The 144,179-nt window shown below is 44.7% G+C and overlaps 2 protein-coding genes across 2 annotated transcripts in view; both read left to right on the top strand.

Annotated features, from left to right (window-relative positions):
* SRP9 (signal recognition particle 9) overlaps window positions 1–10,062 on the top strand; it is a 17,244-nt gene extending 7,182 nt beyond the window's left edge. The window contains exons 2-3 of the mRNA XM_040351375.1: window positions 8,410–8,478; window positions 9,500–10,062. Of these exons, the coding sequence (XP_040207309.1) occupies window positions 8,410–8,478; window positions 9,500–9,619 (189 nt within the window). The 3' untranslated portion in view covers window positions 9,620–10,062. The remainder of the gene's footprint in view (window positions 1–8,409; window positions 8,479–9,499) is intronic.
* A 33,057-nt stretch (window positions 10,063–43,119) lies between these two features.
* EPHX1 (epoxide hydrolase 1) lies at window positions 43,120–132,871 on the top strand. Its single transcript, XM_040351373.1, has 9 exons — window positions 43,120–43,340; window positions 78,786–78,970; window positions 83,114–83,294; window positions 92,668–92,895; window positions 95,249–95,378; window positions 100,585–100,799; window positions 126,454–126,562; window positions 127,469–127,594; window positions 132,380–132,871. The coding sequence occupies exons 2-9, from the start codon at window positions 78,791–78,793 to the stop codon at window positions 132,579–132,581; spliced, it is 1,371 nt and encodes a 456-aa protein (XP_040207307.1). The 5' UTR covers window positions 43,120–43,340; window positions 78,786–78,790; the 3' UTR covers window positions 132,582–132,871.
* Window positions 132,872–144,179: the final 11,308 nt, after the last annotated feature.

Here is a 144,179-nt window from a genome sequence, read left to right as displayed (position 1 = left end):
TTGCAAAACAATGGATAAAAGGAATATTACTGAACGTTTTATCTCATGGTTACTGTAAAATTGTGTGAATGCATCAATGCAGTGCATGTTATTTCGGCTTGGATTCATTGAATAAATAATATTGCATTACAGAATATACAGCCTCATGCTTGATAACTAAGCTCCATTTCATGCTGAATAAACTAAATTATTAATTTGAAAACTATCTTTTTAGATAGATTTGTACTCCAAAAGCATTTTATATAAATAAATTTAGATTTAAATCAAGAAAATCTATACTGGGTTCACACAGTGGGGAACACACAGGAGCAATGGGGAATGGCATGCGATTCGGACAGGAATCGCACCTCCTTCCTCTTCAAATCGCATGAGGTTTGCGCCCATTCATTTTATATGGCTGCAAGATATCAGTTTCAGGTATCGGGGAGCATTTTAAATATCTGTTTGCAAATCCTGAATCGGATGTTAAGTTATTTACACACTATACGAAAATCGAACCATAGTACCCAGCCTTGCCTAAAGAAATGAATCCAGATCTATGATGTCCAGACTGCTGCCCCCGTAGCCTCACCCGCACACTGAGCTTTGTGTCTGGACTTGCTGGTGTCGTCTGATCTGTAATGGGATTGGAAAGGCCACAGCAAAGGAGACAGCAGAACACAAGGCTAATCTTGCTGTACATTATTTTTAGACTGATTAAAATGATCCGGTTGCTATGGAAACCCAAGCATATATGACTATGAACCCTGCAAGGCTTACAGTAAATTCATAGTGCTCAGTAGTCAGAGGGTTTAATGGCTTCTAGGTCCCAACCTTCTGTAACCTTTGCCTCAACCTGGGTAAATATCAAGTTTTTAATGCCTGGGGGGAGAAAAATAAATCGGCATTTCTTTTTCATACATCATGGGACACAGGCTAATATTCATTATTTATTGGGTTATACGCCATCTCTAGGTGAATGGACACTGGTAGACAAAGTCTTAGACAGGAAGTGATCCCATATATAAGACTCCCATACAGGAAGTACATCAGTGTTTTTTATTTTTTTAAACCAGTGTCTGCAAGGTGGATGGCACGTTTGTTTGAGCTCTCTGAGCTCCAGGTCTGTAGTCCCACAAACGGTTCTTAAATGGATCCGATCGGTCAATTCCTTGTTTAATTTGATTCGGACTCAGATTCTCGTAGAATCGCCTATCTTTAGGCGGGCGTAGCACATCTGAGATACACTAAGCCGCCGTAACTTAGAGCGGCATGTCCCGTATTCTCAAAGAACTTGCGCTTTAAGTTACGCCGGCGTAGTGTAACTGGGCCGGCGTAAGCCTACCTAATTCAAATGTGGAAGTGGTGGGCGTGTTTTATGGAAATTAATCGTGACCCCACGTTGACGCTTTTTTCGAACGGCGCACGCGTGCGCATGCTCAGTATCGTGTCGAATTTTCGAATTAAATTGCACCCGCTCAATGCCTAGTCGACGTGAACGTAACTTCGTCCAGCCCCATTCAGGGACGACTTACGCAAACGATGTAAAACGTGAAAAATTCGAGGCTGTTCCGAAGTCCGTTTTGAGAATCGGCGTATCTATTACCATATTCAACGCGGAAAATCGACGGAAGCACCACCTAGCGGCCATCGTAAATATGCAACTTAGGTACGACGGCGTAAGAGACATACGCCGATCGGATCCAAGACAAATCTATGCATAATTGATTCGAAGAATCAGGCGCATAGATACAACGCCTCAAACTCAGAGTTACGGCGGCGTATCTGGAGATACGCCGGCGTAACTCCTACGAGAATCTGGGCCTATATGCTTTGTTAAATGGTACCAGAGCCTTGCAAAGAAGACTCAAGATCCTCCTAGGTTTTTCCTGTAATGTGACCTCTGTAATTCACAGGGTCTAGGATTCCACTTCGCTGGACCTTGCGAAGTGGAATCCTGGACACCACAGCACGAAGGTATTCCTGCAGGGTGCAGTACAGGTCCATGGGAGTGGTCCCTAAACATGAAAAGGGTACCCAGTCCTTGAAGTTCCTCAAGTGACAGGAACCTGCTGTGATGATTGGGCTCTTAGTTTCTAAGCTGCCCTGCGCCTAGACAGGTAAGTGAAACCCCTTTATTGTGGGGTGTCCCAGTGATTGTAACAATTAGGCAAGCTAGCTGGAGGCTGGATACCTGTGTGCAGTGACCATACGGGGGAGTTTTGGGCTAGCTGTGGGTATCTTTTTTTTTTTTTTTTTTTTTTTTTTTTTTTGCTTGTGTATGGCATTTTTTTTTATCTGTATGATGGTGCGCCATTTCACCTTGGTTCGCCATGGCGCACGTGCATTCGCAAGAGTGCTGCTGTGCTCAGCAGTTTGGCGGCCATGGCGCACGCGGCTTCGCCATAGGCATTGTGTGCGATCGGAGCTGCGCATACACCGTAGCCTGATCTGTGCACACGGAGATTCACATCATATACAAATACATCCGCGCCCGGTTGCCGGGACCGTGTGCGCACGATTGCCCAGAATGACCCAGCTTACTTAAGATGTGTATGCCAAGCATGTGGTGCTTCCATAAGGCAGCTTTGGGACACAGAACAGGCTGTGAACCAGGCATTTGCAGCGGTTCATTTCTCCTTACCCGGGTCACGCGGTGTTGCTTGGCAGCTTAAGGTGCTTAGCCGGATTGTTGCATAGGGGCTTGGTGAGCCCTAGTAAAGGGTCTCCCTTCTGAGGTGTGTTAATACTACACCCAGGTACTCCCCCTTTTTTTGTGGTTTGTAAATGTCTTCAAAAAAGTGGAGCAGGACTAACGCTATGGGGAAGGGCACACCTTTGTCGTCGGTAGCTCCTGATGAACCTAGTCATATCCCTAGTGTTGTATCCCCTGAAGGACCAGAGACTTCCGGGCAATCCTGAGTCGCTGCGCCTATCTGGTATGGTTCCTACAGTCAATGCTGCTTCTTCACCCTTTTATCACCAAAGATGAACTGTCCTTGGCCCTAGCCGAAGCGCGACAGCTAGCTAGAAGCGTGACAGATCCCCCCCCTCCCCTGAGCAAGAATGGGTTGAGGATGGGGAAAAGCTAAAAGTTCAGGATTCTGTGGAGGGCCTGACTGATGAGTCTGCTTCTGAGCAATCATGGACAAGAAGATATCCACTTGGTGTCTGCCTCTAAAGCCTCGTACACACGGGCCAGAATCTTGTCGGCGGGGGGGGGGGGGAACGTTTTTCCTGATGAGATTCTTGCCGCCCGAGTGCAAGAACGTGGTGACTTCATCGCATACGATGAGCATGCGCTCGTCACGTTCGATGCCGTCGCCGCCATCTTGCTGCACCCTACCTATGCCTAAGAAGCTACCGCGCACGCGTCAAAGTCATTTCGAGTATACGCGGGTTTCCAGGGCGACAGATAAGTATACACACTCGGGTTTCCCGGCAGTAAAACACTGCCGAGAATCACGACGAGAAAATGGAGAACGTGTTCTCTATTTTTCTCGTCGAGATTTTAGGAAGTTTTCTTGACGAGAAACCTGAAAGCCTTGTACACACGCTTGTTGTTGCACACGCTTGTTGTTGCACACGCTTGTTGTTGCACACGCTTGTTGTTACACACGCTTGTTGTTACACACGCTTGTTGTTACACACGCTTGTTGTTACACACGCTTGTTGTTACACACGCTTGTTGTACTCGGCAAGAAAGCTCTGCCAGCAGTTTTCTTGCTGTTTCTTTCAGAGTAAACTGAGCGTGTGTACGAGGTTTGAGTCTTTTGATCCAGACTCATACCCAGATGGTTCGTTCTGCCTTTAAGTTGCCACTTGCAGAGGTTATTGAACCCCCTCTGGTCCTCTTTGGGGTCCCTGAAGCCTCTTCGGGCCACACAGACTTTTCCCTTACACCCAATGTTGGAACAGGTGGTGTATGCCGATTGGGAACATCCTGACAGGATTTTTATTCCTCCCTAAGAGGTTTTCCCCTTTTTATCCCATGGATGAAAGTTCATTAACAGCTTAAGGACCGAGCCTGTTTTTCAGACTCAGTGTTTACAAGTTTTTGCTAGAAAATTACTTGGAACCCCCAAACATTATAATTTTTTTATTTTTTTTTACAATGTAAAAGATAATGTTACGCTGAGTAAATTGATACCCAACATGACACACTTTTACCCTTAATCTTCATAGGCGACGTTTAAAAAAAAAAAAATTCTACAGGTTGCATGTTTTGAGATACAGAGGAGGTCTAGGGGTAGAATTACTGCTCTCACTCTAACGATCGCGGCGATACCTCACATGTAGTTTGAACACAGTTTTCTTATGCGTTTGCTTCTGCACGCGATTTAAAAACATTTATTTTTTCCTTATTTATTTTATTTTTACAGTTTTTTTTTGGGGGGGGGGGGCGGGTTGAGTCACTTTTATTCCTATTACAAGGAATGTAAACATCCCTTGTAATCAGGGCAGTGGAGTCGGTAGATAAATGTTCCGACTCCGACTCCTCTGTATTAATATGCGAATGTATTTTATACATTCCTTGAGTGAAAGAAACGCAACCTACCACAGGACTACTGGCTGGGAAGCCAACAGTCTACTGTATTGCACAGTTTAAGCAAAAGACAAACACAATGAAAACAATCAAGTGACTGGATAGTAGCAGCAGGCATAAACATCAGGAACAGGATCTTTACCAGTTCAAAAATACAAACCACATTATTTGGTTGTTTTAGAACAAAAACAAAGCTTATCTATAATGAACCAAAAACAAAATCTGCAAAACCTAGAAATGGTTTATATTAATCTTGAAATGTAGTTCTAGGCTTAGCAAATGCAAATCAATTCAATGTAGAGTTCTAAGGAAGAGAATTGCCTCTGCCAGATCCTTTCATAGAGGCTCTTAAGTCAGACTTTATTATTTTTAGGGCTGAAAATAATCTTTCGACACTGACTTGGGTGGGTGGCATTGCAGTAACTATTCTGGCCACATCACTAACGATCTCTGGATAAACAAGGATGGCTTCTTCAACAGTAAGTTTTGATGAGCGATCATACTTTTCAACTTCTTTTAGTGCTTTATAAAACTCCTGTTGGAATTTTTTTATTTGGACACTTACTGGTTCTCTAACATGCGTTCCCTGTAAAAGCAGAACACAACACTATGGAAAGTATAAGTATTGCAGCTCCTAATTGTGCGTTGCGTGCCATATAGTGAAGCACATGAAAAGCATGCTTCTTCACGGTCACTTAACGTGTTCGTTTTGCGGTTACGTGAGGCACTGCATGCATTGGTCTTTATTCTTACAGTAGAGAAGTCATTAATTATAACTTTTTGTGAATTGGGACATTTAAACTTGCTTTTTTTTTTTTTTTTAAATTCCAATCTAAATTTAGTAGGAGTCGGTGCATTGTTTTCCGACTCCGTCTCCAGGTACCCAAAATTTCCCCCGACTCCGACTCCTCGACTCCGACTCCACAGCCCTGCTTGTAATAGAAAAAAGCATGCCAGGTCCTCCTTAAATATGAGATCTGGGGTCAAAAAGATCTCATATTTAGACTAAAATGCCCTGCCATGGTATGGAGATGGGTGGGGGCCATCTTGCCTTTACTCGTATCCATACCCAGCTAGGAAGAAGACCCGATCGCCTCTGCCGCTACTGACGGCTCCGGTAAGTGGCGGGAGGGGGGTCCGCCACTGATAACGATGATCTTGCGGTGAGCCTGCTGCAGAGACCACCATTATCGTAAACCGGACAGCTGCCTGAAGAGGTGGATACCTTGGTTATGGCAGCAGCTGCTGCCATAACCGAGATATCCTCTTCAAAGTGCCGACGTACATAGGCACATCAAGAACAACGGAAAAGTCAGTCCATCTTTTGGTTTGGGGACTTTGTATATCGAATAAAGATGGTCAGCAGGACTGCCAGGCATCTATGCAGCTATGGCCGCTGCCATGTTCCTTTTAAGGCATGGTTTCCTTAAGAACTGTAAATGTGTTCAGTCTCCTCCGATTCGGGGCTGTTCCAGGATTTCCATAATGTCTAAAAATATCTCCTTTCCTAGAGGCATGCTGTGCCCATGTTTGGGAGCAGCATGTCGTGTTAGACGCCTGCTACCTATCCCGAATGATAATTTCTTAGTAAGAGCCAGGTAATAAAATATTAATCGGCGGTCCTGTGTGCGCGGGGGAATATTTTGGCTTTGAGGCGCTCTCCCAGCTCTTCAATGCACTCCCTCCCTCTCATGAATGTTAGAGGTGTTAATGGCTTGTCGTTTCAATCAAGCCGCCTTGTGAAGACCTTCTCATTCTGTTGCCTGATGGGCCCTGGGCTGTTAATTGGATAAAGTGCAAACTCTACAACAAGCGATCTTCAGGAAGACAGGCGATGGTCGGTGCTCTGGGAGTGTTTGGCGCACCAGCTGAGCTCCCTGTGCGAGCAGCCGTGTCTGACCCGAGTCGTTTTATCTTCATGCTCTGCTGATCTGACATTTACACATCCCAAGTGTTGTGCAAGGCTGGTGACCGCAGGCGGATGGTTCACACAAGTGCATAATTTTGTACAGCGCCATGAGCTATGTCTAACAAGGATCTTGACTGATTTGTTTTAGAGGAATGCATGTTTAGTAATTGCAGAGTTTTTTTTTTTAAAGTGGTAGTATCTAGAATCAAGTTTAGAGGTCAAATTGCCTAAAAACCCATAGCCACAGCTCCTCAGGACCGGCGCGGTGTACATAAATCTATTTCTCGGTTTGTTTGGTATCATGGTTCACTGTGTACAGTGAACCAACAGTGCTTGTGCTGTGTAATTTGCCCCCCCCCCCCCCCCGTATCACTTGAAATACCTGGCTGATGCTGTCTGGTTCTGCCCTCCCTTTGTAAACTGGTCCCGGTTTATCATGGCTGCTGAGCCCTGAAACTGTGGTCAGTTTACCCGCCTCTGTCATCCACAGCTCTCCTGTCAGCTCCCCCCTCCCCATATGTCAGCTCCGTCCAGTCCCTAGCTCTCCCCTCCTGCTGCAATCCATAACTATATTATGATCATGCCATCACCTCTGTCATCTGTATGTGTCTTTTGCTGTATAAAAAAAAAGATGCTGACTTTTTGACCTTATATCAGAGCTTCTCCCGGCGCTCAGCCGGCTCTCTCCTCTCTGGCTGATGTCAGTGGGAGTTCTTGTCCCCTCCCGCTATAGCCAGGGAGAAGAGAGAGCCAAGGAGTCACGTGAGCGCTGGGAGATGCTGTGATACAAGGTAAAAGTCAGCATTTTTTTTTGTTCTACAGCAAAGACACTGGCATACATGTTAGCTAACAGAGGGCATTGCATGATCATAATATAGTTGCTTTACAACCACTTTTAAAGCTTATGAGTTTTTGTGATTAGGTGTACATGCACTTTAACCACTTGCTTACTGGGCACATATACTCCCTTCCTGCCCAGGTGAAATTTCAGCACTGTCATGCTTTGAATGACAATTGCGCGGTTGTGCGACGTGGCTCCCAAACAATATTGGCGTCCTTTTTTTTCCCCCCACAAATAGAGCTTTCTTTTGGTGTATTTGATCACCTCTGCGGTTTTTATTTTTTGCGCTATAAACAAAAATAGAGCAACAATTTTGAAAAAAAAACTAATTTTTTTCCTTTTTTGCTATAATAAATATCCAATAAAAAATAAATAAAAAAATTGTTCTCAGTTTAGTCCGATACGTATTCTTCTACATATTTTTGGTAAAAAATAAAAATCGCAATAAGCGTATAGTGATTGGTTTGTGCAAACGTTATAGTGTCTACAAAATAGGGGATAAAATCATGACTTTTTTTTTTTTTTACTATTAATTGCGCGCGATCTTAAATTTTTTGTCAGGACTGCGATATTGCGGTGGACACATCGGACCCTTTTGACATATTTTTGGGACCATTCACATTTATACAGCGAACAATGATATAAATATGCACTGATGAATCGGAGGATTGGGGAACCGGGCGAGATCGGGTGTCAGTGGATGTTCATCTGCTGACATCTGCAATCTCATAGGGACTAATGTATGTTTCTTTTTCATCCGCACACGGATGGATGAAAAAGTGGACATACTGGGTCCGCCCGTGTGAAGAGCCCAAACTGTTCTGGTATGTGTACAGGCTCTTCAAGGTGTGCGTTATTGAATGCCAGGGTCCTTCAGACAAACAAAGCTCAAACTATGGTGTAGTGTTGGAAGTTGCACTAAGCCCTGCCCCCACACATAGCTAATCGCTCTTCATTTTAGCACTTTTGGGAATTGGCAAAACTTTGCATGCAAGAATGGTCTTTGGGAGGATGCTGAAGGTATGGGCAGGAATCTAGAAGGGAGTATGGCTAAAACCGTCGTCCTACAAGAATCTTTGTTTGAACCCTTTATATGGATATGTGGTACATAATATCTGTTGCTGTTATCTGCAGGTTCGTGTGGTGCTGAAGTACAGACATTGCGATGGCAGCTTGCGTATAAAAGTCACAGATGACGTTGTGGTAAGTTGTCTTATGTGTCAGACTGCTGTTCATTATGGCAATTCTATTGCTCTAGAACAGTAGTCTCAAAACTGTGGCCCTTTGCTTGCTTTTTATCCAGCCCTTAAGGCAATATTTCATCTTCTGACACCGGCAATGGGATTTTGCCGACTTGTGTTCTGAGGTGCATTCCATATTCGCATCAACTGCAGGCAGACACCCATTGACACAAGTGCTTACAGAGCCTCAGAAAGCCATACAACCTGACAAGTCGTCTTATCTTTCCACATTCTATCCCAAAACTGGGGGGAGGTATTGGCTAGACATATAGTACAGTAAAAATTTATTTATTTTGCAATAGCCATGTCGACTTGAAGAGAATTTACTCCTATATCATATGCACATCTAAAAATGCTAATATTTAGACAGGCCTGAAGTGGTTGGAAATCGCATTTATTTTAGCCAGGGCCCAACTTGGCTATTTGAAAGCTAGAATATGCCGTATGTTCTCGAGTATAAGCCGAGGCACCTAATTTTACCACAAAAGACTGGGAAAACGTATTGACTTGAGTATAAGCCTAGGGTGTCTATCTGCGTGCCTCACTGTGCCCATGACTAGACTTGCGTTTTAACATGGGAGCACACTTGTGTAGGAGAACTGGGGGTTCCTGCCAAGTTTCGGGTCATTTTATTGCCTGTTGACTGTAAATATATCGGGTCCTGCAGAACTTCTGCTCCAAGACACATGACCAGCAGCCACAACGTGTCTCCCAGCATGCAATGGGCTTACCTTTAGTAGGTAATTTTAGCTCCCCCTGTTGTATTGTGGAAGTGTCCAAGTTAAGTGCTATGTTCTGTGCCCTGTGGTCTTCACAGTGTGGTAGTATCTACCCCCACACACGTCCTACTGCTTGCCATCACCTGGTAACACTAATTTTCACAAGACTTTCCAGTGAGAGGTTCCCTTTAATAAATGAAGTGCCCGCTTTCCTCCTCCTGTATAGATCTGCTGTGACGTGCTGCTTTTCTCTTTCTCTTCCAGTGTTTGCTGTACAGCACAGACCAGGCTCAAGACGTAAAGAGGATTGAGAAATTCCACAGTCAGCTGATGCGGCTCATGGTTGCCAGGGAATCCCGCAGTGCCACCATGGAAACAGACTGAGAGTCTCCAGATAGGACCAACCTGAACGTACAGATTTTTTTTTCCATGTCCATCAAGACACAGAAATGACTTTAATACAAAGAGGTGGATAATCGAAAAAGGAGCCGGCATTTAAGCTGTGCCAAGCTGTGCTCGGCAGTGGGGTTTTTTATCATTATTTTAGTTTTTTTTGGAAGTGCTATGCTTTCATGTGAAAGCTTCTATTTATTAATGAAAATGGAAGAACGTATTTGAATTCCCCTGTGGACATCTCACTCTCCAAAATTAATTAATACTTAGGCAGCATGTAAATATTATAAAGGGTTTTGTTTTTGTTTTTTTCTTCTTCAATTTTTATGGCTATGCAGAAATTATCTATAAGATACATTGAAAGTCATCTGCCTTACAGTGATTCACCTCATTTTATTTGACAAAACTATTAAAGGATATTTAATCTGTTTTGATTTTCTTGTGCCCCTATTTTTTCTTTAGCTTGGTATTGCATCATGTATGCAAGCTTTCATTTAAAGCGGAACTTTACCCATAACATCTTGATAAATATAGTTCTTTAGCAAGGAGCATAAATTGTTAACAATTATGCTACGAAAAGGTGTGTGTGTGTGCTGTAAATTGCTTCCAGCATTGCTCCGGTTTCTTTCTGGAAGCTGCCATTTTGCTGAAGCCCAGAGCTCCTGAACAGTATTAAATGATAAAGCGGAACTAAACCCATCAATTTAACAGATACATTCCCGGAATGCTGGCATTACTAACTGTCACATTTGCTTGTGTCCTCAACTAAACTGTCAAATCATCAAATGGCTGGTGTCATAACTGATCACACGTGTAGCACCATGGCAGTTGAAGATCAAACAGAAGCAGCTTCCTTGGCTGTAAATGATAGGAGGATTTAATTCTACTTTAAAGGGGTTGTAAAGGTAAAAAAATGTGTCCCTTAATAGCTTCCTTTCCCTTAGTGCAGTCCTTCTTCACTTACCTCATCCTTTGATTTTTGCTTTTAAATGTCCTTATTTCTTCTGAGAAATCCTCACTTCCTGTTCTTCTATCTGTAACTCAACACAGTAATGCAAGGCTTTCTCCTTGGTGTGGAGAAAGCCTCCTTGAAGGGGTGAGCAGGAGTGTCAGGACGCCCACTAACACATAGCTCATTTCTCTATCTGCAACGTAGAGAGCGTCCTGACTCTCCGGTAGTCCAAGGGAGGGGGTGAGCACGACACTCCACACCAGGGAGAAAGAATCGCATTACTGTGTGGAGTTACAGACAGAAGAACAGGAAGTGAGGATTTCTCAGAAGAAATAAGGACACTTAAAAGCAAAATTGAAGGATGAGGTAAGTGAAGGAGGACTGCACTAAGGTAAAGGAAGATGTTTAGGGATTTTTTTTTTTTTTTTTTTTTAAATAGGACAACTGATCGTGTGTAGAGCAGGGTGCAACTATATATTACTGGATTTTAAACAGTATAGACACTTATTTTTAATATTTTTAAATTGTATAAAGGGCCAGTCTGAAGCGATCTAGCAGGACTTAATTTTCTGACTAAAGTTCTTCTTTAAGTTATGTTTGTGCACTTTTTTTTTTCCCTGTACTATATAGCCAAACATTTGTGGACACCTGACCATTCTAAAACCATGGGTGTTCATATGCAGTGCCTTCCCCTTCCTTGTGACAATAACGGCCTCCACTCTTTTAGGAAGAATTTCCATAAGATTTTGGAGTGTCTGTGGGAATTTGTGCCCATTCAGCCAAAAGCATTTGTGAGGTCTGGCACTAGATATGGTGAGAACATAAAATTATATAGCAACTGCAATATAGTATACATAAAGTGTGTGTGAGAGAGTAAGCACACATAATATTAAAACATTTGTTAAAACATAATGTCCATGTATGATTGGCACCTGGAGGCAGCTCCTTTTTAGAGGGATGGGCTCTGTGTAGAAATGGGATCAGAGGGGCGCCAGACTGAGTGCAGTATAAATCGTATATTTAATAAAAACAAGTAGTAACTTACAGATAAAATTAGATGAGTTCATTATGTGGTAAAAATCGCCAGACCTGCAGTCTCATAAATGTCCTATTTGGCGTCCTGTTTTCCCCTTGCAGCCTGGGGCACTGGTGTGATCTTGCAGGGGGGACCCATAGAAGGCTGGGAACCAGTAAACAAAAAGAGGCTGGTCGTGATGCAACAGGAAATGTGATTATTCACAGTAGCAAGGAATGGTAATGCATTTCGAAGCTACAGCTTATTCCTCAGATCATGATTGGCTGGCAGTCTTAAAGTGGAGTTCCACCCATAAATATAACATTACATCAGTAGTTTTAAAAAAATGTCATTAGTCCTTTGAAGGCATCTAAAAAACAATTTTTTTTTCCTTAAAGTGTTGTTGCTAGGCAGAATAGTTAATCTTCCCTCTTCCTGCACCTAGGTGCTTAAGCTTCCTAACCTACACCGCACAGACTCCTGGGAATGTAGTGGGTGTAACTTTCCAGGAGTCTGTGCACTCCCCAGTCTCAAAGAATCATGTGACTTGGACAGTACAGGTGCTGAAACCTACTACACTGCTTGTGCAGCACTGAGCATGTGCAAGATCTGCAAGGCTGAAATCCAGGATGTCATACAGTCTGGCTTCATGATGCCCACACTTAAGATGGCCCCAGTCAATTTCTATTTTATAAAGTGTCTAAATGCTGTAACAACCTAACCAAACGGACCTTAGTTTACAGAGTATTACAGGGGTATTTATATTTAAGAAGTGAAATTGTGGCTGGAACTCCGCTTTAAATACAGAGGAATTTAAAACAGAGGGATCTGATGGGCTGGCCAGCCCGTCAATCAAATAGACAAATTTGAAGAGTTAGACAGCCGAAGTGAAGGTAAATATGAGTAAAAAGCTTGCCGATTGATGGTGAATGATTTTATGACATTCATAAAATTATCATCCTCTCATGATCGCGACTGTGGGGTCTTAGTCTGATACCTTACTTCATATTCCCATCGCACACATTCCTGGATATGCTCTTGGGTTTGGGTGCTTGTAGCAACAACCAGCTGGATACTGGTGCACAATCGCAACACAAAGAGAGTGCAATGTTCGGAGCCACGCAGGGCGCCTTCGTCAGGCATGTGATGAATGTGGGGTTACAGTGTGCAAAAATTAGAAAGCCAGAAAAAAAGAAAACCAAGCTCCTCCCACCCCCAGACTGGTATGACACCAGAAAACAGCTATAATCACCTTGATATGTTGTCACAAATAACACAAAATCAAAACAGAGGTTATCTGGAAAGGCTTATTTAAGTATGCCTTTGTTGTACCTGACATGTGACAACAGTCACTAAGGAGACGTTCTGGCTGCCGTGGGAAACCAGAAAGGGAAGAGAAAAATAAATATAAAGGAAAAGAGAAAAATGAAGAAGAGGGAGAGGAACAAAAAACAGGATGGGAAAAAAAGGATGAGTGCATGGAGGAGAAGGGGGGGAAGCGGAAGTGAGAGGCATACAACCTAGATACAAATGACCAATGAGGTATATTGGAAGAGAATTCCAGGTTCAAAAAATTCAGGTCTGATACCACTCACAGCTGATCATCACGTGAACCAGGAGTGACGGTAAACATCACTACTCTGTTCGCCCTGACAGTAAGAGCCGATCTGCACATTGATTATTGGCACAGCCCCATCAGATGTGCCACCACAACTGCCAAAATGATGCCCATCAGCTGCCAGTCAGTGTCCCCATAGGATTGCCAGTCAGTATCACATTGCCAATCAGTGCCCTACAGTAACATCTGTCAGAACCTCATCAGTACTGCCCATCAGTCACCTGTCAGTGCCACCTATCTGTGCCCATCAATTCTACATATCGGTGGCGACTCATCAGTGCCCATCAGTGAAGGACAAAACTATTTTATAACTGAAACAAATATTTTATTTTCCTGTATTTTAGCAAAAAATAAACCCAGTGGTGATCAAACACCACCAAAAAAAGCTCCATTTGTGGGAAGAAAATGATAAAAAATGTAGTTTGGGTACAGTGTTGCATAACCGGACAATTGTCATTCAAAGTGTGACAGCACTGAAAGTTGAACATTGTTCTGGGCAGGGAGGGGTAAAAGCGCCTGGTATTGAAGTGGTTAAACACATTACACATATTTGGGCACATATTTAATCCCTTGACTGCTCTAGACATTAATGCCGCATACACACGATCGGTTCGTCTGATGGACCGTTTTCATCAGACGAACCGATCGTGTGTGGGCCCCATCGTTTTTTTATCCATCGGTGAAAAAACTAGGAACTTGTTTTAAAATTATCTGATGGTTAAAAAACCGATAGAAAAAAAAACTATCGTCTGTGGGCACGTCCATCAGTTAAAAATCCACGCATGCTCAGAATCAAGTCGACACATGCTTGGAAGCATTGAACTTCATTTTTCTCAGCACGTCGCGTTTTACGTCACCGCGTTCTGACACGATCAATTTTTTAACTGGTGGTGTGTAGGCACGACTGATGAAAGTCAGCTTCATCGGATATCTGATGAAAAAATCCATCAGACCGGATGAACCGATCGTGTGTACAGGGCATAACCCTTTCCCAGCCAGTGTCATTAGTACAGTGTCCGTGTATATTTTCAGTACTGATGACTGTATTAATGGCACCGGTGATATCAGTGGCTGTGTGTGTAATAAATAAATATATATATATATGTATGTGTGTTTGTTTGTAGGTGCTATAACTTTCATACAAACCTGTCAATATACACCCATTGTGATTTTATTTAATTTTTTTCTATTTGGATGTCTTATAGCAGAAGGTAAAAAAATTATCTTTTTTATTTATTTATTTTATTTACATCACAAAAAAACCCAGTAGTGATCAAATACCACCAAAAGAAAGCTCTATTTGTGTGAACAAAATTATATCATTTTTGTTTTGGTAGTGTTGCATGACCGCGCAATTACAAGTTGGTGGCGGATCACACAGGGGCAACCCGACTTACAGCGCGACTTAGCAAGGCAACTTCAGCGCGACATGGAGCAACTTACAACGTGACTTAAAGTTGCCTCCAGGACAGGCGACTTTGCCAGTGGCCAATCACAGAATAATCAGCTCTGTGGGAGGGAGGGGTTTGCCTGAGTAAACTATTTTCTCTTCCTGTAAAGTCGATTCAGTTAAGACAGTGACCTGACTTGGAGGCGACTTCTATTGAAACCAATGGGTACAAATTACCTACAAGTCGCCTTGAAGTAGCACAGGAACCTTTTCTGAAGTCTGAGCGACTTTAGTAGTGATGGCTCTCATTCACTTCAATTGAATTTCTCATGTCGCGCAACTTGGGGCGACCCAAGTCGCGGTAGTGTGAATCGGCACTAAAAGCATTGCAGTGCTGAATAGTAATAAATAACCTGTTCATGAAAGGGGTAAAATCTTCCTGCGTCAAGTAGTTATTGGTCCATAGATGGGATGGCTGCATTTGTTTCCTTTTTTTTCGTTTTATTTTCACCTGATAATTCTGAAAATAACACACTTCCTGTCACTTTTTTTTTGTGTCTACACTAATTGTATCTGAGGATAGAGCCAAGGTTGTTACCCAGGCTGGACTTTTTTCATTTCCATTACATACTGAACTGATGGGTTTCTTTGCACAAGGATGTTTGTATTTTCAGTTCAGCTCAATTTTTCAGTTTTTTAATTGTTAAAAAAAGTTTGAAATATCCAATAAATTTCGTTCCACTTCATGATTGTGTCCCACTTGTTGTTGATTCTTCAAAAAAAAATTACAGTTTTATATCTTTATGTTTGAAGCCTGAAATGTGGCAAAAGGTCGCAAAGTTCAAGGGGGCCGAATACTTTCGCAAGGCACCGTAGATGGACATGATTAATACAATTCATAAAAAAAAATAAAAAAAATACATAAATCAAATTTGCAAATCAAAAATACATAACATGATACAAATACAGATGAAGAGTAATATTGATGGGATTCATAAGTAAAACAAGCTTTAGCTAGCCACCCTTAGTTGAACTTCCGACGCGTTTCTTGGCTTCCTGGTTAGGTGGTGTGAACATCTGGGTTGGTCTGTGGCTGTCATTTCACCTGGCCCTTTCTCTGCCTTCTTGGGGGGGGGGGGGGGGATATTACCCTGCCGCAACCCCGGGTGAGACAGTTTGCTAGAGACCACCGTTCAATCCCATTGCTGGAATTAAGCATAACTTGTGGGTTTCATTCTGTAAGTATTTTTTAGTAAGAGGCTGTCTCTGATTTCATCTCATTGGAAGGTTCTATTTATTAATAGTTTTTTGTATTTATGGGCATCTTACCCCCTGATGATTGGCAGGAAGACAAGAAACGTGTCAGGTCTTCAACTAAGGGTGCCTAGATAAAGCTTTGTTATAACCACCTGCCGGCGTCGTTATACTGCGGCAGGTCGGTATGATCCTGCGAACGGTCGTAGCTGTTGGTCAGTTTGTTTAAGCCTGAGGTGCATGCATGTGCCTGCTGTACTGCAGTGTGCTGATGCTCGTGATGACTGCTGTCCACGAGCAATTGCGGGCAAGAGAGGCAGAACAGGGACGTGTGTGCGTGTGAATCCCTGTTCTGAGAAGAGATGCAGAATGTGAGTTCCTATAAGCTGGGAACCATGATCTGTCAACTCCTGTAGTGAGTCCCCTTCCCCTACAGTTAGAACACACAGTCGGGGAACACAACCCCTTGATCGCGCCCTAGTGTTAACCCTTCCCTGTCAGTGACATTTACACAGTAATCGGTGCATTTTTATAGCACTAAGCGCTGTATAAATGCCAATGGTCCCAAAAATGTGTCAAAAGTATCCGATGTGTCCGCCATAATGTCACAGTCCCGATAAAAATTGCAGATCGCCACCATTACTAGTAAATAATTTTATAATAATAAAAATGCCAGAAATCTATCCCCTCTTTTGTAGACGCTATAACTTTTGCGCAAACCAATCGATTATATGCTTATTGCGATTTGTAATACCAAAAATATGTCAAAGAATGCATATCGGCTTAAACTGAGAAAAAAATTGCTTTTTTAAAAAAAGAATTGGGGATATTTATTATAGCAAAACGTACAAAATATATATATATATTTTTTTAAATAGCTGCTCTTCTTTTTTTTTTTGTTTATATATATATATATATATATATATATATATATATATATATATATATATATATAAAAAAAAAACGCAGAGGTGATCAAATACCACCAAAAGAAAGCTCTATTTTTTTGGGAAAAAAAGGACATCCAATTTGTTTGGGTGCAAAAAATGGCCCCCGTCATTAAGCAGCCAAATCTTCCAGGGCTGAAGTGGTTAACTATTATGAATCCCATCAATATTACTCTTTCTTGTCTGTATTTGTATCATGTTATGTTTTTTAGATTTGTAAATATATTGATTTATGTATATTTTTTTGGATGAATTGTATTGATCATGTCCATTGATTTGTGAACAAGAAGCGGATGCGCTAGGAAAATTGAACAATTGAATAAATAAATAAATAAATAACCAATTGGTCTAGATAATAATAATAATGAGAAATAACCAGCAATAATAATAAGTGAAAAATTAAAAGTGAATGGTGGGATAATAAACCATACAATATAACTGTGAAAAATATTAATGTCCAACAAAAGTGCAAGACTCCTAGTAAAGGGAGATCATATACAATAATGTGCAATGAACAGTCCAAACAGCAGTGAAGAAAAATTTGCAAGATGTATCCACTATTCTGTGCAGACTTCCACCTCCACCAGAAGATTGAAAATAATCACCGCAAATAAAAGTGCTCATGGATGGCACCTTACCAGAAGATGTTGACCTCTTTAACTAAAAAGAGGTCAAACTAGGCATGGATAAATCATAACATCTAGGTTCCATAGAAATCGTTGGCGACAGATCCAGCATCATAAAAGCAAACCAAAAAGAGAAATCGCCATAGAGTAATATTGTTTATTTAAAACAGTAAAAGACAGGCAACGCCAAATTGGCCCCTTACTTGAGAAGTGCCTTAACCCGGCACTGAGGCTGGTCTGCGTTGGATGATTTATGTGGAGAGAAGTCCCATGCTACAGGATGACAGCAGCGGCGTGCGTTCCACCTCTCTGCAGGCGAGGACCAGCGTGACCGGAAGTCCGTCGGGATTTGCGTGACCAATGCACCTCGACGTACGTTTCGAGATTGATTCACTAGTCACATATATATTGATGTAATTTAATTTTGGCGCAAAATCTTACCCCCCATGTCCATTGATTTGTTTGCATTAAATTCATTATCATTATTACAAATTGTATAAAAAAAAATTATGATTAAATCTGTATTATATTTTATTTATTTATTATGCTTTAAAAATCATGGACTACCCTTAGGGGTTAATGACATCAAATTAAAATGTACTTGATTCATTGATACACATTATTACTACTTACAATGACATTTCATTTTTCAATTAAAGTCCCATTTCTATTTCCTACTTTTTCCAAATGAATTAGGGATGGAAGCATGCCATTGTTTATCATGGTTGTGATAGGTCACCCTGTCTAAAATGTTCCAGTTACTGTACTTACTGAAAATGTACCTAGCCTGAAAAAAGAAAATTAAGGCAGCCACCACATCTAAGGACTGGTAAGCTGCAATATATTACATTTTTGTTCTTGGGTTTAATTTTATTTTTTTATAACATAAACAGAACCATGATTCGAATTATGCAACAGTCCATATTTTCACTTTTTTAGATTATTAAGACTCGTATAAATTGATATTAATAATGCCTTTACAGGAAGCACCTGAACTCAATCAATCAGAGGGGTGTCCACATACTTTTGGCCATATAGAAGGAAATGTTGCAAAAGTTTACCATTTAGATACTGTAGCTGTACTTGGCTGTGCTTCACGTTTTGGCCTGTGCTGACCTTCCTAACCAACAGAGGGAAAGGCAGGGCCTTCTACAGCTTCAGGAAATCAACCTTTATTTGCATATTTAAAAAAGATGGCTCAAAGGTTTCCTGGCTCTGCCTCACCAGGGCTATTCAGTTTGTTTGAACTTTTCCTGTGTGTGTGTGTATATATATATATATATATATATATATATATATATATATATATATATATATATATATATAGTGCCTTAAAAAAGTATTCACACCCCTTGAAACTTTCCACATTTTGTCATGTTAGAACCAAAATTGTAAATGTATTTTATGTGATAGACCAACATAAAGTGGCATATAATTGTGAAGTGGAAGGAAAAGATAAATGTTTTTAATGGGCTCCGCCCATCCTCTCCTCCAGCACTCATGGGCACAGTCTCCACCCATCCTATCCTCTGGCACTCATGGGCACAGTCTTCGCCCATCCTATTCTCCCGCACTCATGGGCACAGTCTTCGCCCATCCTATCCTCCCGCACTCATGGGCACAGTCTCCGCCCATCCTGTCCTCCCGCACTCATGGGCACAGTCTCCGCCCATCCTCTCTGCTTGCCCAAGAAAGACCTAGCTAGGAGGGGGAACCAAGTGATCTGCAAGTGAGTGGCACCCATCCCTCAATATCAACAATATCACTGATTCCATCCACACTACCGCCACTGATACCCCCCCCCCCCCACACCACCACCACCACCACTACTGCAACTGATATACCCCCCCCCACACCACCACCACCACTACTGCCACTGATATACCCCCCTCACACCACCACCACCACTACTGCCACTGATATACCCCCCACACCACCACCACTACTGCCACTGATATACCCCCCACACCACCACCACTACTGCCACTGATTCCCCCCTCCCCACACCACCACTGATACCCCCGACACCACCATCACTACTGCCGCTGATACCCCCCCCCCCCCCACCCACCACCACTACTGCCACTGATATACCCCCACACACACTACTGCCCTTGATTCCCCCCCTCCCCACACCACCACTGATATCCCCCACACTACTGCCACTATTACCCCCACACCACCACCACTACTGCCACTGATACCCCCCACACCACCACCACTACTGCCACTGATACCCCCACACCACTACTGCTACTGATACCCCCACACCACCACCACTACTGCTACTGATACCCCCACACCACCACCACTACTGCTACTGATACCCCCACACCACCACCACTACTGCTACTGATACCCCCACACCACTACCACTGATACCCCCCACACCACAACCACTACTGCCACTGATACCCCCACACCACCACCACTACTGCCACTGATCCCCCCCTGCCCCACACCACCATCACTGATACCCCTCCACACCACCACCACTACTGCCACTGATACCCCCCCCCACATCACCACCACTACTGCCACTGATACTCCCCAGACTACCACTGCCACTGATTCCCCCTCCCCCACACCACCACCACAACCACTGCTGCCACTGATTCACCCCACCATGATCACTACTGCCACTGATCCCATCCCGCAACCACCATCCTTGCCAATGATACATCCCCCCACCACTCATCCCATTCCACCCCCAACCACCATCCTTGCCATGGATACTATCCTCCCACCACCGCTGCCACTCATTTTATCCAATGCCCCCCACCACCTCTGCCACCCATCTCATTCAATCCCACCCTACCACTAATCCCAACCACCACCCTTGCCACTGATCCCACCACCCTTGCCACTGATCCAACCCCCCCCAACCACCACCCTTGCCATTGATCCCATCCCCATCCAACTGCCACTGATTCCATCCCCACCCAACCACCACTGCTGCCACTGATCCTACCCCCCCCCCCATCCCCACTGCTGCCACTCATCCCATCTCTCCTTCACCGCTGCCACTCATCCCATCCCCCACCACCGATCCTATCCCTCCCCCACCACCACTGCTGCCACTGATACCATCCCCCACCACCACCACTGCCACTCATCCCAGGGACGTAACTACAGGGGTCACAATTGCAATAGCGCATGTGTTGCCCCTAAACACCTGGATGGGGGGCATTTAGAGGAACAAATCTCCTCCATTTTTCTCCTGCAACCACTAAAAGTCTGCTTCTCCTCCTCTTCCCTCCGATAGGCATTCAGTTGCTACAGGATGAAAATGGAGGGGATTTGTTCCCCCTCCTATCCAGGTCCTGCTGCCCCGGGATCAGTGGGAAGGGCCCTGGCCGGAGGTCAGGGGGGGCCTACATGATTTCTTGCACCAGGGCCCTGAATTTTCTAGTTACGCCTATAAGTGGAACCAATTGTCTTCAGAAGTCACCTAATTCGTAAATGGAGTCCACCTGTGTGTTATTTAATCTCAGTATAAATACAACTGTTTTGTGAAGCCCTTGGAGGTTTGTTAGAGAAGGCTCACAGTGTGCAGTGAAATCAGAGTAAAGACTGAAGTTCAGCTTTAAACTTTTCAGCTGTCATGCATTTACAAGAGACTTGCAGAGAGGGCAGAACTGAATGATTACCTCGTCAGTGAGCTGCTCCTCTTTTCACTGTCCCATCACAAGACCTGTATGAAATGAAAACCATGTGCCAGATTCACAGAGGAAATACGCCGGAGTATCTACTGATACTCTGGCGTATTTTCAAATTTTCCGCGTCGTATCTTTATTTGTAATTCACAAAAAAGATACGACGGCTTTTGGCTAAGATCCGACAGGCGTACGGCTTCGTACGCCTTCGGATCCTAGGTGTAATTTTCCGGCGGCCGCTGGGTGGAGTTCGTGTCGTTTTCCAGCGTCGGGTATGCAAATTAGCTGATTACGGCGATCCACGAAGATACGCGCGTTCGTCACAATCTCTTACGTCGTCGCTAGCTGGTTTTTCCCGTCGCAAACTTAGGCCTGCTTTTTCATGGCTTACATTTAGAACAGCCATGTTAAAGTATGGCCGTCGTTCCCGCGTCAAATTAAAATTTTTTTTTTTGCGCAAGACGTCCGGGAATACGAAACGACGTAACGCACGTCGCCGTTTCGCGCAAAGCACGTCGGGAATTTTTCACACGGAGCATGCGCAGAACGTTTAGGGCGGGAACGCGCCTAATTTAACCACTTCCATACAGGGCACTTACGCACCTTCCCGCCCAAGCCAATTTTCAGCTTTCAGCACCATTACTTTGAATGGCAATTGCGCGGTCATGCTATACTGTACCCAAACAAAATTGGCGTCCTTTTTTCCCCACAAATAGAGCTTTCTTTTGGTGGTATTTGATCACCTCTGCGATTTTTTTTTTTTGCGCAACAACTAAAAAAAGACTGAAAATTTTGAAAAAAAAATACGTTTTTATTTTTTTTCTGCTAATTTTTTTGTAAATAAGTAAGTTTTCTCTTTCAATTACGGGCACTGATATGGCGGCACTGATGAGATGGCACTGATGGACATCGATGAGGTAGTACTGACGGGCACAGATAAGGTGGCACTGATTGGCGGCGCTGGTATGCGGCACTGATGGGCACACATAGGCGGCACTGATGGGCACACATAGGCGGCACTGATGGGCACACATAGGTGGCACTGATGGGCACTCATGGGGGGCACTGATGGGCACTCATGGGCGGCACTGATGGGCACTCATAGGCAGCACAGATGGGCACTCATGGGTGGCACTGATGGATACTTATGGGTGGCACAGATGGGCACTCATGGGTGGCACAGATGGATACTTATGGGTGGCACAGATGGGCACTGATAGGTGGGCACTGGGCATGGATGGGCACTGTGGCTGGACACGGCTGATCACGTGGTAAAGAGTCTACGTGAGAGATTTTTTTTATTTCCACAAGAAATCGTGAGAGACTCTTTACCGAGATCGGTGTTGCGGGGTGTCAGACTGACACCCCGCAACAACGATTGCCGCGATGCGCGCCCCCGGGGGCGCGCAGCGGCTCAGAATCCTGAGGACGTCATATGACGTCCGGTCCGGATTCTACAACCACTTTGCTGACGTCAATATGTCATTGGCGGGCGGCAAGTGGTTAAATGGTACACGCCCCATTTGAATTAGGCAGGCTTGCGCCGGACGGCTTTACGTTACACCACCGCAAGTGCTTGGTGAATCAGGCACTTGCGCTGAAAACTTGCGGCGGTGTAACGTAAAGACGATAAGTTACGCCGCCGCAAAGGTATGTGAATCCGGCCCCATGTCTGCAATGTCACTCCTCCTCCACTCAAATTAAAACTGAAAAAAAAAGTGGGATTAGTCTTTAATCTTAGCCTGTTCTCTTTAAACAATTCCTACTGGAACAGGCATCTCTTCCCATAGTAATCAGTGATTGATTTCACTTGCACTTTTCACTGTCTGCCTGGCAATACTCCCCCTACAATCTGCAGGTCTCGGCTTACATTCCGACTCTTCCACAGAACAATAGGGATCCAACAGTGAAAGTGGCTTTGCAGTAAGCGGAGGAGCCGCCACATCCCACGAGACCGGTTTTAGTTTCTGCTGACTGTTCTAATCTGCTCTGGTGTGCACAAAAATCTGGCTGAACAATAATGGCCTTGGCCAGAAAAGCCGGCCCCTCAGCCGGCTCTCAGCACTCCAATAAACAGGTGTAAGCGAATACGGATTGCAGGTTGAGTCTCTGGGCCATCTGCCAGGATGTCATAGGAGGGAATCGGTATCTGCAAAGTCGTTCCCACAGAGCGTCCTCACCCAGGACAAAAGCTGCGAGACTTAGCTGTGCACAGATCCCACAATAATTACCTGCCTGCCATTTATTTTGCAATGCATATGTGCAATTTTAGCTGAGTGTGAGCCATTGCTCTGTTATTGGCCTCTTTCCTATTGTTATACCATATTACTTACGGCTGGGTAAGGATTTCTTTCAACGATCAGGGTGCGTATGCTAATATACAAATTGTTATGCCACCTGATCAGGGCCGTCTTTAATGTTGATTGGACCCTGGGCAAAAAATAATCTTGCTCCATCTGCTCTGAGACATACAATAAATATCAGCTAGACTTAAAGGAACACTAAAGGTTTGTTTTTTTTATTAGATCAATTGATTGCTGTAAGCTAGAGCATTTAAATATCACTTACCTCGTTTTTCCTTTTGACCTCCAAAATACAGTAATCCAGGTTTGAAAATGCCATTTCCTGTCACTCCTCTTCTTGCTTTCCACCAGCATCTGAGCCGTTTTGCATGGTGTAAAGCAGAATGTGCTCACCCCCTCCCTATGACTACAGCCCTGTGTGAAGATGCTCTCTTATCCCTCACAGGCATGGAGGCTAAGCCTAATGGGTACTGTAGTTCCCATTAGGCCGTGATGTAGCAAGAATGAATGCGCACCGCAAACCAGGAAGTCAGTGAGAATAATGATTCAGGAGTGACGGAGGTGAATAAAACGTCTCAATTTCAACAGGTATCAAACTAGTTATAATGCAAAACATTACTTTTTACTTTATCAGCTACTGTCAGACTTTAATTAAGAGGAAAATATTTTTGTCTTTACAACTCCTTTAAAATCAGTTTTACTGTATCAGATCAGGTAGTGATTGCGATTGGTTGCCAGAGGTTACAGCATATCATTACCATTTACTGACTGCATAGGTGTGCGCAGCCTATTGCATTAGGGTGTGCACCCCAAAGATCAAACATATTTTCATGTGTATATACAGTATACTGATGGTGTCAGCAGAGCCGTAGACAGTGTCAGTAGGGCAGTGTCAGTAGTTTTTATTTTAGGAGCCCCATTAGGGAGCTTTGGTTAAATATCAGGGGTCTATTTCTGTGCGTTGCTGCACGTTTAACGCAGTATGTTTCTGTGCATTAGTGCGTGTTAACGCAGTATATTCCAGTGCGTTACTGCACGTTTAATGCAGCATAATTCTGTGCATTAGTGCACGCTTAACGCAGTATATTTCAGTGCATTACTGCATGTTTAACGCAGTATATTTCTGTGTGTTACGTGCCATTTAATGCTGTATTTTTATGTGCATTAGTGCACATTTGACACAGTATAGTTCGGTGCAATCTGCACCACACAGGGTGATTAGGGTGTGCCTAGGCACACCTGGCACACCCTGTGCGCACGCCTATGACTGACTGGTTGCCAGACCCACGCTCACCCACTGGGTCCCTGACTTGACCGCTAAAGCTTTCCCAACTTGTTCACAGTCCCTGGTTAGTAAAAAAAAGCCTGCTCTTGCATACCTCCCAACTTTCTGAGATGGGAATGAGGGACACCTATCAGCAAAAGTATGTAGGTATAGGACACACCCCCTTCTACGCCCCCTTAAAGGAGAATTGTACAAAAAAATAAGATTGGTTACATCCACAAGTGCTTTTTTACCACTACTATTTCTTTATATTGGCTTTTGGAATTTACAAATACAGCAATTTAGAAATCAGATGAAAGGTTTAGCACTGGGAAACACTTTTTGAAAGATAAAAAGTGCATTTTATATACATCTTTATAGATCAGACCAAAATGGAGAGACGAATGAGGAGAATGAGGGACATTGCTCCAAATCAGGGACAGTCCCTCGAAATCAGGGACAGTTGGGAGGTATGGCTCTGGTACTACTTCAAACTTCACGAACCTGGCCTCTGATAACAGGAGTAGTTGTCCTTGCTGGCGACTGTGTCCTTGTTATCTCAGACCTCTGATTCTCACTTGCCTCTGGTAACATGAGTGGTAGGGTGACCACATTTCCAAACTACCATTCAGGGACACCCTCCCTTCCCAAGAATCAGCTTGTGTTGTAATGAATCACAGCACAGTGATTGGACACAAGAGGCGGGATTCATGATTTCTCCTATCACACACAGGGGGTGGGGATTGTGCTCCTCCATGCATTCAAGGCCAGAACAAGTATTGTCAGTGAGTAAAGCAGTGATGTGGCGGCCTTCTTTGGGGGCATCAGATTGGCACAGGGGGTGTCTGTGTAAGTTTCATTCCGGGACACTGTATTGTCCTGGAATGAATGTGCCCGGGACAGACCTGCAAAATGCGGGACTGTCCCGGGCAAACCCAGGACACGTGGTCACCCTAATGAGTGGTTATCCCAGGTGGCAACTGCTTCTCCTTCACCTCTGGCAACACTCGGTTCCCTGTCTGGCTGAACCTCTGCAACGATCAGGCCCCCCTCGGGCTACACGTGGCTAGGCTCCAGGATTGGGACCTAACTTTCAGCTGCTGCTTTACACACAGCCCCCAGGCCTCAGCCTGGGGCTAAAAGAACACTGATCACATGGCTCATTCCCCTTAAATAGACTATCCCAGCATGCCAAGTAGCTACTCTGATTGGCTGAAAAATTATGTCTATCCATAGCCTGAACTCATCGTGGACTTGTTATTCCAATGCCAAAGGCAGCAGTGCCACCTATTGACAGAAGAGAGAAATGCACCAGATTCAGGCTTAGGGCACAAAGTCAGTGGATACAACTACCTATTAGCCAGGCTAGTTACTACCTAGCATAACTAAATTTGTTAGCAACCCTGCCTAATACCAGGGTGCTACATAGCAAGCAGATTTGCTCATTATAGTACATCTACTTGCCCTCTTTCAGTGATGTCAGGTCCAGGCACCAGTTGTGGCCCCATCTGCCATCTTCCAGGTCCAGAAATATTCCTCTTCATCCATTGAACAGCCACTAATGCATGTGCACAGGAGTTACATTGTACCTGGCAACCGGCTCTATTCTTGGCATGCAGTGAATGAAGAGAATCAAAAATCGCTAGGAGCGTGGATAAAAGGTGTTTCAAAAGAGACTTTGCATAGGTTTTCTGCCAAAAAGCTCTAACTCCTGGCAGTTTTTGAGGAACGTCAAGCTTTCAATCAACATTACCTATTTGTAATCCTTATGCTGCTAGCCTTCGTAAATAGTATAACATTTTACACGTTGTTTTTTTTACTTTTCTTCAGCTGCTTCCTGGTTTCCAGGCCTAGGCAAATATGTCATACATCCCAGGAGCCTTCAGGAGGGGAGGAGGGGTTTTCTCAGCCAAGGCCACCCTCCTGCCTGCATGCATGGGCGTCCGCTGAATTTTTTTCAGGGGGGGGGGCGCTTTGGCAGCGGCGATATACAGTCACATTGGTGGGGCGCTTTGGCAGCGGCGATATACAGTCACATTTAACCCTTTCTTCAAACGCTAGCGGGGGTTAACAGAGCCCCGCTAGCAGCCAAATAGCGCACCTAAAACGATGGTAAAGCGCCGATTTTTAGCGGTGCTTTACCGATAACGAGGTCAGCTGGCAGTGTGAAATAGCTCTTGAGATAATTCAGCATCACTCCATGCCCATATAAATATAGCCTAGAGAATGTACAGACCCCCCTTCAGCACATGTGGACCCTCCTTCAGCACAGATGGACCTCCCCATTCTGCACAGACCCCTCCATTCAGCACAGATGGATTCCCCTTCAGCACAGAACCCTCCATTCAGCACAAATGGACCCCCCCTTCAGCACAGACCCTCCCATTCTGCACAGAGCCCTCCATTCAGCACAGACCCCCTTTAAGCACAGACCCCCCTTCAGCACAGGTGGACCCCCATTCAGCACAAACCCACCCTTCAGCACAGACGGACCCCCCTCCCCCATCCCATTCAGTGCCTCAGATCAGCACAGCACAGCAGGCTGCTCTCTGTGCCTGTGTGACATCCGGCCCGGGACTGCTCAGACAGCCCGTGGCCACGAGAGAAGAGGATGGTTGGTCACTCCGCACCAGAACACCCCCCCCCCCTTTGCAACGCCATGGCCAGCAGCTTGCCTCTCTCTCCCTGTTCTAACATGCCTGTCACCGATGCGCTGTCACTGATTCAGTTGCGGAGGGGTGTTTTCACTCAACACCTTCTCGATTCAAGGGGGGGCAATTGCCCCCCCTTGCCCTATGGAGCGGACACCCATGCCTGCATGCCTGAGCTAAGGGCATATCAATTCCAGGAAGTAAATGTTACATGAATCGCCCGTCCTTAATTAATATGGCCGCAACTAGAAATGCTAGTGGGGTGTTTTTCAAAGTAATTTCTCAGCAAAATAAAGCATGAAGATATGAAGAAATGGGTGCGTTTGCTTTCAAAATAAAAAATTAATTAAATTGCAATTTTGGTTTGTGATTCTCAGATGCATTGTAGTTCTACTTTAATTTGCCTCTTATATCTGCTTGGAGATCAGAAAGATGGCTACAGTGCAGGGTTCCTTTGCTGGGAGGGCAAACATAAATGCATAAATTGCAGGCTGCAATCTGTGATCGTCGAGTCCTTCAGACTCAGCCGATCTCAGATTGGAGTAAAGGACCAATCACAGCAGCCCTTTACCACGTGATCAGCTGTCAGCCAATGACAGCTGATCACAGGATGTAAACACAAGCTGGTTATTTGCTTTTCTTTTCTCATGCGAACAGTGTGAGGAGAGAAGAGAGTCGACCGGCTTGTGTCAGGGACATCGACACTAATAATCAGGGCACTGAATATCAGTGCAGTTCCAACAGTGCCCACCAGTACTGCCAATCAGTGCCACCTTTCAGTGCCAATCAGTGTCACTTATCAGTGATGCCTTCCAGTGCCGCCTATCAGAGCCCATCAGCGTCACCTATCAGTGTAGCCTCATCAGTGCCTTCTCATCAATACCCACCAGTGAAGGAGAAAAAACATTTTCTAACAAACTATGAAATTATTTAAAATTTTTTTTCAAAATCTTCAGTCTTTTTTCATTTGTTTAGCAAAAAAATACAAACCCCAGTGGTGATTAAAGCGATTGTATAGTCAGTTTCTTTACTTTTACCTACAGGTAAGCCTTTAATAATGCCGCGTACACACGGTCGTTTTTTGTGATGAAATAAAACAACGTTTTTAAAAACGTCATTTAAAATGATCGTGTGTGGGCTTCACATTGTTTTTTGTCTTCTAAAAAACGACCAAAAAAAATTCGAACATGCTTACATTTTTTATGACGTTTTTCAAAATGTCGTTTTTTGTGTCATAAAAAATGATCGTGTGTGGGCTAAAACAACGTTTTTAAACCCGCGCATGCTCAGAAGCAAGTTATGATGCGAGCTTGAATGTAACAGAGTGCCGTCGTACGTGTTGTACGTAACCGCGCTTTGCAAGAGCATTTTCAGAAAACGATGGTGTGTGGGCAACGTCGTTTTTAAAAATGAAGTTTGAAAAACGTATTTTTTTTTTCATGATAAAAAACAAAGTTTTTTTACAAGACAAAAAACGACCGTGTGTACGCGGCATAAGGCTTACCTGTAGGTAAAAAAAATATCTCCTAACTCCATACGGTTTAGGAGATATTCCCCTTGCAATGAGCCGCTGACTGCAGCGGCGCATGCGCACAGGGGATTCTCGGCTGAAAGCCCGGCAGATGCCGTACCCTGCCGGAAAGAAGTCTCCCGCGCGCATGCGTGGGAGTGACTACATCGCTGCACCAGCCACTCACAGCACTGGAGCCGCGATACCTGGAAGACACGCCAAGGCAACATGTCCTCAGCGTGGACCAGGTTAGTTACTGACACCTCGTTCAAAGGCAAGTATTTCATAATGAACTAGTACGCGGTACATACTAGCTCATTATGCCTTTTGCCTTACAAGGGTAAAAAAAAAAAATTCTGAGGGTATACAACCGCTTTAAATACCACCAAAATAAAGCTCCTATTTATGTAAAAAAAAATTGTCATTGAAAGTGTGACAGCGCTGAAAGCTGAAAATTGACCCGGGCAGGAAGGGGGGCAATGTTTTCGAACAAACATTCAAACGAAATGTCATTTAAAGGAACTAAAACAAGTTTGCTTTTAACATTCAATTTTGGAGTGAATGGACTTTTCTGAAAGAAAACCAAATTAACTGTAAGGCCCCGTACACACGACCGAACATGTCTGCTGAAACTGGTCCGACGGACCAGTTTCAGCAGACATGTTCGGTCGTCTGTACGGCCAACCGGACCGGATTCGCGGCCTAGCGGACAGGTTTCCAGCGGACAAATGTTTCATAGCATGCTATGAAACATGTCCGCTGGAAGCCTGTCCGTCGAACATGTTCGGTCGTCTGTACGACTCACCGGACATGTCCGCTCGGCCGAAAGCCCTCGCATGCGTCAAAGTGATTCGATGCATGCGTGGAAGCATTGACCTTCCAGGGTCACCGCGTCATCGTCGCGGCCACGTCGCGACCACGTCACCGAGTTCGCTGTCCGCAGGGATTTTGGTCTGATGGTGTGTATACACATCAGACCAAAATCCGGCAGCGGACATGTCCGATGAAAACGGTCCGGCGGACCGTTTTAATCGGATTGTCCGTCCGTGTGTACGAGGCCTTAGAAATTTGATTGAGAACATTTTTCCATCCTGCTTCTTTAAAATTTCCCATCACTGCGGTTAAAAATGAACCACTAACTATTAAAATTAATGTTTATAAAATGATTTTTTTTTTCTCACACAATTTTGCTAGTGTATGGCCAGTTTTAAGGTTTCCATGCACTTTAATGCCACGTACACACAACCATTTTTCATGTCATGGAAAAAAAACAAAGTTTTTCTCGACGTGATTCCTCTCAAGCCTGCCTTGCATAAACACGATCGTGATAAAAAAATGCTCGAGCAAAGCGCGGTGACGTACAACAGGTACGACGGCACTATAAAGGGGAAGCTCCATTCGAATGGTGCCACCCTTTGGGCTGATTATGCTAATTTCCCCATCTCATAACTTGCTTCTGAGCATGCCCGTTTTTTCTTGTCGTTAAAGCGTACACAAAAAAAGAAAATAAAGGTCTGGTGTGACCCCGCTAACACCTCCATCCCTATTAGTACACAAAAAGACAAAAGGGGCAGCCCTGGGACTTTGAATGAGGCAGGGGCAGACTGACCATTTGGGCACCCGGGCACTGCCCGAGGGCCCCATGCCACTAGGGGGCCCCCATCAGGGTTGCCAGCCTCACTAAAACCAGGGACAGCATGTAATTTTTTTTTCTACATCTGTCCCTGAAATGTCCCTTACTGACAGATTTTTGGTCTAAAAATCCCAAGATTATAGCTGCCCTGCCTCTCCAGTACCTTTTCAGTGTGCGTATGTGTATTCTGTGTGTGTGTGTGTATACTGTGTGGCCCCATAATCTATTGCCTGGGGGCCCCATAACATCCTATTGCCTGGGGGCCCCATAATCTCCTATTGCCTGGGGGCCCCATAATCTCCTATTGCCCGGGGGCCCCATAATCTCCTATTGCCCGGGGGCCCCATGAGTTGTCAGTCCCCCCCTGGAATGAGGTGAGAGGTTTAGCCAATGTTCACAACGAACAATGAGACAAAATCAATTTATTAATTTCAAAGTGTTATGTAACAAAGCGACAACAACAATGATTGTGAGTTACCCGGCATAATAGCCAATATGTACACAGCACAAATGAAAGTAAATATATAGGCCCAGATTCTCATACATTCGCGCTGCTCCTGGGCAGCGTAATGTATGAGCTCTACGTTTCACCGCCGCAGGTCTACAGGTTTAAATCCTGATTCTCAGAACACTTACCTGTAAACTTGCGGCGGTGTAGCGTTAGATTGCTCGGCGCAAGCCCGCCCAATTCAAATGGGGCGGGCACCATTTAAATTAGGCGCGCTCCCGCGCCGAGCGTACTGCGCATGCTCCGTCGGGTAAATTACCCGACGTGCATTGCGCTAAATGACGTCGCCCCGACGTCATTTGCCTAGATGTATACGTAAATGGCGTCCAGCGGCATTCACGGACGTCTTACGCAAACGACGTAATTTTTATTCAATTCGATGCGGGAACGACGGCCATAGTTAACATTGGTTGCGCCTGCTAATTAGCAGGGGCAACCTTACGCGTCGGGTACGCTACGCAAACGACGTTAATTCGCTGCGTCGACCTCGCGTATGTTTGGGAATCGCCGTACTTACCTCATTTGCATAGACGACGGGGAAAAGCGACGATGCGACACCTAGCGGCGGGAAAAAAAATTACTTTTAAGATCTGACAGCGTAACAGCCTTACGCTTGTCAGATCTAATGGGTACCTATGCGCAACTGATTCTGAGAATCAGTCGCATAGATACCCGGGGCCAGATGAGGTGTTACGACAGGGCTAATGGTGTTGCGCCGTCGTAACGCCTTTGAGAATCTGGCCCATAAAGATTTAAAAAAAAAAAAAATATGTATAAAGATTTATTACAATTGTAATACATCAATGAGCAACACTAAAATTGAAAGTTGCAGGGCCAGTGGATGCACATATACAATAAACAAATAAAATGTACATACATATAAACAGAAATATGTAGACATAATACAGACATTAATAACATCCAGCATGTGCAGGCATAAAACAAGCATCAATAAAGCCCTACTAGTTTCGCGAGACCCTGCTCGCTTCTTCAGGGGCGGATGCATGAATGTTGTATCTGCAATGTAAGTGATAAAATCAATAGATGTATGTTATTAGATGGGGGGCAGGCGGAATGATTGGCAAGAGGGACCTCATGCTTACCAATGGGCTGAAATGAATTGCCAAACGCTGGATATCAGGATGGCCGCCGTGTAGTGCATCCAGCTCGGGAGCTGAGGAGACGGAGCAAACAAAAGCCACAACAGGGGAACATCATTGTTGCTCATTGATGTATAACAATTGTAACTCACAATCATTGTTGTTGCCGCTTCGTTACATAACACTTTGGAATTAATAAATTGATTTTGTCTCATTGTTCGTTGTGAACATTGGCTAAACCACTCACCTCATTCAAAGTCCCAGGGCTGCCTCCTTTTGTCTTTTAAAGCGTACACACAACGAGAGAAATGACGACGTGAAAAACGACGAGAAAAAATAGAGCATGTTCTAAATTTTTAACCACTTCCTGATGGCCGTATGACTTTATACGGCCGCAATGTGGATCTTAATTTCCGGGAGGCCACTGGGGGGGCGCGTGCGTGCCCGCCGCATCACTGAGATGCCGATGCGCGTGCCTGGCGGCCGCGATGCCGGCCAGGCACCCGCGATCGGCGGTTACAGAGACAAGGACGTGGATCTGTGTGTGTAAACACACAGATCCACGTCCTGTCAGGGAGAGAGGAGACCGATCATGTACATAGGGACACAGATCGTTCACCTCCCCCAGTCAGTCCCCTTCCCCCACAGTTAGAAACACTATGCAGGGTACACATTTAACCCCTTCCTCACCCTCTAGTGTTAACCCCTTCAATGCCAGTCACATTTATACAATAATTAGCAGTTATAGCACTAATCGCAGTATAAATGTGAATGGTGCCAAAAATGTGTCAAAAGTGTCCGATGTGTCCGCCATAATGTCGCAGTCTCAATAAAAGTCGCAGATCGCCGCCATTACTAAAAAAAAAAAAAAATCTGTCCCCTATTTTGTAGGCGCTATAACTTATAGCTTATTGCGATTTTTTTTTTTTTTACCAAAAATATGTAGAAGAATATGTATCGGCTTAAACTGAGAACATTTTTTTTTTTTTTTAAATTGGGCTATTTATTATAGCAACAAGTAAAAAATATAGATTTTTTAAAAAAATTGGCGCTCCTTTTTTGTTTACAGCGCAAAAAATAAAAACCACATGATCAAATACCACCAAAAGAAAGCTCTACTTGTGGGGAAAAAAGGATGTCAATTTTGTCTGGGAGCCACGTCGCACGACCGCGCAATTGTCAGTTAAAGCGACGCAGTGCCGGAAGCTAAAATTTCACCTGGGCAGGAGGGGGGTATATGTGCCAAGTAAGCAAGTGGCTAATGGAAATTTTTCTCGTCGCGAAAAAATGCTCTGGAGCCTACACACGACCGTTTTTAACGACCAATTTAAAAAATGGCATTTTTCTCATCATGAAAAACGGTCGTGTGTACGCGGTATAACTGTGAAAAAGTACAATGAATAACATTGGATGCATCAATAAACAAGTAAACAAAAGCAGCCATTACACAAAAACATGGGATTGCGTAGGAATATATTACAAGTGACCTGCAAATGCACTAAATGGAACAATAAAACTTTCCTGAGTTCCCCTGGAGGATGCGGGGGACGCCTAGGCACAAAAAGATCTGGCAAAGGCAACACGATGAAAAGTTTTTATTTCACTGCCAAACAATATGAATACACAGTGCCAGGAAATATCCGTCTGTTTTCTTTCATAGAACAGGAAAGTGTACCAGGCTACGAGCTCTGTGATTTTATCGCAAAAGGGAGACCTAGCATTAAATATTACTACCATTGGTAACCACTGCTAATGACAATACCTGAAAATAATACATCATATCAAATTAAAGTCATACCCAAAACAGTTAAATACAGCATTGAAATATACAATACATAGATGAACGGTTTAACGAACAATGAGGACATGAAACCAGGACTACAGAAAGGTAAAAGAATTTTAGTTGAGTGCAGACCCTGGGGCAGATCCTCAAAGAAATTACGCCGGCGTATCTCTTGATACGCCGCGTAATTTCAAATTTTGCGCGTCATATCTTTGTTTTGTATCCACAAAACAAGATACGACGGTATCTGGGTTAGATCCGACAGGCGTACGCCTTAGTACGCCGTCGGATCTTAGATGCAATTTTTCGCCGGCCGCTAGGTGGCGTTTTCGTCGTATTCCGCGTCAGGTATGCAAATTAGCTATTTCCGATGATCCACGGACATACGAGCGGCCGTCGCATTTTTTTACGTCGTTTACGCTTGGCTTTTTCCGGCGTATAGTTAAAGCTGCTATATGGTGGCGTACTCAATGTTAAGTATGGCCGTCGTTCCCGCGGATAATTTTGAAAATTTTACGTCGTTTGAGTAAGTTGTCCGTGAATGGGGTTGGACGCCATTTACGTTCACATCAAAACCAATGACGTCCTTGCGACGTCATTTAGCGCAATGCACGGCGGGAAATTTTAGGGACGGCGCATGCGCAGTTCGTTCGGGGTGGGGACGTGCTTCAATTAAATGAAACACGCCCCCTACCCGCCGCATTTGAATTCCGCGCCCTTACGCCGCGAGAGATACACTACGCCGCCGTAACTTACGGCGCAAATTCGTTGAGGATTTAAACCAATTCAAAGTAAGTTACAGTGGCGTAGCGTATCTTACATACGCTGCGCCCGGCGCAGATGTATGTGGATCTGCCCCCCTCTATTTGTAGGTCGTGCTCTGACATTTTTTTATTAACTCAATGACAGAGTCACTTTAATATATGTCATTGAAGATCACAGTGAACAGCATCCAGCCCTGTGCAGTTCCCAGCACACCAAGTGAGGGATGAAAATTATGCCTGGGTTTTATCTCTTGGAATGTTAGATAATAGGAAATCAGTACAGAATGTTGCCATCTCTGGCAGATTCTCAGGTATTTTCACATTCTATCTTGTGCCAGAAGTACCAGTTATCCAGGATGTCCGCCCCAGAACACAGCGTTCCAGCAATGCAACATTTTGGGTACAATTAAAGAGATTTTATTTTACCCTTTAAAACAGAGATTTTACACTCTTAACTCCCATTCAATAAAGAGGACCTCATGGCAGGTTCCCTAATGCCTTGTACACACGTTCGGAATTTCCGTCGGGATAAATTCTGACAGATTTTTCGGACGGAATTCTGTTCAAGCTGTCTTGCATACACAATGTCACACCAAATTCCGACCGTCAAGAACGCGGTGACGTACAACACGACGAGCCGAGAAAAATGAAGTTCAATGCTTCCGAGCATGCGTCAACTTGATTCTGAGCATGCACGTTTTTTTTTTCTCCATACAGACGAACGGAATTTCCATCGGAAAAAAAGAGAACATGTTCTCTTTCTAAGTCCGTCGAAATTTCCGAAGGAAAAACTCAGGTGGGGCGCACACACAGTGGGAATATCCGATGAAAAAATTCCATCTGACTTTTTTCATCGGAAATTCCGATCGTGTGTATGCGGCTTTAGGCTTGCTTTAAAAATAAAAGGTTCATGTATTCATTTTTATTGTCCCAGTGTGTTAACAGCCTATTCAAAATCAACGGACTGCCCGTTATGTAGTAACCCACATAACATTACCATGAGTACAGTAATACAAGCAATGCAGTGGACAAATCTGAAGGGTTTCTACAATCCCTAACAATGAACTTCTCTTATTTGCTCAATTTTGATCAAGTAAATATACAATTGAAAGAGTTTTGTTTTATCTGTGCATAAGACAAGGCAGGAGAATACCACTTGATCTTGACAGAAATCCAGCGATGCCCTGTGTCCTATGCCCTGCTATCTCAAGGGCCTGTGGCAGGAAGTCAGGTAAACCTGTGGGTGTTGTCACAGATGGGACATACATTTCTGCCTTGTTTAGACAATACACCAATTGTTATTAGGCGTCGGCTGCAAAAGTAGCCAGAAAAGGTCTAAGGGCGTTGAAAAACTTCAGCTGTTCAGAATGATGCAATTAAGGCCTCTATAAGTAATCCAGAGGATTACCACTGATTTGCTGCATCCTGAGGCTTTGTGAGTAAGGAGAGCAGTAGCTGAAAGTCTTCTGAGGAGGTGAGAAGGTGATTGATTTTTCTGTGTGATAAAAATCAAAAGACTATTGTTTTTCTGCTGCAGAAAAATGACCAGCAGTGTCTGCCCAGCACTATGCTGTGCCAGACTTCATAGATAGGTTCCTGTGTGGTGAATATAGACGCCCCAAGTGGCCAGGGTTTATTTTATGTTTGATTTTGTTTATGCTGTTTGGATGCTTGCACTTGTCTCCAGCAAGATGGAAGAATAAACCAAAATATTTGTTTTCAACCGTCTTCGACTGCCTGTCTGTATAAATTCAGTGTGTAGTGAACCCATCCAGGGGGTCACACACCCCGCTACCTAGCTAACCCCTTACAGGCCCCTTTTACACAGGGCTGTCCGATCAGGTCCGCTGTCAGTTTTTCAGGCAGATTCGATCGGACCCTCCAGTCTCTTCTATGGAGCAGCGGATGTCAGCAGACAAAGGTCCGCTGACACCCGCTGCCATCCGATTTGATCCTGTCTGCCAAAAACAGCCCGTGTGAAAGGGACCAAACAGTTTTAGCAGCTTTGTACAGATCTTGCCTACTTTCTGGGTGGTCCCACACATGCTCAGTAACTTAAATGAGGATGATGTTGTGATCTTGGTACACAGCAACATCAGGATAGAGCACCTATATGTGGGACCATTCCAGATTTGCTGGGAGAGTTGGCTTCTATGGCCCAGATTCTCGTAGACGCGCCTACCCAAAAGCGGGCGTAGCGTATCTCAGATACACTACGCCGCCGTAACTTAGTGAGGCAGGTCCCGTATTCTCAAAGAACTTGCGCCCAAAGTTACGGCGGCGTAGTGTAACTGTGCCGGTGTAAGCCCGCATAATTCAAAGTAGGCTAGTGTGGGTGTGTTTTATGCTAATTATTCGTGACCCGTCGTGATTGACGAACGGCGCATGCGCCGTCCGTGAACGTATCCCAGTGCGCATGCTCAAAATTACGCCGCAAATAGTCAATGCTTTTGACGTGAACGTAACTTACGTCCAGCCCCATTCACGCAAACAACGTAAAATACGACGCTGTTCGTACATTTCCGACGTCCATACCTAACATGACTTACCCCTGCTTTATGAGGGGTAGCTTTACGCCGGCGTATGTCTTACGTAAACGGCGTATCTTGCTACGCCGGGCGCACGTATGTTCGTGAATCGGCGTATCTAGCTAATTTGCATATTCAATGCGGAAATCTACGGAAGCACCACCTAACGGCCAGCGTAAATATGCACCCTAAGATACGACGGCATAGGAGACTTACGCCGCTCGTATCTAGGCAACTGTGAGGCGTATCTGATTCTATGAATCAGGTGCCGAGTTGCGACGGCCTGCACTCAGAATTACGACTGCGTATCTGGAGATACGCCGTCGTAACTCCTACGTGAATCTGGACCAAAGTGTTAATGTCATTTCAAAAGCCACTTTCAATCTTTTTAAATCTGGGGCTTTCATTAACCACTTTAGCTCCGTAAAGTTTTACCAGGCCATTGTTTGCTATTTAGCACTCAACTACTTTAACTGGTAATTGCGCGGTCATGTGACACTCTACCCAAATTAAATTTATATATTTGTTTTCATGCAAATAGAGCTTTCTTTTGCTGGTATTTGATCAACATTGTTTTTTTGTTTTTTTTTTGTTATAAACGAAAAAAGACCGAACATTTGTTATAAAACAGATCCAATAAAAAAAAATTGAATTCCTTAAATTTAGTCTAAAATCTATTCTGCTATGTGTCTTTGGTAAAAAAACAAAAAACACAATAAGTGTATATTAATAGGTTTTTGGTGAATGTTAGTGTTTACAAACAATATACAGTATATACTGGAATTGTTTTTTGTTTATTTTTTCTATACTAGTAATGGCGGCGATCAGTGAATTATAGTGGGACTGCGGCGGGCAATCTTAGGCCCCATACACACGAGAGGATTTATCCGCGAATACGGTCCAGCGGACCGTTTCCGCGGATAAATCCTCTCGAGGATTTGTGCGGATTTCCATGCGATGGAGTGTACTCACCATCGCATTGAAATCCGCGCCGAAATCCTCTGGCGATGACGTGTCGCGCCGTCGCCGCGATTATGACGCGGCGACGTGCGCGACGCTGTCATATAAGGAATTCCACGCATGCGTCGAATCATTACGACGCATGCGGGGGATCCCTTCGGACGGATGGATCCGGTGAGTCTATACAGACCAGCGGATCCATCCGTTGGGATGGATTCCAGCGGATAGATTTGTTTAGCATGTCAGCAAATATTTATCTGCTGGAAACCATCCCAGGGGATAAATATCCGCGGAAACAGATCCGCTGGAGTGTACACACCATAGGATCTATCCGCTGAAACCCATTCGCTGGGATTTTTCTGCGGATGGATTCTATCATGTGTATGGGGCCTAACAGTAACTGACGCTGGGGGTAAACTGGCTAACTGACACTGACCTCACCACTCACCAGTGACACTTATATAGTGTCTATACTAACGACAGTGCCTGGTAAGGGGTTAAAGTGATTGTAGGTTTTATAGAGAAAAAAAAACGAGACTTTACAAACATGTTATACTTACCTTCTATATTGCAGTGGATTTGCACAGAAGAGCCCGGATCCTCCTCTTCTCTGGTCCCTCTTCTGTGCTCCTGGCCCTTCCCTTCTGTTTAGTGCTCCTTGCTATGGGGCACCTGAGCCAACCGGCAGCTCCGTGTGTCCATTCAGACACAAAGCTGCGTTTTGGCCCCACCCTCTCTCTCCCCTGATTGAACGGACTTTGATTGACAGCAGCGGGAGCCAATGGCGCCACTGCTTTGTCTTAGCCAATCAGGAGGAAAGGTCCTGAGACACTCGTGGACATCGGTTGGACAGAGATGGGGCTCAGGTAAGTATTAGGGGGGCTACTGCACACAAAAGGTTTTTTATCTTACTGCATAGTTTACACACACAGATCCACGGTCCTGCTCAGTTACTGGGCAATCGCGGTTGCCTGGCGGCCATCGCGGCTGCCAGGCACGCGCATCGGGTCCCCAGTGACGCGGGGGCGCGTGCGCGCCCCCCTAGTGGCTTAAGAATGCGCAACGTCATATGACGTCCGCCCAGAACAAGAGGGTCTGCCTCCCGCCGTCATTAGACGGCGGGCGGTGGACGAGCAGTTAAACACTACGGCCTACCTGAGTATTGTTACTGACCATGTCCATCCCTTTATAACTACAACGTACCCATCTTCTGGTGGCTCCTTCCAGCAGGATAATGCACCATGTCACAACGATCATCTCACCACTGGTTTCTTGAACATGACAATGAGGTCACTGTACTCCAATGGCCTCCACAGTCACCAGATCTCAATCCAATAGAGCACATTTGGGATGTGGTGGAACGGAAGATCATGGATGTGCAGCCAACAAATCTGCAGCAAATTTGTGATGCTATTAGAGCTGCACAATTAATCGTTAAGAATCTAAATCGCTCTCTGTTAAAAAAAAGAATCTAAATCGCAATCTTTTTCCCTTCCCAATCTTCAAAACAGCATATCACGATCTTTCTAACAAGTGCAGAGAGTTCTCACAGCTGGGGGAAAAAAATCCAGGCAGCTTGCCAAGTTTAATCGCAACAGAATCAGTAGAAACAAAGTATCGTTTTGTTCTTTTATCAAAGGAAAGAACTCTGGCTTGTAAATGAGGCAAGTTTAACCATTTTTTTTTTTGTTTTCTTTCCCTTTTTTTTTTTAAAGTGTATGTTGTGCGTGTACTCGAGAGAGGAGCCGGACTGCAGGAGTGGAGTAGGCAGGCCTCCCCCAGAGGCAATCTGCCACCTTTCTCCATGCCCCGGGTGGCAATGGTGGGTGTGTGAGGGGGTCCTCCCACACAGCCCACCCTACCTGCTCTGCTTTGAAGGGAGTGAGAGGATTTGCCCGCTCAACCAGCCCCGTTAGTCCTTCGTCTCTCTTTTTAGAGACCGCGTGGTCAAAGTGCGTGCATGTTAACCCAATTTCAAGTGCGTGTAAGTGTGGTGGTTTTTGTGGGAGGGGGGTGGGCGTACTAAGTGCAGGCTTACCTCGCATAGCACACCCACCGGGAGCCGGGCTGAGACCACCAAACTCAATTCACATGTAGCTGAGACCGGGATCCGAACCTCTAGCTGCAGAGGTGAATGGCTTGTCAGCGCAGTGCCAATCGCGTTGAGCCACCGCAGCTCCCTAATGATTTTTAGGGTGAACCTCCGCTTTAAAGGAACCGATTTAGAAAATAAAAAACAAACCTTTACAACCCCTTTAAGGCAAAATAGGGGCCAACCTGGACCCGGTACTAGCAAGATGTACCTAATAAAGCGGCCAGTAAGTGTAGAAGTGATTAAAAAAAATCTTTACATTCCAGTGCATGTTCATATCACACACCAGCACATACTTGTCCATCTAAGGGCCCTTTCACACGTACGGACCGTATGTCCGCATTTTCATCCGTCCGTTTGCGGATGAAAATGGGACATACATTGGTCCCTATGTGATTACGGGTGTCAGCGGGTGAACATCCGCTGACACCCGTAATTTGTCCGCCTCCGCAAAGATCCGCATTTGCAGATGGAAGAAATCCTATTTTTCTTCCGTCTGACGGATCGAATCGGATGAACACGGACATACGGTCCGTGTTCATCTGATTCCCCATAGGGGAGAGCGGAGGAAACACAGGGCGCCCTGTCAGCTGCCAGCTCAGCAGGGATTTTACGGAGGATCCCCGCTGAGCTTTGCGGACACACGGAGCGGATCATTACTGATCCGCTCTGTTTGAAAGGGCCCTAAGGGTCCTTTCACACGTGCGGACCGTTTTTTAGATCAGTTTTTTATCATCAGTTGATCCGTTTTTTCATCAGTTTTTCATCCGTTTTACATCCGTTTTTTATCAGTTGTCATCCGTTTTTCATCGTTTTTTTCATCGTTTTTTTTTTTTTTAGAACTTTATTTTTATTACATATTTTGATGAAAAACGGATGTTAGCGGATCGGATGTTAAACGGATCGTCCGCTAACATCCGTTTTTCGTCCGTTCCGTTTTTTTGACAGAAGAAGAATAGGGTTTTCTTTTGTTCAAAAAAACGGAGCTTAACGGAGACGGATGTTAACGGACGTTAGCGGATGCTCATCCGCTAACGTACGCTATCCCATTGGAAAGCATTGCAGTCCGTAAACGGACGTATGAAAAAACGGACGAACGGTCCGCACGTGTGAAAGGACCCTCAGGCTGCATTCACACCTCGGCGTATATACGCCTGAAGCGCGACGCTCGTGCCGCTGGAGGGGCGAATTTCCATTGCTGTCTATGAGATGGTTCACATCTCACGCCGAACGCCGTACGCCTGCCGCCTGAAAACAAGTCCCGGACCCTTTTTTTCAGGCGGCTTTCGGCGTTCGGCATAGACAGCAATGGAAATAATTTGTGAAAAAAAGTTAAACAAATCGCGGCAAAATACGCCGCGTACGCGGCGTTACAGTGTGAATGCAGCCTAAGTCCATATTTTTGGACATATAAATGTGACAGATTGGAGGTAATCGGATGTAAAGGGGTGCATGTTTTTTCACATCTGGCTGCCCATAGACCTAACATAAGCCTTTTAGGCTTCGGAGACGTAAAACCAGAGCTTTTTTCCTCTGAAAATAGGTGCAGGAACTCAACCACGACCCGTTCAGATTTCACAAACAGTAGAAGGGTCTTAAAGGGGCATTAAATACCAGGATTGCATTACATACAGAGTGCAGAGTTCAGGGGGTTACACACAGAATGCAGAGCTGTCACTTGTAAACACAGAAAACAGACTTCTGTGTTTACAAGTGATTGTGGTGAGCAGGCACCAAAGGGTCTGAGCCAGAGGTGGTGGAACTGAGTTCCCCCAAGTTCCCCCTGAAAAAAAGCCCTGCGTAAAACTGAACAGGACATGAATGTGACAAAAGTGACATCTGTACCGTTCTGCTCCAATCAGAACGAACACGGCCCATGTGAAAGGTCAGAGGTCGGCCAGGGTCAAGGCCATCTTTTCCATTGGGCACGCTGGGAAGTTGCCCGGGGGCCCCGCTTGCCTGGGGGGCCCCACCGGCTGCCCAGCAACCCCAGAAAAAAATTGTGGAGAGTGACGGGTTAGAACTGCCCATGCCCAGTTTGCGGAAATCACAGAGAAGATCCGGTCCTCCACTAGTGCGGGGTGTTGCTGATGTAAGGGGGGAGTGAATGCAAAAATGTAAGGGGGCACTGATATAAAGGTTCCCCCTCCTATATTAGTGACCCCCCTTACCTTAGTGTATTTACTCTAAATAAGGTGGTCTCTGGTCACCAGAGTGCCCCCCACATCAGAGTACCCCCCACATCAGAGTCTGCAGGATTCCCCCTTACAATGCAAGGGGGAACTCAGTCTGCGGACCCTGATGTAAGTGGGAAAGAGAAAGCAGTGGACTCTGATATAAGGTGGTCTCTGGTCACCATAGCCCCCCTCCACATCAGAGTTCCCCCCTTAGATCATGATCTGCAGCGTTCCCCTTTACACAAGAGTTCCCGATCACTGTAAGGGGGGATCCTGCAGACTCTGATGTAAGAGGAAACTCTGTGCTGGCTGGGTTATAGTAACCTGACCTTTATGTCAATGAAGACATTTTTTTTGTTTTACTTTTGTTTAACTTAAACACATTGCTAATAGCACTAGCTATATGTTTATAGTTTAAATACTGACATTTGCATTGTTCGGCACTGAAAACTGTAATTTTAGGTGCTTTTTTTGCAGTGGCAGTAAAAAATGTGGTTCTGACAGTAAATTTTATGATTTTTGTCAGTAAATGATTGTGTAGACAGGGCCCCAGTGCACTGTATTGCCCGGGGGCCTATAATGCTCTTAAGATGACACTGGCCAGGGTCAGTTGTGACATAGAGATGGGCAGCATGAGTGGTATGGAGGCAGAGCTGGGAGCTATGATGTCTCTCATACAGAACACATGGCTGGAAGGCGGGCGGCGTGTACATGATCACAGAAGAGGGAGGAAGCTCACACACAGACCCAACCCTACTCTGTCTGCAAACTTTGTACACAGCCAGAGGCCAGGGCTTCAATGGAAGTCCCATCATGCCCTTCTTTCCTGCTGTTTATCAGTGTAGGGGGAGGGGAGCATAGATTGCAGGGACAGTGAAGCTGCAGGACAGGTGAGACTTTTCTAGGAGCTGCTGAGGACCATCCAGCCTGGGAAAGAGAGAACAGCATCCAGCGGAGCCCAGGAGCACAGGGGACAGACAGGTGACCACCTCCTACATTTTTTTTTACTTTAGTACATTCAAGTCTATTGCACTTTGTCACTCTTCTGGCTTTGCTGGAACTTGCCAAAAGAGGCAAAAGCTGCAAAAATAAATAACTAGCCCACACTGTCATCTATTTACAACTGACATTTAGGGCTCATTCACACCCACAGTGCATGTTATTGTATGTGAACACGTGGGCTGGAATGTGTCATTAGAATGCATGGCTGTGCCTACGCTTTTTTTTTATTTTAAATTTTTGTTACTTTGTTTATTTAAACCTTAATGCAAATCTATGGGCTGCGATGCTTTACAGCATTTTTAATTGCATTGTGCAAAAATGCAACAGGTCTTGGGCTAGATTCAGCAACAAGTTACGGCGGCGTATCTCCAGATACGCCGCCGTAATTTCAGATCTGCGCCGTCGTATCTTTACGCCGATTCTCAAAGGCAGATACGTTGAAAAAATAGGCTTCCTCCGCCGACGTAACTTGAATACGGCGGCGTATAATTGTGTGCAATTTTACGCTGGCCGCTAGGGGTGCTTCCGTTGTTTTCAGTGTAGAATATGCAAATGACCTATATATGCCAATTCACAAACGTACGTATGCCCGGCGCAATTTGGTTACGTCGTTTACGTTAGGCTTTTTCGGCGTAAGGTTACTTCTGCTATTAGGAGGAGCAGCCAATGTTAAGTATGGACGTCGTTTCCGCTTAGAATTTTGAATTTTTTACGTTGTTTGCGTAAGTCGTTCGCGAATAGGGCTGGACGTCATTTACGTTCACGTCGAAAGCAATGACGATTTGCGGCAGAATTTCGAGCATGCGCACTGGGATTCTTTCACGAACGGCGCATGCGCCGTTCGTAAAAAACGTAAAATACGTGGGGTCACCATTAATTTAAATAAAACACGCCCCCCTCATCCTTATTTTAATTAGGCACGCTTACGCCGGCCCCATTTACGCTACGCAGCTGTAAGTTAGGAGGCAAGTGCTTTGTGAATACAGCACTTGCCTCTCTAACTTACGGCGGCGCAGCGTAAATACGATACACTGCGCCGCCGTAACAATAGGCAAATCTACCTGAATCTAGCCCCTTGTTTTTTTATTATTACAACTGATCTGCAGACGCAGGACATAAGACAAATTGGACAACATTGCCGGATGCTTCTGCTGTGAATGAACACACTACATGCATGCACATGCGTGATAATGAGCAGTGTCATTTCACTGCGAAAATAGCAATTAGTGGTATTTCATTGAAGGGAAATTCTCAGGTTGCATTCAAAACTATGCAATGCAACACGTCACTTTTTTATACGTTTGTCATGCAACAGCATAGGGCATCATATTCCCTTAAATGAGCTGCCTTGCGCATTACAGATGCGCAAAAGCAGCTCATGTACTTTTTTTTTTTGCAGTGTGTTTTTTGTGTGTTTTGACTCGCGACAAAATACGCTACTGCCACCCACATTTGGGGTGCCATCAGGGCAGCGCAGGCGCGACTCGCATTTTGCCGTGTTTTTCACACACTCCCAGGAACACGTGTTTCTGCATGTTTTTCCGGAACACCAAAGTGTGAATATGGCCTCAATTTTGCCCATCGAGCTGGTTAGGCGAAATTTGATTACAATTGTTTGATGTTAAAAAATAAATAAAAAAAACTTGCTCTTTTTTATGGGTGTGTTGTTTAAGTTGTATTGAGGGTAGTTTTTTCATCATATTATTCGTATTAATGTTGTTTTTGTGTAGTTGATTGTTATTTGTGTACTGTCATGTTGTAAGGCTACACTCCTACTAACCACTAATGTGTCAGCTCTGGCAGGGAGTGATGTGGTGTGTGTTTCAAGTTTCAATTCCCACTTCACCTCTGGAAGATTTGCCCCCCTTTTTCCTGACCAGGCCATTTTTTGTGATACAGGACTGTGTTATTTTCACTGACAATTGCACCATAGTGCGACGTTGTACCCAAATAGCATTAAACAAAAAATGTATTAAAGCGGAGCTCCACCCTAAAGTGGAACTTTCGCTCATCGGAACCCCCCGGTGTCACATTTGGCACCTTTCAGGGGGAGGGGGGGTGCAGATACCTGTGCAAGACAGGTATTTGCACCCACTTCCGGGAGTCCTCTGCGGGTAATGCGTCACTTCCCGCCCCCTGGGAAACACACGGCTCCCAGAACACAGCGGGGACCAGTGAGCACAGCGCAGCGCGACTCGTGAATGCGCCGTAGGGAACCAGGCAGTGAAGACGCCATGCTTCACTTCCTGGTTCCCTCACCGAGCATGGCGGTGGGGGCAGCAGAGTGACGAGTGACTGCTCATCTTCTGCTGCCGACGTCGCTGGACTCCAGGACAGGTAAGTGTCCTAATATTAAAAGTCAGCAGCAGCAGTATTTGTAGCTGCTGGCTTTTAATATTTTTTTTATGGAGGAGCTCCGCTTTAACTACAGTAAACATAAAGGCCCAGATTCACGTACGACTTACGCCAACGTATCTTCTGATACGCCGCGTAAGTTCTAGGATGCGCCGTCGTATCTATGCGCCTGATTTAGGAAACAAGATACGCCTGAATTTTGGCTTGATACGACCGACGTAAGTCTCCTACGCCGTCGTATCTTCGGCGCATATTTACGCTGGCTGCAAGGGCGCTTCCATTGATTTACGCGTCGAATATGCAAATGACCAGGATACGCCGATTCACGAACGTACTTGCGCCTATCGCTGTAATCTACGCCGTTTACGTAAGGCGTACGTCCGGCGTAAAGTTATGCCTCATAAAGCAGGGGTAAGTCATGTTAGGGTATGGACCAGGGAACAGCCGTCGGATTTTACGTCGTTTGCGTAAGTCGTACGTGAATGGGGCTGGGCGTAGGTTACGTTCACGTAGAAGGCATTGAGCCGGCGTATCTTAGGGAGTATATGCGACGTGATTCTGAGCATGCGCCGTTCGTTCGGCCCTTCATTTACATGGGGTCACGCTTCATTTTAATACAGCACTCCCACTACCTGCCTACTTTGAATTAGGCGGGCTTACGCCGGCCCATTTACGATACGCCGCCGTAACTTAGGGAGCAAGTGCTTTGTGAATACTGGCCTTGCCTCTCTATGTTACGTCGGCGTATCGCATATGAGATGCGCTACGCCCGCTCAAATATACGCCGCTCTACCTGAATCCGGCTATATATATCCAAATTGGGGCTTGACCTAGGTTAGTGTCAGGGTCAAGGTTGGGGGTCAAAAGATGAGGGTCAGTATGTTTTAGTTAAGCCCCGTACACATGACCGGTTTTCTCTATTTTCCCGCCAGGTTTCCTGGTGTTTTTAAACCACTGCGAGGGAGCATACACGCGGCCGGGATTCCCTGCCAAAGCTCTCCCTGCAGTTTTCCCGACAGGAAAACCTCTCGTGTGTACACGGGGAAAGTTACAGAGCAGGCTCTCGGTTTTCCCGTCGGGATTCCCGGGGGACACTATACCACCAGGAATCCCGGTCGTGTCTACAGGGCTTAAGGCTAAAAAAATGTGCACTATTGTTTCTTGGCCCTACTTTGGGTACAAACAACGTTCGGAGTAAGGATGAGCTCTGACGTGTTCGCACAGTCCATGTACAGAGCCTGCCGGGAAGTCTGCACTGCGCTGCGCTAATCACAGTCAGCGAGACATTGTCCCGATGTGCGGCTGCAGAGATCGGGAAATGTCTCCCTGCTTGTGATTATCGCAGTGCGGTGCTGACTTCCTGGCGGGCTCTGCACGTGGACTGTGCGAACACGCCAGAGCTCATCCTTAGTTAGGAGTAGGAAAATATTATTTATTTGGTAGTGGGTCAAAGGAATGGCAAAAATAGAAAACTATTGTTTAAAAATATTTTTTTCTTTTTACTATCTTGGTACATTGTTTCAAAATAAAATGGGAGATATCCATTACCATCTTACTTACTTTATATTAAAAGTAATTTTACCCCGAAAAAAATCAAGGTATATTTCACCTTAAAGGGGTTGTAAAGGTTTTCTTTTTTTAAATAACAAACATGTCATACTTACCCGCTCTGTGCAAGGGTTTTGCACAGAGGGGTCCCCAAGTGGCGCTCCTGGCTCCATGGGGGCACCCGTGAGGGGGCACTCCCGAGTCCTGCTGCTGCGTCCATTGACATAGACAGCAAGAATTAGCCCCGCCCCATCTCCTGTGTCACTGGATTTGATTGACAGCAGCTGGAGCCAATGGCTCCCAGTGCGATCAATCTATCCAATGAGGACCCGAGACAGCGGCTGGAGCTGCTGTGCTTGTCCCATCGCTGGAACTAGGGTTGTCCCGATACCACTTTTTTGAGACCGAGTACAAGTACCGATACTTTTTTTCAAGTACTCGCCGATACCGAATACCGATACTTTTTTTAATGTCATGTGACAGTGGCAGTAATTTTTTTTTTTTTTTTACTATTTTTTTTTACTATTTTTTTTTTACAGCGATTTTTTTTTTTTTTTTTAGGGGGGGCGTGGGGGGTGAATTGTCAGTGTGTTTTTTTTTTATTTATTTTTTTACATTTTATTTATTTTTTTATATTTATTGAAATTTTTTATTTTAATTTTAATAAGCCCTGTTGGGAGGCTTTGGTGAGATTTCAGGGGTCTTAACAGACCTCTGGCATCTCCCCTTTAAGACAGAGAAAGGGACTAGGGAAACAGATTCCCCAGTCCCTTTCTCAGCAGCTTCAGCTGAAATGAATGGAGGGAAGCTCCTCCATTCATAAACTGAAGCATAGTAAACACAGGAGGTTACGATGCTCAGTTATATGAATGGACAGAGTCGGTAATCACCGACTCTGTTCATTCAGAAAAGGTAGGAGCCGGGCTTAGCAGCTCCTACCTCCGCTCTCCCCCTGACAGAATGAGGGGGGAGAGCGGCACGGACGGGGACGGGATGGATGGAGAAAGACTACAGGGACGGACGGGGGGGGGGGGGGAAGAGAGAACGGGACGGACGGACGGGGAGGAAAGAGCACTGCATGGACGGGGGGGGGGGGGGGGGGAAGAGAGAACGGGACGGACGGGGGAAGGGGAGGAAAGAGCACTGCATGGACGGGGAGAGAGAACGGGACGGACGGACGGGGGAAGGGGATGAAAGAGCACTGCTTGGACGGGGAGAGAGAACAGGACGGACGGACGGGGGAAGGGGAGGAGAGAACGGCACGGATGGACGGGGGAAGGGGAGGAGAGAGAACGGCACGGATGGACGGGGGAAGGGGAGGAGAGAGAACGGCACGGATGGACGGGGGAAGGGGAGGTGAGAGAGCAGCACGGACAGGGGAAGACAACACTGACCATGGGGGAGAGAAAATTTGCAACTCCCCTGCCTGCCCGCTCAAGTATCGGGTGAAGCATCGGGAGCATTTCCCCGAGTACAAGTACTCGGGGAAATGCTTGGTATCGGTCCCGATACCGATACTAGTATCGGTATCGGGACATCCCTAGCTGGAACCATCAGGCTCAGTTAAGTAAAAGGGGGGCTCTCTAGGGGGCTGCTGCAGAAAGTTTTTCGCCTTAATGCATAGAATACATTAAGATGAAAAACCTCAAGCGTTTACAACCCCTTTAACACTGAAATGTGTTTATGTACAGACTTGCTAATACATGTCAAAGTTGCAAAACTGCGCTCAGATGTTAAGATTTGTTTTACCTGAAGCCATTAAGGTGGAGTTCCACCCAAAAGGGGAAGTTCTGCTTTAAGGCCTCCTCACCCACTACTCTTCCCCCAAATGGCACTTTTTTGGGGGGAGTGGGTACCTGGTTTTGATAGATACCGGCTGCCACTTCCTCTCGGATCACCTAGGCCAGGGGTAGGCAACCTCGGCCCTCCAGCTGTGGTGAAACTAAAAGTCCCATGAGACATTGCAAGACCCTGATAATCACAGGCATCACTCCTAGAGGCAGCGACATGATGGGATTTGTAGTTTCGGCACAGCTGGAGCATGGGCTGAAACTGGGCTGAACTTTTTTCAGGGGGGGGGGGGGTATCATTTTAAGGTCATTCATGCTCGGTCCCTTTTTGACAATGTCATTAAGGGGAGGGGCTTAGTCATTACAACATAAAGCGCAGGCATGCAAAAGTTTGAGAAACCTGATGCAACTATCAAGAAACTAGCAACTTCGAATAACAATATCATAAAAAAGGATATAAAAACCCCCAGGATCAGTGCCAGTTTCTGCAATAACAATCTCCAGCGGGTACAGCGTGGCTCACTGGTTGGTGCGGGTACAGCGTGGCTCTCTGGTTGGTGCGGGTACAGCGTGGCTCTCTGGTTGGTGCGGGCACAGCGTGGCTCTCTCTCTGGCTTCCCCAGCATGAGCACAGTATTCTCTTTTTTCCTCTTGTAACCCCCCCCCCCCAGCACAGTGCTTGTATGCTTGGGGCTTTAGCATGGTGTCTGTGGACACGCTGGGGCCGCCACTCTTAAGGGACTACATTTCCCATGATGCCCCCAGTCCCCAGAATCTTCTGATTGGCCCTCTGCTGTGGCCAATCATGGCAAGGAAAGCAGGAAGCAAGGCAGCGGCACGGCGAATCCAATTAGTGCCGCTCTCTCTCTCTTCTAGCTCCAGCTGACAGAGAGGGGGAGGGAGCGATTGGGGGAGATATACAGTACAGCCAGCCGGCGGCTCTCCTCTCCCTGTCACAGCGCAACTGCCGAGTTCTCTGGTAAATGGAGCAGCGGCGCTGTGACAGGGAGAGAAGAGCCCCGGGCTGGCTGTACTTTATATCTCCCCCGATCGCCCCCCTTCTCCTCTCTGTCAGCTGGAGCTAGAAGAGAGTGGCTCTAATTGGATTCGCCGTGCCGCCGCCTTGCTTCCTGCCCGCTGTTTTTCTCCCCGAGGATCATGGCACTGGTTTCTAGGGGGGCAAGCGCCCTCCCTTGCCCTATGGAGCGGACGCCCATGAGCTGGAGTACTGAGGTTGCCTACCCTTGACCTATGCGGTCCGACCAGTAATTCTCCTCTCCCCCTCCCTCCCGCAGTCATCTGGGACACATCACAGGTTCCAGTCCCAGAAGACTGCGGGACCATTCGCAAGGCACAGCGCGACTCGCGCTTCCACAGGAGAGGTGAGTGTGTGTTTTTCAACAGTCAGTAACTACAGTTTTTGTAGCTGCTGACTTAATATCCACAAAAATGACTGGAGCTCTTCTTAAAGGAGTTAAAGTACCTTTCTTTTTATCATTGCTGTATTGTGCTTAGTTCATGTTTCAGTGTCTGGCCCATGTCACTTTAGCGATCCTGTTTGTGGCAACAATATATTTGATTGAAAGCGTATGTCAGAGCAAAAAACTAACATAAAAAACACATATGCAGTAGATCTCTGCAATGGATGCACACTTCCCTGTGTTTTGACCTTTTAAAGCCAGTGCAAGCACTTAAAGGGGTGTTCCAGCCTTTTTTTTAAGTTTATTAAAAGTCAGCAGCTACAGAAAGTGTAGCTGCTGGCTTTTAATAAACTGACACTTACCTGCTCCACGGCTCCAGCGACGCGCCGGCCGGGGCTCCGCTCCTCGCCCCCCCTCGCCGGCCGGCGTCTTCATTCTTAGTGTGGGCACCTGGCAGTGACAGCTTTCAGCCTTCACGGCCGGGCACCCACTGCGCATGCGCTGAGCGGCGCGGCGCCGTCCGATTGGACAGGCGCTCGCCTACAGGGAGGGGCTGCAATAAGGCGATTAAGCTAATCGCCTTTTCAGCCCCTCGGTGGAAGGAGGAAGTGGGACAGGAAGTCCCCTTCTCCTGAAGCCCCCACTCCCCCCCCCCCCAAAAAAAAATTACATGCCAAACGTGGCATGTAAGGGGGCGAGGAGTGGGTTAAGCGGAGGTCCATTTTTAGGTGGAACTCCTCTTTAAAGTGTTACTAAAAGCAGGACCATGCATTCACTAAATCTGGTTTCCCACAGTACACAGAACATGGAAATTCAATAGATTTAGGCCCCTTTCACATTGAGGCGTTTTTCATGCGGTACAGCGCTAAAAATAGCGCTGCTATACCGCATGAAAAAATCATGCCCTGCAGGCTTCAATGTGAAAGCCCGAAGGCTTTCACACTGAAGCGGTGCGGTAGCAGGACCGCTCCAAAAGTCCTGCTAGCCGCATCTTTGGAGCGGTATAGGAGCGGTGTGTTTACCGCTCCTATACCACGCCTTCCCATTGAAATCAATGGGAAACCGTGGTAATACCGCCCGCAACGACGGCGCTACAAATAGCGCGGCTATACCGTCACCGCGGCTCCACGCCTCAATGTGAAAGGGGCCTTAGTATAAACTGCTAAATACCTTTTCTCATCAGCAGTATATAGCAGTCTTGTGACTTCTATCAGTGTCTGGTTAAAGCTTGTCCTATGAGGATGCATGACCCCTGACCCTCTGTCTGGACAGTGCTGATTGGCCTTGTGCTGATCACATGCACTCTCCCAAGAAAAAAAACCTCTATCTATACACACCAAACTGAGCATGTGCAGCTTGTCCCCTAGCTCTGTACTTTCAGGAGATAATGTATATTGGGGACAGTGGAAGAAGGGAAGAAGACCGGATCAAACAGCATTTTACACAGTGCAGAGGATTTACTCCTTACGTACCACAATGAGTATAACAAGAATGCTTTACTGCATATACAGACTGATTTTACTGTTGTGGGGTTAGTAACATTTTAAGGGCACATTTATTTATTTGGGGAGATGAAGATGATACCTCATAGGATAGCTTTTGCATTGGAATACGTGACGTTTACGTTGATGCTTTACTGGGGCCCCATGATATATACATTTTTTTTCATGTCTGTTTTTTTTTTAGTTTTTTTGCAGAAAACAGTTTTTTATGTTTGTGTGCCTTTTATCATTGATCGATTAACAGTGATGTTTTATAGTTTCACTGTGCCCACCTTTTCTAGTACCTTGATATATAATAAATCTTTGTAAATGATCTCCAGATCTAAGGCGGGTAATAATTCCTATGTGTAATCTCCAAACGCACTCATGTGGTGCAAAGGGTACACACTCCTATCATGGTCAGCAATTTCTCAATCCGTATTGCAGGGCATAGTTCATTAATTCAAACTTTATACAGCATACTTCTGTTCAGATCTATGACAATGCACACATCACATATCAAATCAAGGTCAGTTGGAAACTGGGTAGAAGCCTTAGGCCTCATGCACACAGGGCGTTTTTTCTGACGCTTTTAGGAGCGTCTGGTGTTTTTTTTACAGCTTAAAAACACCTCTCCATGTTTTTCCATGTGTCCAGGCACAAAATATGCTTTTAGGAGCTTCTAGTGGCATAGGCATTTTCAAGCTGCAAATAAAATAAAAAAACCTGCGGCCAGCACGTTAAAAAGCCGAGCGTTACAGCTGTAAAAATGCCAGATGCAGCTAAACGCGTGTTAACACTGTATACAGCGTTAGGCCACGTCAAATGTTTTTAACCACTTCAGGCCCGGGCCAATTCTGACACTTCGTTTCTACATGTAAAAATCATAATTTTTTTTGCTAGAAAATTACATTACATAGAACCCCCAAACACTATATATGTTTTTTTAGCAGACCCTAGAGAATACAATGGCGGTCATTGAAACCTTTTATCTCGCACGGTATTTGCGCAGCAATTTTTCAACTGTTTCATGGTTTAAAAAAAAACATTAAAGTTAGCCCAATTTTTTTGCATAATGTGAAAGATGAAGTTACGCCGAGTAAATAGATACCTAACATGTCACGCTTCGAAATTGCACACGCTCGTGGAATGACGCCAAAATTCTGTACCTAAAAATCCCCATAGGCAACGCTTTCAATTTTTTTACTGGTTACATGGTTTGAGTTACAGAGGAGGTCTAGGGCTAGAATTATTACTCTCGCTCTAGCGTTCGTGGCGACACCTCACATGTGTGGTTTGAATACTGTTTTCATATGTGGGCAGGTCTTACGTGGCCCTGGATCAAAATGCTGCAAAGAGCCAAGGTGGTGACTTCGAGGGGGGGGGGCGGGGGGGTGTACCAACTGGTAGTTATTGCGTTGTGGCTTGAGTCAGGAGAGAGCGGTAGGTGACCCAATTACAGGGGGGTAGCACGCTGGTACCTGGTGGGGAGGTGCGGGGGGCCACTCGGCCGCGGCGACATGGCAGGGGGGGGGGGTTCCTACCTATCTACATCCCATGGGCCACACGTCCTACTCCTAGGATGCGTGCGCCGTAGCTACTGGAATGCAGTTCTTGCCCTGGGGAAGAGTCTCGCTTTCAGACTCAAGCCTGAAGTCAGGAGAAAAAACGCTGCTCGCTGTGTTTAGGCCGCCTTCAGCGCCGCCGCGGCTTGTCCTAAAAAGGACGGCCGCAAACGGTTCCAGGAGGGGGCGGAGGAAGCCCTATAGTGGCCCTGCGAGCCTACGACGGCGTATCAGGAGATACGCCGTCGTATCTCTTTGTGAATCTGGCCCCTGGTTTTTAACTCAGGTACTTTTGTTCAAAGAATGCACTTCTGGTCAGAGAATCCACATGTGAAGCCACCATCAACTGGGAGCCAGCTGATGGTGAGTGTATGTGTCAGGTAGGTCAGTGTATGTGTCAGGTAGGTCAGTGTATGTGTCAGGTAGGTCAGTGTATGTGTCAGGTAGGTCAGTGTATGTGTCAGGTAGGTCAGTGTATGTGTCAGGTAGGTCAGTGTATGTGTCAGGTAGGTCAGTGTAATGGTCAGGTAGGTGAGTACATGTGTCAGGTAGGTCAGTGTAATGGTCAGGTAGGTCAGTGTAATGATCAGGTAGGTGAGTGCATGTGTCAGGTAGGTCAGTGCATGTGTCAGGTAGGTCAGTGTAATGGTCAGGTAGGTCAGTGCCTGTGTCAGGTAGGTCAGTGCCTGTGTCAGGTAGGTCAGTGTATGTTGCACAGTACATTCTGAGCACAATGCATTCCTGAACCCTGCATTCTGAGCGAATCTGGCAGAATTGTAAGTTTGTGGTCCCTTTAGGGCTCATTCAGAGAGGGATGATCAGTCCCATCCTCTGTACAGAGCCGCTGGTAGGTTTAATTCTGTGTTGGCACTTTGAAAGAAATAAGTTGGTTTTGCGTTGCGGTTTGGGCACTCGGGCTCAAAAAGGTTCGCCATAACTGCTATAGGCCATCCAGTTTATTTCAGTGCCAGGCCTTTTGACTCTCACATCTGCCCAAGGCCTCCAGCAAAAACAGTTTTGTATACATTGTTTCACATTTCAGACAGTTTTTGGATAAAGAAGACAACTGTTTTATAAGAGGCCATTCTATATCGTCCTGGCACAGAGATCTTAAAACAGGTTTCACCTTGATAATTGGATTATGTAAATTAGAACAGGGCGTCTTCACATATTTCCACACCCCTGCCATGCTATGGATTATCCATGACTGAGTTGGATAATCCAGAACATGACTTGATTATGTTTTTTACATTTATTAGAACTGAGAAAAACAAATGGATTAATGGTGAAACGTCTTCCACATTACAGAACAATCTTAGGTGAATGTAACTAGGGGCCTATATGTGGTGGGCTATGCTGCCCAGCGTTGACCACACAGCCATAATGCATAGACAAGGCACAGCTTCCAACCGTCCCTGATTTCAACAGACTGTCCCTGATTTGGAGCAATGTCCCTCTGTCCCTCATTCCTCATTTGTCCCTCAATTCGGTCTGATCTCTATTGTTGTATATAAAATGCACTTTTTATCTATTAAAAAGTGTTTCCCAGTGATAAACCTTTCATCCGATTTCTTTTTATTTTTATTTTTATTTTTTTATTTATTTTTTTTTTTTTTTTTTTTTTTTTTTTTCCACCTCAGCTTTTTACCAAATTCTAGAGACTCGCTCATGATTTGTTGCTTCTTTCGTCTCTATTTGAGTTTGCATCATGAGTGGTATCTTTCCTGTATGCTGTCTTTCTCTTTTTAAATATTCCTTAAATGTATATATCTGTGTACATGCAGTATAAATGCCGACCCTCTATAGGGGCGACCAAATCACGACCCAGCTGTTTTTCCCCCAGCGCACCGTATTGGCTGGTCGAGACTAAATTAATCTCGAACAAGAAAGACACTCATATATATATATATATATACATATATATATATATATATACATACATATACATACACATACACATACCTACATATACACTTATCTATATATTTTTTTTTTTTTTTTTTTTTTAATTGATTAACACCCACCCTCCCTCCCCTCATGGCTCCCAGGGATCTCCCGTTTGTCCCTGGTAAAAGATATAAAAAAAAAGAAGTGGTAAAAAGAAGAAGAAGGCTTCGAAAGAGACTTGGCGTCAGCTGTTCGGCTAGAGATAACTAGGGAAAAGGAAGAGAAGAGGTATACTAAGAGTAGAAGAAAGCCGGAAGGGGACGGAGGTATATAAGTCTCACTTTAGAATGACAGGGGATAGGGATTTTTGCGATATCCATTGCATATATCTAACGTCGATCAGACCCTAACTCTCTCTGCATAACTCCATGTTTTTTTGTATTCCTTCCATTTACCCCATTTCTCCCTATGTTCACTGTTCCTCTCCAAATAACTATCCTTAAGTTCTTCTAATCTATACGTTTCCTCCACTGCGTCTATCCAACTCCAAATATGTGGGCTTTCCGTCTCCTGCCACTTCTTAGGTATAAGTCTCTTGGCTGCATTTAGGAGGTGGGGGATTAGGGACTGCTTGTATTTTTTTACGCCCTCTTGACTGCCATGAAAGAGGACGACCCATGGGTCTTTCTTGATCTCCTCTCCCGTGATAATCTTTATTTGTCTCAATATTATGTCCCAATATGATTGGATCTTGGGGCATAGCCACCATAGATGTGCCATCGTACCTCTTTCCTGGCAGCCCCTCCAGCAGTCTGCGGACTGACCTGCTTTAAATTTATTTGCTTTGTCCGGGGTGATATACCATCCTGAGAGGCACTTATAATTTGCTTCAGCTGTACGTATATCTATTGCCGATGAGTGGGTTAATTTCATAATCCTCTGAACAGTATTTATCCCCCTCGTGATCCCTAACTCTCTTTCCCATTTATCTATAAAAGGTGCTTCATCCCGTGTTCCTAACTTAACCAATAACCCGTACAGTTTAGTGATTGTGCCCTTAGAATTCTTAGATTTACAAATTTTCTCGAGTGAAGTCAGCTCCGCCTCCGTCCGTAATGGGCGGGGGAGGTGCCGTACAAAGTGGATCAACTGGTAGTAATGCCACCTATCAAGATTCCAAAAGTCAGTTTTGGCTTTCAAATCTTCGTAGGTCATTATCTCACCGTTTTTAATAATATCCCCCAAGTGCACTGTGTCTCTCCTTATCCAGTTCCCTCCTATTTTTTTTTCCCCAGGTGGGAAATAAGGGTTTTCTTTTAGATTCATTAAAGGGGAGTTAAATTTCCCTTCTAATTGTGCCTGCATCCTATCCCACATTCTTAAAGTGTCCCGTGTTATGTCATGTGTTTTGTGATCTAGTGCTCTGTGTTGTGCAGGGATCCAAATAATATTATTCAAATATTTATTAGTTAACGCTTTCTCAATTTGCACCCACCTTTTATCTGTCCTGTCCCTAGCCCACTCTACCGCACGCGATAAGACCGCCGCCTTGTAGTAACTTTTGATATCCGGGGCTGCCAGACCGCCGAGTGGCTTGCCCTGTTTTATTATGGAGAGGGATATTCTATGCTTTTTATTTTTCCAAACGTAATTTAATAATAAAGTGTTAAGGATTCTCAGATATTGCTGGGGAAGAGCAATTGGGACTAATAAGAATTTATAGAGAATTTTAGGAACTACCACCATCTTCAACATGTTTATGCGTCCTATCCATGATATAGGTTTATTGATCGTTCTTTTTAATTCATTCTTGATCTCATTTAATAAAGGGATATAGTTTATTTTATACATCTTCTGTGTTGTATTGGCAAGTTTTATTCCTAGGTACTTAAGTTCTTTAGTCCATGGGAACGCGCATACTTCCTTAACTGAATATACCTCTCTTTTATTTAAATTAATGTTCAGGATCTCAGATTTAGTTATGTTAATTTTAAAGTTGGAGATAGCGCCATATTGTTGCATGACTCTAGAAAGCTTGGGGATAGATTTGACTGGGTTAGTTACGTAAAATAAGATGTCATCGGCAAAAGCCGATAGTTTGTGTTCTTCCCCTTCTACTCTCACTCCGTTGATGTCTGGGTCATTACGAATAGTGGCCAGCAGCGGCTCAAGGGATAGAATAAAGAGGAGGGGCGACAATGGGCACCCCTGTCTCGTCCCGTTTTTCATCTCGAAGGGTTCCGATAGTGTGCCATTGATTTTTATTTGCGCGGTGGGGTGGTGATATAGTGTTTTGATCCAGCGGGACATCCTGTTTCCTATTCCCATGACGGTGAGAGTTTCCATCATGAGCCCCCAGTCTACCCTGTCGAATGCTTTTTCAGCATCGACTGACAGGAATAGACCTGGGGGCTCGTTCTGCCTTATGGTCTGAAGCAGAAGAATTGCCCTTAGGCTGTTGTCTTTACCCTCTCTATTGGGCACAAAGCCTACCTGGTCGGGGTGCACCAATAAATGCATGACCCCTTTCAGGCGGCACGCCAGAATTTTCGCAAAAAGTTTGATGTCTGTATTTAACAGAGAGATAGGTCTGTATCCCGAGCATAGAGAGCTATCCTTGCCTTCCTTCAAGATTATTGCCACCACAGCCGCTGTGGCCCCGCTACTAGTTTCAAATTCCGACCCCAATCCATTAAAATATTTACAGAGTCTCGGTATCAGGATGTTACTAAATCTTTTATAATAAAAGGTGGAAAACCCATCTGGCCCCGGACTCTTTCCACCAGTGGTGGAATTTATGGCCCTTTTTATTTCTTCCTCAGTTATGGGTCGATCCATGGTCAAGCTTTCCATCTCCTCCAGTCTAGAAAGTCCTGCGTTATCGAGAAACTCTCGGGTCTCCTCCTCCCTTTCCCCTACCTGCCAACCTGTGTGTTTTATTGTGTATAGGTCCTCGTAGTATTTTTTGAATGTATCCGCGATTTCGGAGGTTGCATAAACCAGTTTCCCGTCTTTACCTTTAATTTTCTCAATATAGTTCCTGGCTTTCTTTTTTTGGGCCATTTTGGCTAGAAGTTTGCTTGGTTTGTTTCCCCATATATACCTCTCTTTGGAAATGCAGTTTAATTTGTACCTTGCTTCTTGTTCCAAGATCTCCTTGAGTGCGTCTCTTTTTAAAATTAAATTATGATAAGTCACTTTTGCTCTCAGCACTTTGTGTTCCCGTTCTAGCGTCTCTATCTCTTTCCTCAGGGTGGAAGCATTACTTTTTCTCTCTTTTTTTTTTTTTTTTGCGCCCTCTGCAATTAGGATCCCTCTGATAAAAGCTTTGTGCGTCTCCCATAGGGTTGCACTGGTAATCCCCTCTGTGTCATTTGTGAGGAAAAATTGTTTTAATTCTGCCTCTACCCTGCTTCCCCCTCCCTCATCGTGGATCAGGCTATCATCCAGGCGCCACGTCGGCCGCTGTCTCCTTTGTACAGCTAGTATAATTTTCATCGAGACCGGGGCATGGTCCGATACAGTCATAATTCCAATTTCTGTCTCAGTAATAGCGTCGATCAACCTGTGGTCCGCTAGGATGTAGTCGATCCTGGAGTACGTTCCGTGGGGGGGGGAGAAAAATGTGTAATCATGCTCATTTGGATGTTTAGTCCGCCAGACATCCACTAGTTGGCATTCATGGAGCTTATGTTTAATTCTCTGTAGATGCACATTTTTTGTCTCCCTCCCACAGAACGTGCGATCTTCCGTTGGATTTAAAACAAAATTTAAATCGCCCATCAGGATTATAAATCCCTCGGCAAAGTTGTTCAATTTTCCCAGAATTTTATTTAAATATTGGGTTGGATGCACGTTAGGGGCATAAATGTTGGCTAAGGTGTAAATAATATTTTCAATCCTTATTTTAAGGAACAGGAATCTCCCTTCTGGGTCAGTCATCCTTGCCTCCAAGGTAAACCCAAACCCTCTTGTAAACCCAATCGCTACTCCCCTTGTGCGTTTTGAGATGGAATCGCCGTAAACCCAAGTAGGGTACGCCGGGGAGTAGAGCTTGATATTAGCTTCCATGGTCAAGTGCGTTTCTTGAATAAACACTACATCAGCTCTAAGTTGTTCAATCTCTGCTAGGACCTTTAATCTTTTACCTACTGAGTTTAATCCCTTTACGTTATAGGATAAAAATTTTACTTCTGTCATTTCCGATAACCAAGTCGCCTCCTTAAATGCACGGGACTTTTCCGGAAGATTCCTGGGAGCCATGATACCCTTCCCACCCCCCCTCCCCCTCCCCCCCTCACCCACCCCTACCCAAGCCAGATCTTCACCCCTGAACCGTAGGGATCTTTGGTATCCCCTACCCATCGGTTCTTGTGGATGAGGTGTTACACCCCACGCCCCTCCCTCCTGTTCTCACAGGACTAGTTCTTATATGGGAGGAGTTACGGATCTGCCCTCCTTATGCCCTTCTCTAATCGCCCCCCAGCCCTTCCTCCCTCCCTCTCCCCATCCTGTCCGGCCGCCCCACCCACAACCGCCCCAAGGGGCGGGCTGTTATCTGACCGCTATTCCACCCATCCTGGTATTTCTATGACCGGCATGTCCAGTTTACGGCAGAACCCTGAGAGTTCTTCGGGAAATATTAATTTCGCTGACACTCCCTCTTTATGGCCTATCAAACAGGCCGGAAAGCCCCATTGGTAGCTTATATTGAGTTGACGCATCTGTTCCAGGAGGGGTTTTAGGTGTCTTCTTCTGGCTAGGGTTTCCCAGGCCAGATCCGTGAAGATCTGAATCTCCCTGCCGTCGTAAGATAAGGGAGGTTTTCTTCTCAGTTTTTAACCAAATTGTCTCTTTATCTTCAAAATGTCTGAACCTCACAATTATGTCCCTATGCCAATTCCCTCCTCCCTCCCTCGTCTTCCCCACACGATGGACCCGTTCTATTCTAAGAGGGCCCTCCGAGCCATTATCGAGGAGGGGGAGGAACAAATCTTCGAGGATTTTCCTCAGGTCTTCGCCCTTCTCCTCCTTTACAGATCGTAATCTTAAATTTTGCCTTCTATTGCGGTTCTCTTGATCTTCGAGACGATATTGCAGCCATCTCTGATTTTGTTTCATAGTCAGGTGCTGAGTCCTCAGTTCATTTAAATCCTGGTCCTGCTTTTCTATTTTTTTCTCCGCTTCCTCTACCCGTTCCAGCATGTGGAATAAGTCCGTTCTTAATGTACTGATTTCCTCTTTTATAACGTTCTCCAATCTCATTAACATTGCCGCCATTTCTCCCGTGGTTGGGATGTGAGAGTCCGAGCTCTGTTCTTCTACTTGGCTAGCTACCTGGTCCAGTTCTGTTAAAGTATCAGATGTCAGATTTGCTGCCCCCACTCCTCCCTTTTTGTTTACCCCCGTTTTTTCTGTTTTTTTAATCGTGCCTGGGCTCTTTATGCCCGGGGTCATGTAGTGTCTAATCGTAGTTGGAGAGGGAATATCCTTTGGGGCTTTCGAAGCAGCCCCCCTTGTTGATCTGTTCATTTTGTGTTTTTTTGTCGCTCTGATGCGCTTCCCCAGTTTGAGCAGTAAATGAGGGGCCTAACACCCCCCCCCCTTTTTTTTTTTTTTTTTTCGAAACCGCACAATTTTTGTATCTCGCTATGGCGTGATTTCCTAAAAGGGGGGAGAGGTTGAAGGTTTTTCTTCTCCCTTTTTTTTCCTCCCCCTAATCAGAAGTTGCCACCTGACATTTCCGAAAGTTTTTTAGGGGTTCCGGGGGTTAACCCGATACCCTAAGATATACCTGGGGGAGGCGGATCAGCCTCTCTCTATTTTAGGAAGTGTTGCACCCCCGTCCGATTGGGGACTTTTTCTTTAGGGATTCTCCACTTAGAAACACCTAGTGGTTTTTGAGCCACCGTCCTCCCAAAAAGGGGGAGGGGGGTTAAGTTTGTGTCCCCTTCTTCCCCTCTTTTTTTTTTTGTTGTTTTTTTTTTGGGGGGTTAGTGCTCCTCCTGAGTATAGTGGGGCGTATTAGACGCAATCCCCCTGGGGTTGCGCTCCGCTTCTCAGATTTTTGATACCTTGGGCCGGTATAATAAACCTGTCCTATGAGCCAGGTTAAACCTGGGGAGTAAAACTTCGTGGATTTTTCTGCTGAGGTTTCCGTTCAGCCTCCCCGTAATTTAGCTGCCCTTTATAAGGGTGGGAGCGAAAGTCTTTTAAGAAACTAACCCGATTACTTTTGGTATCCGTGTATTTCTCCTTTTTTTTTTTTTTGGGTTGATAGCCAGCCTTATTATTTAGAGTTAATGCAATTTGTATGGAATTCCCTGACTCGGACCCATACTCCGGGGCGTCACTCCTCACCAAATTAATTATGGTTTGCGGGGAGAGATAGTGTCTCTGAAATGTCAATATGCTTCCACACTCTAACCTGCATCAATATCCACAGTGTTTAAAGTATAGACCCATGCGCTTTGGATACTTGAGTTCACATGTGAATAGCTTTGAGGGGGAAAGAGAAAAAAACAAGGAAAACGCCAGGAAGCTATAGCGACCCTGCAAAGATCCCTATAATCTTTATAGGGCATAAGCGGCTCCTCAAATCGTCCTTATTATTGATTTCTTCCTCTGATTTATGCTTTACCAATGCAGGGTTTCTAAGAATACAGTTAATTTACACACATGCAGAGTGGCCGTTTGCCATAGGAGATGCAACTTATCATTACCTGTCCCCTGCTGTCAGTGCATTGATCCATGCTCCAAAGGTTACCATGGTGTAGTCTTATGGAGAGAGGAAGAAAGAAAAAAGGGTCCATATTACCTGATCTAATGGGATGTCCTGGGCTCACCACCAAACAGTAGGGGGGGGTGGGAGGCAGGCAGGAGCGCCGTAAGTGGGAGCCTCCTTCTGTTCAATTCGTCCTGTACCTTAACAGCTGACTCCCAGAGCGGCACGAGGGGGGGCCGGAGAGTGCGGGGCCATCGGAAGGCGGCGGATGCTGGTCTTTTTCCGCAATAGGGGAGCTAGATCCCTCGCTGCAGCGCGATCGCTGCCTCTGGAGCGCCGCCGGGTCTAGGTCCCTCCATCCTCCTCCGGGTCAGATCCGTATCGTGGGCCGCTCCTCCCTCCGACGTGCGTGCTTCACGTGCACCACGTCATCTCGAGCCGTACCTCATCGGACTCAAACACTTCTAATGGGACATCGCTCATCCGATTTCTAAATTGCTGCATTTGTAAATTCCAAAAGCCAAAATAAAGGAATAGTAGTGGTAAAAAAAAAACACTTGTGGGTTTAACCAATCTTGTTTTTTGTACAATTCTACTTTAATGGGGCGCTCATTCCCATCTCAAAGTTGGGAGGTATGGACAAGGAAAATTGCCTTATGTCTTATACTTAGGCCCCGTACTCACGACCAAACATGTCTGCTGAAACTGGTCCGCAGGCCAGTTTCAGCAGACATGTTTGGTCGTGTGTGGGCGCGAGCGGGCCGAATTCCAGCAAACATTTGCCCGCCGGGCCTTTTCCCAGCAGACAAATATTCCTGGACTTGTTTTAAAACAGTCCGCTGGAATTCTGCCCGCTCGGACATGTACGGTCGTCAGTACAGACCTACCGTACATGTCCAGGCGCCCGCCGTCCCTCGCATGCGTCGAATGACTTCGACGCATGCGTGGAAGCATTTTAAAGGCGGGCCGCCCACGTCGCTGCGTCATTGTCGCGGCGACACCGCGTCATCGACGCGGCGACAACGCGGACACGCCCCGCGTATTGTTTACGCGCGGACTTCTGTACGATGGTGTGTACAACCATCGTACAGAAGCCCTCTGGCAGACATGTATGGTGAAAACGGTCCGACGGACCGCTTTCACCATACATGTTTGGTCGTGAGTACCCGGCCTTATACTCAGTTTACATGGCTGCACTGAAAAAAGTAGGACATGCTGCATTTTTACACAGCACGGCATGTTGCGACATGCTACACTGCATCCCAATACGCTGTGGTGCTTTAACCCCCCTGGCGGTATTCCCGAGTCTGACTCGGGGTTACATTTTTGTGCTGCGATCGGTAACCCCGAGTCAGACTCGGGCTCGCCTGGCTGAATCCACAGGCTTGGTTTACTTACCTTGTCCCTGGATCCAGCGATGCCACCGCGCTGTGTGAGCGAGCGGGTCCTCGCTCGATTCACACAGTGCCTCTCTGTGCCGCCGATCTCCGTTCCCTGCGACGTTACGACGCACGGGGGCGGAGAACGGCCCCAAATTCAAAAAGGTAAACAAACACCTTACATACAGTATACTGTATTCTTATAGATTACAGTACTGTATGTAAAAAAGACACACCCCCCTTTGTCCCTAGTGGTCTGCCCAGTGCCCTACATGTACTTTTATATAATAAAAACTGTTCTTTCTCCCTGCAAACTGTATATTGTCCATAGCAACCAAAAAGTGTCCCTTTATGTCAAAAATGGTTTAAGAGGAGCTAGAAGACAGCGATAATAAATTATAATCACTTGCAGAATTGAGCGATAGTGATTTGTGGGAAAATTCGTCATAAAAAAATAAAAGTAATGACAGCGACAATTCTGCAACTGAGCAAATTTCAGTGATTTTGAGTTGATTACATTATTAGTTTTTATTATAATTATATTATTTGTTATAATTATTTATTATATTATAATTTATAATTTTGTTTTAAAAAAAATGTCATACCCGGAATGCCTACTAGACTCCTGTTTGGACAGATTTAAAGCGGGGGTTCATGCAGCATACTAGCGTCAGCTACAGTATGCATTTATTTTATTTTTTTCCGCTGTACTCACTGTTTAATCCGTTTCAGACTCCCTCGGGGAGTAGGCGTTCCTATCAAGAGGAGAACATGATTGACGGCCAGCTATAGCGCGTCACGCTTCCCGGAAATAGCCAAAATAGGACTTGGCTCTTCACGGCGCCTGCGCAGTCAGCTCCTAGTCTGTGCGCAGGCGCCGTATAGCGCCGTGAAGAGCCGAGACCTACTACGGCTATTTTCGGGAAGCGTGACGCGCCATAGCCGGCCGTCAATCATGTTCCCCTCTTGACCATACCGCCAGGGAGGTTAAGATGAATGAAGTATCATTTTGTAACAATAAAGTTAAAAAAAAAAAAGTAAAAAGGTAAACGGTGCGCTGAGTTCAAAAAGGCATCCATTATGTGGGTGGGTGATTTACTAATACTGGAGAGTGCAAAATCTGTTGTAACTGTGCATGATAGCCAATCAGCTTCTAACTTCAGCTTGTTCAATTAAGCTTTGACAATAAAACCTGAAAGATGATTGGTCTCTATGCACAGCTGCACTCGATTTTGCATGTTCCAGTCTTAGTAAATCGCCACACTGCCCCTTCACAGTACAAACATGTGGTTGTTATTCCAACTATAATTCTGCTGTAAATGGGCCCTTAAATGTATCTTTTTTTTTTTTTTTTACTTTGATAGAATGGGAAGGGTTAGGCCCTCTGTCAAGTTTATTATTGCTTGCTGTCAGCGAGGGGAATATCTCCTAAACCGTAAAGGTTTAGGAGATATTTTTTTTACCTACAGGTAAGCCCTAGTATAGGCTTACCTGTAGGTAAAAGTAAAAAAAAAAAGACTATACAACCGCTTTAAGATAAAAAAACCTTCTGGGTGTAGCAGCCCTCCTAATTACTTACCTGAGCCCATCTCTCTCTAGCGATGTCCACGAATGTCTAAGGCCCCGTACACACGATAGAATCCATCCGCTGAAAAATCTCAGCGGATCGGTTTCAGCGGATAGATTCTATGGTGTGTACATTCCAGCCGATATTTATCCGCGGATATTTCCGAATTCCAGCAGATAAAAATTTGTAGACATGTCTACAAATCTATCCGCTGGAATCGGCACCAGCGGATCGATCCGGTGGTCTGTACAGACTCACCGGATCGATCCGTCCGTAATGATTCGACGCATGCGTGGAATTCCTTTTATGACAGCGTCGCGCACGTCGCTGCGTCATCATCGCGGCGACGGCGCGACACGTCATCGCGAGGGGATTTCGGCGCGCATTTCGATCCGATGGTGAGTACACTCCATCGGATCCAAATCTGGGAAATCCTCTCGTGTGTACTAGGCCTAAGTCGTCTGGGACACTCCTCCTGATTGGTCAGTCAGCCAATCAGGGGAGAGAGGGACGGGGCCGGAATGGGGCTCCGTGTCTGAATGGACACACTGAGCTGTGACTCGGCTCCAGTGCCCCCATAGAAAGCTGCTGACTATGGGGGTACTCGACAGGAGGGAGGAGGGGCCAGGAGCAGCAAAGAGGGACCAGAGACGAGGAGTATCCGGGCCGCTCTGTGCAAAATCAACTGCACAATGGAGGTAAGTATAACATGTTTGTTATTTAAGACTTTACAATCACTTTAACCCATTGCTTCTATTTTCCCTTTCTGTATTGCCTTTTGCGGCTCTATCTCACTTTCCACCAGCCCTTATTATATCTAACTTTCCCTAAACCTAACCTGGCCATAGACAGTTTGAATCTCGGACACTTTAGCAGGAGCCCACTAAGTTTTAAACCGTTAATGGGCAGGGTGAATGTACCAAGTTGATCAATTAACTTAGGTACAACCAGCCTGCTGGATTATTTTGCGATTATTGCTAGTGGCTGCTATAGCCGCTAGCGATAATCCCTGTCTTCTGCCGGCAGGGACAGCTTCACCCAGCTAGTGTAATTTACAGATTTTGACTTAGCTGTATTAAACTGAAAAACAAAAATCTAATATACAGTGCCTCAAAGTATTCATACCCCTTGACATTTTCCACATTTTGCCATGTTACAAATAACAACGTAAATGTATTTCATTAGGATTTTATGTGATAGGCCAACACAAAGTGGCACATGTGTGAATTGGAAGGAAAATAATAAATGGTTTTCCAAATTATTTACAAATAAATATGTGAAAAGTGTGGTGTGCGTTTGTATTCAGCCCCCTTTTCTCTGATACCCCCAACTAAAATCTAGTGGAACCAGTTGCCTTCAAAAGTCACCTAATCACTAAATAGAGTCCACCTGTGTGTAATTTAATCTCAGTATAAATACAGTTGTTCTTTGAAGTCCTCAGAGGTTTGTTAGAGGACCTTAGTGAACAAACAGCATCATGAAGGCCAAGGAACAAACCAGACAGGTCAGGGATAAAGTTGTGGAGAAGTTTAAAGCAGTGTTAGGTTATAAAAAAACATCCCAAGCTTTGAACATCTCACGGAACAGTGGGCCAAATTCAGGTACCGCTGCGCACTTCTTATGGAGGCGCAGCGTCCCGTTTTTGCCCTGCGCCCCCGAAAATTATCTGCGCTACGCTTCATTCACGAAGCAGTAGCCACGTAATTTGCGTGAGCGCTCCTCAAAAATGCCCGGCGTAAGGGCGCGTAATTTAAATGATCCCGTAGGGGGCGTGGATCATTTAAATTATATACACATATTCGCCAGCACACCAAGGATCAAAAACGTCCAAAAATGTAATGCATATTAGCGATCTAGAAAAGCAACGTTTCGAGGTCGCGTAGGACATCTTCGTCAGGCAAAAGATCTTTTGCCTGACGAAGAGGTCCTGCGCGACCTCGAAACGTTGCTTTTCTAGATCGCTAATATGCATTACATTTTTGGACGTTTTTGATCCTTGGTGTGCTGGCGAATATGTGTATATGATTTGCTTTCCGGTTCCCAGCCGGTGATCGTTTCAGCACCCTTTTATTCATTGGCCATTTTTCCTGGAAGGTGTGCAGTTGGAATATTTTTGAAACTAGATCATTTAAATTGGGTGCGTTCCCGCGCCGAACGTAGTGCGCATGCCCTGTCGGGAAACTTTCCCGACGTGCATTGCGGCAAATGACGTCGCAAGGACGTCATTTGCTTCAAAGTGAACGTAAATGGCGTCCAGCGCCATTCAGGATTCACTTACGCAAACGACGTTAAATTTAAACTTTGCGACGCGGGAACGACGGGTATACGTAGCATTGGCTGCCCCTGCTAATAGCAGGAGCAGCCTTACGCGAAACCCGACGAACGGAAACGACGTAAACTGCATACGCAGGGCTCGCGTTGGGTAGTGAATCGGCGTTAGTATGCAATTTGCATACTATACGCTGACCACTACGGGAACGCCCCCTAGCGGCCATCGTAAGAATGCAGCCTACGATACGATGGCATAAGAGCCTTATGCTAGTCATATCTTGGGCTGCAGTCGGCGTAACGAGGTTCCTGAATCAGGAGCATTCAAAACGCCGGCACAAGTAAGCAATTGCGCTGCGTAACTATGGTTACGCAGACGCAATTGCTACCTGTATCTGGGCCACTGTTCAATCCATCATCCGAAAATGGAAGAGTATGGCACAACTGCAAACCTACCAAGTTATGGCCGTCCACCTAAACTGACAGGCCGGGCAAGGAGATCATTAAGCAGGGAAGCAGCCAAGAGGTCCATGGAAACTCTGGAGGAGCTGCAGAGATCCACAGCTCAGGTGGGAGAATCTGTCCACAGGACAACTATTAGTCGTGCTCTCCACAAATCTGGCCTTTATGGAAGAGTGGCGAGAAGAAAGCCATTGATGAAAGAAAGCAATAAGAAGTCCCATTTGCAGTTTGTGAGAAGCCATGTGGGGGACACAGCAAACATGTGGAAGAAGGTGCTCTGGTCAGATGAGACCACAATTTAACTTTTTGGCCTAAAAGCCGTGTGTGGTGGAAAACTAAAGCCCTGTACACACGATCGGATTTCCATCGGACAAAGCGTAGGACTTTTGTCCGAAGGGCGTTGGTCGTGAACTTGTATTGCATACAAACGGCAAAGAATTGTTGGCCAACAAACACAAAACTATGTGTTTTTTCAGCTCTTTAGCGCCACCCTTTGGGCAATTTCTGCTAATGTTGTGTTATGGTTAGCATTGCTTCTGAGAATGTGTGTTTGTACTTTGGATTTTTGTGTGACGCACTTGTATACATATGATCGGATAATCCAACAACACACATTTGTTGTCAGAAAATTTTAAAGCACGCTATCCAACATTTGTTGGCGGAAAATCGGACAAACGGTCAGATTTTCCGACAACAGCCTGCCATCACACAATTCCCATCAGAAAATCTGATCGTGTGTACGAGGCTAAACACTGCACATCACCCTGAACACACCATCCCCACTGTGAAACATGGTGGTGGCAGCATCATGCTGTAGGGATGCTTTTCTTCAGCAAGGACAGGGAAGCTGGTCAGAGTTGATGGGAAGATGGATGGAGCCAAATACAGGACAATCTTAGAAGAAAACCTGTAGAGTCTGCAAAAAACTTGAGACTGGGGAGGAGGTTCACCTTCCAGCAGGACAACGACCCTAAACATACAGCCAGAGCTACAATGGAATGGTTTAGATCAAAGAATATTCATGTGTTAGAATGGCCCAGTCAAAGTCCAGACCTAAATCCAATTGAGAATCTGTGGCAAGACTTGAAAATTGCTGTTCACAGACCCTCTCCATTCAATCTGACAGAGCTTGAGCTATTTTGAAAAGAAGAATTGGCAAAAATGTCACTCTCTAGATGTGCAAAGCTGGTAGAGACATACCCAAAAAGACTTACAGCTGCAAATGCAGCAAAACATATGGATGACTCGTCACTTTGTTGCTGCTCCTCCACTATGCAGTCACAGGCTAGGCCAGGGAGGGGATCGGGCTGTATTGTGTAACTGCAGGAAAATAGGGCAAGATTCACAAAAGGGATACGACGGCGTATCTGCTGATACGCCGTCGTATCCCTGTTTCTATCTATGCGACTGATTCATAGAACCAGTTACGCATAGATATCCCTAAGATCCGACAGGTGTAATAGTTTTACACTGTCGGATCTTAGGATGCAGTACCGCGGCCGCCGCTGGGGGGATTTTGCGTCGTAAACCAGCGTCGGGTATGCAAATTAGCAGTTAGGGCGATCCACAAAATTTTTTCACGTCGTTACGTCGCCGCAAGTGTTAGTTTGCCGTCGCAAAGATAGGGTACCTTTTACAAAGTGTAAACTTAGTACACCATGTAAAAGTATACCCGTCTTTCCCGCGTCGCTTTCGATTTTTTTTTACATTTTTTTATTTTTCCCTGCGCAAGTCTTTTTTACCCGTCGCGATTCACAAAACGTTGGCGCGTCGTAACTTCGCGCAAAGCACGTCGGGAAATTTGCGACGGGAGCATGCGCAGTACGTCCGGCGCGGGAGCGCGCCTAATTTAAATGGGACTCGCCCCATTCGATTGGGCCCGCCTTGCGCCGGACGGATTTAGGATACACCGCCGCAAATTTCCAGGTAAGTGCTTTGTGGATCGGGCACTTAGACAGAAAATTTGCGGCGGTGTAACCTAAATCGGTTACGTTACGCTGCGCCGCCTGGCTGTGAATCTGGCCCATAGAGTCTGGTCAGCAGCCTGGCTGTGCTGTGTGGTAGGTTTGTGTATGCCCCAGGACTGGACAGATAGAAATGCAAAACATTTTACACATAAGAACAATTCCCATATGGGTATTTCAATGGCATGGTTAGCTGCTTGTATCAACTCCAGCTTTAAATCTACAGTATGTACTTTTCCATTAATGTAAATTGCATATGAAATTTTGGAGATTACTATTATCCTCAGAATTGGCACATTCCACAATAATTATATATTAGCAAAATTACAACCCAGAACATGCCTGGAACACAGTCTGCACAAGTAAAGTATATTGTTTTAGTAGGAATGTTTTATAAAAGTTTCCTTTACTTAGGCCTGGTTCATACCTATGCATTTTTTAGTGATTTTCAGTTTTGCATAAACACACTACTGTCCATGTAACATGGTTTCCTATGGGTCACATTCACATCTGTGCATTTTATGGAAAGGGCCAGGGACCAGCAGGTTGTGTTTTTTGGTTCCTTCGGCTTTAATGGATCAAAAATGTGTATTGAAAAACGCTAAATGCACCTGGAATATGCAAACTGCATAGGTGTGAACCAGGCCTTACTGTAGATAAACTGTCTCATAGGCATTAACAGGACTTGTTGGCGTATAAAGAAACCTCTGCTCTGCTTCAGTATCCTATAGTTGTCCATCATGTAGGCATTCTACAGTACTACCCTAGCAGACCAAGGGGTTATTATAGGGCCTAGTTGTGGCGTCAGTTTGCTAGTCAATGAAGATCAGTAAGGTGTAATTCCCTCTGTCGTTCTTTTGCTTTTTTCTGAAATTCTTGAAATTTGAAAATTCGTAGATTCAGAAATTCAGAAATTAGAAAAAAAAAAAAAAAATCAGATTTTCGAATTTCCGATTTTTTTTCTATTTATTTTTTTACATCTAGATTTACAAAATATCCGATTTTCTAATCCTGAATTTTCGGATTTCTGATTCTCAAATTCCGAATTTTTTTATTTTACCTTTTCGAATTTTCAATTTTCCGAAATTTCGATATTCCAAAATTCGAATTTCCGAAATCTCTGAATTTCCGAATGTCGAATTTTCCAATTTCCGAATTTAATTTTTTATTTTTTTTTTTTTAATCTGAATTTTTAATTTTCAGATTCTGAATTTTTGATTTTCCGATTTTTTTTTTTTTTTTTTTTTTTTTTTTTTAATTCTGAATTTTTGAATTTCGAATTTCCGTTTTTTCTAAATTTTCGATTTTTCTTTTTCTAATTTCCAAATTTCGGAAATTATAAAATCAGAAATTTCGGAGAATTGCACATGTCTATCTGTCACTCACTTTATCTTAAGCTTCCATCACCACCTGTTTAAGTTACCTCTGGTCTTTGGTTGGGACTTGTAAAGGACCTTGCGACTGACCACTAATGCAAGGGCCTCGCCACTGACTACCAATGCAATGGGGGCCTTGCTATTGACCACCAGTTTAAAGGGAAGCTTGCCACTGACCACAAATATTATAGGGGCCATGCTGCTAGGCACAAATGGTTGGACATTGCCACTAACCACCAATGTGATGGGACTTTCTTACTAAACACTAATGAAAAGGGGGCCTTGTTGCTAACCACCAATGAAAGGTGACCTTGCCACTAAACATCAATGTAAATGAGATCTTGCCAGTAGTCATCAATATAAAGGGGCCTTGCCTCTGACCACCAATGTAAAAGGGGGCCTTACCACTGACCACCAATGTTATGGAGGCCATTTCATCACCTCCAATGGAAGACTTGTGACTAATGAAGGCTAATTAATTAATCAACTAATCAATTAGCAGGCAGCTTTTGTCTCATGTACATAGTTGATTGTAGTGCAACTATATTCCTGTGTGTATATTATATTAGAATGAACATTCTCAATCACATATTGCCCATTGTGACAATGTGAGACCCACACATAAACTCACTTCAAAAACACATCTACCACGAGAGCTAATCACCCCCATATCACGCCATATATGCCCAAACTTGCCCACTTTCTGGAAAAGTCCCACCTCCACATGCCAAGCAACTGAGTCATTTCAGTAAAATATACAAATCTTTTAATTTTTGAGTCTACAGAAAAAAACACAGTGTGACTGATCCTCTGCTTAAACAACATTGTTTCCTCTAGCGGAGTGCCAAAATGCTTAAAAAAAGCAAAAATAGCTTCAAATAAGAACACAAGCCTTTCAGTAAAAAATATCTCGGTATACTTTTTCTATTTGCTGTTAAAGCTGAACTTCAGAGAATCGGCTATATGCACAAATTACATACATACACCGATCAGCCATAACTTTATGACCACTGACAGGTCAAAGCGGAGCTCCAGTCTCCTAAGCACCCACCGTGATTCTTAGGCCCCTTTCACATTGGGACGTTTTTCATGCGGTACAGCGCTAAAAATAGCGCTGCTATACCGCATGAAAAATCATGCCCTGTACTCTTCAATGTGAAAGCCCGAAGGCTTTCACACTGAAGCGGCGCGCTAGCAGGAACGCTCCAAAAGTCCTGCTAGCCGCTTCTTTACCGCGGTATAGGAGCGGTGTGTTCACCGCTCCTATACCGAGCCTTCCCATTGAAATCAATGGGAAAGCGCGGTAATACCGCTGTAATACCGCGGTAATACCGCCGCAACGTGGGCGGTATTAACCCTTTTTCGGCCGCTAGCGGGGGTTAAAACCTCACCGCTAGCGGCCGAATATCGCGGTAAAAACGATGGTATAGCCGCGCTACAAATAGCGCGGCTATACCGTCACCGCGGCTGACGCTTCAGTGTGAAGCCAGCCTTAGTACTCGTTAGAGCTGGGCAATTTTGGCCCTCAAAAAAAATCTATGATTTAAAGAAAAAAAAAACTAGATTCACAATTCGAATCAAGTTTTTTTTTCTCTGATGGACACCGCGCCGGTCCCAAGGAGCTGTGAGCACGAGTTTTTATGCAAGGCCTCGGCTTCGGCCTAGTCCGTTGTGATCCTGAGAAAAGGCTGCATACTAGGCCGAAGCCGCGGCCTCGCCTAAAAAATCCTGCCCGCAGCTCGCCGCGATCCTGGGAAAAGGCCGCGGCCTAGTCCGTGGCTGCCAGTAAAAATACTGACGGTTGGCAACACTGCTGCCAGATCATGTTATAAATTACAGATTTCAAAGAAAAAAGTATGAGGACAGTTAGGACCATATCCAATTTATATAGTACGAGTACTAGGGCTGGGGAAAAAAATCGATTTTGAGTCTTAAATCGAGTTGGGAGGTCAAATCGATTCAGATTTTGACCAAATCAATTTTTTTGATTTTTTTTTTTTTCCATAGGACCGGCGCTCTGCGGACTAGGCTGAAGCCGTGGCCTCGCCTAAAAAATCCTGCTCGCAGCGATTCTGGGAAAGGGCAACGAGGCAATACAAATAGAACAGGATACTTTCTCAGTACATGGTACAACGGGCACATGTCAGGAATATGAAGTGTTGGTGTAACAAATACTTTAAGTTACCTCATTTGGAAGATGGGAGATATGGGCACCACTTACATTCCATTTGTACTAGGGTTGTCCCGATACCGATACCGAGTATTTGCGGGAGTACTCGTACTCCCTCAAAGACCCCCGATACTGAAATAGAATACTTGTTCCCCCCGCCGCAAACCGCAAAGCCGCCGTTAATCAGCGTGCGGGGAACATTACAGCTTTCGTTTGAATAGCTGTATCCCCGCCTCGTATAGACACTCCCCCTTGCACGGGATTGGACGGATGATCTGTCCAATCCCACGCAAGGGGGAGTGTCTATACGCGGCGGGGATACAGCTATTCAAACGAAAGCTGAAATGTTCCCCGCACGCTGATTAACGGCGGCACGTGCGGCATCATCAAGGTATGTAGGACATGGCTGCATTATGTGGGGGACATGGCTGCATTATGTGGGGGACATGGCTGGAATATGTGGGGGACATGGCTGGAATATGTGGGGGACATGGCTGGAATATGTGGGGGACATGGCTGGAATATGTGGGGGACATGGCTGGAATATGTGGGGGACATGGCTGGAATATGTGGGGGACATGGCTGGAATATGTGGGGGACGTGGCTGCAATATGTGGGGGACGTGGCTGGAATATGTGGGGGACGTGGCTGGAATATGTGGGGGACATGGCTGGAATATGTGGGGGACATGGCTGGAATATGTGGGGGACATGGCTGGAATATGTGGGGGACATGGCTGCATTATGTGGGGGACATGGCTGCATTATGTGGGGGACATGGCTGGAATATGTGGGGGACATGGCTGGAATATGTGGGGGACATGGCTGCATTATGTGGGGGACATGGCTGCATTATGTGGGGGACATGGCTGCATTTGGGGACACATTTAAAAAAAGTATCGGTACTTGTACTCAGTCAGTTATATCAGTTTGGAGTTCAGCTTCTATGTTCTGTATGGTCACTGGGACAGAAAGTGGGCAGATACAGGTACATTTCCAAATGTTATATGTACTGTACATCAATAAGGCCACCACAGAATCCAGTCCTTCCCCACTCTATCCAGAATAAAGAACCTTTGAAGGAGAGCCAGGGGCTGGCTGCACAGAAAGGAAAATACTTTATTGCCCAGATGAGGTCCCATTATGATATAAAAACAGATTTATCTGTCTTTGCTGGAGTTTATCACAGAGGCCGACACAATCTTTAGCTGTCTTCTAATTTCCAGCATAGCACTGAGAGCTCTCTTTCCTGAACACTTCCTCTATTATCTGGAGCGTAAACAAAATCAGCGGGGACCTCCATTTTCCCTCGATATGCCTTTGTTGATTGGAGTTTTATTTGCACTGTAGTTTTATTGTGTGGGTTTTTTTTCTGGGCTCTCAGCTGGTCATAACAAGGTAACAATCTCCTCTGTGGGCTGAGGACTGGGAAGGTGAGGGGACATCGTCGTTATACATCTATGTGACTGTCAAGTCTAAAGCCTCGTACACAAAAACGGTTTTCTCGACAAGAAAACTGCCGGCAGAGCTTTTTGCTGAGAAAACCGTTTGCGTGTATGGTTTCTTGTCAAGAAAACTGTTGTGAATCTCGACGAGAAAAGAGAACCTGCTCTCTATTTTCTCGTTGGGAGTCTCAATTTTCTCGTTGTGATTCTCGTTGGACTGGTTTACGATGAGAAAAACGTTTGTGTGTATGCTTTTCCGATCAGTGCTGCAAAAACATCTTTAATATATGCACATTGTTGTTATCAATTTATATTACCTTGGTTTACCTTAAAGCGGATCTCCACCCTCAATACAACAGCAGCTCCATATTCATACTGCTCCTAAACAATGATGAATCGGATATTTTCAATACATTTAGTATTAGTGTACCTTATTAGTTAGCCAGGCTTCCGGTCTGCCCCCCCCCCTCGGGTTTCCGACGGGTTTTCTCCAGTTTCCTGTGCCGCGCTGTGTCTGCTGGGAGACAGTCTCAGAGCTCCCTAATTACAATATTCTAGATGGGGATGTCAGTCAGGCAGTTCGGCCAATCAGTACTGTGAAGGGCGGGGTTTATTGTAGAGTGCTGGAGGAGCATCTCTGTTAGAAAACATCGCGCGACTTCGCTCACACCGCCAGTCACCATAGCCAGTGCGAATGCACGAGATCGAGCGGTGGATGCTGGGACAGCATCCACCGCAAATATGAAGTGCCTGCCTATGGAAATCCAATGCCCATAGCTAAGATGGCAACAGCAGGAAAACACAGATTATAACTATTTATTGGGGACAATATTACAGCGGAGCGGCGGGGGAACACCAGAAACGTGAGTTTAGCACAGCAGTGCTATTACACATTTAAAAATACCATTTAAAAAAAAAACGTTTTGGCGTGGGAGATCCGCTTTAAGTGCCGGTTCACACTGGGGCAACACGACTTCCAGCGTGACTTTACAAGGCAACTTGGAGACGACTTGAGCAAGACTTTAGCGCTACTTGGAGCAACTTACAACGCAACTACAAGTCGCCTCCAGGACAGGCGACTTTGCCCGTGGCCAATCACATAATAATCTGCTCTGTGGGAGGAAGGGGTTTGCCTTACAAAACTATTTTTACTTCCTGGAAAGTTGCTTCAGTTTAGACAGGTGATCCGACTTGGAGGCAACTTCCATTGAAATCAATGGGTACAAGTTGCCTAGAAGTCGTCTTGAAGTAGTACAAGAACTTCAGTAGTGTGCATTAAGACGGCTCTCATTCACTTCCATGTAATTTGTCATGTCCCGCGACTTGGGGCGACACAAGTCGGATGCCAAGTCGTGGTAGTGTGAACCGGCACTAAAGGGAATTGAATCTATATTAATAGTTTGGGGTCAGTTGTATATTTTTTTTTTAAGTTTATGGTTTTCAAAAATGTATTATGTAATTTTCGTTTCCGTTATTAATAGAGCCTAGCATTGTCGGGATGCTTTTTTGGATGCATCTGACACAAATCTATAATAATAGTTTGGGGTCAGTTGTAGATTTTTTAAAGTTTATATTATTTTATCTATAATAATAGTTTGGGGTCAGTTGTAGATTTTTTTTTTTTTTTTTTTTTAAGTTTATGGTTTTCAAAAATGTATTATGTATAATATGTATTTAAAATCTTGCTGTACAAATAAACATTGAATAAAATGTACACCTACAACACTGGTAAGAATGATGAGTTTTCTAAAAAAAATAAGCTGTTTGCTATCAGACTGTCTCTCTCTTATTGAATCTCTTTATGAACAAAAATGACAAACAGAAGGAGAAATGTATTTAACTGGGTTTGTAATATCAGTTTCCATTATTAATAGAGCCCAATGTCGGGATGCTTTTTTGGATGTATCTGTATACTAACTATTTCTCTGCTGGGAGAGCAGGTTGGGGTATATCCCAACCCATTCAGATATATATATATATATATATATATATATATATATATATATATATATATATATATATATATATAATTAGTATACACAGGGCTCAAAATTTCAAGCCCTGAGCTACTAGCCAGGCCTCAAGAGTTACTCGCCACCAGTTGCCCCACCTAATTCATACACTGCTCCACGCCTAATTGCGCCCCGAAACACGCCCTCGTAGATTATATCATGGAATGACACTGTTAAATGTTTTACGCAGAATCAAGTTACACAATTAAATATTACCAAAAACAACTTTAACAAAATGGGACAGGGCACTGGGGTCAGACCAGAGGGACAGGGCACTGGGGTCAGACCAGAGGGACAGGGCACTGGGGGCAGACCAGAGGGACAGGGCACTGGGGGCAGACCAGAGGGACAGGGCACTAGAACTGGATCTCTTCCCCATTCTCTTGCTGTCTCCTCTGCAACTCCCATCCATCCTCTCTCTCTCTCTCTCTCTCTCTCTCTCTCCCATTCATCTCATCATCAGGAGCCTGTGTGTGCGGCTCCACGCTTGCATGTCCCCACTTCCCCCTTTTATTCAGGCTGGCAGTGAGGAGAGGAGGTGCAGCACAGCGGGAGGGAGTACAATCCAGCGCCGAGATCCACACAACTGCACAGCCGTTGACACCATAGCACAGCGCACATTGACACCGCACAGCACACATTGACACCAGTCTGCTCACAGTGCTCAGGCTGAACTGTTGGACACTTACATAGTGAGAAAGGAGAAAAAAACTGCACAAACTGGAAGGCTGCCACTCTCATGTCAGGGCAACTTTCAGTGAGCGCTGCACTGCCTACCTGGGACACCCGGAGTGGTAATTTTCGCAATCCTCCACCTGACTCATTACTTCCTGCTCCCTGCTCTCTGCTCTCCAGCTACATTGGTCGGGGCCCGGGGGAGGGGAGCAGGCTCAGAGAGGTCATACTGTTAGGTCCCATGGCTTAATGAGAATTGTAAGGAGAGCACCTGTGTACTGCTCTGCCTGTGCGCGGCTCACCAGACTACTTTTCCAGAGCATGCACCTTTCCTCTTCGGCCGCCAATCTCATCGGGGCTCTAAGTGTAGGCTAGGCACAGATTGGAGGGAGATTGGTCATGCAACCCTGTCATCACTCGCCCCCAGCTTAAATCCACTCGCCAAATGCTAGCAGGCGAGTGGAAATTTTGAGGGCTGGTATACATATATATTATATACATACACACACACACAAGAAAGGTGCGGTGAGCAGCACAACGGTTCCAGATAAAGTGAAAAACAAGCCGACCATCCCGCTGGTCATATATAGAGAATTCAAACAAGGATTGCTGCACTTAAAATGTATTCTGAGTCCAAAAATAGACAAGGTTACATGTTATATTGCAAATAGCTAGCTTTCGGTCAAAGTAAAGAATGTCCTTCCTCAGGCTAGAACATCATCTGAATAACATACATGTTTCACAAGTGTATATATATACATATCAATTAACAAAACAATCAGCTGAACAAGGAACCACTGAAGTAATTATCTCATATCCATAACACACGATTCTTTTGTTATTAGAATCATGTGTTATGCATATGAGATAATTACTTCAGTGGTTCTTAACAGCCAGCTATTCACTGGTTGTCACTAGCAGAGTTTAGGAGCTGTCAGCGTTTTTTTCTGCCAAATCGCTGCTGCTCCAGAACGCCCTGACAGTGTTTTTTTTTGTTTTTTTTATGCCACTAAACTCTTCTGCCACAAAACGACGCTAAAAGCCTATGTGTGCATGAACACAAAGAATAACATGCAGGGGAGTTTAGAGGCAGTAAAAAAAACACCTGATGTCTTTTTGACGCTACTGTTAAGCAGTAGCGTCAAAAACGTGTATTTTGAAACATCCCCAGCCTTTTAAAACTCGAAATGAATCCTGTATATAGTAAAAGTGTCACGATGGGTTGGAAGTGTATATGGGGCACTAGCTAAGGCGCATAGTTGAAGCATCGATGTCTATGGAAACAATTTGACCAGTTGGCCTGAGGTCCACTGACTGTGCGATTTATTTCTTATAGGTAAAATGCTTCTAGAAATTGTTGGAGCTCTGGTGGTCGGGGCTCTCCTCTACCACTTTTTCTTCAGGAAAACGGATGACACTTTGCCAATGGGAGATGGATGGTGGGGTCCTGGGCAGAGACAAGATGATGATAACGAAGATATCCGTCCTTTCAAAATTGAGACTTCAGAAGAGGAGCTAAATGTAAGCTGATTTCAAGTGCTGTATCTAATGACAAGTACATAGTAGAGCATATACACTATATTACTAGAAGTATTGGGACGCCTGCCTTACACGCACATGAAATTTAATGGCATTCCAGTATTAAGCCCTGTACACACGATCGGTTTGTCTGATGAAAACGGACCGATGGACTGTTTTCATCGGACAAACCGATCGTGTGTGGGCCCCATCGGTTTGTTTTCCATCGGTGAAAAAAAATAGAATATCTTTTAAAATGTTCCTATGGATAAAAAAACAATAGAAAAATCCATGCATGCTCAGAATCAAATCGACGCATGCTCGGAAGCATTGAACTTCATTTTTCTTTTATATATTGCAGCTTACCAAACATTAGTTGTGGTGGCTGCATTAATTTTTCCCTTTTTAGTTTTTTTTCACCTGGTGATCTGGCCAGTAACATGCCTCCTGCCATACATTGCCCCCACTCTGGATGGATAAGAACAGGGGGCACAACAGACAGCAGCTATGTCAGTCTAGGGGGGAGGAGTGTGTCAGGCCCGGTACACACGGGCAAACATGTACGATGAAACCGGTCCGTCGGACCGTTTTCACCGTACATGCCTGCCAGAGGGCTTCTGTACGATGGTTGTACTAACCATCGTACAGAAGTCCGCGCGTAAACACTATGCGGGGCGTGTCCGCGTCGTCGCTGCGATGATGACGCGGCGACGTGGGCGGGCCTGCCATTTAAAGGCTTCCACGCATGCGTCGAAGTCATTCGACGCATGCGAGGGACGGCGGGCGCTCGGACATGTACGGTAGGTCTGTACTGACGACCGTACATGTCCGAGCGGGCAGGATTCCAGCGGACGGTTTTAAAACACGTCCAGGAATATTTGTCTGCTGGGAAAAGGCCCGGCGGGCAAATGTTTGCTGGAATTCGGCCCGCTCGTGCCTACACACGACCAAACATGTCTGCTGAAACTGGTCCGCGGACCAGTTTCAGCATACATGTTTGGTCGTGTGTACGGGGCCTTAGATGTACTAGCAGATTTAAATACATAAATGAATTGATACCAAACTCCAGCTCACTTTATAATCAGTTACAGCAAACAGTTTTCTTTCATCTTTTTGTGTGAAGGTTTTACATTAATAAATAAAAGCTGATCATTCTAAGCACCCCTGTCAGTGTTAAATTGTTTATCTCATTCCTGTAAACTGATACATCTGGTAGAGAGCTTGTTCTTTTGAAAAACAACAGACTGACTGGCCAGATCCCCAGGTGAAAATAGAAGAAGGAAAAGAAAAAAAAAAAGCTAAAGCACCCACCACATCTAGGAATTAGTAAGCCACAATATAATAAATATTTGCTTTGGGTTTCATACTACTTTAAATCGCTATACCTACCTACATCCTGCCCCTCTTCTCTTATGGCATTTTTTACATCCCTCTGTCGGCTAGCTGATTTGATGTCCTCACCTGCATGTTTTTTGGGCTGGTAGACAGATTGGCTCCTATCCATCCACTAGTCCCATAGAAGCCTATGGGGCTGAACTGTGCAGGCATAGACGCAGGGCCGGTGCAAGGATTTTTGACACCCTAAGCGAAACCTAATTTTGCCACCAATGGCTCCACCCCTGACTCCACTCCAGTGTTGCCAACCTAGCAGATTGAAATTTACTGGCACGGCACCCGAAATTTACTGGCGCAGCCAAGTTTTTACTGGCATATTACAAAAGTTACTAAATTACATTTTTAGGTGCACATTTCAGTATTTAGGCTACAAACAAGTACGCTAGGCAAATAGCAATGTGATTTAAAGCGTTACTAAAGGATTTTTTTTTTTTTTTTTAAATAACAAACATGTCATACTTACCTCCACTGTGCAGTTCGTTTTGCACAAAGTGGCCCCGATCCATGTCTTCTGGGGTCCCTTTGGGGACTGTCTCTGATCCTCCCCGCAATTAGTCACCACAGTCATGCGAGAGCTAATTGCTGCCTCCAATCACCCCCTGCCACCAACACCCCCTGCCGCCAATCTCCCCCTGCCTCCATCCCCCTCTGCGGTGCCACCGCAGCCACCATCACCCATTACCTCCAATCACCCCCTGCCTCCAATCTCCATGCGCAGTTCCAAGCCGAACCAATCTCGGCTATTTTTAATGGCACATTCCCGCAACCAAGGACATTTACGAACGGGGGGAAAAAGTGCCCGTTTTTACGAACTGTCTGTCAAAATACGGACGGTTGGCAACACTGCTCCACCCCCTTTGCCCTGGCCATGTATACGGTGGAGGTGGCAGGGTGGAGATTTATGTAGTGTCTCTCTACCTATTTCTTCAGCTGTGGACCGTACCTGCGCCTCTGGACCCGGCTTGAAGAGAAATAGTGGCTACAACTGTCTCGCTTCCTCACGCCAGCCGTGGTCCGCAGGTATATGGGCAGGCTAGGGAAGTATATGGACAGGCTAGGGTAGTAAATAGACAGGTGCTCTCCTGAGCAGTTCAGTACCCTCTCAGTAGATTGGTGACATGTGATCGGTGCCCGCACACACACAGGCCCCCCTTTAATGGATGACAGGAGAGCAGACAGACAGAGAGCCTCCGGGAGAGCCGTGCATGGCAAGCCCCGCCCCTCCTGTGCAGCCTGGCCCCTCCTCTGCTCACTGGACACCAGGATCCCTTCCTCAGCTTTGCATTCCGATCCTCGCAGGCAAACTAAAGCTTCCATGCTGTGCCCTCTCTTCTATGGGGCATAGGGTGGAAGTTTTAGTTTGCCTGCTGGAGGGACAGGTATTTTAAAAATCCAAATCCCCAGCGAGTGACTGGATTTCGCCGGCCCACTACCCTGGCGCCCTAGGCAGCTGCCTGACCTGCCTATTGCTGGAGCACACGTCAGATCAAGAATCAGCCAGAGAGGTGTGAAAGATGCTTTTGGCCCTCTTGGAGTTAGATCTAGGTAGGTATAATGATTTATTAGGGGGGGGGGGGGGGGGTTTCCCTATCCTTTAAATGCCATCAAGTTGACATTGACCCCTGGTGACCACAGTGGAAGTTGTTCTCCAGAATGCTCTGTCTCTCCATATTTTCATTGTTCTTTACCTCAAATCTTCTCAGTTTTCAGCTATGAGTGAAGTGTCATCATCATATTGAATATTGTTGACATTTCTTCCAGCAGTCTTGAAACCTCTTTTAACCTCCCTGGCGGTATGATTCTTTCAGAAAAAAGGTGCTGAAAGCGTTACCATTATTTGCAAGGAAATTTGGTGATTTGTACTGTAGGCCTGTAATTTTTAGAAATAACTCACTTAAATCTGACCAAACAAGATTCTAATAGGCATCCCGGGTATGACATTTTTTTTTAAAAAAAAATTATAAATTATAATATAATAAATAATTATAAATAATTATAACAAATAATAATATAATTATAATAAAAATTATTCAATAATGTAATCAAATGAAAATCACTGAAATTTGCTCAGTTGCAGAATTGTCGCTGTCATTACTTTTATTTTTTTATGACGTATTTCCCCACAAATCGCTATCGCTCAATTCTGCAAGTGATTATAATTTATTATCGCTGTTTTCTAGCTGCTCTAAAACCATTTTTGACATAAAAAGACACTTTTGGTTGCTATGGACAATCTACAGTTTGCAGGGAGAAAGAACAGTTTTTATTATATAAAAGTACATGTAGGGCACAGGACAGACCACTAGGGACAAGGGGGGTGTGTCTTTTTTTACATACAGTACTGTAATCTATAAGATTACAGTATACTGTATGTATAGTGTTTGTTTAGTTTTTTGAATTTGGCACCGTTCTCCGCTCCCGTGCGTCGTAACGTCGCAGGGAACGGAGATCGGCGGCACAGGAGGACGCTGTGTGAATCGAGCGAGGTCCCGCTCGCTCACACAGCGCGGTGGCATCGCTGGATCCAGGGTCAAGGTAAGTAAACACTCCCTGTGGATCCAGCGAGGCGAGCCCGAGTCTGACTCGGGGTTACCGCTCACAGCATGAAAATCTAACCCCGAGTCAGACTCGGGAATACCGCCAGGCAGGTTAACATTATTGGTTCAGTAAAACAAGATGAATAAGTATGACAATAGGTCCCCTTTAATTTGTTATTTTTCACTTCTTAAAGCTTCTATATGTCTTTTGCAGGATTTGTTCCACCGGATAGATCAGACGCGTTTCACGGAGCCACTGGAGGGAAGTCGCTTCAACTATGGCTTCAACTCCATCCACCTGCGGAAAGTGGTGTCTTACTGGAGAAATAAATTTGATTGGAGGAAACAACTGGAAGTTCTCAACCAATACCCACAATTTAAGACCAAAATTGAAGGTATGCCAAGTGTGGTAAAGAGCAGATACATGAACATATCAGAAGACTGCTAAGGTTAGCCCGAGAATCGAAAAGGACTATTTGTTTTTGGTCACATTTTTTTAACATTCTTCAAAGTTTATATTAGTTAAGTGGCCTCACTTTAAAAAACAACATATACTGTACCCAGGGGCGGACTGACAACTCATGGGGCCCCGGGCAATAGAAGATTATGGGGCCCCCCCCCCGGGCTTACAGATGGCCACCATGCCAGGAGGCATTACAGAGGCGGGGCAGCTAAAATCTCAGGATTTTCACATCAAAAGCATGTCTGTTTTGGACATATCAGGGACAGATGTAAAAAAAACACAGATTTATACATACTGTGCCTGGTTTTAATGAGCCTGGCAACCCTGATGGGGCTCTCTAGTGGCATGGGGCAGTGCCCAAGTTCCTCAATGGTCAGTCCGCCCCTGACTGTACCTCTGCAAAGTTCCACAATAACTTCATAGATCATGCCATCTACTTCATGCAGGTTCATGTGATGGGGGGACTATGATGCTGCAGTGCTCCTGAATTTAACTACTTGCCTACCGCCAACCGTCATATGACCCAACGCTCAGTTACTGAAGAGATGCAATCGGCGGCTATGATTAGTTCATAGCTATTACAAGGCAAAAGCCACACTGATTCGCTCTCTGCATTATGTTTGTGATCAAGCTGTCATGTTTTCTGCAGCATTGTTTACAAATCTACTATTTTTTTTTTATTTTTTTTTACAATATTTCAGTAATAAGAAAGATTGTTAAAAAAATTCAAGGTTTTAGGGCCGGTTCACAGTGCTGCGTGGTGCAAAATCGCATGTGATGTCCGTGCAATGCGATTTCAGCCATACAGATAGTATGGCTGAAATCGCATCACATTCGGACTAAATTCGCACAGGACCCTTTTTTTGGTCCGCACCAGAACCGGATCGCATGGGTGTTCACACCCATGCGATCCAATTCATGTCCGAACTGACAGTTCGCAGTGCGATATGCAAGATAAAATGGGGGTGTCGTTAACATTGTATGACACTCCCCAGCAGTTTGCATATGGCAGTGTGAACTGCGGTGCAAGTCGGGTGCGATGCAGGAACCCACAGTGGATTCGCAGGGTTCTCACATCGCACTAGTGTAAACCCAGCCTCAAACATGCTTATAGCTTTTTTTTTTTTTTTATAACATTATTATTGTTATTATTTTTTTTTTTTTTTGTTCTGGAGATCCTGGTATATATGTATTGCCAGCTCTTTAAAACTGAAGTAGAAAGGTTGACTATAATCACATGATCTATCAAAGTAATGTAATTGGAAAAGCTGCAGCTCTAGCTTTCCTTGATCTGTGCAAGACAGTCTGAACGTATCCTAGCAAAAATAAAACTTCTGTTGCAGAGGATGCTCATAATTTGACCTTGAGCTCTGTATAGACTTTTAGGAGTTGGCAACCAATCCCAGGAGGATGGAAATTCTGGGATATCGTACGTACAAAGTACTGTTTGCCATGGTTGCAAGAAAGAAAAATGTAATTGCCTTGGAATTTCGGAAAACCACAGGCTGCAGATTGTGAAAGCGTTCATTTTTAACTAATTAAAACAGCTTGTGTAAAATTTAGATTTTTGTACTGATATTTTTTTTCTTTAACCTAATAATATCTAACAGAATATAATTTTTTTTTTTATTCTTGTCCAAAATGATGCTTTAAGCTGTCCATAGGCTGCGACGCGGGACATTTAAGTTAATGAGTGTAATCGGATCATCTTGCTTGTCTCGCCGTTATCATTTGTTACTTTTGCTCTAGTTTTTCGTTGTACATCCAGGGGGGATAATACATGTGGGAAATATGCAGGAATTTAATTAAACATGATTCAGCCAGAATTAGAGATGGCCTGGACTTATAAAAATAGATCACACTTAATTACATTTAATATGTGCCGCTTCTCCTGTCATCTCCGTTTGATGTGTATATTTGTCACACGGCAGCTGTCTGCACACTTAAAGTGGACCTAGCATCAGATATATTTCATATTTATATGTTAGGCCGGGTACTAACGAGCAAACTTGTACGATGAAACCGGTCCGTCGGACCGTTTTCACCGTACATGTCTGCCAGAGGGCTTCTGTACGATGGCTGTACTAACCATCGTACAGAAGTCCGCGCGTAAACAATACGCGGGGCGTGTCCGCCTCGCCGCCACGACGATGACGCAGCGATGACGTGGGCGGGCCTGCCATTTAAAGGCTTCCACGCATGCGTCAAAGTCATTCGACGCATGCGAGGGACGGCGGGCGCTTGGACATGTACAGTAGGTCTGTACTGATGACCGTACATGTCCGAGCGGGCAGGATTCCAGCGGACGGTTTTAAAACACGTCCAGGAATATTTGTCCGCTGGGAAAAGGCCCGGCGGGCAAATGTTTGCTGGAATTCGGCCCGCTCGCGCCTACACACGACCAAACATGTATGCTGAAACTGGTCCGCGGACCAGTTTCAGCATACATGTTTGGTCGTGTGTACGGGGCCTTAGATGCAGAATTTTAAATAATATCTAAATGTAACACTTCTGGGTATGTATTACCTCTCAAGCCTCGTACACATGACCGGTTTTCCCGGCAGGAAAACTGCCAGGAGAGTCTTTGGCCGGGAATCCCGGCTGTGTGTATGCTCCCTAGCAGTTTTCCCAACAGGAAAACAGGCAGTAATCCCGACGGGAAAATGGAGAACCCTGCACCCTATTTCCCTGTCGGGATTCCCGGCTGAGTGTTTCCTGCCGAGAAAACCGGTCGTCTGTATGCTTATCTGAGTGTAGAAAAACCGTGCATGCTCGATAACACGTCGACGCATGCGCGGTAGCATACAACGTTAGTCTGGGGTGTAGCAAGATCATCCTAGTCAATGACGTCACCGCGTTCTTGCCAGTTAAAAGAACGGTGGGTTTTTGTGTGGCCGTGTGTATACGCGGCTTTTCAGGGCAAGCCTGCCATGAATCCCGTCGGGAAAACCAACATTTTTCTTTCCCGATGGGATTCCCGGTCATGTGTACAGGGCTTTACAGTACTTCCCCCCCCCAGACAATGCCTCCATCTGCTTTTCTGTCCAGAAGGAAGTCGCCATCTTTGTTCAGGCATTAGCCAGAGTCAGCGTCCACTTCCTGGACTGAGATGCTGGTGCAGAGATGACACGCTCATGTAGATACTGGTGCCCCTGCAGTTCTTTACTGTGTTCACAAATGTCTGACATAGATCAATCCCCTGCTGCAGCCTCTCACCTGACTTGTTACAAAATTGCAATCTTATTACTGATAAGAGGAGACTGAGGAAATGCTTCCTCTTGCCTGCAGCAGCGTTATATAATCTCAACCTAGGCAAATTCACTCACTTGGGGCTCAAAGATTTACTTTTTTGGCCTTCTAGGTCACTGAGAGGTTCACGTTAAAGAGAGCCTCCTCTAACAGTGAGATCAAAAGATCCAGCATGGCTGCCATATAAATAGCAATGTGCACATTAAAATCATTGTAAAGTCTAGTTTTAAGTCCCTAATAAAAATAATAAATATGTTACACTTACCTGCTTTGTTGGAGTGGATTTGCACAGAGCAGCCCTTTTCTAGGGTCCCTCTTCTGTAATCCTGGCTCCTCCCTCCTGTTCAGTGCCACCATAGCAAGGAGCTTGCTATGGGGGCACCCTAGCTGAGTCGCAGCTCCCTGTGTCCATTTACACATGGTGCCCCGCCTCAGCGCTGCCTCCACCCCTCTCTCCCCTGATTGGCTAGCTCACTTTTATTGACAGTAGCGGGAGCCAATGACACCGCTGCTGTGTCTCAGCCAATCAGAAAGGAGAATCACGGACGGCTGAGATAATCCTGGACATTGCTGGACAGAGAGGGGCCTCAGGTAAGTATTAGGGCGGCTGCTACACACAGAAGGCTTTTTATCCTAATGCATAGAATGTATTAAGATAGAAAAAAAAATCTGCCTTTACAACTCCCTATACTGTTGATTCCCCCTTTACAGGTTGCCTCTCCAAAGCCCCCCTCACCCTCCTTCAAGTTCTCAGCTCCACTTCAGATGACACCATTTTGGTGAGCCTTGTGTTTGCCCCATGGCCAGATCTGGGCCTTGATTTTCATTGTATCACCTCCGCGTACCTGTTACAGATGTGCAGGGTGTTTGAAAATAACTGTAGTCTAAAGCTGGGTACACATGGTTAGAATTCTTTCGGTCAGCCAGTGGGCTACTCAGAATTTAAGGTACCTGTAACTCGGTGGCAACTGGTGGGCTTTTCTTCTGGGCAGTGCAGCATAGCGACACTGATGCACCCCCCTCCAGGGGCGGCTGCGGGACTTGTTGCACTTGCGGAATTGTCAGTCTAGCCTGACCCCTGACCATGCATGTTACTGAAAGTTCAGATTTGGACTCCAGCTCTTCACCACCCAAATTCTGAAACAATAACATTTTGGATTTCTCATCACATTTTATTTGGGTGACAATGACCATAGAACAAATAGACAGTATCAATGTTCCAAAATATACAACTTTTACAAGGATAACTTCTAAAACTTTCCACACTTTGGAGAAATTTCCTTTTACTTCCTGTTTTGTTTTAGAGATATAACGTGAAAGTAAATCACCCTACAAAAAAGTTATCAAAATTAGAAAAATTATTTATATGATGGTGTCTGCAATACAGGAGACAAAGCCAGGAAATACGGTTATGGAGACCTAACCTTTGTAAGGCTTCATGTACACCCTGCCTGCATTTGCTGCGGTTTGCGTTTACCGCGGCCGGCGGTCAAAACTTTTCTATCCCGAATGCAATTTTTCTGCATTCAGGTGAGGGAGGTTTAACCTCACCTAACTACAGCAGCTCTTAAACTAAGCTTTAGGGCTAGATTCAGGTAGCCCTGCGTAATTTAGTGCGGGGGTAACGTATCTCCGATACGTTACGCCGCCGTAATTTAGGGCGCAAGTTCCGTATTCATAAAGAACTGTTGGGCGTGTTTTATTTAAATTAATGGTGACCCGCGTATTTTACGTTTTTTTACGAACGGCGCATGCGCCGTTCGTGAAAGAATCCCTGTGCGCATGCTCGAAATTACGCCGCAAATCGTCATTGCTTTCGACGTGAACGTAAATTACGTCCAGCCCTATTCGCGAACGACTTACGCAAACGACATAAAAAATTAAAAATTCGATGCGGGAACGACGTCCATACTTAACATTGCGTACGCCTCATAATAGCAGGAGCAACCTTACGCCGAAAAAGCCTAACGTAAACGACGTAAAAAAATAGCGCCGGGCGTACGTACATTTGTGAATCGGCGTATCTAGGTCATTTGCATATTCTACGACGGAAGCGCCACCTAGCGGCCAGCGTAAATATGTATGTGTATATATATATATATATATATATATATATATATATATATATATATATATATATATATATATATATATATATATATATATATACTTAGGACTTCCGAAATACCAGATTTCACGTCTACAAGTCGTCCAGAACATGGCAGCCAGACTGGCTGCCCGTACAGGACCGGGTGACATTCAAGACACTCTGCCTCACGCACAAATGTACACAAGGTAACGCTCCTCAATACTTAAGTGAGAAAATAAAACCCTACGTCACCAAGCGCATGCTCCGGTCAACCAACCAAAACCTTCTCCAAATCCCTAAATCTCGCTACAAATCTAAGGGAGAACGTAGATTTGCAGTCCTAGGACCACGGCTCTGGAATACTCTACCCACTACCATCCGCTTGGAAGAAAACCATCGGGCTTTTAGGAAAAAACTAAAGACCCACCTCTTCTGAAGGACCTGTACGACACTGGATGCAAAGCGCCTTGAGGCGATTAAGTTCGCATTTGTTGCGCTATACAAGTTACTCACTCACTCACTCACCCTAAGATACGACGGGGTAGGAGTCTTACGCCGCTCATATCTTAGCCTAATTTAAGCGTATCTGGTTTCCAGAATACGCTTAAATTTACGACGGTGTAGATTCAGAGTTACGACGGCGTATCAGTAGATACGCCGGCGTAACTCTCTATGAATCTAGCCCTATGTGTACATTGACGGGCTTTTAGTTTAGGAGCTTTGGCAAAAAAGCGTACAAAGGCTCCTAAACTCAAGTCTAGGGGCTGCTAGGGTACATGAAGCCTAACACACAGATATGAAAATCCAAAGAATAACTTGACACATCATCATCCACCCATATCTGTCCATCTTGTTTTGGATGAACTGACTAATTATAAACTATGCCTTTCGATACTTGGAAAAGTCTTGCTTTGCTGTTTTCCCCCCCCAACAGTTTTCCAGGGGCCCCCAGACGCCTTGGTGAAATGTCACGTTATGGTGCTGAAAAATGTAATCTGAGTGATTTCACAGTTCGGACTCACTGTTGGTTTTGGATGTCGCATATGTTTGTATAACGGTATTTGTGTGTTCCATGAATTGCAGCTGATAAATACTGGCGCCTTGTGAACGGTTTTAGACCAGACACACATTCCTTACAGTCCAGCTGACGTGGGGTTAATCGCTGTCCAGTTGTAAGTGCCAGGGTGCATCAGGGGCCAATGAATGACAGAAAATCATTTGTGATTGGTGCTGAGATATCTAGTGCAGGGACTGTGAGGACTGTTTGTGGGACACTTTTGAAGCTGTTATGGTAAGTACCCATTTTTCAAGCCACGTGTTCAGGGCACAAAAAATATTGCTGAAAATATAATCATTAGCCACAAAGGAAAACATCCACGTTATGTGCACCACACGTCTTTACTAATCCATAAATACATTTATAAAAGTAGCAGTGACATCATCACCGTGAAGTATATAGCCTGTACAGAGCTGTGGGGGGGACTCTCCACCGCAGTTCCACCGATGGTTAAAAAAACCGATGGCGCCCCCACACGATCGGTTTGGACCGATGAAAACGGTCCATCAGACCATTCTCATCGGTTTAACCGATCGTGTGTACGCATTACTGGCCCAGGCATCAGGTAAAAACAGGGGGAAAAAAGCCTAATGATTGGTTAGCTGCAATACATTTACATTTTTTGTTTTTTTTTGTGTTTTTGGGTTTAATATTGCTTTAATAGAAATGGCTAGAAAAGTAGACTTTAAAGTAGGAATACACATGCCTCTTGTATATGTTTAGCCCAGAGTGTTAGGGAGAGGTTAGCGTATGTGTTATGGGTTAAAGTAGAACTCCCACCATAATTTTTTAGTTTGTTTTATGTTTTGGACAGAGTGGGAAGAGTTTATTTTCACTTTTTATTTTGTTTCCTGGAAGTCATTTTGGTGGGCTTTAATGCTTGTGGCTTTTGTATCATGTCATTGTTGGGATTGGCTCTCACAGTGGTCACATGTTTGGGAGCCTATCGCACTGGCTCCGAATCAGAAGCTTTGACTGAGAGCTGATGATCACAGCACACACCCTCATGCCTCCGGGGATTTAGTTGTGTTGACTGCTGTGCATTAAAGGGGTTGTAAAGGAAACATTTTTTTTCATAATAAGCATCCTTTACCTGCAGACATTCCTCTTTTCACTTCCTCATTGTTCGTTTTTGCTCAGAAGTTGCTCTATTTCTTCTCTGTTCTGTTCACTTCCTGCTTGTCTGATTGTTACTCACCACCGTGATAGGAGGCTTTACTGCGGTGGTCAGTGTCGTGCTCGCCCCCTCCTGGGAACTACATCTGTGTAGCAGGACGCTCTCTACATGTTAGAGACTTCAAGGAGGTGTGAATTACTGGGCGTGCAGCAATGCATACTGGGAAATGTAGTTCTTACATGAACGAGCGCCGCAAACCAGGAAATGAATGAGAGAACAGAAACCAGAACGCTGGAGGTGATATAGATGAAGGAATTTAATAGGTATTTACTTGTTTTTTAACAGAATCATTACACTATTTTGTCTGTCTACCTTGCAGACATTAATTTTAGCCAAAAAATGTTTTTCCTTTACAACTCCTTTAAAGCCAACCTTAGTTCTCCACCATTTATATGCATTACGTGATCAGTAAAAGGTTAAAAGAGAAGTAGGGGGAATATCTATATAACAAAACAGAGGCCCGGATTCACAAAGCACTTACGCCGACGTATCTCGATATACGCCGCGTAAGTGTAACTATGTGCTGTCGTATCTGTGCGCCGTGCCCACAGAACTAGATACGCCTGAAAATAGGCTTCATCCGACCGACATAACTTTCCTACGCCGGCGTATTGTGGGCGCATATTTACACTGGCCGCCTCATTGCAAATATGCAAATGAGGGAGATACGTCGATTAACGATTGTAGTTGCGCCTGGCGCATAATATACGCGGTCTGCGTAAGGCTTACGTCCGGCGTATAGTTATTCCCCATCTATGAGGCGCAACTCAAGCAAAGGTATGGACCAGGGAACAGCCGTCGTATTTTACATCGTTTACGTAGTAGTACGTGAATAGGGCTGGGCGTAGGTTACGTTCACGTCGTAGGCAGTGATCCGTCGTATCTTAGGGAGTAGTTTTGACGTGATTCTGAGCATGCGCACTGGGATACGGCCACAGGACGGCGCATGCGCCGTTCGTTTTAAGTACTTCTATGATGCTTGGCTTATCATTTGCATGGGGTCACGCCTCATTAGCATGGCTCACGCCCACTTCCACCTACGCTGGCTTGCGCTGAGGAAACCCAGCGTATCTTTAAAAGCGACTGGGGGCGAGTGCTTTGTGAATACTGTGCTTGCATCTGTGCGCTGCGTCGGCGTAGCGTATATTCGATATACGCTACGCCGGCATAACTATGCGCCAATATATGTGAATCCGGGCCAGAGTTTATTACTCTTCCTAACTCTATCCAAAACAAAAATTGTATCTGGAGTTGGGCTTTTAAAAAATATATATATTACTATATTATAAGCCAAATGAGGTACTGGTATATTATATGGAGGGGGACGCACCTGGTCAGTTCAATGTGTATCATATGACTAAGCCTCAGAGGCAGATAGAAATGCATCAGGGGACGTAGTCTCAGGAAGAGCTGAGGCTAAGGCCAATCTCCATTTTTTTTAATACACTTTGAGCTGATGGTGTGCGCGCCTCCATATAGTATACCTTGTTAGGCTGCTGGGATGGGTATTTTAGATGGCAGCACCACCTTCGGTTGTGGATCATTTGAGCAGCATCTCTTGGCACTTAGAGCGACACAAAAAAGTGCTTACATTTTAAGCCAATTTTTAATGTCATGTTACTAAAAATGGCTTCTTTGATTTTTGGCTAACGCTATGATTTTCTAAAACTGCCCAATTTAAAATCAAATTAGATGTATTTCTTTAGCTGTAAAATTGCTTTCTGTTTCTCCAGGGCTCGACATTCATTTTCTTCACGCAAAGCCAACGAACCTCCCAGCTGGTAGAAGAGCCAAGCCCCTTATTATGGTCCATGGATGGCCTGGATCCTTCTACGAGTTCTACAAGATAATCCCCCTTCTGACTGATCCTGCCAGCCATGGTCTCAGCGATGAGCATATTTTTGAGGTCATCTGCCCATCCATCCCAGGCTATGGGTTTTCTGAGGCATCACATAAACAAGGTACAGTTCGGCTTCCCTATTGTTTCTCTTCAACTTTCAGAGAGCAGCATGTGGGTGGGTACAACGTTCTGCACGATAATAAGTTGCACACAGTCCAGGTGCAATAAGTAGAACTTGTATCGTAGTAAAGGAAAATCCATTCACAAACCCCGTGGGAGAGGACCCAACCGGGAGCACTCACTGACAGCGTCTGCCTTGTGGGGTAGAATGCTACCTGGTTGTCTCGTAAAGATTGTGAACTCTAATGCCGCGTACACGAGATCATTTTTCAGCATGAAATTAAACGAAGTTTTTCGGCATGTAGAAAATACAACGTTTTTCCAACTTCATCATTAAAACGACGTTGCCCACACACCATCGTTTTTTTTAAAATGCTCTAGCAAAGCGTGGTGACGTACAACCAGGGCTCAAGTCCTGCGGGAATGCGTGGGAACGGAGTTCCTGCACTTTTTTCACAGCAGAACTCAGTTCCCTTTGCAGGACTAGAGCAGCTGAGCCGTCCGAGCCAATCCTTCACTAAGCGGCGATGCCCAGCTCGAGTCACTGTCAGGGGCAGGCGAACCTTAGTAATCCTTTGTTACTGGCCGCTTCCTGTATATGGATTCATCAGGTAGTGTCCGCACACTACCTGATGTATTCCGTCACTTCCTCTATGCCGCAATGTCTCCTGGGAGCTTTTGTCATTGTTCCCAGGAGACATTGCTTCTTTCTAAATCCCACGATAACTCGCGGCAGACCTCCGCAATGTCTTCTGGGAACAATGACAAAAGCTCCCAGGAGACTCCCAGGAGACATTGCGGCATCGAGGAAGTGACGGAATACCCGCACACTACCTGATGAATCCATATACAGGAAGCGGCCAGTAACATAAAGGATTACTAAGGTACAGTGGATCGAAAAAAAAGGGGAAGTTCCATGCGGATGACGCCACCCTTGGGGCTGCTTTAGCTGATTCCGTGTTAGTAAAAGACGATTCGCGCTTTTCTGTCTGTTACAGCGTGATGAATGTGCTTACTCCATTATGAACGGTAGTTTTACTAGAACGAGTGCTCCCATCTCATAACTTGCTTCTGAGCATGTGCGGGTTTTTAACGTCGTTTTAGCCCACACACGACCATTTTTTACAACTCGAAAAACGACATTGTTTAAAACGTCGTTAAAAAATGCAGCATGGTCGAAAAAAAAATTGTCGTTTTTCAGAAGCCGAAAAATGATGTGAAGCCCACACACGATCATTTTAAATGACATTTTTTTTAAACAACGTTTTTTTCATGTCGAAAAATGACCGTGTGTACGTGGCATAAGATTGCAAGCTCTAAGCTTTTCCTCCTCGTCTGGAACCTTTCATTGCCCCAATACTGTCCCTGACATATGGGTATCCTGTCCCTTTACATGAAAATACATGCCAAACCCAGGGGCCAGGGTCTTGAATAGATCTGCCGCACCCAAGATGGCCGTGAGAGTCATAAATCATATCCCTGCCCCAGTGCTTCAGAAAACCATAGCGGAACTGTGTTCCTCGTGACCTCCTCTGCCTCTGCTCTGCCACCTGCAGTGGAGACAGCAGACTTGACCTGCCTACAAGCACCCAGGAAATTACCGTAAGTAGAGATTTTCAGAAATCTCTGCACTAAAGTCAGAAAAACCTTCTATTTTGTCTTTTTAATTTTTATTTTTTTTGAAGAAACCCCTACAGTGCTAAACTTTCCCATGAATAAGAAGTGTATACACTTACCACTTCTTAATGAGTAGTGTGGGAGTAGTTCGCTTTGGTCCCCGGCAGCGTTCAGACGTTCTCCTTGCTGATACAGAAGTGATATGGCGGTCAGTGGGAGGAACCAGTGACTGCTGTGGTATCCACACCTAAATTGCGTTATCGGCCCTTCCTTTCATTCCTATTTTACAGCACAGGGATAAATATATATATTTTTGCATGTTTTAGGGTGGGTTCACACTTGTGCGGTGCAAATTCCAGCTCTGTTATCTCTGCAAAGAGATAACAGAGCTGTTCGGCGTTCGTGTGCGTTGTAGCTACAGATTTGCTGACCTGGGGGAGGGGAGGGGGGGAGTGTAGTGAGCAGGGAGAGAATTCCTGTTCAGAACGGAACACATCTGCGAATCAGATGCGTTCCCATAGAAAATAATGTGCAGACAATTCGCACCGCAATGCCTAGAAAACGCACACGTTTTTTTGGGCAATGCGGAGTGCGAATGTATCGCACATATGTGAACCAGCCTCATTAAAATCAATGTATTTTAAAATGTTATGCAAATTGGATGCGGTGTAAGCCGCAACCAATTCGCATAGGTGTGAACGGGGCCTCAAATCTTGTTGTTTTCTATTTCTGGATAGGATGCAACTCAGTGGCTGTGGCTCGAATCTTCTATAAGTTGATGCAGCGTTTGGGATTCCGGGACTTCTATGCTCAGGGTGGGGATTGGGGAGCTTTGGTCTGTACAAACCTTGCCCAGATCGCTCCCAGGTAAGAACCGATTTGCATTTTATGGATGTACAAAATGACAGACCTTTGCCCACTTACCAACCAGTTGTTAACATTCCTGTAATATTCTTTCCAATTTGAACAGTGAATGCTTTATTTTCCCCACAGGAATGGAAATAACATCCTATTGTGCAGTGTGGGAATTAGTTGTGTTGCCTTTTTTAGAGGCTGTAGTGTACATGGACATCCTTTCAGGAAATTTTCTGGTAGAGACCTACAGTATATGATCTACCATTGCTGGCTTGGTTTTGAAGGCACCTATTATAAGGCCTGCCATTAGCCTTTTTCTTGCTTTACTGTTTAGTGAGTAAGGACGAACTGTGAATTATTTGCAAAGAGATGCGAACTTCAAACAATCAGCTTTACTGAAAGTCCATTACAAAAGAGACAATTGCACCTTCATCAGGGCGGCAAGGATGACCGTGGTGGAGCTTCCAAGGGCTTCCGTGTTTTTACAATCAATACAGAGTAAATTACAAAAAAACTTAAAACAAACCAATGAAACAAAGTCTGAAAAACAAGAGTGCTGACATGAAATAAAATTACGAGTGCAAAAAAACCTCTAAAGCCCTGTACACGCGATCAGTCCATCCTTCGGACCGTTCTCATCGGTTAACCGATGAAGCTGTCTGATGTGCCTACACACCATAGGTGAAATAACCGATCGGGTCAGAACGCGGTGATGTAAAACACAACGACGTGCTGAAAAAAATGAAGTTCAATGCTTCCAAGCATGCGTCGACTTGATTCTGAGCATGCGTGGGTTTTTAACCGATGCTTTTGCATACTAACCATTGGTTTTGACCTATCGGTTAGGCGTCCATCGGTTCAGTTTTAAAGCAAGTTCTCTTTTTTTTGACCGAAGGATAACTGACCGATGGGGCCCACACACCATCGGTTTGGACCGATAAAACGGTCCTTCAGTCCGTTTTCACCGGTTTTGACCGACCGTGTGTACGCGGCCTAATAGGTAAGTTGAAAATTATTAATTTTAAGCTTGCCTATTATTTTCGATGCAAAAAGTCAGATGGAATTTTTTCATCGGATATTCCGACCGTGTGTGGGCTCCATCGGACTTTTTTCCGTCGGAGTTTAGAAATAGTACATGTTTTAATTCCGATCGTCTGTGTGGAACGCCGACAGAGAGAAAAAAACACGCATTCTCAGAATCAAGTTGAAGCATGCTCGGAAGCATTGAACTTAATTTTTCTCGGCTCGTCGTAGTGTTTTACGTCACCGTGTTTTGGACGGTCGGAATTTGGTTTGACAGTGTGTATGCAATATAGCTTGAACGGAATTCCGCCGGAAAATTCCATCGGATTTTATCCCATCGGAAATTCCGATCGTGCGTACGGGGCATTATGCCCCGTACACACGGTCGTTTTTTGTGATGAAAAAAAACAACGTTTTAAAAACGTCATTTAAAATGATAGTGTGTGGGCAAAAAGACGTTTTATGTCTTCAAAAAAAAAAATTCGAACATGCTTGAATTTTTGTATGTCGTTTTTTCAAAACGTTGTTTTTTGGGTCATAAAAAATGACCGTGTGTGGGCAAAACAACGTTTAAAACAGGGGTTGACAAATTTGCTTGGAATCTAGGAGCCAGGTAAAAAAGTTAGGAGCCAGAAAACGCGCCCCGTCCCAACGAGCTTGCGCGCAGAAAGCGAACACATACGTGAGCAGCGCCCGCATATGTAAACGGTGTTCAAACCACACATGTGAGGTATCGCCGCGATTGGTAGAGCAAGAGCAATAATTCTAGCCCTAGTCCTCTTCTGTAACTCAAAACATGCAACCTGTAGATTTTTTTTAAACGTCGCCTATGAAGATTTTAAAGGGTAAAAGTTTGTCGGCATTCCACGAGCGGACGCAATTTTGAAGCGTGACATGTTAGGTATGAATTTACTTGGCGTAACATTATCTTTCATAATATAAAAAAAAAAATGGGGATAACTTTACTATTGTCTTCTTTTTTAATGAAAAAAAGTGTAATTTTTTCACCAAAAAAGTGCGCTTGTAAGACCGCTGCGCAAATACGGCATGACATAAAGTATTGCAACGTTTGCCATTTTATTCTCTAGGGTGTTAGGATAAAAAATATATATAATGTTTGGGGGTTCTAATTAGAGGGAAGAAGATGGCAGTGAAAATAGTGAAAAACAACATTAGAATTGCTGTTTAACTTGTAATGCTTAACTTGTAATACCAACGGCCACCACCAGATGGCGCCAGCTCACATCTGGTGGTAATAACTTGTAATACCAACGGCTCACCACCAGATGGCCCCAGCTCAAAAAAAAAAAAAAAAAAAAAAAAAAAAAAATTTTTTTTTTTTTTTGCCCCCCCTTCCAAGCCAAGTCGCCAGGGCCCTATTTCTAGTCACCATGGCGACCTGGCGCCCGGGATTTGTCGAGCCCTGGTTTAAAACATCGTTTTTAAACCCGCGCATGCTCAGAAGCAAGTTAGGACGCAAGTTTGAATGGAACAGAGTGCCGTCGTACGTGCTGAACGTAACAGCGCTTTTGCTAGAGCTTTTGGAAAAAACGATGGTGTGTATGCTACATCGTTTTTGAAAATGAAGTTTGAAAAACGTTGTTTTTTTTTTTCATCACATAAAACGTCGTTTTTTTCTATCACAAAAAACGACCGTCTGTACGCGGCATTAGAGTTTTTTTGCACTCATAATTTTATTTCATGTGAGGACTTGGTTTGTTTCAAGTTTTTTGTCTTTTTTTTTTATCAATTGTTTACACACATTTGGTATTTGCATATAGTCTATGAACTGATACATTTAGTTTTGACAGCGCACTTTATACTTAATACCACATTTACCACATTCCGCCAATCCAGGGATTTGTTCAGTGCTGCAGTCTTTCACTATAAGCGCACCTTTTTTAATTGTACAATACAGAGTAAATGTATGGTGTTTGGCAATTGTACTGTATAGCCTCCTACTGTCTGCAACTATTGGATTTTGGATGATTGGATTCAGGCTGCTTCGAAAAAAGTCGATTGAACTTTTAACTTTTTGTGAATGGAGCTGGACCAGCAGGGCCAAACCCTGACCAAAATTTCAACAATGTATGACCAGTTTAAGAAGCAACAGTAGAGGTGAATGAAGCACCGAGCCACATAATATAATCTTGTTCTGAAAGTTCCCAGTTACAGCTTCCTCTCCAGCAAAGTGAGCAGTGAGCAGCAGAGTAGTAACATCGCCAAATCTCACCCCACGTCTCATGAGACTGCAGGAAGTGCACAAATATTTTTCAGGAGAAAAAAGGTTAATTTTTCAGGGTATTTCTCAGGCACACTTAATGTTTTTTAAATGTTCTTTATATTATAGCAAATCATTACTTTTCGACCTCCGGTTACTAGTTTGCTGCATATCATTTGTCTATATTGCCTTTCTCCTGCCTCCTTTTGTGCCTGAACAAAACATTGACGCTGATTAATTTAAATCAATTTAAAAAGTGGTGTTATTTATATTGTTACTGCAAACAATGGCCCAGATTCACAAAGCACTTGCGCCGACGTATCTTCAGATACGCCGCGTAAGGGCAAATATGCGCCATCGTATCTATGCGCCGGACTCAGAAACTAAGAGACGCCTGAAAATAGGCTTCATCCGACCGACGTAACTTGCCTACGCCGGCGTAGAGTGGGCGCATATTTACACTGGACGTATTTGGCACTCCCATTGATTTTCTATTCACATATGCAAATGAGGGAGATACGCCGATTCACGTCTGTCCGTCCGACGCAGTGCGCGTAAAGTTATGCCCCATAAAGGAGGTGTAACTCAGCAGCATCCATGCAAATGGCTGCACCAGGGAACACAAGCCGACCTGTTTTACGTAGGTCGTGAATATGACTAGGCGTAGGTTACGTTCACGCCGTAGGCAGTGATCCGACGTATCTTAGGGAGTAGTTCCGACGTGATTCTGAGCATGCGCACTGGGATGCATACACAGGACGGTGCATGCGCCGTTCGTTATACGTATATGTCTGGCGCTCGGCCCATCATTTGCATGGGGTCACGCCTCATTTGCATGGCTCACGCCCACTTCCACCTACGCCGGCTTCCGCCTAGGAAACCCAGCGCAGTTTTGCCAGCACTGGCTTTGTGAATTCAGTGCTTGCCTCTCTGCGCTGCGTCGGCGTAGCGTAAAGGAGATACGCTATGGCGGCATAAATGTGCACCGCTGTCTGTGAATCCGGGCCATAGTATATATTTTATGTCACTTGGCTGACTCATATATATGTCCATAATACTATATTGTCAAAAGTACTGGGACACCTGCCTTTACATGCACATGAACTTTAATGGCATTCCAGTCTTAGGCCTGATTCACACCTATGTATTTTTATTGCTTTTTTGCATTTTGCAGATTTGCACTACAGAACATGTTCCATTGGGAACCATCTTAAAGGGACTGTAGTGCAAATCTGCAAAAAGCATTACAAATGCATAGGTGTGAATCCAGCCTTAGTCCATAGGGTTCACTATTAATTTGGCCCACCCTTTGCAGCTATAACAGCTTCAACTCTTCTGTCCACAAGGTTTAGAAGCGTGTCTATGGGAATGTTTGACCATTCTTCCAGAAGTGCATTTATGAGGTCAGGCACTGTTGTTGAATGAGAAGGCCTGGCTCGCAGTCTCCACTCTTATTTATCCCAAAAGTGTTCTATCGGGTTGAGGTCAGTCAAGTTCCTCCACCCCAACTCACTCATCCATGTCTTTATGGACCTTACTTTGTGCACTGGTGTGCAGTCATGTTGGAACAGGAAGGGGCCGTCCCCGAACAGTTTCCATAAAGTTGGGAGCATGAAATTGTTCAAAATGTCTTGGTATGCTGATGCCTTAAGAGTTACCTTCACTGGAACTAAGGGGCCAAGCCAAACCCCTGAAAAACTCAGAGCCAGGCCTTCTCCAATATCAGTGCCTAACCTCACAAATACGCTTCTGAAAGAATGGTCAAAGATTCCATAGACACACTCCTAAACCAACTTCCGAAACCTGTGGACAGCCTTCCCAGCAAAGTTGAAGCTGTTATAGTTGCAAAGGGTGGGCCAACTCAATATTGAACCCTACAGACTAAGACTGGGATGCCATTAAAGTTAATTTGTGTGTAAAGGCAGGCATCCCAATGCTTATATATATATTATAGCTCTGTTTAATCTCTTTCAGCAATGTTAAGGGTCTGCACCTTAACATGGTGTTTGTGTCCAACTTTAAGCCTGTGGTGGTCCTCTCCATTTTGCTGGGCCAGTATTTCCCAGGGCTATTCGGCTTCAATGACCTGGAAGTGAGAACAATGTTCCCCTTTATGAAGAAGGTGGTTGGGCACATCATTAAGGAGAGCGGGTACATGCATCTCCAAGCCACCAAGCCAGATACCGCAGGTAAGATGAGACCTTTACCACTTCAGCTTTGGTGAATACAGGCAATTTCCATGCCAGCCTCTAATCCATTTTTATCCATCACATTTTATCTATGACACAGGTGTCCAGTAAACATTATCCCAGTAGGGCACACCACCAGACATCTTGAGCTGTTTAGTTTTATCCTGTACTAGGTCTTTATTGTAGAGAGCAGCAGTGAGGAACCTGTGAGCAGTATCATTGGGTTGGATTCTAAAACATTTTGTTAATTATGTAACAGGTACAGATTTGCAGCAGTTACTGTATTGACCTGATAGAATAAAGCACATTTCTGTTTTCTTTCCATTTTTTAGATATTATATAATATATATGATATAGAAGTACAAATGAACTTTCAGTTCAGATCAGCAAATTACTTTCCTTTCCTTTTTTTTTTTTATCAAACAGGTTCTTTATTGAACTGAAGACAAACACAATATCAGATACAGATACAGAGATAGACATATACCAGCGTTAGTCATCCATGGATTACATTCAGATTACCAGGAGGATGATTCACTTGTGGACACATATAATTAGAGCATATTATATATATATATATATATATATATATATATATATATATCTATATATAATACACACACACACACACACACACACCCCAAATGTTGACAAACAGAATGTACCCCATATAACCGTATTAAAGCGGAAGTAAACCCATCGATCTAACAGTTTCAAAAAGCAGTTACATTTCCGGCATGCCGGGATTGCTAACTGTCACATTGGTTGTGCTCTCAACCAAACTGTCAAACCATCCAATGGCTGGTGCCATAACTGATCACATGTGCAGCATCATGGCAGTTGAAGATTAAACATAGGCCAAGATGGCAGCTTCCTTGCCTGAAATTGATAGGTGGGTTGGCTTACACTTTAAGTACACACATCCTCCAATGCGTTATGCGGCGCTCCTAACCAAAACTAGGCTGCTCTGTTTTGACATTGCACAAGCCGCTTCTAAACGAGTTCACACGGGATAAGTTCAGGGGTGTCAAGCCATGGTGCCCATAGCCTTTTAAACTTTCCTGAGCATCTTCTGTTTTGGTACGAGTATTTAAAAAAAAATAAGGGGGTGGCCCATGTGTGTTAACCACATTTGATATGAAGGCTGATCTTGGGATTTCCAGAGAATAAGCAGTTCTTTACGAGCTTATAAGAGGACACGATTGATCGCCACTCTTGTGGGCTCCACCGGTATAAGATTGCTTAGCATACCTAACAAACAGTATTTAGGGTCTAGCCTAGCGGGACAGAGGATTGCAATACCCTATTAAGGGTACCCAAGACAGCTGTCCAATAACGGTATAATTTAGGGCATCTCCAGAGAAGGTGGATGAGGTCACTTCTTTCTCGTTTACATCTATGACACAGGGGGTCAGCAATAAAGCCCATTTTATGCAATTTGGCAGGTGTAAGATGGGCTCTCAAAACTATGTATAACTGGCATAGTTTTTGTGGCGAGATTAGGGAGCTAGATACCACTACCTGCAGCGCATCTCCCCACTGGCGAAAAGGTCAAAGGCGTCTCATCTCCCTGAGTCCTAACCACGTGCTGTATTTGAAAATAATAAAATTGCATATGGGAGGGGAGGTAAATTTCTTCTGGAGACTTAAAAAGGGTAGAAGAAAAATGTGTTTCAAATGAGGCACCCCATATGCCTTTCATCCGAGACTCTGTTGCAATTTAAAAAGTTCCCCATAAGATTTATTTCCCCAGTGTGGACTATAGGCTGTAAACCCCTCAACCTCCTGCAGCTCTTTGGCCTTATTCCATACTTTGTGTAGGAGGCTGTAGGTGGGAAAGGTTTTATGTGAATTAATTAACGGTCCTGCTTCTAAGCCATTAGGGATAGAGTCAGCTCCCGTACATCTTAACATAATTAGGGTAGCTGATAATAGCGGACTAGAAGAGCAACAGGGTGGGCGGAAAGCATGCCAGTTAGATGTTGCAGTTTATTCAGGGTTCTAAAGATCAATTAAATTATTCTAAAAGTTTTTAAGGGGACTACCACTGGTGAGTTGTGCAATGGGATACAGTAGTTGGGGCATCAGAATCATTTTAATTAAATTGACCCTACCTGCTACTGACAGATGCAATTTACTCCAGGTGTTCACCCTATCTCTAAACCTGGATAGTAAATAAAGTATATTGAGGCAGCAATAGTCCATTATGTTAGAGGTAATGTAAATCCCCAGATGTTTAAATGATGATATGGTAGGTATGGGACAGTGTCAGGTCACCTGTGGCCAGGTGACAAATGCACCCCGATAGAGACAGGGATGCACCGCAAGGTAGTGAACCCAATAGCAGACTGCTGCGGATGGACAGGAAACGTGAACCCAAGATTCCCCAGGGCGCGGAGTCTAAGGTCCAGCAGGTGTTCCCCAGAGCCTCTAGTGGTGAGGATGACCTTCGCTGCAACTGGATCTAGGTCGCTGCCCCTGGGGTCCCCCAGGTCATGCTCCATAGGGAGAGACGGGAAGCAGTCACTGAGGACACAAGGGATGGTGATGGGTAAGTTGAGATCGGGGCAACAGGCAGACAAGAGCCAAAATCGGTACATAGAAAGGTAAACGCAGAACACTGCTGACAGGAACAAGCTAACAAACAAAGTTGAACAGCAAAGCAGACCTGCAGTGCAACAGTTAATATAGACTTCCTGGGATGGCCTGGGGTGGGGCCATACAGGGAGGAGAGATGATAAAAAGGCAGCCAGAGGAGAGTCAGGCCTCTAATGGACACATGAGAAGAAGGTAAGCTGCCAGACATTATTGCATGTCCATGACAGACAGGCTGCCGCAATTGACTGTCCTCAGTGTCCTGATCCGCCATCCAATAGCAATAGCGCTAACTTTGTCCAGTTAATAGATTCAGGTAGACATTGGGCTTTGTATGCAGCATTAAAGACCTTTAGTAGTTTTAGCAGAATAGATTCCCCATACCTAGTATACACTTCTACTAGGATACCATCATGCCTAGGAGCCTTGGACCCAGGAAACAAGGCAACCACATTTTGCACCTCATACAAGGTTAATGGGGAGTCCAGTTTAGACCGCTGACAGTTTGTCAATGTGGGCAACTCTTGAGTACTCAGATACACATCTAGTTCCTCCATGGAGTATTGACTACGTGATTGGTATAGGGTGACATAAAATTAAGTGATAAGTTCAGAGCGATTCACTATATGACCATCAGAGGCACGTATAGCCCATATGGCGGGGGAGGACTGCTGGGACCAAGCTATTCTAGCAAGCAAACGCCCTGTCTTTTCTCCCTCTTCATTATATTCCCTTTTAGGAAAAATTAAACTTGCGCTCAAACAGAGATTTTCAACCAATCCAGAGAATCCTGGGCCAACATCCACGCCTCCCTTGCATTCTAGTGAGGTAGAGATATATTGTAGTTCCAACTATCGAACCTGGCTTTCAACCTGTAGGACAAACTCAGAGGAGGACCTTATAATTGCGCTAATTTCTGCTATAAAGATTCCCCTTAAATATGCCTTGAAAGCCTCCCAGTATAGTGGTCCCCCCAATCACCTTGGTTGCCAATGACAAAATTATTTATCTGGGCGTTGACGCGCTCGTGAGAAGCAAATAACTGTAGCCAAAAGGCATTTAATTTCCATGGGGCTCTGTGAAGTGATGTGGGCGGTTGGGTTATAAAGCCAAACCACCAGAGGGGAATGGTTAAATATTCTAAACGAGACACCAGGGGAATGCCAGATGTATTACCAAGGCAGAGGTCAATTCGAGATAGGGAGCCATGGGATTTGGAGAAACACGAAAACTGTTTGTCCAGAGGGTACCTAATTTGCCAATAGTCAATCCAACCCACCTCGGAGAGTATTTTGCCCAAGGCTATCATTCTGCCCCCACTAGGCCAGAGAACAGGTGGGTGTATAACAATGGGTCTAGAAAGCAATTGAAATCTCCAAGAATAAATTTCTGATTTGTCACCCAGGTACGACAGCAGCTCCCTTATCACTGCTACTGAAAAGGGAGATGGCATGTACTGTATATAAAGGCTAACACAATAGTAACAGCAAATATTTCACAGTACAGAAAGATAAAATTACCGTTAGAGTCCACCCTAGAACTCAATTTCTAAAAGGCCAGGGGCCTGTGTATCAGGACACTGACCCCACGGGAATAGCTTGTATGGGTGGAGTGATGGCTCCCCAGTAACCATGAATAATTAAGGCATGACACTGAGTCCGAAGTAAGGTGGGTTTCCTGGAAACGCGCACACACACTATAGCAGGCTGAAATCACTTTATACAGGAGAAGATCATGGTCCTCTTCACAGGGTCATGAACACCACATATATTCCATGACACCAGGGGAATGTCAGCCATGATGTGTCAACAATATGAGCATATGCAAGGAGAAACTAATATGAGCCCAGCCAGGTTCACTGGGTCAAGAATTGGAGCAGGACCCTTTTTAGAACAGAGTTTCCAGACCGCTGCCTGAAATTATTCCGTCGGCACTAGAAATCCATAAGGACACATGTAAAGACCATGAGGTAGTAGCCACCAGACACATGGATGAAGTAAACAGCAAAACAGTACATTCGGGGACACAGATGGAACTCTGTATGTAATGCCGGATGTCATAAAAACATATTTAACATTGAACTGGGGTCGTCAGATCCAGGTTCGTCAACGGGAAGAGGCGAATCAGGTAGAAAACGTATAAGGCAGAGAGGCAGCCACCCCTCATCAGCATTATGCTGTGTAAAGATTTTTTTCGTAAATCTGGCTCGCATTTGTAGAAAAAAGAAAACACCCCTCGCAGTGAAGACAAATTTGGAGGGTGGTATCCACATATGAGAAGAAGATGCAACCACAGATTGTGGCAAGCAGTAAAACAGATCAACCCTCAAGTACTGCTTAATGACGGTTTCGCAAGCTGTGCTCATTGTGATTCAGCCAGGTGGCCGCGTCTGAAGCGGAATCAAAGAAGTGAGTTTTGCCTCTTGCAGTAATCCCTAGTCTAGCTGGGTATAGCATGGCATATGGAAGTTGAAGGCGTAACAGGCGCTTTTTCACATCCTGAAACTTTGACCTCTTGCGTTGAACTTCCGCAGAGAATTCCGGATGGAAGGAGACTCTCACATCATGATATTGTATGTTTGCTTTTTCTCTGACCAGCCTCAGGATAATTTTGCGGTCCCTAGATTTCAGCATACATGGACTGTGGTCGGTTGCCAGGGGGCAGAGTTCTGGGTGGGGTACGATGAGCCCTCTCCACTGCAAACAGGAGTGAAAGCCTCCTTGCCACACAGCTCCAGCAGCCACCACTCAACGAGTGCGGTGAGGTCCCGGCCCTCCACTTTTGCCGGCAACCCCACAATGTGCATGTTGTTGCGGCAGAGACGATTTTCTATGTTATACGCCTTCCAAAAACAAGGATACACTTTGACAAGCCTGATTTATACCATGTCTCTTCATCTACTAAGAGTATTTTTTCCCTGACGTCTCCCATCACTTTACCTCCTTGTGTTGTAACATTTTCCTTTTACATTGTAAACTCTTTTTGGCTAGGTCCTCATTCCTAGTGTATGCTTGAATGTTGACAGTATTTTAGCTATAGCTTCTGTGAGATTGAGGTGATTAAACTCAAGTAGCCGGTGCATTTACAATGAGTTGCGCCAGTCCAAACTGTAGTTTTAGGGTGTGGCAGCCCACTTTTATTGAGTAAAGGAAAATATTCACATATACACCAGTTGCCCACTCTTCCGAAAAACATGAATTAATGAAAATACCAAGCCACCTGGCTTACGTGTTGGCAGCACTGCTGCTCCTCTTACTAGTCCTTTGACTGTGTCATTCAGCTCTCTCGCACACTTGGCTCTCTAGGCTTCAGTTCCAGAGCCCTGCTGCATAGCCAACTTCTGTCCTAGGGATTGGGGCTCTCCTGACACCCCTGAGGATCTGACTTAAATCCTGGAACCGAGACCTGCTGGCTTGTGGCTGGGTCCTCTGACCCCTTGATGGGACCTCTGTCCTGTGGCTTCTGGCTGGGGCCCCCTGGCCCTGGGTAAGACCTTCCGTCTCCAAACTGGAAGCTGTCTCCAAAATGAGAGCTTTGAGCAATTCTCAGACCTGACTATATAATGACCCTGCACACCTGTGTAGTGAGCCAGGTTGCAGGCGTCTAGCAAAACCTGGACCCAGGATTGAATGTTCTGATTCAGAACTACAGAATCTGGAGATATGCTAGTTCTGAACCTTGCATTAACCCTTAATGAGACTCCTGGATCACATTTTCCTATAAACTTATAGCAACAGAGCCTCTCTCTATCGCACTTCCTTATGGTGCTATAAAAAGCCTTAATAATAATAATACGCATCCCATATTAGAGAAGGATAATCCAAGACTTCATACAGCTTCATTTCCTGGTATTTAAAAGACCCGAGCAAAAAAATATTTTTGCGCATAATAGCACTGTAAGCCACTAAGAATAGATCTACAGGAATGGTTTTGAACAACGTTCTCAATAAGTAAATTAAGTGTTCTGGATTACATTAGACTGATTAAGCAGAGGTAAGATCAAAGGACAACATCAAAGATGCACAGTAATGTACTTTCTCTGATTCACAGGTGAATTGTAGGCCAGGTTAGAGCACTTTATATACCAGCCTTAAAATAGTATCTTAAAGTAAACCTGAACTCAAAAGGTGAATAATACTGTCTTAGGGATGTAGCACTACCCCCGAAGGAGCTGCTGGTTAAATTTGGGGTTTGCATGTTACCAGTAGAAAAAAAAAAGGGGGGGTTTGCCACATGGATATGTAAAAGGGGGGAACTAATGCGCAAAACCAATCTACCCAGGGCAACTAAGTAAAATACAATAGAATATTAATAAGTCTATAAAGGCAGCAGCCACTACTAAAACAGTGATCACGCACCAACAAGTATATGTAAAACAGGGAGTGTAATGGCGCTTGCCAAAGGGAAACTATAATAAGATAAAATATATTACACACACAACAACGTATAAAAACGTATAAGTAATGATCAGTAGTGTTCAATCAAACTGTGTTCCACTCCTAATTTCCTTGAAGACCCTTCATAACATCCATAATTCAGGTGTAAAGGGTAGGAGTAGTGGATATAATAGATAGAATATATTTACAATGATACTATGGAGATCATTGATTGAAGTGAATGTACCAATATAATGTAAACAAAGGTTTCCAGTGTTACCACCACAATAAAGTGCTCAAGTGTTAACGTGAATACAAAAACCCCAATTAGGAAGTAGTTTGTATATCAATAGTTGTAGCAAATAAACCAATGTGCACAAAGATAAAAAGTGCAAAGTGAATAAATATTGGTATAAATAGATTCCATAAAAAATATATAAATAAAATTATATATATGAAAAAATATATGAAAAAATATATATATAACAAGTCCAGTTGATATAGTGTTCAAGTTGACTTCCAAAATTTCATACAAAAAATGTTCAAACGTTGTGTTCCAAACGTGCAGATAAATGAAAAAATTAAATAAAGTGAAAAAGAATAAAGATATTCAAAGTGCATAAATTTCAAAAGTTTTCCCAGCAGTGAAAAAGTTGTTCAAACCAATGCTCCAATTCACCACACAATCCTCCCAGGGTGACTGTGCAGATAGGACAGATAATGCTAGCCTCTCACCTCAATTGCGATCATACAAGCCTGTTGGATAGGGGATGACACCCAGCAGTACACACTCTGCATATAGGAAGGTTCAGATGACTCCGGTCCTCCACCTCCAAATTCCTCCAGACACTCTGGAGGTGGAGGACCGGAGTCATCTGAACCTTCCTATATGCAGAGTGTGTACTGCTGGGTGTCATCCCCTATCCAACAGGCTTGTATGATCGCAATTGAGGTGAGAGGCTAGCATTATCTGTCCTATCTGCACAGTCACCCTGGAGGATTGTGTGGTGAATTGGAGCATTGGTTTGAACAACTTTTTCACTGCTGGGAAAACTTTTGAAATTTATGCACTTTGAATATCTTTATTCTTTTTCACTTTATTTAATTTTTTCATTTATCTGCACGTTTGGAACACAACGTTTGAACATTTTTTGTATGAAATTTTGGAAGTCAACTTGAACACTATATCAACTGGACTTGTTATATATATATTTTTTCATATATTTTTTCATATATATAATTTTATTTATATATTTTTTATGGAATCTATTTATACCAATATTTATTCACTTTGCACTTTTTATCTTTGTGCACATTGGTTTATTTGCTACAACTATTGATATACAAACTACTTCCTAATTGGGGTTTTTGTATTCACGTTAACACTTGAGCACTTTATTGTGGTGGTAACACTGGAAACCTTTGTTTACATTATATTGGTACATTCACTTCAATCAATGATCTCCATAGTATCATTGTAAATCTATTCTATCTATTATATCCACTACTCCTACCCTTTACACCTGAATTATGGATGTTATGAAGGGTCTTCAAGGAAATTAGGAGTGGAACACAGTTTGATTGAACACTACTGATCATTACTTATACGTTTTTATACGTTGTTGTGTGTGTAATATATTTTATCTTATTATAGTTTCCCTTTGGCAAGCGCCATTACACTCCCTGTTTTGCCACATGGAGACCTCATGAGCCCTTTAATATATATATATATATATATATATATATATATATATATATATATATATATATAAGGAAAAAAAATGAAATAAAATATGAAAAAAAAAAGAATTTATAAAAAAAGGGGGATTGCCATCCGGGGCCTTGGGGACCTTTAATAATAATAATATATATATATATATATATATATATATATATATATATATATATATATATATATATATATATATATATATATATATATATATAATAAAAAAATATATAAAAATGTATTTATTTTTTTTATAAAAAAAGGGGTGTTTTCATCCCGGGCCCTGGGGATCTCCGGGCCCCTGGGGACCCCCGTACCCCTAAGAAAAAAAAATTGTCCCTTTAATAAAAAATAAAAAAAAATATATATTAGAAAAAATATATATTTTTTATAAAAAATAAATAAAAAAAAAGGGGGGTTGCCATCCGGGGCCCTGGGGGCCTTCGGACCCCTGGGGACCCCTGGACCTCTAAAAAAAAAAAATGGCCCTTTTAATAAAAATAAAAATATATTAAAATATATATATTTGTTATAAAAAATAAATTAAAAAAAGGGGGTTGCCATCCAGGCCCCTGCTGGCCCGGGGCCCCCTACAACAGGGCCAGTTGTACTGGCTTATCAGCGGCCCTGGCTGGGCCTACTCAACAGCGAAGCGACTCCGGGCCAACGTGGCCCTGAAGTTGGGCTCGCACACACGCACCTTGCCTCAGGAGGGCCACGAGACTAAGGACCCCATAAAATGGTGTCTGCCCCTCCCCAGCATGCACAGCGGGGTCACCACTCCCATTGTACCGTTGCTGAGAAAGGACACCCAATACACCAGGGATATGCAATTAGCGGACCTCCAGCTGTTGCAAAACAAGTCCCATCATGCCTCTGCCTTTGGGTGTCATGCTTGTGGCTGTCAGAGCCTTGCTATGCCTCATGGAACTTGTAGTTCTGCAGCAGCTGGAGGTCCGCTAATTTCATATCCCTGCAATACACCACGGTACACCTGCGTTCTAACATAAGGCCGAGATGGCAACACCACCTGCAGGCAACAAGGGAAACTACCAAGCAGTACCACAGCCAGAACAGAGCCAAATTTGTGTTAATCAAATACCGGCCCAGACTTCCCTTAAATTTGAAATAGCGTCCCCTAGATTTGGGGTGGGAGCTACAGGGAGTACAGCAAAACCTCGGATTGCGAGCATATTTTGTTCCAGAAACATGCTTGTAATCCAAAGTACTTGTATTTCAAAGCGAATTTCCCCATAAGAAATAATGGAAACTCAAATGATTCGTTCCACAACCATTTATTCATACGTCCTTCAGTTTATAGTCCATATAAAAAGATTATAGCAATGTGATAGGTTGTGTAATCATAAAATGTCCATCCACAAATGGAAGCCTCCACAAGGGGATTAGAAGCAAAATCCAGCAGGAGCTACAGAGTATAAAAGAGAAGAGAGACGCCTCTAAGTGTAGCAATATTTAATGAAGGTACAATATATATATATTTAGCAACTCACATGGTTGATAAATAAAAGAGGCACATCTAAGTATGCAGGCATCCGGGGTAAAGCTCTCCAGATAGACCATACCCGGCCCCGCCGACTCTCACCGCTGTCAGTCTGCAATCGTGACCGGGAAGACTACTCTGCAGTAGAGCAATCTAAAAACGTGTCTTGAACCTCTCGTGAAGCACAGCGTGGAAGGGATGACTTTGATGGCGGTGCAGAGGATGGTCTATGTGGACAGCTTTACCCCAGATGCCTGCATACTTAGATGTGTCTGTTTTAATCATCAACCATGTGAGTTGCTAAATGTTGTACAGTGGAACCTCGGTTTAAGAGTAACTTGACTTCAATGGGAAAACTCACTTTGATATGAGAGTGCTTTGGATTACGAGCATACTCCTGGAATGGACTATGCTCGTAATCCGAGGTTCAACTGTACCTTCATTAAATGTAACCATATTGCTCCACTTAGAGGCGCCTCTCTTCTCTTTTATACTCATACGCTACTTGTATATCAAGTCAAAATTTTAACATTCTGCTTGTCTTGCAAAATGCTCTCAAACCAAACTGTATCTAGACATGTTAAAGCAGCGTTCCACCCAAAATAACAACTATATCCGATTACATTCATTACACTACCTACATGTTCAATAGCCACAACAATTTTTTTTTCTGATGTAAATACCGTAGTATAGCTTTGTGAAGTGCGACTTCCGGGTTTTCACTCCCGTGGAAGTAGTCGTTTCTACTCCTTTCCTTGGCGGCGCAATGTAATCTGGGAGCTCGCCGCAATGTCTCCTGTGGGAGCACCGTGTCCTGCTTCCCAAGAGACAATGCGGAACGCCGTCCTGCAAAATCTCTCGAGATTTCACATAAGAAGTGACCCGTAGTAATGGCAACCTTTGGTGTTGACGGCGCGGGACCTCCGCTTTAATTTTGCCTAAGTAGTACCCTGAAAAATCTGCCAAAAATCGGCCATTTGCTTAGAATTTTTCCTGTCTTCCTGTTTCTTTCAGTGCGCTTCCTGTGCCTAGGCGCGAAGTCTTTAGCCTCTATATCTCTAGTGTTAGATCATCTTCTAGTGCACTGCTGTCTCTGACTGCTAGTCTCACCATTTTTATAGTGAGATTTGGTGATGTCACTCCTGTGCTGTTCATTGTCCTCCTTACTGGAGAGAAAGCTGTACCTGGGGACCTGCAGTGCAAGGATCTTTCTGCTTCATGCATTATGTAGATCTTTGTTTCCTCCATCTCTCCTAAGGCCTGAATATTCCCCTACCAATCATCAGATCACCAGTCATCAGTGAGGTCTCATTTGATGAAGCAAATTTCTGCCCTTTGTCAAGATGGCCTCCTTTAGGCATAATGCAGAACAAGACATGGTATGTCAGTAATGCGGAAAAGGCCAACATCACAGAACCCAAAGGCAATACATCCATTTGTCCTCTGTCAAAAACTATTCCCCACATGTTAGTGATCAGTGGCAGTGCAATTCACACCTCCCTACACTGGTGTTCAGTGGTCATGCTGTTAACCTCCCACATTGGTGGTCAGTGGTAGGGCTATTTAACCCACCTCAGTGTATATATACCTGATCACCCACTTGCGTGCTGCTCTCTCTCCTTGATGTCTGGAGGCCAGAATTATACTTCTACTGTTGGAAAGCTTTTCATTACACCGCAGCCTCTCTGCAAGTTGACCAACAGGTGCATAACCCAGCCCAGGATGTAGCAGGCCACATACACGGGGTCTTTATATTCCACAAAAATAAAAAACAACTAGCAAACTTACTTGATTCTCCCCCCTTGCTAACAAATATAGTAAAACAAAACATGATTCATCATTATAATTAATATTGAATTAGGAGGGGAAAAAATTGATTTCTACCAGACGGTACAAGCTTTACAAATAGTGATAAGCAAATTGATTTCCATATAAGGTAAAATGGTGAACGGATTTTTTTTTTTACTAGCTTAAAGTGGAGTTCCACCCATAAATAGAACATTACATCAGTAGTTTTAAAAAAAATTCATTAGTCCTTTTTTTTTAGATGCCTTCAAAGTGTTGTTGCTAGGCAGAATAGTTAATCTTCCCACTTCCTGCACCTAGGTGCTTAATGCTTCCTAACCTACACCGCACAGACTCCTGGGAATGTAGTGGGTGTAACTTTCCAGGAGTCTGTGCATTCCCCAGTCTCAAAGAATCATGTGACTTGGACAGCACAGTTACTGAAACCTGATCTGACACTGCTTGTGCAGCACTGAGCATGTGCGAGATTTGCAAGGCTGAAATCCAGGAAGTCATACAGTCTGGCTTCATGATGCCCACACTTAAGATGGCCCCAGTCAATTTCTATTTTATAAAGTGTCTAAATGCTGTAACAACCTAACAAAACGGACCTTAGTTTACAGACTAACTTTACTAGAATACATTAAGCTTGTGTATTACAGGGGTATTTATATTTAAAAAGTGAAATTGTGGCCGGAACTCCGCTTTAAGCCTTCGTTCACATTGGAATGACTTGTCATGCGATTTCACGGGTCAAATTGCATGAAAAGTCACATCCTATTGCTGGCAATGGCACTCTTCAAATCGGTGTGATGCCAACTTTGCAGTGCCGCATTGATTTGAAAAAGTAGTTCCTGCACTACTTTTGGCGATTTTGGGTGCGACTAGCATAGGCACCTGTGCATGAAGCCGCAAAAATGTCTTTCAAGTCGCACCGACATGCAGCTTTGAAATTGCGCAATTTAAGATGAAGTCGGACGATTTCAAAGCCGCAGTTAAGATGATAAAGCTCCGCCGAGACCCCTTTCACACTGGGGCGTTTTTCCCAGCAGTTTTCCTATGGGAAACACTGCAGTGGAGCATACACACGGCCGGATTTCTTGGCCAAAGCTCTCATGGCAGTTTTCCTGTGTGTAGGGGGAATAGCTGCCGAGCAGATTCTCGGCTTTCCCGGCAGTAAAAAGTCTGCCGGGAAACCCGTACGTGTGTACGAGGCATTAGGCTACTTTCACACTGAGCAGGAGCCACATTAGCGTTGGCGCTAAAGCCCCGCTAGCTTTAGCAGGGCTTTACTGTTGATTTAGCAGCGCTTTTCGGCCGCTAACGGGGTGCTTTTAATCCTTTCTCCGGCAGCTAGCGGGGGTTAAAAGCCCCCCCCCCAGCGGCCAAAAAGCGCTATATAACAGCCAGGTCAGGAGAAAAGTGGCATACTATAAAGTGTCACTTTTGTATGCAGGGGCTGCTGAATCCACATCCAAGATGGTAGTGCCCAGCAGAAGTCAAAGGTTTTAAATGTCTATGCAAGGGAGGCTAACAAACCTTAACCCCCCTTGTCGGTATTCCTGAGTCTGGCTCGGGGTAAGATTTTAATACCAAAAGCGTTATCCCCGAGTCAGACTTTGGGCCGCCTTGCAGCATCCACAGGCACAAGTTACTTACCTTGTCCGTCCCTGGATCCTGCGATGCATCCCCGCTGTGTGAGCGAGCGGCGTCCTCGCTCGATTCACACAGTGTCCCCGTGTGCGGCCGATCTCCGTTACCTGCGACGTTACGACGCACGAGGGCGGAGAACGGCGCCAAATTAAAAAAAGTAAATAAACACATTACATAGAGTATACTTAATTACAGATTACAGTACTGTATGTAAAATATACATACCCTCTTTGTCCCTAGTGGTCTGCCCATTGCCCCTACATGCACTTTTATAAAATAAAAACTGTTCTTTCTGCCTGCAAACTGTAGATTGTCCATAGCAACCAAAAGTGTCCCTTTATGTCAAAAGTGATTTTAGAGCAGCTAGAAAACAGCGATAATAAATTAGAATCACTTGCAGAATTGAGCGATTTGTGGGGAAATTCGTCATAAAAAAATAAAAGTAATGACAGCGACAATTCTGCAACTGAGCAAATTTCAGTGTTTTTGATTTGATTACATTATTGAATAATTTTTATTATAATTACATTATTATTTGTTATAATTATTTATAGTTATTTATTATATTATAATTTATGATTTTGTTTTTCAAACTTTATCATACCTGGGATGTCTACTAGACTCTTGTTTGGACAGATTTAAGTGAGTTATTTCTTAGGCCCCGTACACACGATAGAATCCATCCGCAGATAAATCCCAGCAAATGGGTTTCTGCGGATAGATCCTATGGTGTGTACACGCCAGCGGATCTGTTTCCGCGGAGAAATCTCCTCTGGGATGGATTCCAGCAGATCGAATATTTGTTGTGCTGCACAACATATCCATCTGCTGGAATCCATTCCAACGGATGGATCCGCTCGTCTGTACAGACTTACCGGATCCATTCGTCCAAAGGGATTCCCCGCACGCGTCGTAATGATTTGACGCATGCGTGGAATTCCTTATATGACAGCGTTGCGCCCGTCGCCGCGTCATAATCGCGGCGACGGCGCGACACGTCATCGGCAGAGGATTTCCGCGCGGATTTCAATGCGATGGTGTGTACACTCCATCCCATCGAAATCAGCGGATATCTTTGAGAGGATTTATCCGTGGAAACGGTCCGCTGGACCGTATCTGCGGATAAATCCTCTCGTGTGTATGGGGCCTAAGAATTACAGACCTACAATGTAAAACGCCAAATTTCCATGCAAAATAATTGTTCCGCTTTCAGCACCTAAAACCAGAAAGAATCATACCGCCAGGGAGGTTAACAGCACTTTGAGACGATATTGAGGAGATAATTGTTGAAATGAGTGTGGTCTGACAACGGGGTCTCTTTCAAATTAGCATTGCCAGGCGCTGAAAACAAATTTATAGACAAAACAACCTGACTGAGGTTCCAACCCGTACCACCCAAAAAGAAATAATGAGATTTTGGCGGGTGCTGGCCTTAAACACAATTTACACTTAGCTAAAATAGCCTTGTAGCCAACGATTTTGCCTGGTAAAGGGTGCCGGAAGTTCAAATGTTATCATACGTGTTTGTAGGAGACATCTAAGCAGAAGGAGACACTTTCTGTACATTTCAGCGAATAAATGGAGCATCCTAATGGATTGGGATAAAGCGGGAAAAAAAACATCCAGCTGTCCTTTTCTCAGTAATCGGAGAAACAAAGCATCTTACATCAATATTACGATGAATTGAGCAGTGACTCATATCTGGCATAAATTATTACCGTCAGTTCACACAAATGCCTTTAAATGCATTTTATACCAGGAAGCCCATTATATGGGATCACGCTGATTAGCATGCGTGCCTGTGAATCATATCCCAGTAATAATTCAATTAAAACTTCTAAAGGGATTAAGAATGAATTCTGAAGTCTAGCTTGTCTTCTCCACATTTTAAAGAGACACCGGGGAAAATTAGTATTTTAAAGTGTATATGAACCCTAAAGATGATCTTTCCTTATTGTCTTTCTCTCCTTTTAGTGTATATAATACACCATCGAAAGGGTTTTGTTATATCTGTTCAATGAGTGCAAAAAATAACTGTTGTTCATGCCAGGAATCATGCAACGTGATTCCTCTCAAGCCTGCCTTGCATACACACGATTGTGAAAAAAAATGCTCGAGCAACGCGCGGTGACGTACAACACGTACAACGGCACTATAAAGGGGAAGTTCCATTCGAATGGCGCCACCCTTTGGGCTGCTTATGCTAATTTTCCCGTCTCATAACTTCTGAGTATGCAAGTTTTTTTTCCCCCTCGTTAAAGCGTACGCACGACCGTTTTTCACGACGTGAAAAACAACGAGAAAAAATAAAGCAGGTTCTAAATTTTTAACGGCATTTTTCTCGTTGATAAAAATGCTCTGGAGCCTACACACGACTGTTTTTCACGACCAATTTAAAAAATTGCATTTTTCTCATCATGAAAAACGGTCGTGTGTACGCTGCATTAAGTGTTTTCACCTTAATGCATTCTATGCAGTAAGTTGAAAAACCTTCTGTGCTACAGCTTCCCCCCCCCCCCCCAGACCCCCAACTTGTCTTACCTGAGCCCAATTTCATCCAGCGGTGTTGACAAGCGCAGCTGACGCTCTCCTTATTGGACAGATTGATTGCAACAGGAGCCATTGGCTTCTGCTGCTGTCAATCAAAAGCTGTGACATGGGAGCAGGTGGGCAGGTTTACGTCCTGCTGTCTGTGTCAATAGACGCAGCAGCAGGACTCTGGAACGCACCCACACAAGTGCCCCCATGGAAAGCGTCTTTCTGCTGGGGGCACCCGATAGCGCCAAGAGCTCCGGGGGGTGAGGGATGGGGGGTGGAATCAGGGCTGCTTTGTGCAAAACGATTGCACAGAGCAGGTAAGTCGAGGCAAGTTTGTTATTTATTCAAAAAAAAAAATTAAAGATGAATGTTTACAACCACTGAATTCCAGCCTTATGTTCAGTCTTGCACAGTTGTACAGGCTCCTCTACTTTACTTAAATTGTACTGTAAGCTACTTAGAAGCCACAGCAAGTCATATAGAGCCTACCTCATTTACTACTGGAAAACATCCGGCATCATTAGGCCTTTCCTGCCCCACCTTACTGTCTCTGACCCTCCCCTTTCATTCATTGGATTTCAGTTCTTTCAACCATGGAGCATTACAAGTGAACATTACCTAGGGAGGTCTGTGTACAAATGCAGTGTACCTGGGAAGGCCCACTCTTCCAGACTGACACCCATTAAACATCCACTGTTTGCATCAGGGCTGGGACCCCCTGCTGCGAGCCTCACCGCACATAGAGTGTACCTGGCCTTGAACACAGATTGGTTGATATTAAGGGGTGCCGTACTCATACCATTGCGCCAACACCATCCTACAGTGTTTGCACAAGATAAGATAGATCCATACTGTGCATGTCCAATAATAATCCTGCCCTCTGTAAGCTGTAGGGAACAGCTTAATTTATTTGAGCAGGCACCATTTTTGCAGACTGCGGTAGTTCAGTTTTGGTGATCCGGTGTGCCTCATAGCTTTGTTTGCCTGTTCTTAGCTAGAGGTGAGGATTCCATCCTGGCCTTCTGCTGCAGTAACCCGGCTTCTTCAAAGTCTGACTTGTGAGTTTGGATATAGCCTTCTAATCTAGACCATGGAGACCAAGTTCATGTAAATCCCAGGAGGTTGGCGATCTCCCGGATGCTGCAATCACCACATCTGGTACTAACAATTATTCAAAATTCAAAGTCCCCTAGATCAGGCCTCTTCCCCTTTTTAATGTTTGGTTGAACAGCAACTGGACCTTTATGGATTAAGTTGCAGCCACATAATTCCATGTGTGACTATTTGCGTTACGAAGCAAGCTTTTCCTGTTAATTTTTGTCATGCACAGAATTTTACACTTTTTTTATTTTGGTCCAGACTACAACATTTTTTTAAGTAAGGTAAATGTTAAATGTTGCATATTAATATGCTGCATTCTTCTTTTGAGCGAGCTGGTGGAGCTCTAGGTACCTTTTTTACATTTACAGGTTGACTGCTTCTTTAATGAAAAGCCTGTTTACAGATCTCAATAGCTGAAGCTGCAATTTGCACATACAACTGGATGGCTGATCTGCAGGAACTCCTTCCTTATTGGGTTGCTCAGTGTTTGACAGTGACTTCAGTCTACATGATCAAAAAGAGACATCTCTGCAGTACCCCAAGAAAGAGATCTTAAAGCGGAGTTCCACTCGATTTTACTACTTTTTTTTTTATCTTTAAATTTCTTTCTTATTTTCCATTAATTGTCAAGACAGATATTATTGCAAAAATAAAAAGAGCCTTCCAGATATATAATTACATGCAATACATTGTGTAAATACAAAACATCAACTTGTCCCGACCAACCCTCCCTTATCCACTCCCCCCCCACCACATATAAGTGTTATACCCTGTTACAAACCTGTTGTGTTAACCCAGATAGGAGCAAAAATATATCAATCTTGTGAAAGTGCTGGTGCGTTACATATAGAAGAGAGGAGAAAAATGAGAGAAGCCAACAAGTCGATACAAAACATAAGAGAGTCAAAACCCTCAGAAGCAAATGAAGGTAGAGGTTAAGGGGAGGGTCTCGAGTGCCCTTATTGGTAAATTATGCTGGTAAAAGGAAAACATTTCCAGTTCCTGTAGGGGGATCCAAGCCAGGAGGGGAATTGGCCTCTTATAGAGGGTATCCCATTTCCCCCAACCAGGGCCTCCACATTCTTTCAAATCTTTTATAGTTACCTTGTCTAATAGAGGCCACTCTCTCACTCCAAATCGTTGCATTGATGGTTTCTACCCAGTTTTTTACTGATGGGGGGGGGGGGGTGTGCACCTGCCATTTTTGTGCAATTAGCTTTTGTGCTTGGAATAGGCACCTCAACACCCCTTCCAAGGCTCCTGGTGGAACTCTATGATCTTCCATGCTCCCTAAAAGGCAAGTTTTAGCCACTGGCTCTAATGAGGCCTTTAAAGTTTTATTGACCCTATCTATTACCTCCACCAAGTATCTGAAAAGCTTAGGGCACCTCCAGACCATATGTAAGAGATCCCCTGTCGCCTTACATCTAGGGCATTGGTCGCTCTGGCTCCAGCCCAATTTAAACATTTTTTTAGGAGTATGGTAAACTCAGTGTAGTAAAAATAAGTGGGACAGTCTCTGCGCCGGGGCGATTGAAACTAAAGCCCCTCTTTCTAAAATCTTACTCCATTGTTCCAAGGTTATTGTCCCCAGATCTCTTTCCCATCTTTCACGGCTTTTAAAATTACCTATTGGATTTATTGCTCTAGCCAACAGTTTGCTATACATCTCTGAGATTAGACCCTTAGAAGTATTAGTTTGAATTATTTTGAGAAGAGCGGGAATCTGAATCCTATCAATCGCTTGTGTCCTAAACGGAGTTTGAATGGCATGCCTGATCTGCAAATATTTGTAAAACTTCTTATTTGATATATTAAATTCATGTCTCAGATCTGAGAATGTTTTCATGAGGTTACCCTCATACAAATGAAGTATCCGATTGATTCCCTGCCTCTCCCATTCTATAGATTTCTCTATGTCCCTTACTTCTGTCAAGTTCTTATTATTCCAGAGAGGGGCAAACTCTGTTACCCCAGTATATCCCAATAGGGCCTTCGTTGTCTGCCATACTTTACTGACTAACTTTATAGTCGGGCATTTATGGGTAAATGAGTCCGCCTCGAGGGCTTCCACAAGTAATTCATGGGGGGCCCCTGATGGCATTAGTCTGCGACTGTCATTCCCTGGGGTTTGGGTTCCACAACCCACTAGATGTTGTAGCTGAGATGCCAGGAAATATATTCTTGGGTGTGGAACCGCCACCCCCCCCCCCCTCTTTTATTGGAAGTTGCATGGTCTGTAGACTGATCCTGGCTTGTCCTCCTTTCCACATTAACTCCCTGAAGAGTGTTTCCATTCTCTTAAACCATATCTGGCTTAACCAAATCGGGGAGATATGGAGTATGTATAATATCTGGGGCAGCCATATCATTTTTATTAAGTTACACCGCCCAGCTACAGACAAAGGGAGGCGATTCCAAACCTCTTTTCTTTGTTTCTGTTTTACTACTTTACATTAACAGCATTTACATTGTTCTACAATGAAAACTTATTTTTTTCTCCTAAGGGTTACCTTGTTAGGAGGCTTTTCAGTGGCCTTTCCGGTCTCTGCCACCCGCGGGTATGAGCGTCATACACGGCGACGCACTGTCTCCTGGGAGCTGTGTCCTTATTCCCAGGAGTCAGTGCGGATGGCCGCCGCTCGTTCTCGCGAGATTCAAGATCCGACGCGGGAACGGGCGGCGCATGCTGGTAGCTCAGTATCACCGTATCCTGGAACTGTCAGCTTGTGGACTTCACATGCCCACAGGCAAGATGAAAACGTCCGGGAAGCAACTATATAACTTGGTTTTTATAAGAAACCGAACATCGGGGGATATATTGGAAAAAATAATTGAGTGTTAGATTTAAATTACATAAACTTACGAATTATTTAAAAAAAAATATTCGAATTGATGTTGAAACTCCGCTTTAAAGCTTCACTTCAGTCTTGCACAGTTGTACAGGCTCCTCTACTGAAATTGCTTATTCTGATTTCACCACAAACTGTGAGCTTCTTACAATGTGCAATAGATGCTATAGAAAGTTAGAGCCCAATTAGGGCCTCAATTAGAGCCCACTTCATTACCTGAAGGGAGGATGTCCACTATCATCTAACCAGGAATGCAAAAATAAGCAGAATAAACTTCATCTTTAATAGAGGCTCTTTAACAAAACTGAAAATCTGTTGGTTATTGGGACTTTGATCTCTTCATTGAATGACATCTGCTCACATTTTAAGCCAATTATTAATGAAGTAACAGGGCATGGAGCCAAATCACTGGTTGGATACATGTGTACATATAGTATCTTTATGTACTTGTCTGCACCTACTCATAATCTGCTCTACAAACCACCACAAAGCTATTTTAAAAATATGTGCCTAACTTGCTCATACCTACTTTATGAAGATGAGCTACGAAAAGGCACAAAATGAAGACAATTATTGTGTACCTTCTAAAAGAGACCCTGTCACCAGACCAGTCATTTTACCAACAGTCTTTCCATTAAATATGTGCATTTAATGTATTTAGGCCTGTTATTTACCTGTAAAAACCACCCTTGTGTAGACATTCAAAAGCAATGAGATTGCTGCTGGGCGCCGCCATCTTAAATGTGATGTCAGCACCCCCAGCAGACAGTTGAGAAACACTTAGGGCAGTGTTTCTCAACTCCAGTCCTTAAGGCGCCCCAACAGGTCAAGTTTTCAGGATTTCCCTCAGACCAAATCACCTGTGCAAAATAATAGCCTGAAAACATGACCTTGTGGGGCACCTTAAGGACTGGAGTGGAGAAACACTGACTCAGGGGACCCTCTATTGTATTCCCAATCACTCTTCCCCTGGAAGTTACATAAAAGGTTATGTAGGGAGGGTGAAGGAGCTGGGCCAGCATAGACAAGAGGGCTTTGTTCTGAAAGGAGAGGCTGTGCTAGGAAAGTCCTCTCCTGAAGTATCCAAATTTTCTAGCAAGTTTAAAGGCACATTGCAAGTGGATACAAAAAACTATTGTGGAAAGTAAAATTCAACGAGTAAGCATTCAAAAACACTTGATTTTTCTGTGCTTTCATCCTCAATCTTTTTTAGTGACAGATTCTCTTTAATAGTACAAAGTCCAGTGGAATGCAAATCAACTAGAGGCACACAGGGCACTCTAATTAAATAACAATAAAGATTGGCACATGACACTTCGGATTTGCATTTTCTAACATGTCCTATAATCTTTTCATAATGACCCCACGATAATTGGTGCTCCTTCACAATTTGGATCAGTTATGACCCATTCTCAAGTCAGGGTCCCATTATATGTAATCAAAATGTGTATATACTGCGCTAATAATATAAAAAACATAAAAAAAAAATATGAAAAGAAGCAGCGACACAAATCATGTAAACAAAAATGGTAAACGGAACTAAACGCGCTAATTAAGTGTATACAGTATTTAAATCCTGAAATAAGGTAAATCTTTAAAAAGTATATATCCTTAAGTTAATACAATACAATACAATACGTATAATGAAGTGAATAAAGTGACTTAGAGCAATGTCTGTACAAACTACTGTGATGAGTAGGTCAAATTTTGAGACGATATAAATCTGAGAAAGATGGGGGAATGTTCAATGTTTCCACCGCCACCATAAGGAAAAGGGGTGAATCTCTTTGTGACACACACACACACACACCAGAAGAAATAAAGACTCTTACCGGAAGGAGTGGTCCTCCTGTTGTAGCGAGGTCACTTGCACCTGTAGATATAGCCCTCTAAGGGGTCTGAGATGGATCCAGGTTACTTAGTGTAGTGAACTCCAATCGCCCTCCTCACTCGATGACCACCTTCTGTCCACTGTACTCCAAGGTGCGATCTCCAAAGTGAATAGGGAGCATACAAAAATACAAAGGCTCCAATAGTGTGTTATCGTTTTTCAAACACAACTCTTTTATTGTATAAAATATTCCAGTTGAGTATACAAAAATATCATTAAAAACGCTTGCCGGCAATACAAATTTCAATTTCAAATGAACACCCGAACTTCCGGGGTCACTTGGGGAGTGTTGATGTCAGCGCGTAGCTCCACCCGACATGTTTTGTCATATGTGACGTCTTCCAGGGTCACGAGCGACGCGCTGAGCCATCACCTTATATACACAGAAAAAGGCAATCAAGCCTCGTTTTCACATAGCAGCCATATTCCTAGAATATTCCTACCTCACAAAAGATAGCAACCAAGTCTCCCTTTGGTGTGGCAACCACATTCAAAATAAAGGAAGGGGAAAGGTGAGCATTTAAGCCTCACTCTCACCTAATGGTCATTATATACATGGAACATACTTACTGTACAAACATTTCAGTCCCTGTCCCCAGGAACAGTTAAGCCTAATGCCTATGAGCCGAATGTCGACCGGCATCGGCTGGTTGAATAGAAACCGGCCGACATTCGGCCCATGTGTATGGCAGCTGATCCAACAGAATCCGGCCGGCCGTTTTATGTCGGAGGCTTGTGACCAAAAAAGGTCTGCCGATCAGCATTCCCAGCCAATGCCTGAGAGCACTGACCAGAGTGTTCTGGCGGGGGGGGGCAGCCCCCTGTCAGAACACAACAGATCAGCAGAGGAGATCGCTGTACGAACACGGATTGTTAGTTCAGCACCTCTGACCTGAGCTGGATTGAATAAAAAAAAATTGTGGTGTGGCTTTAATAGTGGTGTGGCTTTAATCTCACCCAAATTCTGCCATAGGCCCGCCCAGGTGTTCCCACCCAGACCCTAACCACTTACTGGAGTTGTCTGGCTTTTAATTATGCAGGGGCGGCACCCTGTAGCTCCTGATCACCGCAATTAATGTCTTTATGAGTTATGCATGCACAGGGCTTTTTTTCTCAGGGAATAGGTGCAGGTACTCCCTCCTTTCCAATCACCCCTTGTCACTGCCCCCTACCCAGCTCTGAGCACCGTTCCTTGGTTCCACCTCCTAACCACCTTCCAGTACCCCCCTATTTAGAGAATACAGAATCAAGTAATTTGTATGGAATTTGATACCGATAAGAAGAAAAGCAATAAAATAGATCCCCTGCAGCCATTAACAATAGACACCCCCTCATCAATAATAGACCCCCAGCAACAATAGAGTCACCACAAACAAAAACCACCCCAGAAACAATAGATCCACAAAATTCACTCTAAAACCCATCACCATCAATGCCACCAAAATCATCATTGGGACTCTGCGTAATAGCACAGCTCCCAATGACATCATTCCCACTAAACTGCTGAAAGAAAGTGCCGATATACTGGCACCAGCTATCACGCAGCTCATCAATCAATCTTTCAAGGAGGGCACGGTGCTCACCTTGCTGAAACAAGGTACAATAAAACCTATCCTAAAAAAACCCACCCTTGACCCCAAAGACCCAAACAACCGTAGGCCTATAACGGGTCTAAATGTTTTCTCCAAGGTAATGGAGAAAGTAGTTGTACAACAGCTACAACGGCATTCAGACACCCATAAATTACTCAACACGTTCCAATCAGGTTTCCGTCCGGGGCACGGAACAGAAACGGCGTTGCTCAAAATATGGGATGACGTGCTAGAGGCCGCAGATGAAGGAGAATCTTGTCTCCTGATCCTGCTGGACCTAAGCGCGGCTTTCGACACTGTAGACCACGGACTACTACTAGCTAGGCTAGCCGAAGTGGCCAAAGTCGCGGAAGGTGATTTACCCTGGTTCTCCTCATTCTTGGAAAACCGATCACAAACAGTGAAACTGGGATCTTTCAGCTCTGAAAAGCGTACTGTATCATGCGGAGTCCCTCAGGGGTCGCCCTTGTCACCCGTATTGTTCAATATCTATCTCCGCCCCCTCTTTGAAATCATCAGGAACCAGAAGCTACTTTACCACTCCTATGCAGACGACACACAACTGTATTTCCGCATCTGCAACAAAAAGGATCATTCTCTTGGACTAGAGAAATGCCTTACTCTAATAGATAGCTGGATGACATCCAGTTATCTTAAACTCAATGGTTCAAAAACAGAACTTCTTCTGTTTCACGCAAACTGGAAAAGTCACCCCGCGTCAACCTGGACCCCCCCACCCATTCTGGGGAAAACTATCATCCCTAGCACCAAAGTCAAAAGTCTCGGAGTCATCTTCGACTCCTACATGACAATGGATGCACAAATAGGGTCTGTAGTCAGCGGATCGCACCATCTGCTGTGCCTACTACGCCGACTCACCCCTTTTATCCCAAAAGAGGACATTGCAGTCGTGGTGGGAACAATCATCAATTCCAGACTAGACTACGCAAATGCCCTCTATCTAGGACTCCCCAAATACCAAATCACTCGTCTGCAAGTCGTTCAAAACACGGCCGCTCGATTAGTGAATGGCAAAAAACCATGGGAATCAATCTCATCTTCGCTGAGATCCCTTCATTGGCTGCCAGTAAAAGACCGAATCACTTTCAAGGCACTCTGCCTAACGCATAAGTGTATTCACGGAAACGCCCCCCAATACCTATGCGAAAAAATAAAAGCCCATAACCCAAATCGCATTCTGCGATCCACCAATCAAAACCTACTCCAAATACAAGTCCAAAGGAGATCGAAGATTTGCAGTCCAAGGACCTCGGCTGTGGAATGCGCTACCAACTACCATCCGACTGGAGTCGGACCACTTGGCCTTCAGGAGAAGGATTAAAACCCATCTCTTCTTAGGTCAAATAGGGTTCCTTTCCCATGGAATGGAAACAGCGCCCAGAGGCGATTCAGTTCGCATGTGCTATGCTTTACACGTTTTTCACTCACTCACTCACTAGCAACAATAGATCTCCCAGCAGCCAGCAACAATAGACCCCCTCCCTTAACAGTAGATCCATCCCAACAACAATTAACCCCCAACAACAAAAGATCCTCCACCAGCAATAATAAAACTCCCCAGCAACACTAGACCCCCACAACAATAGATCTCCCCAGGGACCATAGACCCTCCCTAGTAGTCAGCATCAGTAGACCCTCCAGCACACTCTAGTACCCCTTGCCCTTACATACATTATGTGCTGGAGGTGCTGGAACTGCGTTCCCCCAGGTTCCTGCTGAAAAAAATCCATGTGCATGCGTAGTAACTCAAGTAAGAGTAACACTGTGATCCTGGGACATGGCCAGAGACACAGCCTCATAGGGACTGACAGTTGGTATCTATGACAGGATAGACAGAAAAATTGGGCTAATTTGCAGGTAATACAAACCATACAGACAGTATCCCTCTCGACAGTGTAAATTTTACCCAGACATATGAATGAAAGTTTCTATCAGAGACACAGAGGATAAACCAGTATATTGGTGAAAATTGTCGTAGTAGTGGAGTTACGTTCTACAATCTAATGTTTCTGTTTTGCAGGCTGTGGACTAAATAGTTCCCCCGTTGGTCTGGCATCATACATTCTAGAGAAATTCTCCACTTGGACAGACCCTGATTTCCGTGACCACGAGGATGGAGGTCTGGAGAGGTACATATGAAGAAGCCAACGATTGTGGGGGGGCTAAGAGAACACGGGGAGGAGGGAATCAACCCTCGTACAATACCAGATAATATAATTTTCTTTTAATCGGTTCAACTGTCATTTGAAAATACAATACAAATACACTACAACACATGACATCACTTCTGATTTTTTTTCCTGTTGTACGAGAATTTTCGTAACTTAAAGGAGTTGTAAAGGAAAACGTTTTTTCACCTTAATGCATTCTATGCATTAAGGTGAAAAAACTTCAGAGTATACCGGCCCCCCTTTATACTTACCTGACCCCTCGAAAGTCCCGCGCTCGGTCCCGAGATCCTCTTCGCCGCTCAGCCTGGCCGCTGATTGGCTAGAGCGCATGGATTGAAAGCAGCGCAGCCATTGGCTGGCGCTGCTGTCAATCACATTCAGTGATGAGGGGCGGGGCTGAGTGATACATTTAGCGGCTATGGCCGCTCGCTGTATCACTTTGCAGCGCGCCCGCAAGGACTACACACAATGTGAGGGAGCTCGCATGAACTTGTGTAGTTTGTGCGGGGAGGACCAGAGGCAGCCACCGAGGGACCCCAGAAGACGTGGATCGGGGCCACTCTATGCAAAACTAACTGCACAGTGGAGGTAAGTATAACATGTTTGTTATTTTAAACCCAAAAAATGTTTTGCTTTACTGACCCTTTAAGTAAACTATTCATTTTCGATATGAGATTAGCATATAAAAAAATAAATAAAACAGACGATCATTCTCATTGTGTGTACCAGGCATTAGGCTCCATGTTGATCTGCATAAACCCTGTGCAAGTCCTTCCAATCACTTTACATTGATATACGTCACACCAGTTCTGCTCAGTCTGACCATCTGAACTCATTCTCACCCATTGTTCTTCTGCATTCCAGGAAATTCACTTTGGACGAACTTCTGACCAATATCATGATTTATTGGCTCTCCGGCTCCATTGTCTCTTCCATGAGGTTCTACAAGGAAAACCTGGGAAAAGGAATGGGCCATGCCAAACATGAAAAGTATGTGAATGGGTAGAGTTAGTAGAAGAAAATGTGTATAAATCATCCCTATTTAGGTGAACCTTACTTAATGTACTTTTTTATGGTAGGTACAGCAGTAGGTGAGTGTACAAGCGTGTAACACTTCTGGGTATTTCATAGTTCACAGGATGCATTAAGGTGAAAAAACATGAACTCAGTCTGACACACCGCAACTCTGATCTAGATAAAGAGTCTACAACGGAGACTCTTTACCACGTGATCAGCCGTGTCCAATCACGATGTAAACGGGAAGAGCCGTTGATTGGCTTTTCCTCACTCGTGTCTGACAGACGCGAGTAGAGGAGAGCAGATCGGCTGCTCTCCTGACAGGGGGGGGTCTGTGCTGATCCCCCTCGGATCCCACCCAGGACCACCAGGGAAGCCGCCCAGGACCACCAGGATGGACACCCCACTGGACCACCAGGTATGCCCCCCCTAGACCACCAGGGAATGCCAATCTGTGCCCAGGCAGCTTCCAATCAATGCCCAGACAGCTGCCAATCAGTGCCCACCCACAATGCTTACCACTGCCAATGCCTACCAGTGCCATCTACCAGTGCCACCTATCAGTGCCACCCATAAGTACCCATCAGTGCAGCCTTTCAGTGCCCATCAGTGTCGCCTATCAGTGCCCACCAGTGCCACCCATGAGTGCCCATCAGTGCCGCCTATTAATGCCCATCAGTGTTGCATATTAGTGCCACCCATCAGTGCCACCTAATTGGTGCCACCTCATGGGTTTCGCCTTATCAGTGCCCATCAGTGAAGGACATTGATAACTTTTTTTTTTTTTTTTTCGGTTTAGCAAAAAATAAAAACCACACAGGTGATCAAATACCACCAAAAGAAAGCTGTGGGAACAAAATGATACAATTTGTGTTTGGGTACAGTGTAGCATGACCGCGCAATTGTCATTTAAACAGCGACAGCGCTGAAAGCTGAAAATTGGCTTGGGCAGGAAGGTGCTCTGTATGGAAGTGGTTAATTACTGTTTTTTGGTGATAAAAGGTGGAGTTTTATTTTAGGTAAATATATTTTAGTTATATATTGTGACATATCAGGAATTTATTCATGCAGATTAAGTCCACTTTAAATGGCACAGGGCCCTTTCACACTCTGCTGGGTGGAGTTATACTTTTTCTTCAATATACTAACCTGCAATTCAGGTTTGGGCAAGCTTAGTCTCTCCCTCTGCTGCAGAACTATAAATGGAAGACTGGCATATCCCCAGATTTCTGAAATAGGAAAGGACAACGCAATGTAGTACAAAGTTTGTAGGCAAAGGACACACCCTTGCCACGCTCCCATTGCACTGGCTATAGAGAATTTTTTTTTTGATTATGCTGACAATTACTACCACAACCTTATACAGTGGAACCTTGGCTAACAGGTAACGCAGTTAAATTAACAAGCATTTTGACTCAGTTTGCGAGTTGTTGTCTCGCAAAATGAGCAGGATTCAAGCCAATGGGGTGTGCAGTACCACATTTGGCCAGCGGTGCGGGGGCACCGGTGACCAAATACGGAGCCGTTCTGAAATACTCTGAATCACTCGGAAATACTCAGTTCCTGAGTGTTTCCAATGGTTTCCAAGTTCAGCCGGGCTGGCCCCGAGTATTTCAGAGGCACTCTGGTGCCCCCACCTCTGGCCACATGCGGTATTGCATGAAATAGAAGTCAATGCAGAACAAATTATCTTTGTTTCCATTGACTTCTATTGGAAAACTTGCTTTGATATGCGAGTGCTTTGGATTTCAAGCATTCTCCTGGAATGCAAAAGTGTGTTACCGGTGCCAAGATACAATTCAATAAGTGCTTATTAAGTTTGCTGCAATCAAATAAAACATACAACCCTGTAGGCTGAATGTTTAAAATTATATTTGGTAAGGTGGATCACACTAACTTTTTAAAAATAATTACCACTCCTCTCTTCCTTATATTATCAGAAACCAATTGGGTGTATAAATTACGTGAGCTCTGTGCTCTAAAGTATAATATATCCAAAACCTATCATAAAAATGCCAGTTCAAATTATACGTGCCATACACAACAATTCCAATAATCAAAGTGCTAGTGCCCAAAACAAAATAATTGAAATAATAAAAAAAAGACCATCATCAAAAAAAAAAAAAAATGGTGACCAGTGAAAAAAGTATGCAAGTAAAAAAATGCAATAAATGTCCTCAGTGAATGATCGCTCCTTTCAAATGGTGACTTCCTGTGTGCCTACCTTTTTTTTTAGAGCCGGGTAAAAGTGATCCAGGTGGCTCTAGAGATTCTGAAGAAAACACTAACAGGTTTGCTCGATGGGCATGCAGTATAAACTCTATAAAGCCGCAGATACATACAATACACAGCCTTGTGTTTTCCGGCTTTGGGATGCGAACATCCATTCCACACCCAGAACAAAATTGAGACAGGTTGAACAGCTCTCAGCCACTCATAGGCAGCTTTGTATTCTCTGATTGGCAGAGATCGTGACATCATCCACCCGCCTCTGTGCCTCAGGCAATCAGAGGAAGCTTTGTATACATTTAGAGAATGCAAAGCTGCCTATGAATGGCTAAGAGCTGCTCAGCCCAACTTGGTGTGTTCTGGGTAGATGAGGCTGCATACAGTTTATACAGCATGTCCAGCGGGCACACCTGTTAGTGTAAGAAAATACTGTATATACTCGAGTATAAGCCGACCCGAATATAAGCCGAGGCACCTAATTTTACCACAAAAAATGGAAAAAAATTATTGACTCGAGTATAAGCCTAGGGTGTCCATCTGCATGCCTCACTGTGTCCATGTGCTTGCCTCACTGTGCCCATGCCTCACTATGCCGATGCCTCACTGTGCCCATGACTAGACTGACGTTTAACATGGAAGTCTATGGAAGGGGTGCCCGGCTTTGAAAATCAGTGCTCCCCGGGCCGTAGGTCCCCCAGACAATTTTGCATACTTGTAGAGGAAGAGTGGGGCTACATGTGTGCCAAGTTTGGGGTCCTAGAGACCTACGGCCGGCCAGTACCGGGTCCCCAAAGTCTGGGAGATCAGGCACAAAAAGGTGACTCGAATATAAGCCGAGGGGGGGCATTTTCAGCACAAAAACTCGGCTTATACTCGAGTATATACGGTAGTTCCCTTGACCAGCTTGACCCAAATAAACTATTTAATGTGACAGTAAAGCTGGAGGTCAGTTATAACTATAAACTGAAAACCAGTAAAGGCTTTAAAAGTGTCACCTATGAAACATTTGGGGTATTATATTTTTTTGCAATTTCATAGGCAATTTTAAAGCTTGACATGTTTGGTATCTACTTAACCACTTAAGGACCGCCTCCTGCATATATACGTCAGCAGAATGTCACGGCTGGGCAGATGCACGTACAGGTACGTCCTGTACATGTACCCAGCCGTGGGTCGCGGGCGGGCTCCCGCGACCCGGTCCGAAGCTCCGGGACCCGTAGTCCCGATCGCTGTTGGGGTCCCGCGATTGGTCCCCGAAGCTGAAGAACGGGGAGAGCCGCGTGTAAACATGGCTTTACCGTGCTTCACTGTGGCGGCTGCATCGATCGTGTCATCCCCTTTATAGGGAGACACAATCGATGACGTCACTCCTACAGCCACACCCCTCTACAGATGTAAACACACACTAGGTGAACATAAATCCTTCAGCGCCCCCTGTGGTTAATTCCCAAACTGCAACTGTCATTTCCACAATAAACAATGCAATTTAAATGCATTTTTTGCTGTGAAAATGACAATGGTCCCAAAAATGTGTCAAAATTGTCCGAAGTGTCCGCCATAATGTCGCAGTCACGAAAAAAATCGCTGATCGCCGCCATTAGTAGTAAAAAAAAAAAATAATAATAAAAATACAATAAAACTATCCCCTATTTTGTAAACGCTATAAATTTTGCGCAAACCAACCGATAAACGCTTATTGCGATTTTTTTTTTTTTTACCAAAAATATGTAGAAGAATACGTATCGGCCTAAACTGAGGGAAAAAAACATTTTTTTATATATTTTTGGGGGATATTTATTATAGCAAAAAGTAAAAAAGTTTTTATTTTTTTTTTAAATTTTTTGTTTATAGCGCAAAAAATAAAAACCGCAGAGGTGATCAAATACCACCAAAAGAAAGCTCTATTTGTGGAAAAAAAAGGACGCCAATTTTGTTTGGGAGCCACTTCGCACGACCGCGCAATTGTCAGTTAAAGCGACGCAGTGCCGAATCGCAAAAAGGGGCCTGGTCCTTTACCTGCATTTTGGTCCGGGGCTTAAGTGGTTAATCAATGTAATTTTATCTTTTATATTTTATATATTTATACTTTTACAAAAAAAAAACGGGTATTATATTTTGTTTGTATGCACTAAAATTCCTTTCAGTGTAATTTTTTTCTAAAAATTGCACTTGATAAACATCTGCGCAAATATCAAGCAACATAAAAAAAGTGCAACTTCCACCATTGTATTCTCCAGGGTTTCTGCTTTCAGAATATATATAATTGTTTGAGGTTTACAGTAGATAAAAAAATGCAGATTTTAACATGTGTGCACATTTTTTTTATAAAATGCCCTGGTAGAAAAGTGATTTTATTGCAGAGATTTATTGCTGGGACTTGTAGTTCTTTGGCAAGTAAGGTGCACATGTTTATCTGTTGTAAAATTGTCTCCATAACTCATAAGTGCTTTTCATAAGGAAGATTGTGGCTTTTCACAGTTCACTGAATGCTCCCCCCCCCCATCTTTCTCTTCTACTAATGTCTTGCAGAGTCCCCGTCATGGTCCCCACAGGCATCGCCTTGTTCCCCAACGATCTGTTGCTTTGTCCTCTCCTGTGGGCCAAGCAGAAGTACGTCAACATCGTCTCTTTTAATCACATGCCCCAAGGGGGCCACTTTGCTGCCTTTGAAGAGCCAGAAATTCTGGCAAAAGATATCCAACAATTTGTAGCAAAAATGGAACGAAAATAGCTGTGTCCTAAATAATGCAATAGAGGAGGCCGAGTGCAAAGAGGACCTGTCTTATATCAAGAACCTGCAACCGCTTCTTGCATAGTATTGAGTGCTATTTTTTTAAAGAAATTATAGTGAAAATATTATAGTCATCCTGCAGTTGATTGTATTTTATACCAATATATCAACATTTTTAGAATCCGCTTACTATTTCTGGGTAATAAATGTATGAAAATCGTAGGCTTATTTCTTGTTTTTTCTGTTTTTATAATTGAATGACTTTTGAATAAATGTTTATTAGTTCTTTGTACCTTAAAGCGGGAGTTCACCGATAAATGATGTTTTTTGCTCTTTTAACCTCAGATGGATGCTCATTTAGTCTAGGGGAATCGGCTAGTTGTTTTAAAATCCAAGCATTACTTACCGTTGTAGAGAGCGATCTTCTCCGCCGCTTCCGGGTATGGGTCTTCGGGACTGGGCGTTCCTTCTTGATTGACAGTCTTCCGACAGGCTTCCGACGGTCGCATCCATCGCGTCACGAGTAGCCGAAAGAAGCCGAACGTCGGTGCGGCTCTATACTGCGCCTGCGCACCAACGTTCGGCTACTTTCGGAAAACCGTGACGCGATGGATGCGACCGTCGGAAGCCTCTCGGAAACCTGTCGGAAGATGGCCAATCAAGAAGGAACGCCCAGTCCCGAAGACCCATACCCGGAAGTGGCGGAGAAGATTGCCCTCTACAACGGTAAGTAATGCTCGGATAAACTTCATTAAGTTGCATAAGTTTAATGTGTAAAAGTAATTTCAGTAGTCGTTTTCAATCTTTTTACATATGCAGCTTCCATTAAAATAAAACCTGGTGATCCTGCCATGAAGGTCTTTGTTCAGGCACGTCTGTTCTAGGGTGACAGCGCACTGTCCCTGACTCCCAGTTGTGCTCCTTTGTTTTCACGTTGTCATATGTGCCCCTGGTGGGCGAAGTGATGGCGTTGAATTATTTCCGGCCATAAGCCCAGAGTTGGGATTTAGGCCTGGTTTACATCTATGCATTTTTAGTGCTTTTTGCATTTTGCAGATTTGCACTACAGAGCATGTTCCATAGGAAACCATGTTAAAGCAGAGTTACGGCCAAATTTTATTTTTATTTTTTAATCCCAGCATTATTAAAAATTAAAAAGCAAAGTATAAAGTATAAAAAGCAAGGTCCGTTTTGGATGCTGTTAAAATATAAATTTCACACTCACCATTGTGTTCCCTCCTGTTGTGGCTGTTGCCATCATGATTGTGGGCATCTGAAGCCCAATCGATAATTCTTCCTGGATAAGCTTTGAAAAGGTTCATGCTGGGTAACCAGCATGCACCTCTCGATCTAGTGCATGCGCAATTCATCGGCGGCCATAGCGCCGATTGTTTGTAAAGTTGCCATAACAACGGGCGGCGACGGAGGAAGGTCCCGTCCCGTTGTTATGGCAACATAGATAAACACATCTCTGCGCTGTGATCTGCCCTAAATCGCATCATTTCCTGTCAGGAAATAACAAGATTTTTGATCACAGTAGTGCCCACAGACTCCTGGGAAATGATGTGTCATAATTTCCCAGAAGCACAGGCGAGGGAGGAAAGGACCTAAGAGCGCCGTGGACCAGGAAGTGGCAGATTAGGAGGGCTACATAGCAACAGGGCGATTCTGGTAAGTAAAAAAAAATTTCCTTCTAAGATTTTTTTATAGGTTTCAGGGATTTGACTGCAAAAAAAAAACTCAGGGTGGAACTCCATTTTAAATGGACTGTAATGCAAATTTTGAAAAATGCAAAAAGCACTAAAAACGCATAGGTGTGAACCAGGCCTTGGGCTCTCATTAGTCCGCACTATGCGTTCTGTTTGTGGGTGCGGAAATCGCATTGATTCCCGCACCTGAAACCACCTGCAGCCAAATAGCAATGGTCTTGCAAGGGGGGGCTGCCATTCATTCTGAATGGCACCCCCACACATCTCAGCCCACAGCACGATTGCGGGTGTGCGAACCTCAGGGAAACCACAAGGTCAGAGAGACCATACACTTTCCCTGCGGCCATGTTTTCAAAAAGGTGAATGCGCCTTTTTTGTGCGGTTTACGTGGCAAAGCAGCCCATTCAAATTAATGGGCTGCCATGCCCAAGCAAACGCGGTACACGCAGCCTGCACTAGTGTGAACCTAGCCTTAAAGTCGCAGACTTTTTTTTACATTAACGGAACTCTATGCCAATATCAATGTATGTATAGATTCAGCCCATATAGACGACTTTGGTTGCAGAGGACCTTATGCCATTTAATGTCCATTCTGTTTAGAACCAGAATCAGCACTTGAATACGTCAACATGCAAATACTGGTTGTAATCCAGTGTCCAGTGTATAAAAGTGTTAGCATGTGCTGCAAAGCACTCCTGACTATTTACACTGGCCCAGATTCAGTAAGAATCTGCGCCTTTCTTACGCAGGCAGCGTTTTTGCCCTGCGCCCACGCAAATTTTCTGCGCTGCCCGCGATTCACGGAGCAGAAGCTCCATAAATTGCGGGGGCGCTGTGTTAACTTGCCCTGCGTAAGGGCGCCTAATGTAAATGATCCCGTCGGGGGCGGGAATCATTTAAATAAGGCGCGCTCCCACGCCGAGCGTAGAGCGCATGCTCCGTCGGGAAACTTACAAGGACGTCATTTGCTTCAAAGTGAACGTGAATGGCGTCCAGCGCCATTCAGGAATCACTTACGCAAACGACGTCAAATTTGAACGTCGCGACGCGGGAACGTGGCTATCCTATAGCATTGGCTGCGCGTGCTATTAGGATGTGTAAACTTGCGCGAAACCCGACGTACGCAAATTACGTAATTTGCGTACGCAGGGCCCGCGGAAGTTTGTGAATCGGTGTTAGTATGCAATTTGCATACTATACGCTGATCACAATGGGCGCGCCCCCTAGCGGCCAACGCAAGAATGCAGCCTAAGATATGAAGGCATAAGGAGGCTTATGCCTGTCATATCTTAGGCTGCAGTCGGCGTAGCGATGTTCCTGAATCAGGAACATTCGCTACGCCAGAGCAAGTAAGCAATTGCGCCGTGTAACCTATGGTTACACAGGCGCAATTGCTTCTTGAATCTGGGCCACTGTATCACGTTGGGTTTCTTGTATTAGACATATTAGAGTTGATTTACTAAAGACAAAAAAAATGTGCACTTTGCAAGTGCGGTTGCACGCATTTTCCCCAGAGCTTAGTAAATGTGCTAACGCATTGTTGATTTCCATCATCCTATCAAGCGCAAGCAAAAATGCTTTTTTTTTATTTTCCTTGCACCTGATTGGGTAGTCTTTACAATGTGAAGCTTTACCACATTGACATTTACTAAGAAAAAAAGAGTGCAACTGCACTTCCGAAGGGCACAGTTTATTTGCCTTTAGTAAAGCCACCCTAGAGATGCACCTAAACTTCAGCTGCTGAAACGTTTTGGCCGAAAATGATGTTAGTGGCGTTCGGCCGATAAGAGTTTCAGTTTTTGGCCAAGTGCATCCTGCATTTTCGGTTTTGGATTCAGCACCAACATTTCCATTCGATGCACCTCTAATCCACACCATTATAAAATGTTTTAAATTGTGCATAAATTGCCCTAAAAGTTTCACAGTGGAAGCCTTTACCGAAAGAAGTAAGGTGGCTGCTATGCCAATCCTCCTCTGAAAAGGTCAACTGCCTGGACAGTGTGGGGACAAGGTCATTTACCACTGTGGCAGCCCTGCCAGGATGTAAACAGAGCTGTTTACTCAAGATTCTCATCGAGGCAGGTTGAGGGCAGGGCTTGTGCAAGGATTTTTGACACCCTAGGCGAAACCTTATTTTGCCACACCTTGGCTCCACCCTGACTCCACCCCCTTTGCCCTGCCCATGTTTATCCCATCTTTTTAATGAAGCGCCCATAAAATGCAGCCTTACATGTGCCCATCAATGCAGCCTCACCAGTGCCCATCAAATGCAGCCTCACCAGTGCCCATCAAATGCAGCCTCACCAGTGCCCATCAAATGCAGCCTCACCAGCGCCCATCAAATGCAGCCCCACCAGCGCCCATCAAATGCAGCCCCACCAGCGCCCATCAAATGCAGCCTCACCAGCGTCCATCAAATGCAGCCTCACCAGCGCCCATCAAATGCATCCCTACCAGCGCCAATCAAATGCATCCCCACCAGCGCCCATCAATGCAGCCTTACCAGCACCCATCAAATGCATCCCCACCAGCGCCAATCAAATGCAGCCTCACCAGTGCCCATCAAATGCAGCCTAGCAGCGCCCATCAATGCAGCCTACCTGCCCCCATCTATGCAGCCTACCAGTGCCCATCAATGAATGTTTGCAAAAAGAAGAAAAAAAAAAAAAGACCGCGCCCAGCTATACGCAGCGCCAGCTCCGAAAAGTCGTCGGATGCTTGAAAAAGGAGCGCGCCCAGCTATACGCAGCGCCAGCTCCGAAATGTCGTCGCATGCCAAAGGTTTCTGTGGCGTCACCGCGACTCACGCTGCGCTCCACGCCTCGCCCTCGATGGTCTCACCGTTCCAGCTGGATTTTCCAGCAACACGAACGGTTTTGACACAGAGAGGCACCAGAGCACTCTTTCAGCCGACATCTAGTACGGAAGAACGCCACATCCGGGACCACTACTAAAGGATCTACATGCCGGATCTCCATTACCTATTATTTCTAGATTGTAAGCTCTAACGAGCAGGGCCCTCTGATCCCTCCTGTATTGAATTGTATTGTGACTGTACTGTCTTCCCTGATGTAAAGCGCTGCGCAAACTGTTGGCGCTATATAAATCCTGTATAATAATAATAATAATAATAATGTAAGTGGATGCTGTCACCTATTGTCAATTAAAGCTATTTTGTCCCTAACCTGGAGGCGCCTTCTTCTCTTTTTCTCTTTGCATATGTTGGAGTTTTTGCTCTCATCTCCCCCTTTTTGGAAGGCTTGCCCCGGACTCGGTTCATCAGCTTCACATAGGACAGTGTCCCCCTTCCTCTCCCTTACACTGCTTCCATCCATCTCCAGTGTCTTAAATATTTATTTCAACACCCTAAGGACCTGTATAAAAACGGACTTCCTATGTTTGTTTTTCTAACCTCAATGCACTACTGATCTTCAGCGCCACCACCCCATTTGTTTATCAATGAATGTTTGCTTGCTTCCATTCACACAGTCCTCCGCCGCCGCTGCGCCTCTAACACGATGTGCGAATGGAGCGGCGGCTGCCTGCTAATGCTGAGACTTAGTTGCTTGATGCAGAGAGAAGAGAGTAGGCACACCAATGACTGGGCGCCCTAGGCAGAAATGCACCCTAGTTTGCTTAGCGGTAGCACCGGCCCTGGTTGAGGGGCTCCAGGGGACCTTTGTCATTCAGAAGAAATTGGCTTTTCAGTTTCCTCACAGTTTAGAAAAATCTGTTTTGGGGTAGGTATGTCATTTTGCCCAGGAGTGCCATTCTGTCGACGTATAAGTGCGTGCGGCGGTCGGCAGGTGGTTAAGCATGAATAACACATGGTGCTTATACTGATGTTATAAGGTTAATGCAGAGCAGAATGTTTTCCTCTTGTAATGACCATTTAAGGGAAAACTGAATGTTAATTATAAACAGAGTATATTTCCCCTTTAATGTAATCACTGACCTGGTCTTCAGCTTGGCAATGCACCAGCCTGCAAACGTCTAAACACATGCAGAACGATGATTAAATTCAGAGTTCTGTGTACAGCAAAGCTCAAATTACCCCTCAAATGTTTAATCTAATCCTCTACTCTTTTGTCAAATTCTGCATGCCATTCTCTGTAATGCATTAAGAGCGAAATTAGTTTTAATCTTAAAGGAAAACTCTCCCTGTCTCTGGTCACTGACCTGGCACAAGCATGCAGGTTGGCATGTTAGAACTCCCGATCTGCATAACTGCTCTTAGATCAAAAAGTACTGAGGCCACTTAGTTAAACCTCCTAATATACCATGGACACATTTTACAAATATTTTCAGTCTATTATGTAGTTCTCTATCCAGCCACCAGATGGAAGCTTTGTGCTCCTTTTCACATGTTGTTACCGCTCTTCTTTGCTCCTTTTGTTACGTTGCTCAGTAGCTCAAGCTAATAGCACAAAATTATCAAGGCAGTGGAATGATTCCAATTTCATCCGCTCCATCTGAGTTTCATTTCAATCCTGCCTACTGTCACGGCCTGCTGTCATTTGGACAATTGCATGTCCACAGCAAAAAAATAAAAATAAGAAAACATCTTCTGTGAGCCACAGTCATGGCTCAATTCATATACTAACTGTGCTGCTGTGTGCTAAAAAATATGACACACTGGTGGCAACTCTGCAGTGACATGATCATTATAGAGGGCTAGGGAACACTTGCTTCTATGAGGTCACTAACTCATTGGCCAGACCAGATCACAGGCGAAGAAGATTCTGCCAGCAAGGGAGTGACATCAGAGAAACTGGTAAATCGTTTTCTCGCCCTCTCCAGAGATCCTGTCATTGGTGGAAACTAGTTTGTCATAGGACTAACTGTGCTACCTACTGCGGTTGCCTTTATGCTGGGCTAACACTTAAAGGGTCACTAAAGGAAAAACATTTTTTTGCTGAAATGATTGTTTACAGGGTATAGAGACATAATAGTTAACTGATTCCTTTTAAAAATGATTAAAAATAGATAAAAAACAATCATATAATGTACCTGCAGTTTAGTTTAGTTTTTGCTGTTGTTTCCTGGTTCTCTGATGTACAGAGACAAAGAGCCAATAGAGGACAGTGATGCTTTGTAAAACGAAACTGGATTGGTGCTGACACACAGTAATCACACCTCCTTGATTAGTCACCACAGTGAGAAATCTCCCAGTACTGTGGTGATCAGGAAACAGACAACCAGGAAGTGTCCAGAACAGAGAGGAATTACAGCAACATCAAAGCAAAAACGAACAATGAGGACATGAAACCAGGACTGCAGTAAGGTAAAGGAAGCTATTTAGCTGAAAAATTTCCTTTAGTGACCCTTTAAGCCTCGTACACACGTTCGGTTTACTCGGCAAGAACCAGCGAGAAATATATAGCCGAGTATACCGAGCGTGCGTACGAGGCTTTCAGGTTTCTCGGCAAGAAAACTGCCCAGAATCTAGACAAGAAAAATAGTGAACATGTTCTCTATTTTCTCGTCGTGAGATTCTCGGCAGTTTTCCTGCTGAGAAATCCGAGAGTGTTTATACTTACCTGGTCGCCGTGGTAGTTTCCTAGGCATAGGTAGGGTGCAGCAAGATGGCGGCGACGGCATTAAATGTGACAAGCGCATGCTCGTCGTACGCAATGACGTCACTGCGTTCTTGTTTTTTTAAGAGAACCGCGGTTCCTTTGAAAGGAGAGTCTGTACACTTGGGTGGCAAGAGATTCTTGCCAAGAATCTCGTCGGGAAAAACAACGTTTTTTTCCTGACGAGATTCTTGCCCGTGTGTACAAGGCCTAAGCATGTAAAGGGGACAGCTAGGGTTAAAATAAAAAAAACTGGACTTGCTTCCTGGGTAGGAAAGAGTGAGGTTGGTATTTTATTCTCAATAAAAGGTGGCTTGAAGGCGTGGTTGCTAAGACGAATGATGCAGAGTTGGGAGGCGACATGTTGGGTTGTACAGTTCCGCCCCTGAGCAGCAAGCAAGTCCTCACACTGATCACAGCTAGAGGAGCATGCAGGGTCAGGAGTAACAGGGCACTGCTGCACTGCCTACAAGGAATCTGAAAGATATATAGAATATTATTATACAGGATTTATATAGTGCCAACAGTTTGTGCAGCCTTTTACGATATAAAGGGAGACAATAATGCGACAATACAACTCAATCAAAAAAATTAGGAGGGCCCTGCTTCTGTGAGGGACTGATAGAACAAAAAGTAATAACTGTGATGGATGAACTGATGGGAGAAATAGAAGATTTGGCTTTTAGCTGAAGGCAGGATAGGCTTGAAGAAATGAGTCTTCATGGATCATCTAAAAGTGCACAGAGTAATGCCGCGTACACACGATCGGACATTCCAACATCAAAACCGTGGATTTTTTTTCCGACAGAATGTTTGCTCAAACTTGCCTTGCATACACACGTTCACACAAATGTTGTCGGAAATTCCGAATGTCAGGAACGCGGTCACGTACAACACTACGACGAGCCAAGAAAAATTCAATGATTCCGAACATGCGTCAAATTGATTCCGAGCATGCATAGAATTTTTGTGCGTTGAATTGTGTACACGCGGTCGGAATTTCCGACAAGAACTTTTGTTGTCGGAAAAATTGAGAACCAGCTCTCAAACATTTGTTGTCGGAAATTCCGACTGAAAATGTCCGATGGAGCATACACACGGTTGAATTTCCCGACAACAAGCTCACTTCGAACATTTGTTGTCGGAAATTCTGACCGTGTGTACGCAGCATAAGAGATAGAAGGACAGATTGGGGTAGTAAGTTCCAGAGGATGGGAGAGGCCCTGCAAAAGTCCTGGAGACGAGCATGGGAGGAGGAGACGAGGGAGCTAGAAAGCAGGTTTTGGGGGGAGTGGGGAGGGTTGTTTGGGTGATATTTGGAGACAGGATTGGTGATGTAGCTCCGCAACACACTCTGGCAAGCTTTGGGGAAAAGGATGGAGGGGGGGGGTCATAACAGCAATTGGAGACATGACAGCTTGGCACCTCAATGCCTCTCCATGTTACCAGCTGCCACAGAAGCCAGGTGGTATGCAGCCTAGGACTTGGGCAATAGCTTCTTCTGCCAGGGGTTTCAGAGCTAGGCCATAGACTTATACATCTATTTCCCAGCTTAGATAAAATATTATTCACTCACACAGTATTGGTCCCCTCTACTCCGAATGGTCTGCTGTGGTTATACAGGCTGTATAATTTGCTCTGGTTCCCTCTGCTGACATTCGCAGGGATTGTTGTACACCGCCACATGTTTACTTACATATTGGTGATGACAATTATTAGATCTCCATAATCCAGTGACATATGGGGCCATCCCTCATGATACACCTGTTGTGTTTAACCCCAGCAGGCTCCAGTACAACCAGTAAGCGGCTGTGTATGGCAGCAGCTGTTCCTCCCCCCCCTCCCCCCGTGCCGTAGTCCGGGTCAGTGTAACAGAGCAGAGTACAATAGACACATTCTCAGCTTTATGACTTAATCTGACCTGGATCTCGCTAATTGGCAAACATATGGCACTGCAAGGCCTTCTCCTCTTTCATTTACTGTAACTGGAGGCTGCGCAGTTCTCTACAGTCTGCTCATCCAGCTCTTAGAGCAGCTGCAGCACCAATCAGCTCTAGACTGTCCCCTACATCAGTGGTCCCCAACCTTTTTGGCACCGGGGACTGGCTGCATGGAAGAAAATTTTCCAAGGCCCGGTTGGGGGGAGGTTGGGGATGGCATGCGGGGGGTAAGCGATTTTTCGCGGGCAATTTGTCAGCACATTATTTCTATTTATTACATTGTAGTAAAAAATAAAGTTAAACCCACCATAATGCAGAATCAGTGGGAGCTTTGAGTGTGTTACTTGCCATGCTGCCTGCCACCAGATGCGGATTGTCACTTGCCACGCTGCCTGCCACCAGATGCGGATTGTCACTTGCCACGCTGCCTGCCACCAGATGCGGATTGTCACTTGCCACGCTGCCTGCCACCAGATGTGGTAAGGCCCCAACAGATGAAGCTAGTGCCCCCACTAGGCCCTGCTCACACTCACCATGTCACTGGTTGTGTTGTCATACTCTGGGCTCCCCCATTAACAGTACTGTCATCTGCCCCTATTTATATCATAACCCCACATTACAGTCCTCAGTCCCCCCCACACATTACAGTCCTCAGCCTCCCCCCCCCCCCCACACACATTACAGTCCTCAGCCTTCCCCCCCACACATTACAGCCCTCAGCCTTCCCCCCCACACATTATAGTCCTCAGCCTTCCCCCACACACATTACAGTCCTCAGCCTTCCCCCCCACACATTACAGTCCTCAGCCTTCCCCCCCCCCACACATTACAGTCCTCAGCCTTCCCCCCCCCCCCACACACATTACAGTCCTCAGCCTTCCCCCCCACACATTACAGTCCTCAGCCTTCCCCCCCCCACACACACATTACAGTCCTCAGCCTTCCCCCCCACACATTACAGTCCTCAGCCTCCCCCCCCCACACATTAGTCCTCAGCCTCCCCCCCCCACACATTACAGTTCTCAGCCTTCCCCCCCCCCCCCACACACATTACAGTCCTCAGCCTTCCCCCCCACACATTACAGTCCTCAGCCTTCCCCCCCCCCACACATTACAGTCCTCAGCCTTCCCCCCCCCCCCCACACACATTACAGTCCTCAGCCTTCCCCCCCACACATTACAGTCCTCAGCCTTCCCCCCCCCCCACACACATTACAGTCCTCAGCCTTCCCCCCCACACATTACAGTCCTCAGCCCCCCCCCCCCACACATTAGTCCTCAGCCTCCCCCCCCCACACATTACAGTTCTCAGCCTTCCCCCCCCCCCCACACACATTACAGTCCTCAGCCTTCCCCCCCACACATTACAGTCCTCAGCCTTCCCCCCCCCCACACATTACAGTCCTCAGCCTTCCCCCCCCCCCCCACACACATTACAGTCCTCAGCCTTCCCCCCCACACATTACAGTCCTCAGCCTTCCCCCCCCCCCACACACATTACAGTCCTCAGCCTTCCCCCCCACACATTACAGTCCTCAGCCTCCCCCCCCCACACATTAGTCCTCAGCCTCCCCCCCCCACACATTACAGTTCTCAGCCTTTCCCCCCCCCCCCACACACATTACAGTCCTCAGCCTTCCCCCCACACATTACAGTCCTCAGCCTCCCCCCCCCCACACACATTACAGTCCTCAGCCTTCCCCCCACACATTACAGTCCTCAGCCTCCCCCCCCACACACATTACAGTCCTCAGCCTTCCCCCCCACACATTACAGTCCTCAGCCTTCCCCCCCCCCACACATTACAGTCCTCAGCCTCCCCCCCCCCCCCACACACATTACAGTCCTCAGCCTTCCCCCCCCACACATTACAGTCCTCAGCCTTCCCCCCCCCCACACATTACAGTCCTCAGCCTCCCCCCCCCCCACACACATTACAGTCCTCAGCCTTCCCCCCCACACATTACAGTCCTCAGTTCCGTCCCCCACACATTACAGTCCTCAGTTCCATCCCCCACACATTACAGTCCTCGGTTCCGTCCCCCACACATTACAGTCCTCGGTTCCATCCCCCACACATTACAGTCCTCGGTTCCGTCCCCCACACTTAGGGACGGATCGGAGGGAGGCACAGCATGAGGAGAAAAGTTGCAGGGAGGGAGGCGGGACAGTTCTGGATGGAGGGCCGAGGTAACAAACAGGTGATTGGCTGCTAGGATGAAGGACAGTCCTAGCAGCCAATCGCCTGTTTGATAACCTCGTGCAGCTCCGCCCTCCACCCAGAATTGTTCCGCCTCCCGCTGTCGGCTCTATGAGCGACGCAGGAGGAAGAAAAGTCTCCTTGCGGTCCGAATGGCAGAGTGCCGCGGTCCG

Source organism: Rana temporaria, chromosome 4 (genome assembly GCF_905171775.1).
Source record: "Rana temporaria chromosome 4, aRanTem1.1, whole genome shotgun sequence".
Classification (NCBI taxonomy): Eukaryota; Metazoa; Chordata; class Amphibia; order Anura; family Ranidae; genus Rana; species Rana temporaria.
Note: the sequence above shows the minus strand (reverse complement) of the source record. Positions and strands in the feature narration are given on the sequence as shown.

Bases quoted from the DNA above. Each gene is read 5' to 3' on its own strand.
- EPHX1 (XM_040351373.1), top strand. From the start codon at position 78,791: ATGCTTCTAGAAATTGTTGGAGCTCTGGTGGTCGGGGCTCTCCTCTAC. The intron at 95,379-100,584 runs GTAAGAACCGAT...AATCTCTTTCAG, and splicing joins CTTGCCCAGATCGCTCCCAG to CAATGTTAAGGGTCTGCACC. The intron at 100,800-126,453 runs GTAAGATGAGAC...TCTGTTTTGCAG, and splicing joins CACCAAGCCAGATACCGCAG to GCTGTGGACTAAATAGTTCC.